Below are 134,126 nucleotides of genomic sequence, written 5' to 3' on the forward strand. Positions count from 1 at the left end.
CCTCTGGCATCCAATCCATCACCGAATTCTGCTGGTTCTACTCCTAAAATAAACTGCTTCTTTCCATGTCCTCTTTTCCCAGCTGGGTCTATCACAACAGCCTCCTAACTGGTTTCATTGCTTTTACTCTTGGCCACTTAGAATACATTCTCAGTCTCCACACAGCACATAGAGCACTCTGTTTAGAACTGGAATGACATAATGTCACTCCCGTGCTTGATTTCCTTCAGCTCCTTCCACAATAATTAATAAAACCCAAACTTCTTCTCATGGTTCACAAGACTGTATGATTTGCGTCCCAACCGTCTCTCCAACTCATCTTCTTCATTAAGTCTTCTGTCTGTGAAACTGTCAAATTTGTTCTCTGCCTCAGGGCCTTTGCATCTGCTCATCTCTACTCACGATGTTTGCATGACTGGTTCGTTTTCATCATTGAAATGCCTCACAGAAGCTTTCTCTGTCCCTCAGCTCTAAGAGATCTTTGATTCCTCAGTAATATTCTATATATGATGTTATTTATTTTGTCATAATCTGTTATTCTCTACTTATTTGTTCTTCATACTTTGTCTCTCTGTACTAGAATGTAAGCACTGTAAAACCTGAGACTTCACATCACTATAACCTCAGCACCTAAAACAGTTCCTGGCAAAGAGAAGTGCTCAAGAAGTGATTGTTGAATGAATGACTAAAAGCTATTTAGTTGGGTTTCTCTTGCTTGCAGGTAAAGGAGGTTGTGAGAGATACAAAATATTTCCTCATAATTCCACACAAAATTAACAATCATAAGCTTGATAGTTAGGAAACTTAGGTTATAAAGCTGCATTGAATACTGTAACAAAAACAGCGGCAACAATGATTCTTACTATTTATTTAGCATTTACTATGTACTGGAAGTGGAATTTTGTATCAGGCTAATTTAATCCTCACAGAAACCCTGTAAGATAGGTATCTTAATCTTCTTTGCACAGTGTTGGAAACTGAAACCCAGAGAGATTACATGACTTGTCCAAGATTACATAGCAGTAACATTAGTGGATCTCAAACTTGAACTTGGGAATTCTGATTCCAATGTCTGATCCGACGACATCACACTACCTCTCTAAAGTAAATATAATAAAAGAGTACAAAAGATAAATATTGAATAAAGTCAACTCTTCGCTTCTTGCCAAGTATGAAGGTTTTAGATATTTTGCTAGATAAAAACTTCACTGCTGAAAACAATAGAAGAAAATGTGACACAAAAAGCACTTCACAGGGGAACCTAGGAAAATTAGCTTAACAAACAGTTTGAATAGTCAAAGAATGCCAAAAGTCTAAAGTTAGTTACCTGTCTCATGTTTTAATGTAGTGTAGCTTTACAAGAGATAAAATAATATCTACCCAAGCATCTCATAGCAATGTTGGGATATTGTGAAAGTATTTTGAGTAAGAAAAATTGTATCATGCACATCTGAGGTTTAACTATTTTTAGGTTGGCTAACATCTTAATCCCTGAGACAAATGTCTGCTCATCTAAGGAGCTTATGATTTTTTTTTGGTGAAGATGCTGTATACCAAGGGACGCTTGTTTCTCTTTAGAAACGTGAGAGAGACAGATACAGAGAGACAGAGAGTGAGAGACAGAGAGAGAGAGAGAGAGGGAGGAGGAAGGAATGAAGGGAGGGAGGAGAGGAAGAAAAGGAAAGAGAGGGACAGAGAGGAAGATAGGAGAGAGGAAGGGAGAAAGGAAGAAAAGAGCAGCTATCGATGTTGTCTGCCGTGAGATAAACTCTTTGGTTTTATCACTGCAGATCCTCCATCCCCTCGGTGTTGATAGACGCTCCCTCTGGTTGCTGATTCCTTTGCTCCAGCTCTGTGACTCTCAGGCTTGCCTCACATCTTCTTGTCGCTGTTTACTTCAGTGCAGCCTCTCCGATCCCCCTCCTGCCTCAGAGGCCTGGGAGAGTGATTGTAAGCAGTGCACAGCACACACTGGCTAATTTCCTTCCCACCCAGGGAGTCCCATCGCTGGACTGATGCTCTGGCCTGATTTGGAATCTCAACATTTTCTCCTTGGCTCTCTCTCCCCTCAAGGTGTCCATTAGTTTATAATGGTCACACTTCATCACCGTCTCATTTATCCACGGCCTGCCTCCTCAGGACCACTCTATCCTCTGATATATTTGATGAAACTCCTATTTTCCTTAACTCTTCTCCAAACTATAACTCAGCTAGGATTTTTGCCAACCTTATCTTCTCCCAGCAGTCTTAACTGATGCAGCCAATTTTTTTTGCCCTGTTCCCTCTCATCTTCTCCATTTCTAGGACAGATGTTTCCTTCCCTTCTTATTAATTATCACAAATACCCAAATAAAACCTAAATATAGACTAACTTATTTTCTCTTCTCTATCAATAGAAATTAAAGTGCTGTTATCTGTTCCTTCCTGTGACTAAGAAATCCCTGGGTAGAAAAATAAAAATAAAAACACTGAAATTACCCATTTATTTAATTACAAGGCACTTGCTTTCATAAGCCACATTTTTACTGCTGAGAAGATTCTGATTTGGCAACAAAAGGCAAAAGCTATTTCTAGTGAGAGCGGCAAGGAGTCAACGTTAGCAATGCGACAGTGTGAAGAAGGCATGTGGAGCAGCTTTAATGGCTTTCTCCCTTTGAGGGAGGGGCAACCAGGAGGTGGGGAACACAGGCCTGGGAAGGCACAGATAGAGAGAGATGGATAAAGTAGAGGCAGGAAGATCAAGGGATGGAGCAAAATGTTAGAAAGGGATAGAGCAACACAAAGAAGCGTATACACAGAGGCAGGGACAGATAGAGAGCCAAGTAAGAGACGTAGGGAGAAAAGGATGGAAAGTAGTGAAGGGCAGAAAGAGTAAGAGACTTAGAGAGAGAAAGAGATGAAGGTTATTAGGGAAGGTCATGCAAAGTTCGTCAGATGTTCTTGGGGATAATGGCTGCAGTTCAGCTCATTGTCACCTAATGATAGTGGCAACTTTGGGGTTTACATGTTGCCATTTATCACTAAGGTCTCAGAGATAGGGCCGGCCCCGTGGCAGAGTGGTTAAGTCCAAGCGCTCTGCTTTGGTGGCCCAGGGTTTCGCCAGTTTGGATCCTGGGCATGGACCTAGTGCCGCTCATCAGGCCACGCTGGGGCGGTGTCCCACATAGCACAACTAGAGGGACCCACAACTAGAGTACACAACTATGTACTGGGGGACTTTGGGGAGAAGAAAAATAAAAGTCTCAGAGATAAATATGCAGGATTCAAGTATTGCTTGACATTTTTCTATTGAAATAGGGTTTTTTTTATTAAGATAGGAATGTGTATAAGACCAGTATTCTCTTTGAGAGTTGAAGAAGAGTAGTATCCACAGAAGCAAAACTTAAAGAAATTGAATGATGTAGGCACTAGTGAGATGTTACAGCCAATATAACGTTAGTTTTGATTATTCCTCAGTTTTACTATGGTTTCTGCTCAGAGAGTTACACGCAAAATTGACTTTTTCAGACATTGAAGGGATCGAGGACCCGGCCCGGAAGCAGTTACTTTAAGCGAGCTGTCTTGTTCTGACGCTAACTACTCAAGGCTGTGGGCCTCAGAACTTCACACGAAGCTCGATTGTTTTAGTCTGAAAATCCGTAATCATATATTATAATATGAGCATTATCCACACCAAAGTTCATGGATCCTGTCTAATATAGTTGCTGGAATAAAACATATTCTATCTTACAGCTCACTTGAAAGGTTCACAGAATTCAGTTAGCTCTGAATGGCAAATAGATTTCATCTCAAGAGCAAACTCTGGTTAATAGATGATAGCTGCCAAGGAAGCTTTGCTGAGAAGGGAAGTGTCGAGAATGAGTGCATGCTGGGAGGGAAAGGATGCTGAGGCTGACTAGCTCTGTGTGCCATAAATATGGGAGGACGGAGTGATGCTCGCTGTGAACTAACTTAGGACCTCATGGCCTGGCGGGAGCTACCTTACTAACACTTATTTAAGTATCAGCTTGAGAAGTGTTAGACTGTTCACTTCTTCTACAGGCCCAGAAGGAGAGAAAATAGAAGAATGTGTGGAACTGGTGAAAAGCAACAAGGTAAGCCACCTCCCAGTTTACCCTGAACTCTAATTCCATCTTTCTAATTTCATGCCGGTTTATTTCTAGTAGCAGTTACAGAAGGGAAAGAAGAGGCAATAAGTTTCATTCATTTCTATTAACATCAAGATAGTGACTACTCTATGCCAAGCACTTGGGATTTATACGACATTATCCAGTTCTCATGGAACTCACAGCCAAGTTGACGTGGGCAGGGAAATCACTCAAACTAAGAATTATTTTAATACACTATGAGTCACGCAATAGTGAATGCCAGTCTCCTACACAAAACCTCTCTGTGACCTATTGCTTCCTGCCTAACGGGCAAATTTCTTACTATAGCACACAGACCCCTGTTAACACAGATTCCATTTACCTCTCCAACTTTCTCTCCCCTGAACTCTGTTCTTCATCCACACTGAACTGTTTTCAGCTTCTCATACAAATCATATTTCAATCACTTCACCATACTGTTCACTCCATCTAGAAAACTCTCATCCCCTTTCCCACCCCACTCCCTGCCTGCTCTGCTCACTAACTCTTAAGACAGTCTTCCTCCAGAAAATCTTCTCTGACCTCACCTGTCTGGGTTATGCACACCCCTATGTGTTCCCATGTCACACTATACTTTGCTCACGTAAGCACTTACACGCTATGTAGTAATTGGCTTGTTACCTGTTTCTGTCCACAGACTCTTTGCTTTCTGAGGGCAGGGACCAGGCACACTTCTTCATTGTTGCATTCCCAGCAAGTAGCTCAAAGCCTGGCACAAACTAGGCTCTTATGGAATACTTGTTAGATAAGTAAACAAACAGAAGTTGTATATAAGTGGGTGATTCCCTGCATCTTCAGTTTACTATTGTTGGATATTGGACACAGAAGGAGGTCATAAGAGATTTATGGAATCTCGGAGGAAAGAGCTGACCACTTCCTCATCTCAGCAGCTTCTCAATTTTTCTAAGAATGTCACGCTAGGTCATTCTCTGATACTTATTTTCAATCTCTAAGCTACAAGATGTTAGCTAATATACATAAAATTTTACCCCTCCCATGGATATTTGAAATTAAAACTTGGTTCTGGAAGGCAAAAATTCTTCAAGGACTGAATAAATGAAGAGCACTGATAATTAACAGGTGCACAGAGCTTTAGGATTTTCAAAAACCTTCCAAATTATTTTTATTTACTTCCTATAGTAAACCGAAGCCCAGAAGCTCAATGACCTGCCCAACATCACAAAGACCAAAGAACAGAGTCAGGAATCAAAGATGGGTGGATCTTTTAAATTCAAATCCTATGTCCTTTCTTCCACAACACCACGACTCCCTGTGGCTGATGGAGAAGTTCCAGGCACTGAATAGAAGTATGAGAGAGCTATTTGGGAGGACGTGGGTCTGCCTGGTACCATCCAAGTCACACCATGTAAGCTGTCCCTAGGGAGAAGATATGGCAATGACCCCTCCTGAAAACCCATTATTGAACCCCAATCTGGGTCTGGTACTAAGTTAATGGAGGGGGTTCTGGGGCTGCCACTGGGGTGTCACTTTAATACCCTAAGGTGAGTTCAAGACATGCCTGGTACATGATGGCCAGAGATGGAACAACTTACACGCCAGGGCGCCATCTTAACTAGAAAAGAGTGGTTTCCCTCAGGGGCTGCACTGGATGCCAATTGATGGTGGATGTGAACTTATGTCCTGGTGGGGTAGAGTCCCTTCAGGATAGCAGTGCTGTCATGGGAGTGCCAAAGCTAAGATGGGCAACAGGGCCTCAAGAAATGGGGAGAGATGGGTAAGGAGCGAATCTCAGGTTAGAAAGTGGGGTGTCATTTGAATGAAAGAGGCACAGTTGAATCTAAGAGACCAGGGCTAGTGAGTTACAGGGGACTATGAAGTGTGCATGGAAGGACCCAATGAAGTTTACGGGCAGGACTCCGTTGTGCTAGGATTCTTTTGGAAAGTTCAAACCTTATAGCCCTGAAAGGGATCTGCTCTGAGTGGAGCCTTGGACAGCTGACTGGGAAACCTGTTCAGGGACTGGGAAGCTGAATACAGAGGGGAGGGAGCCATCACACTCTTCAAGGAATCCCATCTCTAAAACTCCTGGAACCTTTTCTTGTCTTCCCCTGCACAGTCGAGACCCGGTCTTCCTCCATTTCCCATTTCCATCTTTTTGCAACCAGGAAGGCTTTCTCCCCCTTCCTTTGGCTCCTGGGATTGGCAATACACAGGAGCTTGCTATTTTCTCTGTCACTCAGCCTTGCCCTACCTCAGGGAGAAAACTGCCATTGATTACAGACCCACCAAATTAAAGCTTCAGGAGACTTAAGTGAGCAATTATTATCAGCTACAAAATGCTGGAAATTGTTTATTAGGCATCATCTTCTTGTTTACTCTGACAGCTTCCTGTTGAGCTTTCTCTTAGCTACTCTGTGAAGCAGGACTGTTCCAAAGTGGTCTGATTGGCTTCCTGAGTTTTCAGAGTTCACAGCTGAGACTGGGTTACTCTTAAGGATTCGGGAGAGTCAGTTCATCCATCCCCCCGCCTCGAGGCAGGCTTTAATTACATCGGTGTAAATTAAGAAAGTAGAAGACTGGAGAAGAATAGAAGACAGGGATCCCTAATTGAAAATTGCCCTTTGAATGGGAATTCCTCACCATCTCTGTGTCCTGCGGGAACATTTGGAGGTCAAGTCCATCTGCACGGTCGTGGCCGCACAGAGAACAGATTGCATCTATAGCGTGACCTTTTCTGTGGTTCCTGCAGCCAAACTTCTGGGTTTCACTGGACTCTTGCTTATTTTTTACGCCTGGTTCTTCAGGTTGGATTCTGTGAGTCTCTGAAAGCTTTCCAATATAGATGAGGGAGCCTAGTTGGTTTCTACTGCTCCTTGCACAGCATGGTGGGTGCACATTCACATCCAGTGCCCTGAGTGCTCATGAAATGCCACAAGATGCTCTGGAAGCAGAGGGTCACCTAATTCAGCTCAAGTGGGCCAAGGAAGTGTCTCCAGAGGCCCCACTAAGCTGAATCTTGAAGATATTATTGCAAGGTGAGTAAGGAGAGAAGGGTCTTCCCTGAACAATGAACAACAAATGCAAAGGCCAAGAGAGTGAGAGAGATTATGGTATGATCAAGGATTACGAGGTTTCTGGTACTCCTGAACATGGGATGCATAGGGGAAGTAGCTGGAAATGAGGCTGGAAAAGTGGGCAAGAAGTGTGGACTTTGTTCTGAAGGTGAGGGAGAGCAGTGGGAGAGACTAAGCAGGAAGTGATAAATTAGATGTGCACTGTAGCTGGCAGTGGGTGGAGGGAGCACTGGAGGAGTAGAGGCAGGAGGCAGGCAGGTATCTCAGAGCAGTAATCCAGGTAGGAAATGAGGACTCTCACTGTAGGAGGACAGCACTTTTCAGGTTAAGGGGGATTCCAAAAAAGGTAAAGAAAAAGGAACAGGCTCTGATTGAAGTCGACAGAGACAGAGAAGCCAGCTGGGGGTAAATTGGAATGGTGATCAAAATTAGCATAGGTGCCCGGCGGAGAAATATTGGGCCTGTGAAAGCAAGATATACGACAGGCGGGACTGAATGAAGTGCCCTTAAAATAACCTCTTTCTCACTGATTTCATGTTCACATACATTTAAATCCTTTAGCTTACTATTCAGAATTTCCCCACCCCCATCCTCATCCCCATCTAGCCTTCTGTTCTTCCCCATCCTCATATCCCAAATCTTTATGCTGAGACATTCTCTTCCTTACCTTCCACTTGCAACCTGTGATTTGTCTCTGTAGTTTACCACCTGGCATCCCCTCCATTCTGCTCTTCCTGCAGCTACCCACCAGCGAAGCCCAGGGTAAGCCACACATCTAGGAAGCCTTCCCTGATGACTCCTGCCAACTCCTCTCGCTCTTCCTGGAGTTTCTGTAGTCAGAGCCGCACAAAGAACAGTTGACTAAATATACTTCCTTATTGTTTCTTATCCAAGAAAACAATGAAATTTTAGCTTGAGGGCAAGGACTTTGTCTTATATGTCTTTTGTTTAGCCTGTAAAATTCAGCACAAGAGAGAAAGAAATGGTAGTAACCCAGAAAACACGGTAAAATATATCATTCGCATTTATAATACAATTATTAGGGCCCTACCCAGGGTACCACAACTGAAGGCAAATTGGAGCAGCCAGGTATCATCAGAAACAGTCATAGGAGAAAAAGCTGAACCTGGAGGTGTTTTTCAAATTTCAAGAAAAACATGTCAGCTGTCATGTGGTGGAGCCATTTAGACTTGTTCTGTCTTACTAAGCAGTAAAACCAGGGCAATGGTAAAAATTATAGGGAGAGGGTTTCCAGCTCAACACAAGGAGGTGCTTTCTCAAGGTCAGAGTGGGATGTCCTGAGAGGTCGTGAGCTCCTCTCTACTGGAGACGTCCAAGGAAAAGCCTCAGGACATAAGAGGCCTCAATGTGGGATAGTGGTTAAGGGCACAGGCTTTCTTTCCTAAACTACATAATGAGGATGACAAGATTTCCCTCACCAAATTGGCATCAGGATTAAATGAGATAATATATGTAAAGCGGTTTAGCAGAATCCTATAATGGTGGCTCTTATTATTTTGAAATAATGAGTATAGTAAGGAAATTTGCACAACAAATGGGGGAGACATCAAATTAGATATCTTTGAAGTCTCTTCCAAACCCGAATGTCCACGATTGGAAGATAATGGGTACTTAGTGTTGAACCTGGATTTATAAAGATGGTATATTTTCCAGGGATGACTAGTGTCATGCAGCTCCCACTTCCCTGGTAAATTATAATGATCCTCTTGGGCCCAGAGCAGTAAGGCAAGAATCACCAGAAATATAGTGGATCTAGAAGAGCTGACTTGTAGCTAGGAGCAGAGAGTTATTAAAAGATGGAGATAGGCAAGAAATCAGAAGTCAAGGCTGCCAAGTCAAAACCTAACGTCAGGAATAGATGGGGGGGTCAGAATCCAGAATCCAGAGCACCTAAAAATAACAGTTTATAGGAGACCAAATGGAAAAACCAGAGGGGTGGGTCTGATGGAGTCAAGAATGATCACCATGATAAAAACTTCATTATGGGCAAGAACTGCTTCACCCAGGGCTCAATGACATATTCCCTGGTGGTACATGGGTACCCCTCTTTAAATCTAGTGAAGGCACACACATGGAGTTGGGGCCCATGAGACTTTAAAAAGGCCATCATCTCCCCATACTGTTCCTGCACATGGAGCTGCTGATCAAGTGTCTGAGTTCCCTGATCCTTACTTCTTCATCCCAGGCTGCTAGCACCCCATGTGGATTCTCCTCCCACCGCTGTTTCTCCAGCTCACCCTTAGTGGTGACTCATCTGCTGTTTCCCTCCTGCTCTCAGTTCTACTTTCACCCCACCTCATTCATTCTTTCATTTGTACTAGCTTTGGAGACCCACTTACTCTCCCTAGGATCTGACCTTGACTCAGCCTCTGATTTTTGTTTCTCTATTGCCATAGCAGCACTGACATCTTGAAAGGGTGTGACACCTGCGACTCTGCCTGAATTGCAGCTACCAGTCCCTGGGGAACAGAGAACACTGTGCCCGACCTGTGATGAGGTGAGGGGCAGCACAGACTGAGAAGTCAGAGAAAGCTGTAGTGGAACACGACTTCTGACAATTCTACTGGCATCACATAGTTCCTGGGTGGCCTCACTTCCTCCAGGCAGCTTCCCCAGAGGGGTCTCATTTCAGCTAGAAGAGAAGCTTGGACATATGTACAACTTGGACCTTTCTCTCCCACAGCTGCAAACAGCAAAGAGTATGGAAGAGTACACAAGAACATGTGAACCCGCATTCACTCAGTGACATGAGAACCCTGTTAATAGCCTAGGGTTTACTTACCCCCTTCTCTCACTTTTCTTTGAAGTGAAATCATTCTGTTGTCAACCTTGGTGAGGGTTAGCCTGTTTGACTGAAGTAGTAATTTGACAAGATGTGTCTTCACTGTCATTCAAATGGTGGAATACAGCTCTTAGCATATCATATGGAAGGCTTGTTCTCGCTGCCACCTCCATCTCCTCCCTGTGAAACTTTGCCTTCCCTTGGAGATACGCCTCCTTAAAGATGAAGAAGAAAAAAACCATAATCCTGGGGGTCAAGAGGGCATGTGCTTAAATCTACAACGAGCCCTCCTAAAATTCAGATGAGCTTCAATGCCACTGGGGGCTCTTCTGGGACAGGGAGGGGCAAGCAATCAAGAAAGAGAGCTTAGCACGGAGTCTGCTGGCAGGGGCTCCTGCCTAGCTCCATAAATCAACCCCAATGAGTCAATTCCTCATGGAGAATGATGAATGAAAGGCTGCGAAGCCCAGCACAAGGCTGGGCTTGGTGAGGGCCCAAGACTGCTACATGTCTGTCTGACTTGTCCCAAAGCTTGGGGCCACGGGAGCAGGCTCCTGCGTGCACTTCTGAGTGCTACCCTTGTTGCCAGAGACCCTGGACAAGCATGATGAATTCCAGAAAGTTGGGGGAACTCTGGGAAATTGGGGCCGGCCTAAATCTGGATTTTGTACTTATTAATAGAGCTTAGTGATTAAGAATATGAATTTTAAAACCAGAGCCACCTGGAAATCTAGCTTATAAACCTGGGCAAGGCAAGGCAAGTTTGATGACTTCCCCATTGATAGAATAGGGATGATAATACCCATCCTGGGGGCTCAGTAAATGGTAGCTGTCATTACAAATATATCATGTGTCTTCCTGACTGCACCTCTGGCCCCTACAGTGGCTAGTGGATGGTGTGGAATTGAGAGTTTATGTAAGAATTGTGCTGACCAGCCAGGGAAACGGGAAATGGAAAATGGATGTGTCTATTGACCCTTATTTGGAATTGTGATCCCCTCCTGGGTCTTGTCCTCCTTATTGCTTGGTTCAGCCCTGTTGGGCCCCAGACTCCTGAGTCAGTCATTGTAAGCTCACAAGTCCCCTGGTGGGGACGCTGGAGAGCCTGTGCATGTCTGCCTCTGAGAAATCTTTGAGTTCACTGTTGGAATTCACTGCATGGTTTTCTTTGTATACGTTCCCAGCAAACCTTTGAGTGAGCAGGGTGCCGGGCATCCCTCTGGGCAGAGGGATGCAAAGATGAAGGAGAGGTGACCCCTGCCCCTGAGGGACCCACCTAGAGTGTAGGATGGAAACAGACGAGGACATGAATAGCAAGGACACTGTGGGAGGAGTGCTGTAATGGAGGTAAGTATAGTGAGTGTGCCACGGGAGAGAGGAGAAAGATACCTAACGCGACCGAGGCTGCCCTCAGAAGCCTGCCCTTCAAGACCGGATGAGGCTCACCTTCATTATGAAGCCTTCACCAGTAAAAGAATTCTTTTCCCATCCCACTGTGCCACAGTACCACCCATCTCAGAGTTTAAATATTTCATTTCTTTTATGGTTATTTTTTCTCCTGAACTAAAATTGAATGAGGATTAGACTAAACGAAATGATGCTCGTAAAGTACCTGGCACACGGTTGATGCACAACAAATGCTAGTTTCCTTTCGTTTCTTCCCCCTTTGAAGGTGGTGTCTACATTATAGATTTGGTTGAACCATATGAAATTACCATTTTTGTAGGTCTAAAATGGTTGAATATTAGTAATTGCATACTGTTCCAGTTAATGTTTGATTTGATGACCCAAAGCTGCTTGATGGATTAATTGATTTAGCTTAGAGGAAAACTTCTCTTCCTGGCAATGACTGAGGGAAGATGAGTGGGCTTGTTCTGTATGTCCAATATGTTTTGAACATCGATTACATGCTAGGCACCATACAAGGACCTGGGGGTGTAGGGATAGAAGGCCCCTGCCCTCGAGGAGCAGCTGACAATCCAAGGAAGAGAGAGGCGAGAAAAGTTATAATTCAATACAATGATCCATGTAGCAAAAATCCAAACAACGTGTTATGGAAATGCAAGGAGGAGAATGAGGAGCTGTCTGAGAAGGGTCAGGAAACATCTTGCTAAAGGGGTGACATCGGACCTGAACCTAAAAGGCTGCAGAGGCATTCTTTGCAAAGCTGGGTATTCCAGGCAAAGGGAATCATGGAGAGATGTGAGAGCAGCGCACAGTAGGTTTAAGGAACCAGTGGACCAATGTCTCCAAAACAAATATAAAATTGTGAATCCAAGTATCCTCGTATAGATCTTTTAAAAGAAACCAGCGTTTCTAACTGGAGAGATACTGGTGGTCCTGCTTGCTAGGAAGATGAACAGGATTTTCTCCTGGGGGCCTTTCCCCCAAAAGAGTTGGTGTTCTGGCTGCTGCATTGGGCTCCAGGTGTGCGCCCTCCCTCTAGTGTCTGTGGCAGGCGGGCTCACCAAAAGCCTCAGGCTCCGCTTTGCCCGTCTGACCATGATCCAGCCTGTCAGTGACTGGAATTTCTCAGCCTTTCGTGGGGCTGGCCTTCCCCTCCACCCTCTCATTAACTACAAACCATAAGCTCTGCTCCGCCAGGAAAGAGGTTGTTTCTTTGTCCTTCTTCTCATGGCCACGTTGCAAGCCCATGCTGGGGACAGCAGCTCTATCGATGTTATTGATGCTTCCATGGGTGGGGGAGGCAGGGGCCTGATGTTCTGTCAGACATGTGTGCTGGATAAATTGCTCCACAGTGTACCGGCTTCGGTCCTCCTCTATCACACCTCCCGCCTCCAAGGCCTTCATTAATACGGGGAGCCTCGCCCTCGTTCTGAATGTCCTGAGGCCAGGCCACATTCCTCAAACTGGGCTAAGGTTGCAGAACCTCAGGAGGTGACTGGAAAGGCTTTGATAAGAGGGAAATGTAGAATGAGAGGGGCAAGGTCCTAGGGAAAGGAGGTCCCAGGTAACTACCGGAGCATGTTCAGTATACGTGGGTCGGGGCAGAGTTGGGGAGGCGCCTGAGAAAGGAGACAGCTCTCTTTATAACTTCCTCCTATGTTACTGACTCTTGGAATTTTTACAAAGAATAGAATAAATACATATGCACAAAATAGCAAACTTACTTTGTCAGAGGATTTTTAGGAAGAGCCAGGGCAGTCTAGCTCTTCTCAGCCCCTCCCCTTCCCCACCAACCCCGTCCCAGATTAATATTGCAGCAGGATGCCCATCCTCTCAGTAAATATACCAGGATCAATTGTTTGCCATAGCCCCTGCTCAAATCCGCCTTAGACGGTAATATTTTAAAGTTGATTGGATCTTAAAATTGTAAGAGGTCCCTGGTGTCGTGACTTTGCTGGCATTATCAGCTCAGCCATTGTCTTACCAAGCAATCTCTTACTGAAGCACAGCGCTCCCCCTCCACCCTACGTCAGGCAACTGGAGGGCGCTGCACCAGGCGCCCACTGGGGGAGCCTCACTTAAGAACCAAGGGATGGTGCAGAATGAGGATGCCCCTCTTAGCCCACGCGGATGACCTTGGGAGTGCCCGAACATCTCCTTGCAGCACCAAGGGAGGCTCCGGGCTTTTTTCCCTCCTCTCCCCTCTTTTTCCTTTTTTTTAAAATATGCCCATTGACAGTGTCATCTCTCAACTTGATAGACTTGTCAGAGGGAGCTCCGGGAAAGTGTGACACGGAGGTTGGAGTGATTGCTGAGTATGCAGGGAGAAGAGGCTGGGGAGTTATGGGAGGCACCGGGACATTAGCCTGGGGGCATCAGCTGTTCTGGGGTGTTCCGAGGCTCACGGGCCGTGGGCACCACCTCATGGTGCAGTCTTAACAGATCAGACCGAGGAAGAGGGAACGGGAGCTTCAGAGACCAGCATGTGATGGGAAGGAACTAAGGGAGATTAGGAGGGACAGTGCCAGCCACAGAGTGTACAAGGCTGCAAGTGTGTGCACTAGTGTATGACATTGTGTGTAACATGTGTGGGGCATGCATGGGACAGGCCACGGGAGGCTGTGTGTGGGTAGCTAGGCATGAAGGCAGGATGGAGGGTGAAGGGCAAAGAGCATTAGAGCTCTCTTGATAAAGCAGACTGGAAACTATGGCTTGGGCGTTTTCTTGAACCCTTCTACCAATTCTTCTGTGAAAGATCTTTTCAGATACCCACCTGGAATCCATAATCATCCATAATTATGGAGGTTTACACTAAAAATTCTCCTTTGAGCATAGAGGGTAAGTAAACCAGTGATTGCTGTACTTCTGAGCCTAACACAATGCTTTATGTCACTTGCATTCTATCGATAATAATCAAACACATGTTGATTCAATGAGTGAAACTAAGAACCTCAATTTTGACTGACCTAATTTGCTGGAGTGTAGAGTGTGAGTAACGGGGAGAGGGAGGCAGAAAGACCTGAATCTGAATATCAGCTCTTCTCAAGTTGCCTCTCTCTTTGATCCTCAGTTTCCTTATCTGTACAATGGGAGATCTGAAAATTCATTACAGAGGACAGCATCCAATAGTCTCACTTCTAGATAAAAATCTCAAATGCTGTCATGGGGATCAGTGCAACAATGCAAATGAATGATATTTGTAAATTGCAAAGCACCATACAAATTCAGGAAGACGGTCCAATCTCCTCCACTGGGACAGATGGCCCCGCCCCCCCCCCCCCCCCCCCGTTATGGGCTCTTACAGCACCCTGTACTTACCCTCTCATTGCACTCATAACCCACCCCAGCTTCAGTTGTCTCTCTAGAGGGAAGGATCTGGCCGTCTGCCAAAGGAACATGTGTCCTCTTTTTCCTACAGTATTAATAATATAATAAACTTCTGCCCCGTGCCTCTGAGTGATTAGAACACATCTCAGGTGCTGCCTTGAAGAGTCAAGGCCAAGAAATTCACCCTATGTGGGAAGTGCAATAATTGCTCTATGGTGCCCTGCCCTAGAGTGAGATATTTATACTATAAGATAGGATTTAGGTCTAAAAATAAGGAAAGTTGTCAGAGCTCAGGGTTATTGATACAAGTGCAAATGACAACACTGACAGCTAACATGAATAGTTGTGTCCAGGTTTCTAAACTGAGAAGGAGGTAAAATTAATAAATTATGTCATTGACAATACCCAGGGAGGGAGGGAATCGTCATCCCAGCTCACCTTTTTGGCCTTTATGTAAAGGGAACTGCATTTTGGAAGCACAATTGAACTAAATACACACACCAAAGACAAAGGGATGAAATTGCTAATGTAATTAATATATTCAAAAGTCATTGATGAGCTCTACTTAATCAGATAATATGATTAAAAAAAACACAAAAGCAACTCCATTATTATCCAGAGATTACCCATGTTCAAATAATTGTAACACCATAGCGTTTGGGTTGGCAGTGTGGCATAAGAGGAGGGAGCAGTTGAAATGCAGAGGTTTGGGATCTTGGTCCCAGTTCTGATCAACCAGCCTCATGACCTCGGGGCCTCAGTTTCCTCAACTGCAAAATGAGGGGGTTGGACCAGGATACTTCTAAGGTCCCATCCAGTTTTGACATTCTGAGGCTCAATATTGAGTATAATTTCATCGGTCTTTGTTGACGCAGAAAGCACTTGAGGATCCTGCAGTGCCTGTGGTCGCCATTTTGAACATCAGTGGCCTTTGTCTGAGAGTGTCAGTGGATGGAGAGGCTGGATTAATAGAATAGGAGATAACAGGGCCTACTGTTGTCACTTTCTTCTTTTCTGAAGCACTTCTAACCTTGGGAAGCTAAATAAGACTGGTCAGTTTCGCTTTCGTTTTTTTTTATTTTCTGGTTTTTATCCATACCTCCAGCAGAGATTTTGGTTTTTCATTTACTTTCACTGCAGGCTGCAATCTTCCCCACCCCCAAGACAATATCCTCTACCCTGTTGCATTAAAAAAAAAAAATCTTCAAATTGGCTCTGCCTCCTTGAGCTTTTAGAAACTTTTACGGTGCGGGTCTGCAAAATAAATTTGGGGCCTGTGCTATTTGGTGGTGTCTCTTTGCCTCAGAGGAATCTTCTAGCTTTTTCCATTTCAAAGCCCTTGGGTCCACACAAATGCTCTCGGAGAGAGAGCTTTTTCCCCCCTTAGCAAAAATTCAGGTTTGTCACCAGGAAAGAAGAGGTTTTTCTGTGGAAATCTTCCTCATGCTGGTTATAAAGCCACTCACATCTCAGTGTGAACTCTGCTAACTCGGGCCCGTTGTCTTTGTGAGTGAGAAGTGAAATCCACACAAAGGTATAAAGAGCTGATCCATATAAAGATTGCGCTCTGCATTTCCATTGGGCAGCAGTGTTCTGATGACTGCATCTTTGCTGTAGACAGCTGTGCAATTGAGACAACAGCAGGACTCCAGATGTGCTGGGACTTGCTAGGCAACAGACTTAGAAGTTTGGCCAAATCAGCCCCAGATAATCACCAGAGAAGGAAAAAAAAAAAAGAAATGCAGGGCTGGTCCAGAGATTTTGTGTAATTTAGGGGCTGGGGGATTAACCCAGTAAACAGAGAGGGACCAAGTTGGGATGGAAAGTCTACTTCTCATATCATGTGTGAGGTCTTTTCTTTGCCTGTAAGAAACTCTCAAAGGAGAGCAGAGCTGAGTGCTTATCTGCAGAGGTGTGTGGCACCATGGGTGGAGGTCTGGGTCCTGAGTCCGGCAGACCTCAGTTTGAATCTTGGCCCTGCCTCTGACCAGCTGTGTGAACTTGGGGCTGCTTTAGAGGGTTGACGCTTACAGAGCAATTTGAACACGCTTGACACGTTCATCAGAGTCGCCCCTTCTTTCACAGGGAGGAGTTTCACAATGAGCAACAAGTTTAACTGCGACTAGAATGCAGATCGAACAGCTAGTAAAGATTAGTCTAAAATCCAGCTCTCCTATCTCCCTGTGCGGTGTTCTTTCCACTACACCGGCGTTTCCAAATGCATCTGATTATAAGAATCACCTGGTTCAGTAACTCTTGAATGGAGTCTGGAATCTGAATATTAATCAAACGCCCCAGGTGAGTCTTAAGATGGAAAAGGCAAATTTGAGAAAGACCTTCACTGCACTGCAGTACCCAAGAAGGTATTTCTCAGAGAAAGGCTCCCATTCCTTGTGTATCTCTTCTGTACGTACAGAAGATGGGAAAAAATGAATCATTAATCTCAAGAGGTATCAAGGACCCCCAAAAGCATAATCTAAACAGTTCTTGGTGATGTCTTTGCATTAATAAAGTAATTTCTCCCAGAACTTCAGGAGAGAAAATCTCCGTGCTTTTCTTACACGAGATCCCCAACAGCAATGGTGAAGAAGTCTCTTAGCGGTTCTCTCTTGGGCACATTTTAGTGAGATGAGTCTGCTTCAGGGTGACCTGGCTTTTCCCTGCACTTTGCTAGAAATCAGGGAGCTATTTGGAGCTTGCACGATTCAGGCATTCAAAGGGGAGCACAGGAAAAGGGCCCCTCAGGTGGGAACAGCAGAAAAACAGATGGCAAAAAGTGTTCTTGGTGTCTCTTGAACATTAACACCCTGGAAACTTTGTTTTAACTTGGGTTTTTATGGTTACTTTGGGCAACCACAAAGGATAATAGAACTGTGGTGGCAGCTATGCTGGGAGAGGAGAAGCACGTGTCCTAAAGCATTTTAGGTACAAAAGCAGGTGGCTTCAGATCGACTGCAGGTTACGAAATGGAAAAGCCCATTGTCGTTTTGGACTTTGCAGGGAGCCAGGAGTAAATAATACTTCTCTTACAGCTTTAGCCCCGTGCTATCTTAATTGCAATCTCTGGTGAGATTTTGGAGTTATGCGTTTTTAACAAGCAAACCATAAAATAAAGTTTAATCTCCCCAGAGCCCTGGAGTTAATTTATCTGTCCACAGGCTAAGATCTTTTGAAAGGTTAAGAATGCTTGGGTTTCCTTTCTGGTCTCTGGGTTGGCTGGAACGCCTGCAGGTGTCTCCTACGGCTGGCGGCTGGAATCTGGCTTTCATCAGCACTAAAGACCCAGCCCTTAGGAAGCCCTGCAATAAGAACAAGGTGTTGGATCCTAGTATTCACAAACTCTACCTCATCCTGTTGCAGAGGAATTGGTATTCATTAGGACTGTACCTGTGGCAGAAAATACAGTCAATTTAGCCTTAGAAGACCAAGGATTGAGTCTTTGCTCTGCAATTCGGAGCTGTGAGATTTGGGGAAAATTACTTAACCTCTCTGAGCTCCAGTTTCCTCATCTGTAGAGTGGGTATAATATCTACCCTGAAGTCCTCATGGCGGTTCTGTGAATGTTAAATGGTATGTGGATGACTTTTTTAAAAAAATAGTAAAGCACAAAGTAGTTGTTAAGCTAACTATAGAGAGCCCAGGTTCTCACACAGCTCTTGGGCCTAACTGCCTTGCAGAATGGATATACATACATAATCTCCATCGGTCATCCCAGCAGGGCGACTTGCCCTAGTCAGAGCACATTTCCTGCCTTGCCAACCTCAGGGGGATGCAATGGCTGCCCAGATCCACCAGTTGAGGGTCTATTCGCACCCATCTGCAAGGCTGTACCCCAAGAGAACAGAATAAGGGGAGCCCGCCTGCACTCAGGGTGGAGGAGGTGGAGGAAGAGCTCTGGAGAATAGGTTGATGTGGCCCATTATTTATAGACCCCTCTATGGTCTTCCAGCAGCTGGAATTCATAGCCCCATTGACTGGCATCTCCACCTTCAAGTCTGGTTGCAACTTACCCATCCCTCCCTCCTCTCCAACACCCCGTACCCTCCCCGCTTGTCATACCTGCTATCTCGGTTCTGACGATTCTTATTCCTGGATCGCCGCCCTCTTTTACTTCCTGTTAAATCATCTCACTACTACCTATGAGATCTCCATCACAAGGCCGCATCTTTCAGAAAGACTTCCTGGATTAACCACATTCCTCTCTTTCTCTCATCACCCTTTTCCTACAAATCCCCTCAGTGTCTATATATTTGATTGGGTTATTATACAACCTCCCTAATGAAAGTCAGCATGGCTGCGGATGGGTGCTTGACCAAGGGTCCTCGGGAAAAGCAATTCTGTCATCTGCACCTGCCCTGTTGGAGCTTTGCTGAAATTGCCCCCAGGACAGCTACAGATGAGCCAGAGGCTGGGTACAGGAGGTAGGGGAAGCTCGTGGTGCAGCTCCAGATTTCTCCTGAGCCACACACTGAAGCGTGTGGAAGTGTAAGTGTTTCTAGCTTTTCCAATGGCAAGCCATGTGGCAGGATAAAGGATTAGGAAGCAGATGCCAAAAGGGACCAGAATTGTTTCTCTAAAATACCATTCTAATCTCATCACTCCGCACCTTGTAAGTCTGCCCTGACTCCCTAGGACACAAATAAGAAAGGCTGCACTCCTCAGCCTGGTGCACAAGGCCTTGCACAACTGCGGCCAACTCTGCAACGCCCCTCCCCCTCTCTCCCCTCTGCTCCCCTTAGGCTCCAACAGTCCCTTCCTAGTTTGGGAACCCCAAATACACTGGCACTCCAGGTACTGTCCTCCTTAGCACCCTTCATCCGTTGTCCTCTCTGTCTGGAAAATTCTCTTTTTTGCCATCTTTCTACCCTCCCAACTGTAATCCAGGCAGCTGGAATCATACATCCATGGGGCTCTTATCAGATCTCCCCAAGTCGGAATCAAGTTTCCCTTCCTGATGCTCCTGGAGCGTGTTGTTTGTTCTCGTACACTTATGTAGCACGTCCCCCTCCTACCTGCTTGTTCTACAGCCACTTCCCACTAGGCTGGGCACCTCTGGCCTTCAGGGACTCTGTCTTCCTTCCTATCACCTCACCTGATGCCTGGTATCAGGAGGAGTCGCCACACCAATGTACAGAGTTGAGTTAAAGTTGTTGAATTAAGATGCAAGACATCAGGAAAACCTCACTACCTTCCCAGCTCTGCTACGACACCCTACCCTGCCTGTCCCTCTCCCCTGCCCACTTTTGTAGCCATTTCCGGCATGGAGGACTCCACGTGTTAACGGATTTGCAGGCCAGGCAGGAATCTGAGGCCTCCTGTTGGGGACCTGCTCCTGCCTCCTTGGCCTGAGACAGAGAGGGCAGCTGCTGAAGGAGGACCAGTGAGCCTTTCTACCCCCCTCCTGTGCTGCTTCCATTTGCCTTTGTCTGTGGCTTTGGAGCTATTTGGGAGACACCTTGAGACAGCTGGAGAAACAGCAATAATCCAATTAAGGCATCTGACACTTTGGGCTGGTGGCATCTTGGCAGGAGGTGGTGGACACACAGGGGCTGTTTCTGGTTCGGTCTGTGAGATGTGTTTTCCTGGCTGTTGATACACACAGGGAAAACACCAGCAGTAAGATGCACAGATAAAAACCAGTGGCCTCTGCCTCGTCCCTTGGGTGTTTTCATGAGAAATTGGTTTCTGGGCAGGCAGGGGACAAGGCTCCTTCTTTTTCTTTGGCCCCCTCCAGAGCATTCAGAGAGGGAGGGAAAGAGTCAATCAGAGGAGCCAGCAGGGTTTGAAAAGTCTGAGATAGCCCCCTGACCAAGCCCGTTTGTTCAGGCTGAGGGACTGATTCTTCCTTCCTCTCCTGAGCCTCTCTCAGAGGTACCCTTTCTCTGGTTTCTCCCTTTCTTCTCTCCCGTTCTCCTTAGGTCATTGGTCACTGTTTCACCTCTGGGAATCTCAGGGGGTTGTCAGGGCCTGAGCAAAGCACAGGAACAGTCCCCTGGAAATTAGAACAGAGGAACCCACAATCCAACCACTACACCTTTTGTTGAAGATAACCAAGCTCACCGCAAAAAGTCACTGATGGAGCTGAGTAATCTCCCAGGAGCAGGGTGCTGCTCCCTCCCAACCGTCCTAAGAGGAGTGGCTCTCAGCACCCCTCTTGCTCCTATTTCTGTCTCCCTTATTCACCTCCTAGCCTGCCACCCCATGGGGCCCCTTCCCAGATGCACCTGAGTTGTCCCCGCAAGCCCCCCACACTGACTGAGGACAAGGCTCTGGAAGACTCTCCCCATCCCACGCCAGGCTGACTTGACTGTGCAATAGCTGGAGAAAGTTAAATGCTCTCCCCTTCATTATCAGAAAGAGTTTTATTCTGACTGAAGTGAACAATATGAAGAGACACCACAGAGCTCGGGCAGAGGATGAAAAGTTTCTTATATCCACAGAGCCGCACTTCAAAGTGTCCTGTGAAAAGGTTCCTCTTTAATTAGGGGGAGTCAATTGCCATGTAACTTAATTAATATCAAAAACATTTTTTCCTTAAATGTAAGAAAGGAAGATGGCTACATAGAAAAGGAGAAAGAAACTGACAGCGAACCTGGACAGGCCTGTTCACGGACAGCATAACAATAAACTTTGTTTTTAATTACTCCATATACGTCTCAGGTTCAATTAAGAACTTGAAAACCACAGTGGGTTCTTTGCCACGATGGAGATTTGCATCTCCATCCCCGACGCTGGCCTTGGTGTGAAATAAAGTGGAGACCTGAGATAGTTATCTGGATATTTCAGCAGAGAAATGCGGAAATCCTCTTTTATTTCGCTTATCTAAGAAGTGTTTGCAGAGAGTGGTACTGGAGAGCTGGGTCATCCGGCTCCTGCATGTACTACCTGGAGACTTTTCAGTCCTCCTCCCTCCTGCTGTTATCACGTCCCACCTTCCTTCCACCCATCTGCTCTGGGAAGACTCTGGGGCATTTGTCTGGTTTCTTCTCTCTTTCCACAGTCAATCCCATCGTATCCTTTCTACTTCCTACCTCTCAAATCTGTGCTCTGCTCTACTGTCACCATAGGCAGGGCCACCTCATATCTCCCCCAGATAATTTATAAGTAGGCTCCTAACTGGTCTTTCTGTTTTCCCTCTTGTCCACTGGAGTCCACGCTTCCCCCAGGAGCCAGTATGATCTCTTATAAGACATAAAGTCTTGCCATTCCTCTGCTTAAAACCCTTCCATGGCTTTCCATCATTCTTAGAAAAAACTTAAGATTCCTTAGCAAGGACCACCAAGGCGCCATATGATTTTGCCTCTGCCTAACTCTCTCACGCTTGTTCTTCACTCTAGCCAGAGTCTCAGGGTCTTGGTCACGGTGTTCCTTCCATTTGGAACATTCTTCCACACCTCCTCCACCCACCGGATCTTGGCCAGCTCACTCCTAGACATGTTTTGAGTCCTGACTTAAACGTTATTTACCCTGGAGAGAACTCTGCAATAATCACCTCCCACGTCTAAGTGAAATCGCCGTGTTACATACTCACATGGAAGACTACACTTCTTTGTAACACACATCAAAACTGTAATCAATTAACTGTTTTGGCAAACAGTGGTTTGATATTGACCTTTACCCCTGGACTGTAAGCTGAGTGGAAGCAGAGACCAAGTCAGTCGTATCACAGGTGTTTGCTGAGCCGCCTGCCCATCATCATAGCAGACACCGTTCTAACTCCATCAGGCCATTTCAGACTCCTAACAAAGTGATAAGGTACATCATTTTATTAAACCCATTTTACAGCAGTAGAATGTGATGCACAGAGGTTAGATTTACCCAAAGTCACACAGGAAGTAGGTGGTGGTCATCTGGCTCCTCTGTCTCATTTTTCCTCACTGCACTGTGCTCACACAGGAGGAGGACAACGTTCACTGGTGGAAGGCAGGGAGGGAGGAATGATAGGCCTGGGAATAGTTGGAGAAGTGCGTAGACTTTACCAGGCATAACACTATGGAGTCAGCCCTCAGCTCATGGAGGGATGCATTCCTACTCAGCACAGTGTGTCTTTAATATTCCCAAGAAGGAACCTAGAAATGCCTCTCTATGGAGTGAGCATAATGGAAGGATGCATCCTGAGAAAGTTAAGATGTGGGTTAGTCTCAGCGATTTTTCTCTCCCCACTCTTTGTCCCCATCCCAACTTCTAGCCCACCCACTTCCTTTGACATGAGGAGATGCATAAATTTATAGAGTAGGGCTGAAGTTCCCAAACTGTGCACCAAGGTGTCCTCGGTCGCACAGTGAACTCACGCAGCCCTGCAGGATATTTTAATTTCTGGAGGGAAACACAGAGTCGCGCACACCTGCCAGACACCGAGCAAATTACTAAAGAGAGTTTACAGTGTTGACATTAGATCTCACAGTTTCCTTTCAACTGGATCATATCTTTATGAAGGTGGTTTTTCTGTGGCTGCTGTGATAAAAAGGAAGAACTACACAAAAATCAATGTGGCCTAGAAAGTGAAGGTGATGGTGTCCAAGGTTTGAGAAATTGTGCAGTGCCCAACAAGTGCACACATCCCATTAGTAAGTCATTATGATTAAGAATGAAATAAAAATGTTTTTCCTTTCAGTTTCAAGTAGCTATTAAATTTTTAGGACATTAATACTTATAAACTTGTTTGACCCTAGCTACTTGAAAAATGGAACTGATAGGTAGTTCTTTGGGCCTATGGGCACCATGAAGAACTGCTAAGACTAAATAACCTGTGAACCAAGCAAGTTTGAGAACCCCTGGGGTTGGGTGTCAAAGGTATTGTATTGGGATTGACATACTAATGTGGCAGAGTGGGAAAAGACCACTCCGCTTAAATAGGACCACCTCAGATAGGACACGATTGTCCTCGAGGGTGAGGTTATCTTGACAGATTACAGTGAGTTAAGGGAGAAAGGAAAGAAGCAGGCAGACCCGGAGCCAAGCCCCACCTGGCTCCCCTCTCTGAGGCTTCTCCTGGCTGCGCACGCACATCCGCAGGCAGACAGAGCCCATCGCAACCTGGCCCGAGGCTTGAAGGACAGGTTTGTAATTGACAGTATCTCCGCTGCCCTCGGCGAGCACCGCCCGGAGCCAGAGGTCTCTCCACAACCGCAAAGAAAAGCCTCTTAACTTCCTGCGCTTCACGCACGCACGGCCGTCTGTTATCAGCTGCAGATGGGAGACTCGGCCGCCTCCCACGCCGGAGTGCTGGTGGAAACAGGCTTGGCAGGTGGACAAAACGGACAAGATGACAAGCGCTGTTAAACAGCAACACGCGGGGGGTTGTAACACAAGCGTAGGCCCTTCCTTCTCTTGGGCTCTCTGTGCAGTTAACGCGTCAGAGGAGCAGCCGCGCCTCCCAGTTTCTGAGGATGTGGTGCTGGCAGCCTCATCCTCCCAAGACCTCTGCCGGGACAGAGGCGACAGACTGGAGGGACTTCCAGACTCTCCTACGCTGTCTCCTAGTGGTCTTCTTCCTCAGAGCCTCGGGTCCTCCAGGTAGGGAGGTAGAGACCCACAGGAAGGGAAGCCTCCGATTTATTTCAGATGCAGTATCCATTCGCTCATTCCCACACGGGTGACAACGACATGCCAGGCACTATTCCCCTGTCTCAGATCCTTGTTCTCAGGAACTCCTTGACACCCTACCCCAGAGGCTCCACACTTGCTTTGTTCCGGCACCCCTAGTTTCTCAGTGCTTTTTCATGGGGTCCCCCACATCCAAAAGAGTAACAAATGGAGTAGGGTGAGTGGTCTGGAACCCTTGGAGGTGCACAGCCTCCCCTCCCACCACCTTACTGGCTGATGACTTTAGGTTTCTTATCTATAGAAAAGGTGTTGACCTGGGGCCAGCTGGTGGCACAGCGGTTAAGTTCCCACATCCCGCTTCGGTGGCCTGGGGTTCACTGGTTTGCATCCCGGGTGCAGACCTATGCAGCACAGCTTGTCAAGACATGCTGTGCAGGCGTCCCACATATAAAGTAGAGGAAGATGAGTGCAGATGTTCGCTCAGGGCCAGTCTTCCTCAGCAAAAAGGAGGAGGATTCGCGGCAGATGTTAGCTAGGAGCTAATCTTCCTCAAAAAAATAAAATACAAAAAGAAGGTGTTGTCTTTCTACCCTGCTCTATCCACTTTCTTTCTTCTCCAGTCCAGAAGGGCTTAGAGAAAGCTGTTCAGATCCTCATTCTCTTCTCATCCCGTCTTGAAGTCTCTGGGTTTATCAGAGGAAGGCAAACCCGGCCAGCCTGTCACTCTGCACTACCAGAAAGCCTGAATTTGGATCTGTGTCCTGCCTGGGAGGTACAGACCCAGAGGGAAGCCAGAAGAAGGGAGAGAGCGGGCCACAGCTGCAGGGGGCTTCCCATTTCGGTGGCCCCAGAGTCCTGCGTTCAGGAGCCTTGCGGTTTGGCAGCCCCCCAGACTGGAACTACTACCAGGAGAACGTCCCTACCTCATTTCTTCAGAGCCACAGATGTCTGTCTCCAGCTGCCATATCGTCATCCCCCCAGCTGTAGGACTTACTATAATTTCATACAGTTCTGCGGACAGATATTGAAAAGGCATCTGGAAAAATTGATAGCATATCAAGGCAAAGATTTCATAAAAGTCATTTTTTAAATGTCCAGCCATAGGTGCCAGCGTGCAGTCCTCGCAGAAACAGATTCAAGGTCCCCAAAGGACTTTTTCCCTGATCTTAGAGCGCCCCCTTTGGAAATGATGCTCCTACTGCAACTGGCCAAGCAGGCTTGTCGGCAGCTATCTGAGATCCGCGAACAGGGGAAAGGCAAGGGACGGGGAAGAGCAAGAAGGGAGAGGGCAGAAGGACAAAAGGGGCAGAGGGAGTAGGGGCTGACTTCCAGGAAGCATGGTGTGTACACACTGTCATGTGCTGAGCTCTGTGCCACACACTAAGCAGATGCAATCTCATTAATACACACAAAATAAGCCTCCAGCCCCAGTTTACTAAGGGAGACACAGAGAGTCCAAAGGACGCACAGGAGTGGCTGCCAGGGCCAACGTCCTCTCCGATTCCTGAATCCATGCTCTTTGGTTCGAGAAAATTGTGAATGGCAGCTGCTCCCTTCTCATCTCTCTCCACAAAGGTTTTTTCAAGTTCTCCACTGAAATCACAATGAGAAGAAGCAACTATTTTCAAGGGACCAACACAAGTTTCAGGGGGTTTGGCTGGACGTGGAGAGTCCACTGATAGTAACAATAGTCAAGGGCAGGTTTCACAAACCTTCTTCTTCCCCCTGTTTTCATCTTGTTTTGCTTCATCCCCTTCCCCAGTGATCACAAACAGGTGGCAGCCGCCACAGCATGAAAAGAGCCCCAGACTTGAACTTGGAATCAGGCACCCGCTCTAGCAAAATAGGGCTTGGCCTCAGCAGGCTTTGGTCAGTAAGGAGAGAAACCGCTAGGCTCCGGGTTTTGATCGGCATCCAGGAGGTGGTTTCAAGGGATGTACGGGCATTGTCTGGTGATCACACAATGAGGAGCAGGGAGCTTGTCCATAGTGCAGGGAGAAATCTAGGGTCCCGCAGTAAGAAGCCAGGTCAGGAGCCAGCAGGTGGCTGAGTATTGGAGACAGGAACATGGGAAAGAACAAAGGGCAGTTCTCCGAAAGGATCTTTGAGTGAGACCTTTGTTAAGTCAAGGAGGGAGCTCTTTTCTGGAAACATCTTAAAGACATGGCTCTTTGAGTGGGTCTGGGGATGCAAAGAGCCGGAGTGCTCAGGATGGGGTGGGGTGGAAGTGGGGGATGCAGGGTGTGAACTTGACTCTGAACTCAAAGGCTCTCTTTGGGGGTCTCTTTTGGTCTCTTTTGAAGAAGTCGGGGTTGAGAACAGAGGAAATTGTGCACTAACGAGTCTCTTTGGCCAGAACGTGCTTCCCTGTGGGCCTGTGCTTAAGTGGAAGCCTGGCTCCCTTGTTTCTTCTTGGTGGGGACCGAATCTCAGGGATGGTGAGCCTGAGATCTGCCGACTCATCCCTCTGTCTGCATGCTTGCCACCTTCCACACAAGAATCAATTCCACTTTGAATACCAGGGAGAGCGCTAAGGAGCATTTCCATTCATGTCCTTCCCAAATAGCACCCTGGAAAGTCAGGAGAAGAGGGAGAAAAGCAAGCTCTGGTCCAATAATGCCGTGATGAAGAGAAACAGAAGGTTACGCTGGGGTCTCGCCGCTGCTCCTCAAAGGTCGAACCCCTATTTCTATCTGATAACTGTCTTCATGAGTGAACGCATCAGTGGAGAAGAGCAGAGATGGCAGGTCTGTTTTTGTAGGGGTACTTTTCAGAAGGACCTTGTTGGGGAGCCAGACATGGTAGGAGTCTGTGGCCTTTCCCTCCCTTCTGACGCTGTGAGCCAAGATGGCCTGAGCACTGTTCTAATAAAGCGGTGGTCACTATTTGGGCCCTACATGGGCAAATTAACTCTTCAAAGAAAAAAATACTATTCCCAAGCCCTGGACACTCAGAACCTTGCCTGTTAAATGCAATGAGTATTAAGTAATATTGCTGAAAACATTGTCTATCACCCAATGTCTCCTAAATGAAGCCCCATATGAGAAGTTCCTGTCAGAATTTAGAACCAGGATATTTTTTAATCCTCTAAGAATAGAGGATAGTGGAAAGGTATACTTCCTCCTTTTAAATGATGAGAGCTATGGTAATATACCATGTTTCCTTTTTCGCCTTAGCTACCAGGAAGCTCCAATCAGATTTTATGTTTATTGCAATAAATATATTAATCAATCCTTTGGATTAGTATGTTTGTTAACGCCCTTCTTCTTCAATCCTGGTTTCTCATTTTGGTTCCTATTTAATTATCTTATTGTATATCCTTTGTTTAAGCTATTTAAACCATCTTTGGAAAGAGGCAGATATTTCTATAAGACAACAGACTACTTTCTGCACATTCATGGCCTGAGCTGGATAAGCCACTCAAAGGGTACCTTTTTTTGGCAGGAACCCACGTGACATCAGCGCTGTCTTCAGAGAGAAAGGACAGTCTTCTGCATTCCTCTTGTGCCTCTTCCCCCGCCCCCACCCTCACAAGGACAGAGTGTCGAGGGCATTCTTTAATCTCCTCTCTTTTAATTGGTGAGAGAAAGTGGTGCCACTCATCAGCGCTCTAAGTTGGAGGGATTTAATTAGATCTAATGACCAGATAAATGGAGAATTCTGAGTAAGGACCTTTGGGGACTGAACGGTGTGAAGAGGATTATGTTGTTATGTTTCCCTGCACTCATCGTCGTGGCTGAGGCCACCATGGAAAGAGAAGCCGGGCTCTAACAAGAGGCAGGTGCAGATGCTGCTGGGGAGGGTAGGAGAGAGAGCAGAGGGTCATCTTTGGGCCGTGGTGGAGAAGGCACTCAGAGCAAGGGTGAGGTCAGGGCAAAGGGTGAAGTGGGGGTGAGCGCTCATGAGGATCAAGATATTTAATTCCACTGCCCGAGTAATTCTCACTGGTAGGTGATCCTGCCTTCCACTTGATCCATTTCCCAGGCATTCTGTCTCCCTGCGGCCCTGGCATCTTTCTCACCTTTGAGGAAAGCCACAAGCCCGGCCCCTCAATGGGTAGAACTGTTCACTTGTCAGGCTTCCCATGAGTTGGTGCTGAAATGACCTGTCCCCTTGACAAGTCGACTTTATCTAGTATGAGCAGGATCATTTTGAATATCCTTGTGCTGTCACTTAGGGCCTGGAGTGTCAGCAATTTCTCTCCCCTCCAAGATCATCTGTCAGAGTTAGTGGGGTATTCTAGTCCCAACAGCCCCGAGGGAAAAGTTCTAGGGGCAGAGGCAGAGTGTGGGGAGAGGCAGGGAATGAAGTCAGTCTGCAAAAGCTCCAGATCTCACTCCTTCCCAAATGCGGGGGGATGAATCCTTCCCTGGAGAGAGGTCAGTGGAAGCCACGAAGCTTGAGAGGAGGAGTGAGACGGTTTTTTGAGTAGCCACCATATGCCCAGTGTTTGGTCAGATGCTCATATCTGTAATACCACTTAATTCTGATAATATCAAAGCCTGGTGCATGACATGTCCTCAATAAGTACAAGTAAAATGGATGCATAATTTAATTACCCTGAGAGGTATCACGGTCCTTATTATACAGAAGAGAAAACCAAGGCTTAGGGAAAATAAACAATTTGCCAAAGTTCACACACCAGTGGAGCTAGGATTTGCACCCAATTCTGATGCCAAAGATCACTCTCTTACCAGTTCGCTGTGAGTGCAAGACATTGGCCACAACCCTCTCTGGTCTCCCTCCAAATGAGAGCCTGTTCACGTTGGGCTTGTGTGTAATTTGATTTCATTAGACCTCAGTCTGCTCACCTATGAAAAGGACTGGCTGGGGCAGTGCTTGGTGACGACGGCAGCGGCCACTGTTTTTGTCCCGGAGATCTAGTAGAGCTGGGATGATTTGTGTGGAGCTGCAGCCCACTTTTCCTCTAAACCCAAAGCCCTGCTCTCGGTGATAAACAGCGTTAACGTGATGCTAACTCTATTTATATGGCTCTCTGCCCCAGGAGATGGATTTACATATGCGCTAAATGTATTTCCCCTGCACCTAAGTGTGATGCTTTATTTCACTGCTTCTGGACACCTGGTAGCAGCGGCTCAGGCCATTAAGGAAGCATCTCTCTCTCACACACACACACACACACACACACACACACACACACGGTGCACTGTGACCACTCTGGAACACAGTAGCAGCAGGAGAGAGATGGGGAGGGCCCTGGCCATTAAGGAAGCATTTCACACGCACACACACACACACACACACACATACAAGGTGCATTGCAACCATTCTGGAACACAGTAGCAGTGGGAGAGAGATGGGGAGGGCCCTGGCAAGAGAGTCCCACTTCCAAGTATAAATGACAAACCACCTCTTGTTCCAACTCTCTGTAAGGTTCTTAAAGACGCCGAAAAGGGCCTGCCAGGGTCATCTTCTCCCTTTACTCCTCAGAATGATTCAGATGAAAGTAGAGCGTAGGGCCCAAATGATTGGAATTGTTCTCTACTTCCTCTGCTTTAGTCTGGCCAAGGAAAGGCCTTCACAGCGTGAAAACGTGCTAGTCAGTGAGCCCCACGCTTTAGCCCAAGTAGCTCCTGAAGCACATGGATCAACCTTCCCTAGCATAATAGTTGTTAACTTTCATTGAACGAATTACATCCCAGGACCTGTGCTGAGGGCTTCAAATACATTATCCCGTTGAATTCTAATAACAACTCTATGAATTTTTACTATTATTACGCCCATTTTACAGTTCAGAAAATTGAGGCTCAGGAGATTAATAACCCGTCTGCAGCCACTCGGAGAGCTAATCATTAGCAGAAGAGAGATATGAACTCAAGTCTGTCTGAACTTTAACTACACAAGACCGCAGACTTCAGTGAGATGTGTGTTTCTGAGGATATTGAACAGTTGGGGTGAAGGGGACCAGAAAGGAGATTTAAGAGAAAGGAAGTTTGCAAATTTTTTTACACTCATGCATAATGTGCCATAGAGAGTACAGTCATGTGGAGTCTTGGGCTAATTCCTCTAAGAGGCAGACAGGACAAGTCACAATCCTCTCCCATTCATTCACTCACTCATTCGTGTCTTAATTCAGACATTCAACCAACATGTCCTGTGCTATTCAGTGGAAATACAAAATTAAATAACACCTGGTCTCTACACTGAGTAAGCTCACAGTCTAATTGGGGAGACCAACCTGTAAGTTAATGATTGCACTGCCATTACATGCTTTGGTGGATGGAAACTATGCGAGCCCAGAGGAGGGGCATCCAGATCAGAATGAACTTCAAGTGATGGAAGGAGCAAAGGCTTTTGAATTAATTTAAACAACAGCAGCAACAAAAATAACTGTGTTTGAGTCCTGTTTGTACGATCTTGAACCAGTTCAAATTGTTTGAGCTCTACTGTCATTCTTTTTTTTTTTAAGATTGGCACCTGAGCTAACATCTATTGCCAATGTTTTTTTCTGCTTCTTCTCCCCAAAGCCCCCTGGTACATATTTGTATATTCTAGTTGTAGGTCCTTCTATCTGTGGCACACGGGACACAACCTCAGCATGGCCTGATGAGCAGCGCCATGTCCGCACCCAGAATCCAAACCCGTGAAACCCTGGGCCACCGAAGCGGAGTATGCAAACTTAACCACTCGGCCACAGGGCTGGCCCCACTACTGTCATTCTTTTGCTGGATTACAAAACTACCAATCTAAAGATATTAGCAACCCTAAAAGAGTTGGAGAGAGAATTAAATGAGTTAATATAAATGAAAGTACTATTATTCTTCATCATAACGGCAAAGATGGAAAATATGGGAAAGGTAAGTAAGAAAAGGCATAAGAGCAATGTAAATGTTTCTATAATACAGAATTAGATAGCAGAGTAATGAAATAGATGTAGATGCTCCAAGGAAATGAGCTGTCCTGGGCCTTTAAAATCATTAGTCATTCTTTCGGGGGCCAAATTTCTCCATATGGGATTAAGGAGAAAAAATACTTTGAGAAATTGACAGGTTGTCATTCTTCCTAGGCTAGGAGGATAAAAATATAATCAACACTTTCCATTAGATCTCAGAGAAATCAAGTAATTAAATCTTAAGTATCTACTGACCATTGCCATGTGCCCAGCACTGTGGCAATTTCTGTGTAGAACTTCAAAGAGCTAATGAGGTCATTGGAAAGAAAAGAATAAGATATATTAAATAATTAACTACCAAACTGTGACAAACTCCACTCACGGGGGAGAAGGAAAAGTTTGGCATAAGCTCAAACAGTGAGAGATGCTTTCAGGAAGAGGGGGAATTGAACAACATCTTAAAGAAAGGCTAAGGTTGGGAAAAGCAGAAGGGAGAGTGAAAAAGGATGAGAAGAAGAATGAAGGTGGAAGGGGAGAGGGGGAGAAAAACTGGAGAAAAACAATGAAAGGGTGGGAAGAAAGACAGGAGAGGACTAAAGAGAGAGAAGCCCGAATAGAAGAATCAGTCTCAGCAGAGAGAGAGGCAGGGACCAATCTGGAAGGGCTTGGCTAGAAGCCTGTTGCAGCAGAATCAGTGACGGTGGAATAGGTTAGATGAAACCAAATTATAGTCAGAGCAGAGGAGTCTGGATTGGACGCTTCTGTTGGATGGACTCTTTAGTTGGTTCATGACAGGGATTGTCGGGATAGAATAAGTTTTGCTTGGTAATGGTTTGAAGGATGGCTTGTGGGGAGCCAAGAACAAGGAGTAGAAAGGCCAAATCAGAGACTCTCTGTGAGCCACGCTCCATTAATGAGGACTTGGCCTCTGCAAGAACAAAGAGGAAAGGGCAGGTCTGAGCAGAAAGGAGAGGACTTGGAATATCAGAACTAAAAAGGATGAAGGAGGAGGAAGAAAAAGTCAAAGAATCCTGCCAAGATTCTGCGAGGCTGGGAAACTGGAGGAAAAAACGGTGCCTCTGGGGGAAAAAATTAAGTATTGGGGAAGAGGAAATGGGATGACTTTAAATTAGACTGTGTTCAGTTTGAGGTGACGGGCAAGTCACTGCGGTGGGAAAATCATATAAGCAGTTGGAATAATGAGATTGAAATGAGATTGCATGGGTGAAATCAGGGCTAGACATGGACACATGAGGGATGTACTGGGGTGACAGTCATCAAGCTCTTGGAGGAGGTGGTTAGAGGAACAAAGGGAGAAGGGCTAAAGAAAGGTTCTTGGAGAATCCTCACGTTTAGGAAGGCAGGATAAAAATGAAACCTTAAAGAAGACCGATAAGGAGCGATCCCAGAGGATGGGAGCAGAACTCCCAAGATCCGGTATACAAAGAGGAAAGTGCTAAAGAATATCATGAATGACGGAATTGTCATTAGTGCCACACTGCAGAGATCAAGAATAATGGAGCAGGGGGCTCCATTAAAAATGCCATTTGTTTTGCAAGAAGACATTTCAAATGTAATTTGGGAGCGAATGCCAGCTTGTCTGAAAATGAAGACTGGGGTATCAGAAAGTGAAGACTTCTGCAAAGACCATAAGCTTGAATGGTTTACCGGAAAAAAGAAGAGGAGAAATTAAAAGGTGTAATAGGATCAAACCGAGGGCTTTCTGAGATGCCGAGACTGCAGCTCCTGGAGAGAAAGAGGCAGAAGCTGTAAGAGGTGGAAGAACCAGAGCTATCTTGTGGAAGAAAAATCCCAGAGGAGACAGGGGTCAGAGTTCACAGGAAGCAGTTACCTTTAAATAAGAGGAAAGAAACCTTTTCCTTTGAGAATAATGGGAAAAAGTCCACTTCAGAGACAGAGCTTTTGTGTGGTGAGAATGAGGGCACACAAGTTGTTCACAAAGACGCCTTTAATCTTCCACTGATCTGAAATGGCCACGTAGCAGGAGTGAGACAGAAATCTTTGATGGTTTCAGTTACTGAGATTTTCAGGCTGTTATTGCAGCATCACCCGGCCCATCCTGACTGAATACGAGGAGAAAGTGGCCTCCTGAGATCAGGAAGGCAGGGAGGGACTGGGGTTTTAAGGAAAGAAAAGGTATGAAATAACTGTGGTCGTATCCAAGCGATTCAAAAAAGATTCTTTTTCCCAACATGTGTTTTCAAACTTTCAAATCTACAGAAAAGTTCAGAAACTGGTCTAATGATCACCCGTAGGCTCTTCACCCCAATTCACCAATTGCTAACATTTTGCCACATTCACTTTATCTCTCTGCATGTAACGTATATGGACACGCTTGTGCGGGCGCACACACACACACACACTCCTTTCTTTCCTTTTCCGTTTTTGTCTCTTTTTTAAAAAAAACATTTGAAAGTAAGTGGCAGACATCACATCAGTTCACTCTGAGCGTTTCAGCATGTCTTCTAAGAACAAGCACGTTCTCCTATAGAACCACAATATCATTATTATACCCAAAGAATTTAATATTAATACAATAATGTTATCTAGTATATGCCCGTATTCACGATTTCCCAATTGTTCTTAAACTTACTTCTCAGCTGTCTTCCCCTCATTTATGATCTCATCAAGGATCACACACTGTTTTTGGTACATATATATATACATATACATATACAAAGAGAGAAAAGTATTGAGGTAGGCTAGGCAGATTTGGATAGCCCAACCCTTCAATGAGCCAGATTTGCTCATTTGCTATGGGGAAATAGGAGTGAGTGAGAGCATGTAAGGAGATCTGCTTGGGTGGAGAACACAGGCCTTTGCCTGAGATTATCTGTGAATATGTCATGGTGGTGGTAGTAGTGATGAAGATGATGATGATGAAAAGGAAGATGAATGCTGCATAGCATCCAAGGAAAATGACAAGTTTTAGATATTAAAGGACCAACAAAGGAAAAAAATTAGAAATATTATTTGGCAATGTAAAACTGAATATTAATTAGACTCTTTATACCCTACCAAAAAATGTTTAATTACCATGCATTAAATAATAAATCATTAAATCTTTGTGAAATTAATTTGTTCTAAGTTCTCTACACATACATGCTCAATTTGCAAGTAGCAGGGCCAACTCCTCCCAGCTTTAATTAATTAGAGTTAGCATTGCTGATGGAATATTTATGGACCAGGTGCAATTAGAGAGGAATGGGCTGTGTTCACTGTAGGGAATGCTAAGAGGGATTTAAGATATGAGAGATTGAAAAGCCTAGAATCTCAGAGCCAGTGTGACCTTTGTGATCATTTATTTCGGTGGATCCCTTTATATCATAGGGATCTGTGATGGCTACCATGCGAGGCTGTGTGATATTCTCAGTATTTCAAGAAGACTAACAGAAATGTTAGATTTACTCATGATAAGGCTGCACAGGTTCAATAAAGTATCGGAGTTTTCAATTTTTTGTTTTATCTTGGGCTGGAATTACATTAACTCTTTGCAGTGATGTTGGTTATCTTCTGCTTACCAGATGCTCTGATAGCAGTTAAATACATCTTTCACAGAAAAAAAGGATAACAAATTAATTTTTCTTTAATCAATGAGTTTCTTTGGTTGAAGAGATTTTTTAAAACAAGGGGAAAGGGCAGGGTGCTGAGGGAACTAATAGTAGAAGTCCTTAGAGTGAAAAGATGGAAAACCACTATTTTTGCCCCAAACCCTCATTTCATAGATGACGAGATTGCCCAAGTGACATCCCCAAGTTCATGCAGTTATTTAATAGAAGCAATTAGCAGCAATCCTTCTAGCACATTCAAGGTTAGTTGAGGAATAAATTTAGTGAGCTAAAAGTGGGGTCTCTCTGGTGACAGCGAGTCTCGAGAAGGGAAACCAGTTATGAGGCTGTTGCTGGCAAACCAAGCAGACTGACGGTGTCCTGATTTCAAGTTGTGGGTAGACTGGAGCTTATGTAGGAGGTACAATCAATAGGCCTCGGTGACTGAGTGCCTACTGGGGGTCTTAGAATGGTGGGGAAGGAAAGGAAGCATCAAAAATGAAATGACATTCAGATTCTAAATGGCAGCTTTTGAATGGTGCCATTTGTGGAAGGAGAGAACAGAAGAGAGGAAATGGAATTGAAGACAAATGTTAGGAAATGAGCTCAGACGCCCAAGAAGGCTGAGATTCTAAGATTCTCTGCTGCTCCTCGAGGGTTCTTGGGTCTTTCTAAAGCCAGGGACAGAGAGATCAAGAAGTATTCCCAGCCTGACACCTAGTTCTGGGCCGGAGTCACAGGCCTCTGCTCAACGCAGACACCAGGGGTCAGTGCAGCCCCAGCTTCTCTGTAAGGAGCTGTTCGGTCCCTTGCCTCGAGCATCTGTTCATTACCAAGAGAATTTAAGAGAACTCGGAAAGGCAGATTCGTTTATGATAGCGGCGTTTACAAGCAGCTGTAATTATGGTGTACGGAAAACAATTATTCTCTCCTAAAATTGGTCTTTTAATTTTCTCTTATTTGTCCCATAGTGAATGTTAAATAAGCCTCATTGCCTCACACACTGCCTTGGATATATGCACGGAGGCCCCTAAGCATCAGGCTGTGAAACACACACCACACTAGCCTGCACACACGCACTCACACTCACATTACACAGACAAGTTCTGGGGCAGTGTGACAGGTGCCCCCGGTGGAACTCCCAGCCCAGCCCCATCGCTGGCACAGCTCACGGAGCTGCATCATATAACCTCTCCCATCCACCTGGAGAACATCTACTCCTCTTCCTATATCCACCTCGAGTCGCCTCCCCTGTGAAACTTTTCCCTCCAGCGCCCTCAAATAGACCTGGCCACTCCATCCTTTATGCTACCGTATTCCCTGAGTGTGCATTTTCCACCTGTGAAATTTCATCTACTTCTTCATTTCCATGTCAGTCTTTACATCCAAGCTCTTACATACCTTGAAGGTGAGAGCTCACCTTATGTGCTACCAGGCCCCAGTGGTTGGCACATGGAAAAGCTTAATAAATCAGTTTTGGGTTAAATAAATGAGTGATTAAGTCTAAAGAGGACTGGCTAGGGTATGTAGAGGGACAAGGAAGAAGGAAAGGATGAGGAAGCAACGAAGACGTTCGGCGTGAAGGAAAATCACAAGAACAGCCTGACTTGGTCTGAGGTCCCTCTAGAGGAGGGGGACGTGATGCTGAGAAGCCTGCATGAGACGGAGTGGTGGGGTGCTCTGGATGTCAAGCAGAGAAATTCAGGCTTGATGAGACAGATGATAGAAGATCCTTGTAGATTTTTGTTGTGGTAATTGTGAAAATAGCTGATTTCTGCTTTCTCTCACAGGCCATAGCTGAACATATTGCTCTCCTAACAAAGGTCACAGAACTGGGTGCTTTCCCAAAATTCTGGCTTGCAAACAGCTCCATTTCCAGAGTTCCAACTCTACCAAGGAAAGTGAGAGAGGTGGAAGATGCTGAGGAGCTGAATTTACCTGCTTTCCGGGGATTTCCACGAGAGTGTGGCGCTTTTGCAGAAATGCATCCCATTTCAAAATGTCTGGGATCTTGGTGAGGCTGCAAAGAGACAGCACACAGGAGGGTCTCAACTTCTACCTTTCAAGAGAATAGTTCTCCTTAGAACCGGATTCTACGGGAGGTAGGCAGAGATGAGAAGCAAATCTTCACGATCAGGAGCAATGACATTTCATAAAGTGATTAGGCAGTGACATTAAATAAGTTCTCCGGCCATCTTGGAGTGATTAATGTGGGTGGATGGAGGCCAGGATCTATTAGGGGAGGCATGTGGCGGGCTGTTCTTTTGATTAAAAACTGTGGTTTGTGGGGGGGGGCTGAAATTTCAGGGAAGTGTTGTTATTAATTGGTTGTCTTTGTCCTTAAAATGGTCTTGACTATTAAATAGCTCTGTCTTTTCACAGGGGTGGAGGGAGTAAGAGGAATGAGCTCCACGTGAGGGACAGAAGGAAGGTGCTGGTGCCAAGAGTCTTTTGTTGGAATCAGATACTTTGCGGTTGGCAGACTCTTTAGACTCTTGTTTATCCACCAATATTCCCTCATGTTGGCTCAAATGCTAAAGGAGCTTCCTTTATTTTTCCTTTCACTACCAGCGAATGGGGCAATCCTGAGGATCACTGTAGCTTCATATTTAACTCCCTATCTGTATCCCCATGCTGGTGAGAGTGAAGAAAAGAAGCCTGAGTTTTCCCTCTCCCTGTGGTTTAGGAGCTCCGTGAAAAAGTTAAGGGTGATGAAAGAACATGGATGGAAGTTTTGTGAAGACTCCCGTACCTTGTGGAAACCAGCAACCGTTAGGAAAGTACTTATGTCAGCAGAATTTGAGAATTAACAGGAGACCAATGATTCCCAGGATTTTAGATTTCATGGACCAGGACAATTTTGTTTAAAAAGAGGAAGAGCAAGGGCCAGCCCTGGTGGCATAGTGGTTAAGTTTGGTGTGCTCTGTTTCAATAGCCCAGGTTCGCAGGTTCGAATCCCAGGCACAGACCTATACTACTCATCAGCCATCCTGTGGTGGCAACTGACATATAAAGTGGAGGAAGATTAGCACAGATGTTAGCTCAGGGTTAATCTGCCTCAAGAAAAAAAAGAGGAAGATTGGCAACAGATGTTAGCTCAGGCCTAATCTTCCTCAGCAAGAAAAAAAAAAGAGCAATTTTTTACATTGCCAATTAAAGCAATAACAAATAAATTGCCATCCACCACTAACAAAATTACATAAACCATAAAAACTGGGAATAACATAATTAAAATGACTGAAGGATATTAAATATAATACCATTTGCTTTATGAAAAACTTACTCTTTGTGTTAACTCTCCTCATTCGGTAGCTTACTTTTTTGACCAACCAAATATTCATTCACATACCTGGGAGAAGGTTTAGCATAAATGCCATCTCTGACATGCCAGCAGAAACTGACTTGACTTGGAGAACAGCAACAGCTTACACTCAATGAGCACTCCCAAGGTGCTATTAAAATGGAAGTGATAAAACTTACAATGGTTTTTTTCTTTTTTTGATTTTTCCACGTATTAATTCATTTCATCTTCACAGCACCCCTAGAAGTGATTACTATTATTACCGCCACCTTACAGAGAAGAAATGCAAGTACAAAGACATTGAGTAACTTGCCGGAGGTCTTACAGCAGGATGGGTGGAGCCAGAATTCAAACCCAGGCACTTTGGAGAAGTCCTAGAGCACCCCTGGGGTTACCTGGCTGCAATAGAAACAACCTGCATGGGTGAAATCAACCAACCAGCTTGAATCCTAGCTTGGAATTAGAAGGAGCGCGTGTGTGTATGAATGTGTGTGTAAGTATGTGTGTAGGGGATATGGGATGTGGGCACATGTACATGCCCTCCTTTGGGTGATTAAAAGAAAAAACTTACATCTTCTTAACAATGTAAATATCTCATTTTTGTGTGTGTGTGAGGAAGATTGGCCCTGAGCTAACATCTGTGCCAATCTTCCTCTATTTTGTATGTGGGATGCCACCACAGCATGGCTTGACCAGCAATGTGTAGGCCCACGCCTTGGATCCAAACCCACAGACCCCAGGCTGCCAAAGCAGAGCACGTGAACTTAACCACTATGCCGATTGGCAGGCCCCAAATGTTATCTCATTTGATTCTTCAAGAATCCTTGTGAGTATGACAGAGTATATTTTATTGTGTCCATTTTAAGATAGGGAAATCTATAGGAAAATAAAAAATTATTATTAATAATAATTATAATGGCTAATATTTATTAGCACTTTTACGTCTGTTGATGTATTTAATCCTCACAACAAATTTAGTAGTTTCATAAGATTAACACACTACTTAACAGATTATTGCTCTTTTACAGATTAAACTGGGACTCAGAGAGGTGAAGTGAGTTATCCAAGATCAGTTAGTGAATGGTGATAGAATTTCAATCAGAGATGGATACGATTTCCTGGAAGCCTGGATCTTTTGGGGCTTTCCGGAAGAAAAAGACTACAAATTTTAAATTTCAAAATTGGGTGCAAATGTGAAGACTCACTGAGGATGAGAAAAGAGATCATAACAAATTACACATTTTTAAAAGCTTCTATGTATCAAACATTACAAAATCCAGAAAAATATTTTTATTGATTAACTGCCTGACGTATCTCTACCTTCTTCTTCCCCTCCTTTTTTTGGGTTACTTACTCTTCATTTTCTAGTTTTGTTTTTGTTTTTTTATTTTACCAGAGAGAGTTTATTCAAAGAAGAACGACATATGTATGGATTGGTTACAGGAATTTGATCTTACACAATGGCAGGAGCTGACTAAGCATTCTGTAAGGTTTGTTCCTTTTTTCCCAAAGATTGGCACCTGAGCTAACATCTATTGCCAATCATCTTTCTCCTTCTTCTTCCTCTTCTTCTTCTCCGTCTCCTTCTCCTCCTTCCCAAAGTTCCCTAGTACATAGTTGTATGCTCTAGTTGCAAGTCCTTCTGGTTGTGTTATGTGGAACGCCTCCTCAGCATGGCTTGATGAGCAGTGCTAGGTCTGGGCCCAGGATCTGAACTGGCGAAACCCTGGGCCACTGAAGTGGAGCACGTGAACTTACCCACTCAGCCACAGGGCTGGCCTCGAGATTGCAGGCCACTGGGGAGGCAGTTGAGGAGGGATGATGGATGTGAAGAAAGATCCAGGACAAATTGGAGCCAACATTAGGAGCTGAAAACCCACGGATGGACAGAAATCAGATCTGTTACAGCCTCTGACAGAGTGGTATAGATGTCTGGCAGAACTAAGGCCCTTCATCCTGGAGTTAATTATGTATCCCTGCTCCAGGTGTTGTAGAAGCTGATGGAAGATCCAGGGGATGGTGGAGCAGTTGCAGGCCATGTGCTGCCTCGGACCATCAAGTTGGCTCCGCAGATGAGCAAACAACATAGATGCAGTGCAAAATGGCCACGGCTTCCCCTCCGCTTTCCAAATCTTCCACAAGAACCTCCCTGCGGCCCATCATAATCAGAAATATAGAAGAGTGAGCATTCTGGGAAAAGTACTTCAGCCTATTCAAGTTGACGTATAACAAAGCGGTGTCATGTTTTCTGCTGATGCTGGTTAGATGTTCAATAAATGTCAAACGTGTCTAGTTGGTTGATAGTGTTAAGTCCTTTATATCAACACTGATTATCTGTCTACGTGTTGTGTCAATCTCTGAGAAAGGGGTGTTGAGTTCTATAACTATATTTGTATTTTTTTCTATTTCCCCTTGCACATTTCAAAATATTTCCAATAAAAAATATAAAATAGCCACGTAATCAGTGTTTGTTATTTTAGTGGCTGTTTACTCTTTGATCGTCTATTCGTATAAAATCAGGGTGGAAAGAGCCCTTAGTCTTCACTAATTGCAGTTTTCATATATATATATAATAAAAATATATAAATGTGTACACATTTATATTTATAAAATACATATGTATGTTTTATATAATCTATACATGAAAGTATGTAAATACTTATATAATATACATAATTTTTTTTGCTAAAATATATGACCGTGTGGATACATTGCTAGGGCCTCTCCCAGGACCTTGGAAGGAACTCATGCAAATGAAGGCCCTTGACTTAAGTTTTCTGCTCTGATTCTAGCCCGGGTTTGTCTCAAAAGCCCAACCTCATGACCACTCGACTGCGTCTTCAGTGAGAGAGTCAGGAGCAGAGTTCAGGTCTAACTCAATACAGGTGCTCTCTGCTCTATTTAAAGAATAGCTGTATCTGCCAGATTCCCACCGTCATCCAACTAGTGCATCAACGTATCTCAGTGAGCTTGCTCATGTTTATCCAAGAATGTAGCCTGCTTTTTGCTCAAGAAAAATGTGAACATTCAACCAAACCTCCCAATCCCGATGTTAACCGAGAAGCAGATGAACACTTGAAAGAAGGCTGAGATTATGACTCCTGCTTTACGTAGGAAGCTGGCCCAGGTAATCCCATGTGACCTTCCAACAGAGTCATCTGCTCACCTCTACCTTTTCTAACAGCAAGAATTCTGCCTGAGTGGAATTTGTCCATCTAATTTTCATTCACTCATCAATTCTGCGCAGATGGGAGTCATTCAATAAGTATCTATCCCATACCTGATATAATAGTGAATAAAACAAGCATGGTTGATGGTAAACCCAAGTGTGCTTCTTAAACTTTACCACCGGGTTAGAACATAGACACAGAGCCCTGAAGATGTAGTTGCTGGATAAAGATTCCACGGGACTCCTTCCATCAGAGCTGGTGGTAAAGAGAGAACATAATAATGAGAACAGCAACAGTACCTCACATTTTTGAACAGCTGTCGTATACCTTGTTCTCTGCCAAGCACTTTACACAAAGTATCTCACTGAATCCCCCCAATAACCCTGGAGATGGGTACCTAACCACTATGCCATCATGCAGGCAGCGCCCTTCCAGCAAATGGCAACAACACTCTGGGGTCAGTGAAATTCACCTAGGAAACGGGAGAGGTTCATGAATGAAGGTGAACCAAAAACGTCTGCGAACAACTCCAACATCAACCCAGAATCTGCTCACAAATATTTTCTCTCCTTCATAGGCTTTATCCTCTCCACCCAGGGGGAGGGAGAAGACTTTTTAATAATCAATGTCATTTAATGCCAAGGACAATCAAAAAGAACTTCTCATGAAATTTTTACCACCATGGCTTGCAATTTTTAATCAAGAAAAACATCCCTGTATACCTTCCCCAATAAATCCTGGCCTCCGTCCACCCATATTAATCACTCCAAGATGGCCTGAGAACTTATTTAATGTCACTGCTTAATCACTTTATTAAATGCCACTGCTCCTGAATGTGAATACTTATTTTATCTCATCTCTGACATCTTCCATAGAGCCCTAATCGAAGAACCCCAACTCCTTTTCAAAAGAACATGAGTTTCCCACTGTGCACCCCATTTGTCACTTCTTGCTGTAAAGATCAAATGGTACAATCTGAGGTACATCAGAAAAACCACTCTTTCTGACATGTCTCCCTTTGGTCTTATTCTAGAATCCTATCATAGAAAGTTATTGCTAAAGACTAAGCATGAGCCTCTCCAAATTCCTCCCTCGGGGGTGGGGGCGGTGGCACAATATTTTATGCCATAAATTTTCATTTTCAATTATTCTTCTCTGTTCTGAGGAGTGAAAGGGGGATGAAAGTCCTGGAAACTTCAGAAATGAGAGGTTACTGAGAGAAAAAGAGCTAAGAAACAGAGAAAAAGAGCTCTGTCACCAACAGAAATGTTACCAAAACAGAGTTTTTGCTTCCTTGACTAAAACCAAAATGTTGTCACAGGACTGGGATAAGGAGTGTCTTGCCCAGTCTCAGTGGAGGAAGGCGGAAGGGTGAAAGGATGGTGAGTTCCATAATTGGTACAGCAAGGACCTGCTCTGGAGGGAGTGGTTTTCATTGCAGTTGACATAGTCCTGGAGAGAAAAAGAAAACTAAACTCGACTGAGTGTTTCCTAAATATTATGAAGACAAACTCTCTGGAACAAATATTTTTGCTCCAGGGCTGGAAAATTGATTTCTTTGTGTATGCCAATGCCAATTGATTGGTAGTGGCTTGCTGTAGCATTGTGTGAGAAGGATTCTGAGACCTTCTCAAGCACAGTTGGAAAGAGAGCTGCGATGAGTTAACAAGGTCTATTGCGGAGAGAAGAAAGGAATGTCATGACTTCCGAGTAGCTGCTACCCGTGCATTGTCATATTGGTTAGTCCACCCAACACTGCCATGAAGACAAGAGAAATGCAGGTGTAGACACTAAGGTCCCACCTTTTATTTCATTCAACTCTTAAATCTCCTTCCTCACAGAAATTTGAAACTGATGTTGTCGGTTTCATATATTTAAAGGGATCTTAGAGGTTCTCTACACCTAACTCCTCACTTTATGAATAAGGAAACTAAAAATCAGAGAAGTGATTTACTTATTAACACTTTGAGTTCCAGGTTTTTTTTCATATACATTTCTATGAATAGGGTCATTTCATTGTATAAAACAAAGCAGAATTCTGAGAGGGTCACTACAAAATAAAATTTAAGAATGTTATATTTTTCTGTTGACATCCACTATACTAATCAAGAAGGCTCCTTTATGGAGAAAAATTATTGGCTATTGAGAGAATTATGCTTATACTTAAGGATTTAGAAATATGGGAAGAAATCACATTTTAGAAACTCTAACTATGATACTCATAATGAAGTAGAAATCTTTTACTATAGAATGTAAACAAAGACTTACTTTTAACGCTAAGAACTTTACTTTTTTTCCCTCATTTGGTCCACAACCCTGATAAAGCATGACCTCATTCCCATTTTCCAGGGAACGTGCTGCCCAGAGCTAGGCAGTACAGGGCCGAGACACATGCGCAGGCTTGTGTTATACAATAGTTTCGGCTCTTAACTCCTCTGTTCTGTTGCCTTGTTCTGTGACCTTTGGAAAAGAAACAGCATCTCATCCTCTGTGAAATAATAAAGAGAATTCACAAGTATTACAGAGTACGAGAAATCCACTTACTGGGCTCAGGAAGAAGAAAGAAAAACCATTAGCTGGGGAAAATGGAAGAAACACTAAAGGGTGGATGTGAGAAATCAAGAGGGGGCTGGCTGGCTCTCTCTGATGCAGAGGAATCCAGGATGCGATGGACACTAGACAGGATTTATCACTCTTTTCATCCTCAACCACTTCAACTCATTCCTGGGGGGAGACAGGGGTGGGGAATGGGGAAGCAATCTAAAGAACCATGTCTTATCATAAAACTATAAAACTTGGGGTTCGGGTAGGCAGTACTTTTCATTTCAACTAGGGTTGGGATTTGAGGAGAGAAATCAGTTCAATAGACAGCCAGAGTGGTTTAATCTCTTTCTAGAATTAGATGATGATGATGATGATTATAGCTAGGTAATAGATAGAAAGATAGATGATAGATCGATAGACAGATGACAGATAGATGGTAGATGATAGATCGATAGATGGATGAGAGATAGATAGACAGTTAGATAGATAGATGATAGATAGACAACAGATAAGCAAGCAAGCTGTCTGCAAAGCTAGTATTACAGAATGACATTTGGTTTCCTGGGCCATAGTTTAAGATACGGAAATGTTGGTCTCCCGGCAGAGAAAAGAGCACACATCCAGTATACGCAGGCTACCTGCTTATTGATTTATCAAGCTGACTTTACACTAAAAATAGAGGCAGAGAAAGAAAAATGCCCAGAAATGAATCAGGGCAGCATCTATGACAAGAGAAGAAAAAATAATAGTGGAAGGAATGCCTGGTACTTCATAATGGAAATAATAGGAAGAGTAGCTGAAAATCATACTGAAAAAAAATATGTGTAACCTTAGTACCTGCCACACCAGCCCCTGTTATGTTTTCTCATCAACATAAAACATGCCATCAATTCTCCTATTTTAAGGAAACCATCTTTTTATCCCCCCATATCTAACCTCATTTCTCTACTCCTTTTTATAGTAAAACTCCTTGAAAGCGTTACCAATTTTCCTTGCATTTTCCCCTGAACCACTCAGTCAGACTCAGCCCTTTTTCAGCTTACCAAAACACCAGTGACCTCCAGGTTGTGAAATCTAGTAGACAGTTCTCAGCTTACTTGAACTAACAGCAGAGCAATTATCCAACCATATGGACAGCTGCAGCCACACTGGCTGGTAAAACATTAAGATATGTCCACACCATTGATAAATAGCCCAATTTCTGAGCCCTCTGAATGCCCCAGCCAACCACTGCTACTCCCTAGAACCCATTCCTTACCTTCTCAAAACCCAGAAAGTAATGGATTAATCCTAGGCACTGCAGGGGCCTCCAGGTCCTGCTCCAGCACTAAGGCCAGATTCTATTCCCATTGATCAACAGTGTACGTGCCAGTTGTACCCCCCAAGGGTCTTTACTCCCTGGCATTGCCACCCCCTCCATCCCCAAGATGAGTGGTCCATGCCCTGCCCACGTGCCACACACAGCTCTGAGGATCTCTGAGTCACATTGTTTGGGAGTCTTCTTGGTGTCTACTAGGCTCCTGGAATTCCAGCCAGCCCACCATGGCTCCATGAGCCAACCTTAGATCCTGGCTCTAGTAGGCCCAGACATTTGTAAAAAGTGTCCCTGGTGGCACTGATATCCAAGTAAGGAAATGCCTAAGCGCCATCTGGCCTCCAAAGCTCTGGCCTAGTACTGCTGGTGCTCATCCTGGTGGTGACTTCACATGGCTACATAGGGCTGTAGCCTCCATGGGACTTTGCCTCAGAAAGGATCTGGGAAGGGCAGGCAGAACAGGTGGGCAGGAAGGAATGGATGGGGCCCTTTGGGACAGTTTGTGGTCAAGGATACCTAGAGTGTGGGTCACTGTTGAGTTTCACCTCTATGTAAATGGGTAGGCTCATTAAAACCCACCAAGCACTCAACCATCACAAAAGTTAGCAGCAATAACTTCATTAATGAAAATGAAAACAATCACTTACAGTATTTGTTCTGTGTCTGGCAAATATCAACTCATTTAAGTACTTAATGATCATCGTTGTGCCCATTTTTACAGATAACTGAGACACATGGAGGTTATTTGAAACTTAAATGGCAGAACCAAGACTCAAACTTAGTCAGTCCGGCACGTAGCCAATGCTCTTAGCTGCTACAGTACTCTGCCTCTCGTTTGGCCTGAAGGATCATATTCCACCCAATTAAATATGACATTACGAAATTATTTTCTTGATTTACTTGATAATAAAGATTTTTAATACACAAAATCTTGGTAATATAACGACTAAAGCATTTAGAAGGGTAGAACATTTTTTATGTAATTGCTTTTCAATAGAAGTTGAGAGAATTTGGTGCCACGATCTGTATTATTGATGTTAATTTGACATTCTAAGCCACCAATGACCATAAATTTAGCGGGGAAGTTTTTATGTGCTGAATGCCATCCTCTTTATCAAAGAATAGCTCACAGATAGGGGCATCATTTAGCTAGTGACAGCCTCCTCAAATAAAAGATCACACCAACAATTTCTAAAAATTAACAAATCCTTTAAATGGTTTGATGAATAATTTGTACCATGACTATGTCACATGACAGAATTATACTATATCTAGCTTAGCTTTTTCAAAGGATAAAGGAGGTTTCTTTTCAGTTGTTATATATATACTTTTACATTAACTTATTTTACCAAGCTGATTGTTAAAGATTTTTAATATCTCCTCACCTTTCACTAGGATTTGACTCTCTCCTCCTTAAAACATGTTTTCAATAGAACTTAATGCAACACATTCTTGTTCTCCTCCTAGATACCATGGAAACTTCTCAATGTCTCTTGCTGATTATTCCTCATGTCTCTGATCTCCAAACCTTAGCACATCCTAGGCTCAGTCCTGGGACCTTTTCGCTTGTTTGTGTTTTCTCTCTTGGTCACCATATCCAGTATAATCGCTTTAAATACTACCTGTGCTACCTGCAAATGTGTGTCTCTAGTCTTACCTCTTTCTTGGATATCAGACTTCTATATCCAAATGGTTACCAGACAGCTCCTCTTGGGAATCTCCGCTTAAAGCTAATATGTCTAAAACTCAACTCGATCTTCTTCTTCAAACTCCCGGTTTTTCCCATCTTCTTAAATGGCAGCTCTATCTATCTAGTTGTTCAAGCTCCAAACCTCAGAGTCATTCTTGATTCCTCTCTTTCGTATCCCATGTCCAATCTATCAGCAAATATCCTAAGATCTAAATAGATCCAGAACTGTACCTCTTTTCATCACCCCCTCTTCTATCACCCTGGACCATGCCATCATCATTTTTACCTGAATTGTTTGCAATATCTCCTTAATGGTCCCCCTGATGTCACTCTTACCCTCCTGTTCTCTATTACTGATTTTCAAAGGGTCATTCCTTTAAAACGTAAGGCAGATCATGTGGCTCTGCAATTCAAAATTCTCCAATGACTTCCATCTAACTTGAGTACAAGCCTAAGCCACTATAGTGACCTACAGGCCCCTTCATGATCTGACAATACATTTTCTCCTGACTCATCTTCTTCCTTCACTTGGCTTCAATCATAGTGACAGCCTTCCTACTCCTTGCACATGACAGACACACTCCTGTCTCAGGGTGGTCACATCAGCCATTCTATCTGCTCAGACAATTTTTCTCTTAGATACCCACTTGGTCCTTTTCTCTCTTCATAACTTTTCTCAAATGTCACTGTATTAGCTCCCTCTTGCTGCTGTAACAAATTAGCACAAACTTAGTGGCTTTAGTTCTAGAGGTCAGAAATTGTAAAGTCAATTGATTATTAGCAGGGTGTCATTCTTTGGGAAGCCAGTTCGTTGCCTTTTCCAGATTCTAAATGCAACTACATTCCTTAGCTCCTGGTCTCTTCAAAGCCAGCAGCATAGCATCTTGAAATCTCTCTTTCTCTGACCTCTGCTTCCATTGTCACAATGCCTTTTCTGATTCTGACTCTCCTGCCACCCTCTTATAAAGACCTTTGTGATTACATTGGGCTGACCCACATAATCCTGGATAATCTCCCCATCTCATGATCCTTAACTTAATCATCTCTGCACAATCGCTTTTACCATATAAAGTACATATTCACAGGTTCTGAGGATAAGGATATGGACATCTTTGGGGGCCATTATTCAGCCTACCACAGTGACCTTTTTAGTTGATCTTTTCCAGCTGAAATAGTTAAGCTTACAAGTCTCATTCTCTCACCAGAAAACCCTAGCCTCCTTTTCTGCTAAATTTTTCTCCAAGCACTTATCACCATCTGACACATGGAGTATCTAAAATTCATCCATCAAGCCCATTAGAATAAGGGTAAGTGGGTTTAGTCTCTTCTCTTCATTGCTATACCACCAGTGCCTAGAAGAGTACCTAGCATAAAATGGCCCCTCAATAAGTATCTGTTGAATGAGTATAAGAGTCACTTCAATAATAACATATGCAGGAAGGAGACTCACAACTGGAATCTGCTAATGAAATATATACATTGAAAATATTACCAGTGTTTGCCAAGGTCTAGTTCTGTGCTTGTCGCCCATAAAAGACTGCACTTTCAGCTTCTTTGTGGTTGATTGGGACCACATGACTAATTCTGCCCATTGAAATGTGACCACGAGTGGTGTATGTCAGGTCTGGTCTGAGGCAGTGGAGAGCCCATGCATTCTTCTCCAGTCCATATTCCTCTGTTGAAGCAACTAGGGAGCTGGTGTTTCAGGGGGTACAGCTGCAGGTGACAGAACCTCTGACACCCTGGGTTTCTGAGTGACTGTGCAAAACAGAGCCTTCCCTTTATCCCCACCAACCAGAGTAGGACATATCATGTGATCAAGAAACCAACTTTTGTTGCATTAAGACACTGAAACTTTAGCTTGTTTGCTGTCAGAACATAACCCAGTCTATTCTGATGAATACAGAATTTCCCACCAGAAGTTGGGTGGCCTTGTAAAAAGTAACGCAGAATTTGTGGCACTAACTTCACAGTTATGTGGTCATTGACAAGGAAACTGATACCAGAGGCTAGAAAGGCTGTGACCCATGTTTTATAGTGACCAAGTATTTAGTAAAACTGTCACTCATGTAACTTCAGAAACAGATCATGATTTGAGTGACCTGCAGCTCTAGGGGAAAACACGTTAGAATGTTTGTTTAGTGATTTTGTCGTGTTTGGCTAGGTATTATATGAAAGACAGGAGCCCAGGAGAGAATTGCCCAATTTGAAAGCAGAAATAAAAGGAAATTGAGAGATTTAGGAATTGGGGCTCTGCAAGGTTAAAAAAAAATACCCAACTGCTTCTAGACTCGAAATAGTACAATATGAGAGTCAGAAAGCAATTTTAAGGGAGATGGCAATAAAATCCTTCAACAGATTATATTACCTAAGGGCAAGGATCAGATTAAGGATATATTGCTCAGTAAATCTTTTTCAACGGTATAAAATTACTCATGTCAAATATTAAGAGTAAAACTTGCCCAAGAAGTGGGATAGAGAAAGAGAGCTGTGGGAGTGAAAATGCAAAGAAACATACCAGATGTGAGAAATTTGTCCCAAAAAGAACTATGGGATCTTCCTCTTCTCTTCCCTTCCCTCTTGAAAAATTTGGTCCTAAAGCCATTAGGTGGGCAGAGGAAGGTGGACTTTCACACTGGTGCGGGGGTAGCAGCAACCACAGTGGCCCAGAGGAGAGTACTGGAGCCTGAGCTGAATAAGGAGGGCACCTGCATAGGACGGCTGCCTGGGTCTGAGCCCTAGTGGGGCAAGGAGGGTGTCCATGTAGAGGAGGGAGTGTGGGGGTCAGGGCCTCAGAAGGGTGAGGAGGGCATCTCTGGGGAGGGGAGCATCTTGGCAAGTGATGTCAGAGCTTCAGGACACTGAAGAGTCTTCCTGGAGAAGTGGCCTGGTGTGGGGTATCAGAGGGCATCTGTATGGAAAACACACACCAGCACAGAGAGTGAGAACCCATATGGACTGAAGAGAGTATCCTAAGTGGCGAGGGTTAAGGGACAATGGGTCAGGCACGGGGAGGAAAAGCCTGAGCACGGTGAAGAAGACACCCACACAAAAGGTGGTATGTCATTGGGTTTCAGAGCCCAGAGTGAAAAGGGCACTCCCACAGAGGGTATGCAAAGTACAGGTTTAGCGGCCAAGCAGAGTGAGCAAGGGGTCTTTATGGAGTGGCAGCCTAGCACAAGTGTCAGATCTTGAGCAGGGGGAGGGGGCATCCAAACTAGAAGAGAAGACTGGATCAGGACGTCAGCGTGAGCCAGTGAGGATGACATTCACATGGAAGGGGCAGCAGCAGTGGATGATTGGTTATATGCTGAGGGGTTGATGAAATAAAGATAACAGGAGACAGTTTCTCACTGTCAGAGAAGGGCACTTCAAATATGAAAAGGGAGAAAACTAGAAGGAGCCCTGTGGTACATCATGATGAACTTGTGGAGATTATATATACACACACATACATATACAAACATATATATTCATATATATTATGTAATACGACATATATTATTTATAATGTAATATACATTATATAAAAATATAGATGTAAATGTATGCACTATATGTGTATGCATACACACACAGATTCCCTAACTCTGTCCTCTGAGAGAGCCTGGGAAAAGTGATACTCGAATAGCAATGGACACACCAGGCGCCTAGATTATGACTTCTAAACACCTATTCTCTACCAAAAGGAACCACTGCTCCTTGGAGAAAAGGCCAATTCCAGACCTGGGCGGGAAAAGTATAATAAAATCTTGGAATATCTTGTCCTAGAAAATAAGGAATAGCTCAAAGAATGATAAAGACATGTCAAAAGGCCACAGATGCCTGCTTGAAGGGGCACCCACTGGTCAAATCTAGGACAATTTGATTATCAAAATAAGCAATGTTGACAGTGGATTATAATCCACTACATAAATTGAGAAACATATATATTCTAAATACAAACTAATAACGAATAAATTGAAAGTTTGGTGACAAATGAGATACATACATGGCTCCAAAGTACTTTCCCACAGTAGTTATCAGTTACGAAGGGAAAAAGAGTAACTTTACAGTGGAGAAGCCTGGCAGACATCATCTCATTCAGGCGATCAAAGCGAAAAAGTAAAAATCTCTGTCACTCAATGGCATGTGACAAGAGCACAGCAACACTTCTGTGATATTCCTGCCAAAATGCACGACTTGAATCTAATAATGGGGAAACATGAAACAAATGCAAATCGAGGGACACACTACACAGTAGTTGGCCTATTGTCTTCAAGAGCATCACGGTAATGAAAGTCAAGAAAACACCAAGGAGCTGGGCCACAGTGAGGGACGCAAGACAGGACAAGGAAAAACAACTATGATTCTGAGCTGGATTCTTTTGCTATAAAGGACATTTTTAAAATATCAGGCAAAATTTGAATGTGTCTGAGGACCAAATGATAGTAACCCATCAATGTTGATTTCCTGATTTTGATGATTATGGTTTGCTTATGCAGGAGAACGTCCTTGTTAGTAGGAAACGCACTTACTAGGAGATGCTGGGGCATCAGATCAGCAACTTGCTCTCAAATGGCTCAGGGAAAAGAAAGTTCTCTGCGCCATCCTTGCAGCTTTCCTATAAGTTTGATATTGTTTCAAAAATAATAATACAGGCGTACCTCAGAGATATTGAGGGTTTGGTTCCAGACCACTGCAATAAAGTTACACAAATTTTTTTGGTTTCCCAAATATAGTTATATTTACACTATATTGTAGTTTTTAAAGTGTGCAATAGCATTGTCTAAAAAAACAATGTACATATCTTAATTAAAAAATACTTTATTCCAAAAACTTGCTGTGCATCATCTGAGCACTCAGCAAGTCCTAATCTCTTTGCTGGTGGAGAGTCTTGACAATGTTGATGGCTGCTGACCGATCAAGGTGGTGGTTCTGAAGGTTGAGGCGGCTGTAGCAATTTCTTAAAATAAGACAACAGTGAAGTTTGGCAAATCGATTGACTCTTCCTTTCATTAATGATTTCTTTGTAGTATGCAATGCTGTTTGACAGCTTTTGGGGGGGTTGTTTTTGTTTGTTTGTTTGTTGCTGAGGAAGATTCTCCCTGAGTTAACATCCATGCCAGTCTTCCTCTGTTTTGTACATGGGCCACCGCCACAGTATGGCTGCCAACGAGTTGGGTAAGTCCACACCCAGGAACTGAACCTAGGCTGCTGAAGTGGAGCATGCTGAACTTAACAACTAGGCCATGGGGCCAGCCCCTGTTTGATGGCATTTTACTCATAGTAGAACTTTCTTTCAAAATTGGAATCAACCCTCTCAAACCCTGTTGCTGTTTTATCAACTAAGTGTATGTCATATTCTAAATCCTTTGTTGTCAGTTCAACAGTCTTCACAGCGTCTTCACCAGGAGTAGTTTCCATCTCAAGAAATGACTTTCTTTGCTCCTCCATAAGACACAACTCCTCATCAGTTAACATTTTATCATGAGATTGCAGCAATTCAGTCACATCTTCAGGCTCCACTTCTAATTCTAGTTCTCTTGCTATTTTCACCACATATGCAGTTACTTCTTCCACTGAAGCCTTGAACCCCTCAAAGTCATCCATGAGGGCTGGAATTGACTTCTTCCAAACTCCTGTTACTGTTGAGATTTTGACCTCTTCCCATGAATCACAAATGTTCTTAATGGCATCTAAAATGGTGAACCCTTTCCAGAAGGTTTTCAATTTACTTTGCCCAGATCCATCAGAGGAATCACTGTCTATGGCAGCTATAGCCTTACGAAATGTATTTCTTAAATAATAAAACTTGAAGGTCAAAATTACTCCTTGATCCATGGGTTGAAGAATGGATGTTGTGTTAGCAGGTATGAAAACAACATTCATCTCATGGTACATCTCCATCTGAGCTGCTGGGTGACCAAGTGTATTGTCAATGAGCAGTAGTATTTTGAAAAGAATCTTTCGTTCTGAGAAGTAGGTCTCAACAGTGGGCTTAAAATATTCAGTAAACTGCATTGTAACAGATGTGCTGTCATCCAGGCTTTGTTGTTCCATTTACAGAGCACAGGCAGAGTAGATTTAGCACAATTCTTAAGGGCCCTAGGGTTTTCAGAATGGTAAATGAGCATTGGCTTCAACTTAGAGTCACCAGCTGCATTAGCCCCTAACAAGAGAGTCAGCCTGTCCTTCGAAGCTTTGAAGCCAGGCACTGACTTCTCCTCTGTAGCTATGAAAGTCCTAGATGACGTCTTCTTCCAATGTAAGGCCATTTTGTCTACATTGAAAATCTGTTGTTTAGTGTAGCCACCTTCATTAATGGTCTTAGCTGGATCTTCTGGATAGCTTGCTGCAGCTCCTGCATCAGCACTTTCTACTTCACCTTCACTTTGTGTTATAAAGATGGCTTCTGTCCATAAACCTCATGAACCAACCTCTGCTAGCTTCAGACTTTTCTTTCACAGCTTCCTCCCCTCTCTCAGCTTTCACAGAATTGAAGAGAGTTAGGGCCTTGCTCTGGATCAGGCCTTGCCTTAAGGGAATGTTGTGACTGGTTTGATCTTCTATCCAGACCCCTAAAACTTTCTCCATATTAGCAAGAAGGATGTTTCAGTTTCTTATTGGTGTGTTCACTGGAGTAGCACTTTTAAATTCCTTCAAGAACTTTTCCTTTGCATTCACAACTTGGATAATTGTTTGCCACAAGGCCTAGCTTTTGGCCTATTTTGGATTTCAACATTCCTTCCTCACTAAGCTTAATCATTTCTAGCTTTTGATTTGAAGTGAGACATGACACTCTTCCTTTCACTTGAGTGTTTAGAGGTCACTGAAGGGTTATTAATTGGCCTAATTTCAATATTGTTGGGGTCAGGGAATAAGGAGGCCTGAGGAGAAGGAGAGAGATGAGAACGGCCAGTTGGCGGAGCAGTCTGAACACACACAACATTTATCAAATTAAATTCACTGTCTTACACAGGTGTGGTTCACGGGATCCCAAAACAATTACAATAGTGACATCAAAGATCACTGATCACAGATTACCATAACAAATATAATAACAATGAAAAAGTTTGAAATATCATGCGAATTACCAAAATATGACGCAGACCTGAAGTGAGCAAACACTGTTGGAAAAACGGTGCTGATAGACTTGCTTAGCACAGGGTTGTCACAAATTTTCAATTTGTAGAAACGCAATATCTGCAAAGCACAAAAAGTGCCATGAAATGAGGTGCACCTGCCATAAGCAAAAAGAAAATAAAAATGAAAATGGATTGTGAATATGGGTGTGGTTTCTGGCACGCAAAGATCCTGGAATCTGATGGAAAGAAACTTTCTACGTTTTTGAAAGATGGGGAGAAACTGTTGGCTCCCAATGTTTTCTAGTCGGAACGTGGGCTGTGACATCTGCACAGTTCTCATAGGGTCTATTTCCCACAGTCGTCTCTAGCTATGGCTGAAGAAGAAAATGGAAAAAGAAAAATCTCCCAAAGACGTGGGCTGAGAAACAAAGGACAAGGACGCCTTAGGGTACAGTGTCCGCCAGCGAGACGGAAGAATTCCTGTGGACCAGTGACTGCGCCCCGTTCCTGGATGTTGCGTATAGGGCCCAAGGCAGGGCAGATAACTTGCATTTTTCATTCATAGTCTCCAGGCAAAGAGGAGCCATGCCTGGATCAAGTAGAGACTGTGACACTTCACAAGAGAGCCTGGGCTTTGAACTCAATACCATGACCAGTTAAGACTTTCAGGGTATCTCCCTTGGGGAGGGTTGTTGGAGAAGAGTGAACTGAATGTTTATGACTGTAAACAGACTATGGTAGCCACTTTTAGTATTCACCCAAATCTGGTTCTCTTCTTTTTCTGTGCATATAGAACACCGCAACTATTAGCCCCAACGACTTCTGACTATTTCAGCCCAATGAAAGGTGAGCAGAAGTGACACGAATCATTTCCATACAGAGGCAGTGAGGTAGCCAAATACCAGCCCTCCGTCTCCCTTTCTCTGCTGCGGTGATTGAAGTCATTTGCTCCAGATGCTGCAGCTGCAAGACGGCAGATTCCCTATCAGCCTGTCATCCTGAGTGTCACGCCGGAGTCAGGCACCTAAGAGAATCTAGAAATAAAGTGAGCAAGCAAAACACTTTTTTAAAAAAAATTAAGCCACTAGGTTTTGAGATTGTTCATTACCACAGTATAATCTAGTTTATATAGATACTTAATTCAAAGAACAGAACCTGGGTAGAGGAAGGTAAAAGACACGAGCATCTGATTGAAGACAAAAGAAGAGCGGTAAGAATGATCTCTCTGTGGGTATCCTACAGTGAATTAACCAAAGAGATACGGGACATGGGTTTCCCGATAGACATAGCAACACCAACATAGCAGCAAGACCTAGAAATTTGCTTTCTTTAGGCTGAGGGTCATAGAAAAGGAAAGTGCCCCCTTTTGATCCCTGGCCTTTTACATGCTTGGATTCTTGACACCTGAAGTGGCTCTCCTACTAGTGCCTGGTCTTAGGATTTCTGTCTCCTCACCTCCCTCTGGTCTTAGTAACAATCCTCAACGGTTTCTGTCTCTGCATTCTGCATACTGGATTTCTTACAATACCTGACTCCTCCCAGGTGTTTTAAGGTTTTTTGTTTGCTTTGTTTTCAGTTTATTTGATATCCTTGGCAGAAATCCTGGCTCAGCTGACAGAAATAAAGATACTACAATGATACCCATAATCCTAACTAGTTACCCTGCATAGTAAGAATACTTCTTAATGAGGGTCAACACTCCACTACTTAGAGTAAAACACAGCTGCCAAAATTATACGAGATAGTTTGTAATAGAAGTTCACCAAATATAGATTTTGGTCAAACGCCCAATGGTCAAGTGTTAAAATCAATATTCAGCTAAAGCCGAGTCAAAGCTGAAAATAGCCATCATAGAAGGAAGCTACAGGATAGAAAATATATTATTTTATTTATGTGTATACAAAATTCATTATTGACATTATTACAATATACCAAAAATATTATTATTATTACAATTTTATCACTGAACTTTTAGAAGTGAAATTTTAAGTTTATCGTATGAATGCAGGAGCAATTCTTGCTTCGCATGGTCAGCTGTTCGATGGTTCCTATATAGCACATTTGTGAGATTAAATAACTCATTAAAATTGGAAAAAGAACAAGAAATTTGGAGGTACCTTTTTCTCTAGTGTTCTCTTCTCGTGTTCTACTCCACTGTTCTTTATTATATCTAACTTTGTGTGTGTGTGTGTGTGTGTGTGTGTGTGTGTGAGGAAGATTGACCCTGAGCTAAAATCTCTTGCCAATCTTCCTCTTTTTGCTTTAGGAAGACTGTTGCTGGGCTAACACCTGTGCCAATCTTCCTCTATTTTGTATGTGGGCCGCTGCTACAGCATGGCTTGATGAGCATTGTGTAGGTCCATGCCCAGGATCTGAACCTGCAAACCCCGGGCCACCAAAGCGGAGCATGTGAACAAAACAACTACACCACCGGGCTGGCCCCTGTATCTAGTTTTGGTATGTGAGTTTTGAGTTTTCTCTTCTCATCAAATGTGGAGGTCACAGAGTTGACATTCTTACTTCATTCTTACAAGATAAAAAGAAATCCCAAAAGAAGTTTTCCTTAAAAACAATCATGGCCTAAATGAAATTACAAAACTAAAATTTAAATATAGTTCTTAAAGCTTGTTTTGTTTAACATACATCTAATAATTTTATAAATAGTAGAACTATGACATAATCATATTCTTATTATTCTGCTTTGGATTATTTAAATTCTTATAAATATTTATTTGCTGAGAAAGGATAACTTCCTGAAATTATCTGTAGAAGCCAGATTCCCTTAATTTTTGTATTAACTGCTAAACCATACCCTTATTTATCTATTTAAAGATTCCTAATTGTTTTTAAATATTAAAACGAACAGCTTTCGTAACAGCTATTGTTCCCTTTTATAACTGCAATAATAAATATGCCTTCACACTTTTAATGGACTGGGAGTGTTTGTATAAAATACATACAGAGATTTGACTCTGAGTAACACCTAGTACGCTCACTTATATTTAAAGGCATCGTGATAAATCTGAATAACATATCATGTTTGTATTACTTACGTTGCTCAACTGATAAGACGTAACAGTAAACCACAGCACGATGTTGTTATTGACCATGGACAAGGTCAAAGGTGCCAAAACTTGTTTAAAAATGTACCTGGGCTGTTCTGACGTTTAAAGGCTAAGACTGATGACAAAGCCAAGGCTGAATAGTGGACTTTTGGGCCAGATTCCTAGGGCGAAGCTAAACTTTGGTGTATCTCTCGTGTGTGCAAACGATACTTCGAAGACGGATTCTCTGATGGCTGGAATTTACAGAAAGATGAATGCCAAAGACCACCTTCACACAGGGTGCAACTTAACAGGGAAAGAAACCCCCTCTCTAAGCAAATCAGCTCGTGTATATGGGATTGAGCTGGGTTGGCAAAGGCCTCCCGGGGCAACTAGGGAAGCAAAATTCCTTGACATAAAAGAAGGAACGGAAAAATACACATTCTCCTAGCTTTGGTGAAGGAGATTTACACTACATAGAGAGCTCACCTAAAATGTCCAAGCAAAAAGCAGAAGAAAAAGGAATGGGAGGTGCTGGCCCTGTGGCCGAGTGGTTAAGTTCATGCGTTCTGCTTCAGCAGCCCAGGGTTCACTGGTTTGGATCCTGGGCACAGGCCTGCACACCACTCATCAGGCCATGCCGAGGCAGCATCCCACATAGAAGAACTAGAATGACTTACACCCAGGATATACAACTATGTACTGGGGCTTTGGGGAGGAAAAAAAAAGAGGAAGATTGGCAACAGATGTTAGCTCAGGGCCAATCTTCCTCAGAAAAGAAAGAAAGAAAGAAAAAGGAATGGGAAATCACAGATGAGGCAAAGTTTGGGACCGTCTGCCTCCCTCTGCTGTTTATTGATTCCTCTACTTTAACCAAGATCTATAACCCACCTGAGCCTGAGTTTTCCCATCTATAAGATGTAGGTACCAGTATCTACATTCTCAAATTCATAAAGTAAGGGAAAGCTGAAAGTTTTGTAAATTCTAAAGCTCTACATAAAATAGATTTTAAACATTCAAGGAAGCTTTTCATTAAAACATTTTACTCTATTCTGATCACTCCCTCTCCAGTTTGCTACATACTATTTTGATCCTGCTTACATGTTACGCTATAAAAAACAATATTAGTATTACTACCACAATTCCCATTTTACAGACAAGGAAACTGGGGCACAGAGCTAAGAAAGCACAGAGCTAAGATTACTATTACTATTACTATTACTATTACTAAGATTATTATTAAGAGCTAAGAAGCTAGAAGCATCAAAACACACATCATTTACTGACAAGATCAAATCAGAGAACCTACAAAGCTGAATCTAGGCCTTGGTGCATGGTTACTTTGCCAAGCAAAGGTCTTTGGTACAAAAACATCAAGCCTTACCTGTTGACCTCCCTAACTCAATGTTGAGTCTTTTCATTCTAAGTTTCCAAGATTACAAAGATAAAGTTTGGTTAAACACTGGAAAAGAAAGCCTGCTGCCTAAAATACTTTTTATTTAAGGTGCTTGAATATTCATTGTAAAAATGAGGGGTACCCCTGAAATCGAGCAGAAGACCCTTTGCGTGCCTCAAAGAGTGCCGAAACTCTTAGTCTTGAAAGCCCCAAACAAAATCAGTCTCTCTCGGTTCAGCCGGCATCTGAGCGAGCTGACGGACCTGAGACAACAAACGAGGCCTGTTGGAATTGGTCACAGCCACACAAATATCAGAGATAATCCTGTGGCCCAGAGCTCTGCTTTGGACCAACCAGGAGGTTGGCTACGTTCAGGAATTCACTCCACAATGAGTGTGGGAGGGGACCATCCCAAACAAGGCCAAAGGATCCTGAAGCTCTCTTCTAATTAAGCCTCAGAGGTGCAGGGAGGCCTAAGACTGTTCTTTTTTATGATAGTATCAGGTGATTCTTCTGCACACCAATGTTGACCTGACAACTACTGATATACAGGGAATGGGACATGCCTCTTAGCTTGAGGTTTGAGTGTCACTTAGATTTGATCCCAGGAGTGACTGAGAGTGCTTTGCGTCCCCTCCAGCTCCACCACTACAGCTGAAGCAGAGGCCGGGATCACAGGTGGGAAAACAGCCAAGCCTGAGCTTTATATCATTGGCCTGAAGAGTAGAAACCCCAACCGTTGGCTCAGACATACCCCAACTTCTCTAAGTCCCAAGCAAGGAACGGGCAAGAACAATGGCATCAAAGGAGCCAGAGAAGCAGGGTCAGAAGGAATATAGCAGCAGCTCTAGAGACATCTCATTCCTGTCCATGAAGTCAGCTTACTTAGTGGTAGGTAGGGCGCTGGCAGCTGAGTCTGCCTAATTCTGAGGTTTAGCATAGAAACTCATTTGGACAACACACTTCAACCATGTTCTCCAACCCAGTTTTCATTAGTAATAAAAATATATACAGAAATTTACCCTCGTTTTCTTCCTTCTCCATCCTGGGGTGATAGAAGGCAGCAAGTCGGTTAGGTGTGTCTGCCCTGCAGAATCAAACTTTCCCATGATCTAAATTAAGGGACAGTGGGAACCCAATTGTTGCTGCGTAAGCCGTGCCCTCCAGTCCAACTTAGATCAGTAAAAGAACAAGTCTTTTGATCTCCATCCTTGTGACTACTTTGTTTTTCTCAGTTGGTTTGGAATTCAAGAGAAGAGTATAGGAGTGTAATTTGAGTCCCCCAACCCCTGACTCGTGTTCAGGATTCACTGCCCGACAGATGTGCGTGACCTGAAGTTAGTAATTCAATCCATTCAAGTCTCTGTTTTCTCATCCATAAAATGGAGATAATAGTGGAAACTGCCTCAAGGAGTGTTTGGCAGGATAACAGGGTATAACCCAAGAAAAGTGCTGAACATAGTGACTGGCACATTTTTTCCAGTTTTGTTGAGAAATAATTGACATACATCACTGTATAAGTTTAAGGCATACAGCCTGATGGTTTGATTTGCATATATTGTGAAATAATTACCCACAACAGGTTCAGCTAACATCCATCCTCTCACATAGATACAATAAAAAGAAAAGAAAAAAAAAGGAAAAAGGAAAAAAATTATGACTGGCACATTTTGAGTACTCAGGAAGTGTTGCCTATTATATTTATACTTTAATATTTTAAATTAATTTTTATGCTTTATTATTATAATTTTGATCTTTGCTACAGAATCATATTGCTCTGTTTCTTTTTAAACCCATTCTTTCAGCACCGATATCAGGTAATACCCCAAACCCATCTCCACCCAATCCATGTGGAGCGGGATTTGAGGCATTAGCTGATACTCGTGAAGATGGTTTGGGCATTAACTGATGTCAGCAGAGATAGGATCGCGGTATTAGTGATAGCAGGAGAGATGAGTTTGGGGCATTAGCTGATATCAGCGCTGAACGAACTGGTGTAAAAGAAAAACACAGCACTAAAATTCTGGGGCAAAGATCGAAATTGGACTATTGTCAGAACATAGAAAATAAGAGAAATCCAATTGTATAAAGGAAGAAACAAGTTTTACAATGTGTGTGTGTTCTAGGAGGGAGTGCAAGAGTCAGGTAAATCAATACCTTGCAAATTGCTAGCACTTGAGGTTAGCAGGTTATTTTTTCCAGAGAGAGAAGGGAATAAGCAGGTTTTAGAAGTACACTTTCCAGGAACGCCACAGTGCCTGCATAGGATCGCTTAGCTAAAGATCAAATAGAGAGAGAGAGAGATTTGTAGCAAAGGCCTTAGGTCAGGGTGCTACGGTTACTCTTCTGTTGTAGGCGATCACCCCAAATTCCTCCTGCAAGTCTAAGCTGGAGTTCTTGTACAATAGTGGAGGAAAGCAACTGGTACCTAGATGGCGACAATGAAGATGATTATGACTGACATCACCACCTAGTGTTTATTGATCGTCATGTGCCAAGCTAAGCAATGTGCATTCAGTATCTTATTTCACCTCCACAACAATCCTAGGAGATGGATACAATTGTTTTTTAGCATTTCAAAATTAATCTTTTTATTTTGAGATAACTATAGATTCACATGCTGTTGTAAAATAATACAGAATTTCCCCCAATGGTATCATCTTGCAAAATTGTAGTACAGTATCACCACCAGGATGTTAACATTGACGTAGTCATTTTATAGAACATTTCTATCCCTACAAGGATCCCTCATGCTGCCCTTTTATAGCCACACCCACAAATCATAGATTGTTAACTTATTTTCCTTCTTCAGATTTTCAGTTTTCTGAAAAAAATAGGATTTCTTTAATTGAGTTGGTAATAGTTTACATCAATGTGCGATTTCAGTTGTACATTATTTCTTGACTGTCACCACGTAAGTGCTCCCCTTCACCCCCTGTGCCCACACCCCAGCCCCCTTCCCCTGGTAACCACTGAACTGTTTTCTTTGTCCCTGTGTTTGTTTATCTTCCACATATGAGTGAAATCATCTGCTATTTGTCTTTCTCAGTCTGGCTTATTTCACTCAGGTAATTCCTCCGGGTCCTTCCAAGTTGTTGCAAATGGGATGATTTTGTCTTTTTTATGGCTAAGTAGTATTCCATTGTATATATATATACCACATCTTCTTTATCCAATCTTCAGTCAATGGGCACTTGCATTGTTTCCATGTCTTGGCTATTGTGACTAGTGCTGCAATGAACATAGGGTGCATATGTTACTTTGGATTGTTGATTTCAAATTGTTTCCATGTCTTGGCTATTGTGACTAGTGCTGCAATGAACATAGGGTGCATATGTTACTTTGGATTGTTGATTTCAAATTGTTTGGGTAGATACCCAGTAGTGGGATGGCTGGGTCATATGGTAGTTCTCTTTTTAGTGTTTTGAGAAATCTCCATAATGTTGTCCATTCTGCCTGCACCAGTTTGCATTCCCACCGGCAATGCATGAGGGTTCCCTTCTCTGCAATTCTCTCCAACATTTGTTGTTTTCAGTCTTAGTGATTGTAGCCATTTTAACAGATGTAAGGTGGTATCTTAGTGTAGTTTTGATTTGCGTTTCCCTGATGACTAGTGATGTTGAACATCTTTTCATGTGCTTATTGGCCATCTGTATACCTTCTTTGGAAAAATGTCTGTTCATGTCCTCTGCCCATTTTTTGATCAGGGTGTTTGTTTTTCTCTTGTTCAGCTGTGTGAGTCGGTATATTATGGAGATTAACCCCTTGTCAGATATATGATTTGCAAATATTTTCTCCCAATTGATGGGTTATCTCTTTGGGGTTTTTTGTTTCTTAGTTTTGTTTTCTTTTGTTTTTAAAGATTGGCATCTGAGCTAACAACTGTTGCAAATCTTCTTTTTTTTTTTCCTACCTTTTCTCCCCAAATCCCTCTACTACATAGTTGTACATTCTAGTTGTGGGTCCCTCTAGTTGTGGCATGTGGGACACCACCTCAGCATGGCCTGATGAGTGGTGCTGTGTCCACGCCCAAGATCCGAACCAACAAAACCCTGAGCCGCCGTGCAGAGCATGCAAACTTAACCACTCGGCCATGGCCCCGGCCCCATATCTTTCTTTTGATTCTAGTTTCTTTTGCCTTGCAGAAGCTCTTTAGTCTGATGAACTGCCACTTGTTTATTTTTTCTTTTGTTTCTCTTGTCTGAGAAGACATGGTATTTGAAAAGATCCTTTTAAGTTCGATGTCAAAGACTATACTAGCTATATTATCTCCCAGGAGTCTGATAGTTTCAGGACTTATCTTCAAGTCTTTGATCCATTTTGAGGGTTTTTGTTTGTGTATGGTGTAAGATAATGGTCTACCTTCATTCTTTTGCATGTGGCTGTCCAGTTTTCCCAACACCATTTATTGAAGAGACTGTCTTTTCTCCATTGTATATTGTTAGCTCCTTTGTTGAAGATTAGCTGTCCGTAGATGTGCGGTTTTATTTCTGGGCTTTCAGTTCTTTTCCATTGATCTGTGTGGCTGTTTTTGTATCAGTACCATGCTGTTTTGATCACTATGATTTGTAGTACATTTTGAAGTCAGGGATTGTGATAGCTCCAACTTTGTTCTTTTTTTCTCAGGATTGCCTTAGCTATTCAGGGTCTTTGATTGCTCCAAATGAATTTTAGGATTCTTTGCTCTGTTTCTATGAAGAATGTCATTGGGATTCTGATTGGGATTGCATTGAATCTGTAGACTGCTTTGAGTAGAATGGACATCTTAACTATGTTTATTCTTCCAATCCATGTGCATGGAATCTCTTTCCATCTCTTTATGTCATTATCAGTTTCCTTCAGTGATATCTTATAGTTTTCATTGTATAAGTCCTTCACCTCCTTGGTTAAATTTATTCCTAGGTACTTTATTCTTTTTTTTGAGATTGCAAATGGAACTGTATTCTTCAGTTATCTTTCTGTAAGTTCATTATTGGAGTATAGAAAACAACTGATTTTTGTAAGTTGGTTTTGTACCCTGCAACTTTACTGTAGTTGTTAATTATTTCTATTAGATTTCCAATAGATTTTTGGGGGGGGGGTTTCTCTGTATAACATCATGTCGTCTGCCAACAGCGAGAGTTTCACTTCTTCACTCCATGTTTGGGTTCCTTTTATTCCTTTCTCTTGTCTAATTGCTCTGGTGGCCAAAACCTCCAGTAGTATGTTGAATAAGAGTGGTGCTAGTGGGCATCCTTGTCTCGTTCTTGTTCTCAGGGGGATAGTATTCAGTTTTTGCCCACTGAATATGATGTTGGCTGTGAGTTTGTCATGTATAGTCTTTATTATGTTGAGGTGATTTCCTTCTATCCTCATTTGTTCAGAATTTTTATCATAAATGGCTGTTGGATCTTGTCAAATGCTTTCTCCGCATATATTGAGAAGACTGTATGGTTTTTATTCCTCAATTTGTTGATGTAGTGTGCCATGTTGATTGATTTGTGGATGTTGAACTATCCCTGTTTCCCTGGTGTAAATCCCACTTGATCATGATGTATGATCCTTTTGATATATTGCTGAATTCAGGTTGCCAAAATTTTGTTGAGGATTTTTTCATCTATGTTCATCAGCAATATTGGCCTGTAGTTTTCATTTTTTGTGTTGTCTATGTCAGATTTTGGTATCAGAGTGATGTTGGCCTCATAGAATGTGTTAGGAAGTGTTCCATCTTCCCTAAATTTTTGGAATAGCTTGACAAGGATGGGTATCAAATTCTCTCTGAAAGTTTGGTAGAATTCCCCAGGGAAGCCGTCTGGTCCTGGGCTTTTATTCTTTGGGATGCTTTTGATTACTGTTTCAATCTCTTTACTTGTGATTGGTCTATTCAGATTGTCTGTTTCTTCTTGTTTCAGCTTTGGGAGGTTGTAAGGGTCTGAGAATTTATCCATTTCCTCTACATTATCCATTTTGTTGGCATATAGTTTTTCATGGTATTCTCTTATAATCCATTGTATTTCTGTGGTGTCTGATGTTATTTCTCCTGTTTCATTTCTAATTTTGTTTATCTGAGCTTTCTCTCTTTTTTTCTTTGTAAGTCTGGCTAGAGGTTTGTCAATTTTATTTATCTTCTCAAAGAACCAGCTCTTTGTTTCATTGATCCTTTCTACTGCCTTTTTGGTTTCCATGGGATTTATTTCTGCTCTGATTTTTATTATTTCTCTCCTTCTGCTGACTTTGGGCTTTGTTTGTTCTTCTTTTTCTAGTTCAGTTAGCTGTAATTTGAGATTGCTTATTTGGGATTTTTCTTGTTTGTTAAGGTGTGCCTGCATTGCTATGAATTTCCCTCTTAATATGGCTTTTGCTGCATCCCATATGAATTGGTATAGTATGTTATGAATTTCATTTTTCTCCAGATATTTTTTGATTTCCCCTTTAATTTCTTCAATGATCCATTGCTTGTTCAATAGCATGTTGTTTAGTCTCCACGTCTTTGTCCCTTTCTCAGCTTTTTTCTTGTAATTAATTTCTAGCTTTATAGCATTAGGATTGGAAAAGATGCCTGTTATTATTTCAATTTTCTTAAATTTATTGAGGCTTGCCTTGCTTCTCAACAAATGGTCTATCCTTGAGAATGTTCTGTGTGCACTTGAGAAGAATGTGTATTCTGTTGTTTTTAGATGGAGTGTTCTCTATATGTCTATTAAGTCCATCTGGTCTAGCTTTTCACTTAATTCCACTGTTTCCTTGTTGATTTTCTGTCTGGATGATCTATCCATTGATGTGAGTGGAGTGTTGATGTCCCCTACTATTATTGTGTTATTATGAATATTTTCTTTTAGGTTTATTAATAGTAGCTTTATGAATTTTGGTGCTTCTGTGTTGGTGGCATAGATATTTAAGTGTTATGTCTTCTTCGTTGAGTCTCCCTTTGATCATTATATACTGCCCCTCTTTGTCTCTCTTTATCTGGCTTATCTTGAAGTCTACTTTGTCTGATATAAGTATCGTGACACCTGCCATCTTTTGTTTGCCATTAGCTTGCAGTATCATCTTCCACTCCTTCACTCTGAGCCTGTGTTTGTCATTGGAGCTGAGATGTGCTTCCTAGAGGCAGCATATTGTTGGGTCATGTTCTTTAATCCATCTCATCACTCCGTCTTTGTATTGGAGAATTCAATGCATTTACGTTTAGGGAGATTATTGATGTATGAGGGCTTAAGGCTGTCATTTTATCACTCATTTTCAGATTTTCCTGCTTTTCCTTTGTTTCTCGTCCTATGTGTTTTGGTCTACCCATTGAATTATGTAGTTTTTTATGACATGTTTCTTTGTTTTCTCCTTATTTATCCTTTCTGTCTCCGTTCTGCTTTTTTGTTTAGTGATTACCCTGAGGTTTGCATTCAGAATCTCGTGTATAAGATATGCCATTTTCTGATGGTTTTTTTATTTCCTTAGTCTAAACTGATTCAGTGCCTTTCCTCCTCCCCTCCTAAGTTGTTTTTCTCATATCTTATTCCATCTCATCTTGTGAGTTTGTGGTTAAAATGACAGGATTATCTTTGGTTTTGGTGTTTTCCTTCACTTTACCTTAATGCTATAGTTGAGTATTTGCTATCCTATTCTGATTCTGTCCACCGATTTATCTCCTTACTCTGTGTTTTGTGACCCCTTTCTCCCCACCCCCCCTTTTTTTTCAAGTTTAAGGGCCTTCTTGAGGATTTCTTGTAGGTGGGCTGTCTCATGGCTATGAAGTCCCTTAGCTTTAGTTTTTTCTTTTGTTATTTCTCCCTCGTATCTGAAGGATGTTTTTGCTGGATAGAAGGCTCTTGGCTGGAGATTTTTGTCTTTTAAAGATTTGAATATGTCATTCCACTCTCTCCTAGCTTGTAAGGTTTCTCTAGAGAAATCTGCTGAAAGCCTGATAGGGGTTCCTTTGTGGGTTATTTTCTTCTGCCTTGCTGCCCTTAGTATTCTTTCTTTTTCATTCAGTTTTGCCAGTTTCACTACTATATGCCTTGCAGTAGGTCTTTTTACATTGACAAATCTAGGAGATCTGGAAGCCTTTTCTACACATATTTCCCTCCCTTTCCCTAGGTTTGGGAAGTTCTCTGTGATTATTCCTTTGAACACACTTTCTGCTCCCTTCTCCTTCTTGAATACCTATAATTCTTATGTTGCATTTCCTCATTGAGTTGGATATTTCTCAGAGACTTTATTCATTTCTTTTTAGTCTCAGTTCTCTCTCCTCCTCTGCTTGGACCATTTCAACATGTCCATCTTCGATTATGCTGATACGCTCCTCTATGATGTCCACTCGAGCGTTCAGGGAATCTGTATTTTGTTTTCTCTCTTCCATTATGTCTTTCATCTCATATATTTCTGATTGATTCTTCTTTATAGTTTCAATCTCTTTTGTGAAGTAGCTCCTGAACTCATTGAATCATTTCTCCACGTGCTCTTTTACCTCATTGACTTATTTGATGATAGCTATTTGGAATTCTTTGTCATTTAGATTACATATTTCTGTGTTCTCAGGACTGAATTCTGAGTGCTTCTCATTTTCTCTCTGGCCTGCAGGTTTGATGTAGTGTCTGATGTTAGAGGAGGTGGGTCTGGTCTTTTGCATTCTGATGTCATTTTGTTGCAGTTACCATCTATCGCCACTGGGTGGGGGTCGAGAGCCATGTATTCTGAACCCTCTGCCTTCAGCTGAGATCCCAGGGAGTGGAGTGGGGATGGGGTGGGTCAGGGAGGGGGGCTTTCTCCTGCATGCTTTCAGAGCTTTCTTGCTCCTGCTATCTGGTCTCCTGGAGTGTTGGCTTGATGAGGTCACCCCTGCAAAAGCTTTTGCCCCATTAGAGGGTTTTGCTCTAGGCTGCAAGGGCCCTAGGGAATCCTTGGTGTTCCTGCAAATGAGTATCCCTTCCCAACTCTTTCCCTCATGGATCCTCCCACTGTCATGGATCCTCCCACTGTCATGGATCGAAGACTTTAGGGGAGGGAGTAGAAGTTCTCTCTTATCCTGTTCCAGCTCCTCCATGGGGGGCTCCAGCCTCTCCACCCTCCGTCGTGTGGGTGTATGTCTCTCTGACATTTTTGTGTTGTGTTAGGATGTACTCTGTTGGAGTACAGATGCCCCTCTTTGTTATATGTTGGAGGGGAGAGAGTCCTGGGCAAGTTCATCCCACCGTGATGCTGACTTCACTCTGAGATGGATAAAATTTTAACTCCTCTGTTTTTCTAACGGTGAATCTGTGGCCAAAAAATTAAGTGGTTCACCTACATTCACATAGCCAGAAACTTGTAGATTTGAGATGCAAACTTGGCTTATCAGAGAGGAAGAAAAATTCTCACATAAGATATAAGAAATTCTTCTGTAAAAATACAGTGGTAGAAGGGGAGCCACTCATAATAAGAGGATTTTGAAAGATCCCGACAGCAAAGGTAAAAAAGAGAAATCTTTATACTCTTAGAAATAATAGAGATTCTTTTGTAGATTATTCTAAATATGCTGAAAAAGTAAAACTATACTATGCTTCCATAAATGCCAAGAAAAGTTCCTCAACACCACAGGAGGAAGAGACATTCAAGGGTTATTAGTAACTGCCTGCCATACTTCAGAGAAGTGACCATCCAGGGTCATGTGCTTATTTTGCCTGGAGAGTCTACTGGCTTACTAACCCTACCAGGATACAAATAACATATTCAGAAGATGATGTAATTGGTAAACTATGTAAATTGGAGGTTATGCTAACTTCATTACTTCCTATTGATAGCTGTAGCTTTAAAACCGAACAGTATATAGGAGAGCGAATAATAAACCACACTTCTGGTGTTGGCAAAAAGTCTTGGTTCTCTGAACCACGGCCAATGCCAATACAATGAACATTTAAAAGAGATTAAAAAGAAAACTGAAAAGAAAAAAAAAACATGTAAAGGACCGTGCTCATACACCGTGAAGGAAACAATATGAATGATCTTTGCTCTAAAAGTTTCTCATTACACAGATAAGCAGTATTTAGAAGACATATCCATAGATACACAGGAGAGTTTCAAAGTTATAAGAATTTACCATGTCAAATTTGTATTCCATTAAAAGATCTGTATGAAAGGGATGGGTTTTCAAGCAAAATAAAAATGATCAAAATTGACTGAGATAAAAGAAAACCTGGAAAGTATAATATTCATGGACAAATTATTATAGGTAGTTAAAACTCTACCCCTAACACAGGCACAGAGGGTTGTTTTTTTAAGATGAATTCTATCAGGACTTAAAATGACAAACAATTCTAGTGCTATTTAAGCTACTCTAGAGCATTAAAAAAAAGTGGAGAACAGATAGACCACAAATTCTTGCAGCACTTATGTAGTTATTGTTAATTTCATCCAGTTGTCTGATCCTGATGGATACTATTTGGCATGTGAGTGGCTGCTGATGGGCGTTTAAAAGAGTATGTAACACACTAGAGAGGTTAATATGATGACTATAAGGAGAACAAGATCAAGGACTGAGAATTTCTGCAGAGCAGAGATTCCCAGGAGCCAAGATTTAAACAACTTAAAAAATCAGAATCAGATTTTACCTTTCTAAGACCATCTATGATTATTTTGGATTATGTACAATTGAGTTTCAAATTTTTAAGTTATTTACACAGGTACAGCATGATGTATTAATAAAAACATATCCTCATGCTTACTTAGGACAGGATGAGCATGAGGATGTTCTATTTCAGGAGACAGTGTTGCAGGTGAGTTTCCGTCTAAATCTGGCTCTATACGATGTGAGCAATCTGGTAATTTAAGAGGCGTTTCTATGGAAACAAAAAAAAACCCCACAAAGGTTAATAGTTTGAGCAAATTATAGATTTATTTTCTAAGTTTGGAGAGCAGCCAGTTGAGAAGGTTTCTGGATTTGAGTTCGAAGCATCTCCAGAATGGTGGATTGAGGATGGCAGTTTCAGTCCGACGGATTTTTCTGGTTTGCAGTTTGACTGTCTTTGATGACGTCATTAGGTGCTCTGCTGAACTTTCTAAAGTGACCCATATAGCAACAGGCATAAAGGTTGTCCATATGTAATCCTTTGTGGTGGTTTTTCTGAAGGTTACAAGGGGATGACACCTCAAAAACAGTTAGAACTAAAGTCTGGTAACTGATACATTACAGTTTTCTACTGAAACATAATTTTTTTAGTCACCCCATTTTTAGAAAATATATTTAAAGTGAAACTAATTTGTAAAATAAGCCTAGTCTTATTGAACTTGGTTTGATTATTTATATAAGTGTGGTAAGAATAGTAATTCTTTTTTTTTAAAATTTTTAATTTTTTTAATTGCAGTAACATTGGGTTATAACAATATATAGCTTTCAGATGTACATCGTAATATATTTCGAATTCTGTGTAGATTACATCATGTTCACCACCCAAAAACTAATTATAGTCCATCCCCTCACATGTAACCCTAATTACCCCTTTTGCCCTCCCCCCCTTCTCCTATGGTAACCACCAATCCAATCTCCATTGCGATGTGTTTGTGGTTGTTTTTATCTTCTACTTATGAGTGAGATCGTACGGTATTTGACTTTCTCCCTCTGACTTATTTTACTGCACATAATACCCTCAAGGACCATCCACGTTGTCACAAATGGCCAGATTTCATCATTTCTTATGGCTGAGTAGTATTCCATTGTGTATATATACCACATCTTCTTTATCCATTCATCCCTTGATGGGCACCTAGGTTGCTTCCAAGTCTTGGCTATTGTGAATAATTCTGCACTGAACATAGGGGTGCATGTATCTTTATGCCTTTGTGTTTTCAAGTTCTTTGGATAAATACCCAGCAGTGGAATAGCTGGATCATATGGTAGATCTATTCTTAATTTTCTGAGGATACTCCCTACTGCTTTCCATAGTGGCTGCACCAGTTTGCACTTCCACCAGCAGTGTACAAGGGTTCCCTTCTCTCCACATCCTCTCCAACGTTTGTTGTTTCCTGCCTTGTTAATTATAGGAATAGCAATTCTTTGCATGTTCTCCATGTGATGTTTCAGTCAAAGCTTTGGTAATATCCAAGGAGCTTTACTGGCTGTATAAAGTCAATCTTAGGTCCTTAAAATTGTTTGTAAATAAGGAATCTCAGATTAGGCCTTTAAAGTCTCTTTAGGCTAAGAAGCTAAGCTCAGAACTTGTCCGATTGTGTCCTCTTACAAGGAAAACAGATTCCTATTGAACTTATGTAAATACATATATTTTCATGAAAAATAAGAACATTTAACAGTTTCTGAATTCCGGAGGGATCAGGTAGGGAGAAAAAGATAAGTATTTCAACCTTTGTTGCAAAGACATACTTTACCAAATTGCTGTAGAGAAATCACATCCCAAAGTGTCCTAAGCTGGAAGAAAGACATAAATTTATAGATTCAAGTATTTCATAGAACCCCAGCCAGGATAAATTTGAAGAAAACTTCCCTAAGCACATTATAGTCAAACTGCTAAAAACTAAAGATAAAGAGAACATCTTGGAAATAGACAGAGAAAACTGACATAATACTTAAAAACTGAACAATGATGCAAATGACAGCTGACTTCTTATTGGAAATAATAGAGACAGTAAACAGAGGAGCAACATCTTTAAATTGCTTAAGAAAAACAACTGTCAACACAGAATTCTATGTCCAGGGAAAATATCCTTCAGGAATATAAGCATATTCAGATAAAATAAGCGAAGAATTCATTGTCAACGGATACACACTGAAGAAACACTGATAATTTAACAAGCCTTCCTGGTGACTCTGATATATGTTAAGGTTTGAAAAGCACTGATATAAATGAGAATTTGGCATCACATACAAGGTTAACGTAGAAGATCTTTGCCATCCCCTTTATCTCTCAGTTGTATGATTGCGTGATTTAATAATCTACAATAAGGAATTTTGACTGGCTGAGCTAGACCTCAGAGGCTGTTAGTGTGGACAATATACTTTTGTGTACTATGGCACAAACAATGCTGATACAGGACTCCAGTGCAAAAGTGCAGCATAGTTTTGGAGAGAGTATTCTCCAGACCTCTCCCTGAAATCTAGCACAATAGTGGCACCATGAGGATCACCAGCTTTGTTAGCATCAGGTTTCTGAATGCAACGTTACCTAGAGTGTAAAATAAAGCCGTGGAAGCCACAGTGATACTCCTTCAAGTAGCTTTGCAAGCATCGCTTGTCAGCAGGCGCAATCCAAAGCAGAGAGGGATGGTAGAGGCAAACACAGTACGGCCAACAGACTGGTTCATATGCACACATGAGGTACCCATTCAGGAATGATCAGAAATAGCTGCGAAGACTCTTCATTAGGAAGGTGTGCAGTGGAGGACTGTAAAACTCCCGCTTGAGGTAGTAGGAGGTTCAGGGTCACTTAAAATAAGGCAGTAGGGTAAATGAGTGCCTTCATTTGGTGTGGCCAAGTAACATTTGGGCTTCAAAGGTCTGTGTATGGCAAAGGACGGGTCAAGTGGTAGGAAAAATATGGTGGAAAGAGGATGCAAAGGCTAACAATGTTACTTTCGAAAATAAACGCTGATATACTAACTGTTGGCTATAAGATTGTGCATTATGGGCAGAAGTGAATGTAAAGTTTTCAATGTCAATATGTTGAAGTTCTATGGCTTCACTCACTATGGTAGGATAAGGAAATAGGGACTTCCACTTGCAGTTCACTCAGGGGTGAGGGATGAGAGCTTAACTGGGAGGTGGGCTGTCATGATGGCAAGAGAAGAAGTGTGATGTTGTAGTTAGGATCTGGTTTAGGTGTTAGACAGATCTGGGAGTAAATCTCAGACTACTGGTTTATCCTTCACATGACCTTGAGTACTTTATTTATCCTCTTTGAATTTCACGTTCCTCTTCTGTCAAGTGGAGATAATAATGGTCTCTATCCATGGGATATGATTATTGCTGTTATTCTCTCCAACCAGTTTGACATTTGATTTTTCTAGAGGAAACTTAGGAAGGTGCTTAGTTTCTGATTTTCCCCTTCTATGTAAAACATTTTTGATAAATTCTGAGTTACAAAGAGATGATGGCTGGGGAGAACTTGGAATATTAGTCAGGAGAGGGTTCTGAGCACAAGAGATCTAGTGAAGGGAAGCAGTATGAGCACCAAGGGGTGTCATATTGCTTGTGATTCTGTGTGAGCTTTCTTCTTTCATATTTACTTATCATAAGATTCATACTGTGTATGTTACATTTAAAGGAAAAACATACATTATTTTCCATGTTGATGTTTATACTAGTTGCCTGGATCATTTTTGCAACCCCTAAAGACTTTGTAAAGCTAAGAAGTGTTTGCTCACTCACTACGTTAGATTTGGGAGTGGTTTCATGAAAATCTATCTCCAGGCCAGAGTAAATCTATCTCCTTATAAAGAACTTGGATTGGGGATACAGCTAGTGCATGCTCAGGGGAATTCATCACTCCGCACAAAGATAAGTCCTGTCATGAGGGTCCTTCCTTCTGAATCCCCTGTGAAATTTTGCCATATGGCACAACCTTGAGTTTTTTTCTCTCTTACTGCCCAAATGTATCATGTATTACTGTGTTTTTGACATCGCTTTTCCAACTCTATGCTTTCCACATTGGGATTTCCAAAATCAGTAATCCTCCCCTCCCTCTCCCCTTCCGTCCATGCTCTCCTTCCTCTCTCCCTCCTTTCTTTTCTTCTTTTCTAACTTCCTTCTTTCCTTCCTTTCTTTCATCTTTGCAATTTTTCAGTAAATCACAAGCTTTCTATAAAGTTAGGGAGTGATATGTGGAACATTCATGTACTCATCACCCAATTTAAGAAATAAAATAAAAATAAAGCTCCTTGTACACCACCTTCAATTCAGTTCCTCTTCTCTCCCTCCGCCAGAATTTGCTGTTAATCATTCCAGTGCGTGACGTTAGAATTTTACCACATGTGTAATGTAACCACATACATATAGGTGCTGTTTTGTAGGTTTTAAACCTTTACATGCATAGTTTCACATGACCTATATCCTGAACCTTCCTTTTTGTTGTTGCTGTTCAAAATTTGTTTTTGAGATGGTGCTTTCATTTTTTTTTGCTTCCCAGATAAAGGCATTTTCAAAACCACCACATACTTTCTTACTGTATGTAAAAGATGATACTTCAATGACCCAAATTAGAAATATGGGTCATTGTTAAATTATGTACATTTATCTTTATGTGGGGTATTGCATAACTTTTGCTTTCCTCTGTTACCTTGGACCAATAAAGATGTCATCCCAAGCTGAGAACAGGGTGGTCCAGCAAAGCTTATCTGCATCCCTGCTCATCTCTTTTTCAGGAGCCATGCAAACTTTCAACAATCTGTGAGGAACCCTAGGCAAGAAAAGCAGGACAACATCGCAGGGTCCTGGCTTGGAGTTAATCTCCAAAGCACCTTTTGTCTTTATGCAGGCCCTGGTTCCACTGTGTCTCCTTGGGAAAAACCCTCAAACTCTCTAGAGGTGCCCTCTCCCCACGGTCCCAGAATACTGCACTGTAGAATCTGTGTTGTCCCTTCTGACAAATGGTCCACGTCTCTCTTCACAAGTTCCTACACCGGGAAAAGCGGCATCCACATAAATTGTCTCAGAACTCCCTAAACTATATAGGGAAATTTATCTTAAATAGAAGTTTTCCTGGTAAATGTGAGAACAAGAATCAGCCAGGTATACAAAGAAAAGTTGAAACTGTTTCTTTCTGCTTTCCTTCAGATCTCCTCTTCTTTTTAATACTCATCTCTTTCAAGTCAAGCCTTTCCACGTCTCTCTCCCTCCTGGCTGCTCACCTTTCTAGGGCACCCTTGTTTTACTCTCTCTATTTTCTTTCGATGTGCCTTTCTGTTTTCCACTTATGTTCCTCATCCTAGTTCTACTCATTGGCAGAGCAATACAGTAATTAAAGGCATGAGCTCTAGAGTCAGGCCGGTGTTCAAATCCTGGCCCAGCCACTGATCATTGGTGTGATTTTTGGAAGATTATTTATACTCTCTCTGTCCCAATTTTCTCACCTATAAAAATGGGACGATTTTAGTACCTTCCTCAGAGGTTATTATAGGAAGAGAAATAAGATCAATACTAAAAACCTTTCACATGTGCCTGACACACAGTCAACTCCTCAAAGCTATTAAATATCATCATCACGTTTTATTCCGTATTTCCATTCTCTTCTATCTCTTGTCAGCTAATTCTCACTTGTTTTTATTCACCTTATTTCCTCCGACTCCCTTGATTTCTATCCCAAGTGCGCTCAGGCCATCTTTCTCTAACAATGGGGGTCTAGAAATGAGACACAATCCAGACAAGGAACAGCAGCAGGTTATATACGTATAGTTACAAACCCACCAACATAGATAATAACGTAGAGACAGGCTTTGTGATTTGTACAAAGCACTAAAGTATGTTCCTTATCGTTCCATTATGATTCTGCTCCAAAGAATCATTTATTGTACCCTGAGGCACCCAGAGGAACAATGACTGCTCCAAGAATTTAAAAGAAGTCATGAATAAGCTAAATCACATGATCTCACATGAACACTATTGCCAGCTCAGACCTCAGTGTGCTCGCAGTCCTCAGCCTCAGGATGGCCCTCAGCCAGGTCATCTAAACGTCCTGCTGAAGGTGAGAGAACACTTGGGGAAAAGGAGAAAGCGTGGTGGGGATTTTCTAAAGGCCAGGACCTGAGGCACCTGGTTCATGAAGGGTGACTGACGTCAACAACGGGACCTACCTTGTCAAGCTGACCTTGTTCTCTTCTGCTCATCCACCCCAGGGAAAGGAAGGGGTGTCTGCTCTCTAGAGGGCAAGAAACCCTGTACAGATCCTCCCCAAATCCTGTCTGGGTGTAGCCTCAGTACAAAATGACAAGCAAAATTTGCCTGGTCCCGGCTGCATTAAAAATAGAAATATATGAGCCATACTTGTAACTTCCAATTTTCTAGTAGTTGTATTAAAGTAAAAACGTGAAATTAATTTTGAGAATTTTAATGAGCCCAAAATATTATCATTTCAACATATAATCAATGTAAAAACTATTAATGAGATATTTCACATTCTTGGGGTTTTTTTATACTAAGTCTCTGAAATATGGTGTGCGCTTTACACTTACAGTATACCTCCATTTGGACCAGCCACATTTCCAGTGCTTAATAGCCACATGTGGCTAGTGAATTGGTCACTGTAGCTTTCAACCAAGAAGCCTTCTACTGCATGAAACCTGACCTGTGCCCTGACCCATATGAAGAGCAGGAACAGTGTGGTGTCTTTTCTTAGTTTCAGAGAAAAACATTTGCTCTGCAGATAAATAGGCCTTCATCAAGAGATGCAGAAGAGTGAGACTACACCCAGCTCAGACTCCCTCAGGTAGGTCTTTTCCTAGCTGAGTCGCTCCACTATCAACATGGAGTTCAGTAGTCAGACCCATCCGCTCAGAGTCCTCCAGGTCAACTGAACTGGGGAGTCTATTTACAGGAAACCATTCATTTGACTTCCACTGCTCTGATCTCATGTCCCTGAAAGGGTGTTTAATAGGAGAACACCCAGAGAAGCAGCCTCCCTAGAAGATAAAGGGTTTCAAGGAGGAGGGAGTAGTAAACTCTTGAATGCTGTTGATGGGTAAGAGAAGAATTGCGACTGGATCATTGTGGGAGTCAGAGATGACCCCAACCACACCCCAGCCTCGGGGGCAGATATGATCCACACTTGGCCACAGGCTGAGACAGCCATGTCCAGAGACCTAAGAGCCAAGGCAGGAGAGGGAGCTTAAACTGGGTTTTCAGGAGAGAAGAGCATGAGAATGGGATGAAGCAACTATGAGGAGGCAGTAGGAGTAGCAGGGAGTGATGAGGGGAATCAGGCCAGGGCCTTCAGGGCCCTGAACACCAGCTGAAGAACCTCACATACTCAGGAAAAGGGGACATTGGAGGTTTTTGAGAAAGGAAGGAGCCTCTAAGAAGATGTGTGCAGTGGCCAGGAGGAGGGAAATGGGAGAGTAGGCTCTGGCCACCCATGGCCTGAACTCACCCTCAGCATCCTGGGCAGCCTCTTGGCTTGCAGGCTTCCTCCTTTGCCAGGAAAGATGCAAAGCCATGTGGGGGTCAGATGCAGGGCACAGTCTTACGGTTGTCACAGCCAGTCTTTCTCCCAGTGTGTCACCTTCACTGGGATGCAGCTGCTTGGCTACCAATGAGAAGTACAGGGCTTCCAGCAGGACCTGGGGAAGGGGATGACATCAGAGAAGGTCAGAGCCAGAGGCTGGGCAACCTGGATCCCCTCTCACACCCTACTCACCTTGAGAGGTTCCCAGGAGAGGAACGAGGCCAGGAAACCACTTGAAAGGAGACACATGATACTTGGACTATTGTCCAAGACTCATCCCCAGAGCCACCAGAAGCAGGCTGAGCCCCCAGGGCCAGGTGGGCACATGGGGCTGGTGGAGGTGCTCCTGCAGACCATCCATCAGGCCTGGGGAGGCAGAGACTGTCTGTCAGTGTCCTAAACTCTGCCCGTATGTGTCCAATGGTTCTGATAGTCACTGCCACCTCTGATTCATACTGGGGGCCTATAATGACAACAAAATGGGCAACCGTCCACCCAGAGCAACATGGAGAAGAGCAAAGACATAACCAGGCGGCTCTTCCACCCCCCATGGCATCCAGCCTTCTGTGCTCTAAGCTGCCATTTCCCCAGACTCCTAGGACCCGCTGTGTTTTCTGACTCCCAGGAACTGCTCAATATTTCTCATCTGCTGTTGGGACTCTTCCTTGTTGCCTGCAATTGCTATTAATTTATTCTTTGAAAATATTATTTCTGTCATTTCTTTGGCTTGGTTGGGAGGGAGGTAAAAGCAAGGAAGAAGTAGCGGATGAGCACTATTATTTATCGTACTTGCGGCAGGGAAGACATCCTGACTACAGGCAGCCTAACACAAAGGAGAGGTTTGAGTATATTAGCTAAAGCGATAAAAAAAAACAACAGAAGCACTAAAAGTTATAATATAAGGAAAAAATTTCACGGTGGAGTAGAGAAGCTGGCAGTGATTTGGATTCCTCATCTTTCCCAATGGTGACTCAATGGAGTCTGTCTAAGGTCAGTATAATCAATAAGCAGAAGCATAAACTTGAACTAATGGGATAACCGCTGAATGACCTAAAACAGAAATGATTAATTCTCTGGAGGGAATGGGTAGGGCAATGCACTTTCCGTGTAAGACCATTCTACTATACTTAAGCTTGCTTTTAACATGCCTACATGTTATTTTTTATTTAAAAATAAAAAATAGGATTTGTGGCATTTATTTTTGTCACAGATTCATAAAGCCTGGACATATGATTATAGGTACCTATAATCATAGCAGTTTCACTGGAAATTCTACCAGATTTACCGCCCTTGTTATGGATTTCAACTGACCTAGAGTAAAGTAGCGATAATGGATGTGACTTCATTCATTTCTCTGGGCCACAGGAATTCTGCACCCTCACGTTCTTTTTCACTTTTTATTTTGAACATTTTCAAACATTTGTATAAGTAGGTGGAAAGATATTTGAGGAGTCATTACATCTTTCCAGTCATCCAGTTTTGACAATGATTAACATATTTTACTGTATTTTTTCCATCTATTTTATTTTGGCCAAAGTATTTTAAAATAAACATCAGACTAATGACATTATACTTCCAAATGCATAGGTGTGCCTCTTTTTTTTAAAAAAAAGTGATATTTCTTATGTAAAGACAGTGCTGTTATCATTCCGGACAAGATCTACAGTAAAGGTTTAATTTCATATTCAAAATTCCCCAATTGTCCCCAAAACATCTTTTACAATATAAAGGATAATACTGAAGAGGAGAAAAAAAAATGGGGGCCAATAAATCATCACACATTTCAATTATTGGATGTTATGCCTCTTAAGTCTCTCTTTTTTAAAAAACAGCTTTATAGAGGTACAACTGACGTACAAAAAACTGCACATATTTATCGTATACAGTTTGATGAGTTTGGACATATGCATACACCTGTGAAACCATCACCACAATCAAGGGAATAAACATATCCACCATGTCCAAAAGTTTCCTGGTGCCCTTTTATTTTTGTTTTTGTTTAGTTGTGGGTTTTTTTGTGGTAAGGACACTCAACATGACGTCTAGTCTCAACAATTTTTTAAGTGCACAATACAGCAGTAACTGCAGGCATGATATTGTACAGAAGTTCTCTAGAAATTATTCACCTAGCATTACTGAAACTTTCTACCCACTGAACAACAACTCCCCCACCCCCCCACCCCCAGCCCCTGGCAGCCACCATTCTACTTCTCAAATCTCTTTTAATCTAGAATAGCCATTTCCCAACTCCCTTTATTTTCTTGATGTTGACTTGAAAAAATGGGGCAGTTGTTCTGCAGAATATCGCATCTTCTGGATTTTTCTCATTGCTTCCTCATGGTGTTAAATTTGTTTCTTTTCTCTAGGTTTTCTGTAAATTAGAAATTAGACCTGAAGACTCTTTTGGATTCTGGCTCAACATTTTGGACAAAATACTTCCTATTGCATCACATGAGAAGGCACGCAGTGGTGGATTGTCCCAATTTCATTGATGCTAAGTGGGTTTAGGTGGTGGCAGGCTGACATCCCCATTGTATAGATAACCATTTCCTCTTACAGCCAGGAAGTAATCTGTGGTGATATTTGGGCACCTTGTGAATATCTGTGTTTACTTTAGCATCTATTAGTGATTATTATCTATATAGATAAATTCATTAGGAATTTTAAAACTGGCGATTTTCTAGTTCTTCCCACCTTTATTAGCTGGAACAATTCTGTTAAGAAGAGTTTACCTTCATCCGTTCAAGCTCTTTGGTTCCCCTGAAATACATTCACATAGGAAAATCAAGATGAATGCTAATTCTTTTGCTTTAATTATCCATTTTTAGAGTAATGTATTTCTGTACTAGCTACCTCCAGTGATAATAAATGAGATTTCTTCTCTCTCTGATAAACTCAAATAATTTTATATATTCAATGTGTTTCAAAACAATGGCAATCATTCTTTCCAGTGCTCAAATTGCTCCATTTTGACCAGTGAGAGCCCACTTGATTTCCTTTTCAGACCCCTAAATCTAAGAATACCTCAGCCTTTATCCCACAATCTCTGTTTATAAAAAAGAGTTAAGCATTGATGAAATAGATGCTCAACATCACTAATCATCAGGGAAACGCAAATGAAAACCACAGTGAGATATCACCTCACACCAGTTAGAACGGCTATTGTCAAAAAGACAAAAAAAAAAGACAAGTGTTGGTGAGGATGTGGAGAAAAGGGAACCCTCGTGCACTGTCGATGGGAAGGTAAGTTGGTGCAGCCTCTATGGAAAACAGTGTGAAGTTTCCTCAAAAAGTGAAAGATTTTTTTAAAAAGAGCTACCATATGATCTAGCAAGTCCACTTCTGGATATTTATCTGAAGAAAACAAAAACTCTAACTTGAAAAGACACATGCACCTCCATGTTTATTGCAGCATTATTTATAATAGGCAAGATATGGAAACAACCTAAGTGTCCATAGTCAAATAAATGGATAATGAAAATACACACACACATATATATATACACACACACACAATGGAATATCATTCCATTCCATATATATACACACACAATGGAATATTATTCCAGCATAAAAAGAATGAAATCTTGCCATTTTTACAACATGGATGGATCTTGAGGGCATTTTTTTAAGTGAAATAAGTCAGACAGGGAGAAAGAAATACCATATGATATTACTTATATGTGGAATCTGAAAACAAAAACCTTGTAGATACAGAAAAGAGATTGGTGGTTGCCAGAGGTGGGGGCGCAAAATGGGTGAAGTGGGTCAAAAGGTACAAAGTTCCAGTTATAAAATAAACCCTGAGGATGTAATGTACAGCATGGTGACTATAGTCAATAATACTGTATTTCACGTTTGAAAGTTGCTAAGAGAGTAAATCTTAAAAGCTCTCATCATGAGAAAAAAAATTTTCCGTAACTATGTATGGTGACAGATGTTAACTATGTTAACTATGGTGACAGACGTTGCGGTGAACACTTTGCAATACATACAAAAATCGAATCATTCTGTTGTACATCTGAAACTAACATAATGTTGTACGTCAATTACACCTCAATAAAAAAAAAAAAGAAGGGCCAGCCGGGCAGTAACCAGATGTACCAGTCTGCAGGGACTCTAAGCCAAAAGTCATCAAATTTTTCTGTAAAGGGCCGGATGGTAAATATCTTAGGGTCATTTATTTTTTTTTTGACGTATATTCTTCTTTGTTTTATTTTTACAAACCTTTAAAAAGGGAGAAATCATTCTTAGTTCACGGGCTGTATAAAAACAGGCTGCAGGCTGGGTTTGGCTGGCAGCCATTAGTCTGCTGACTCCTGCTATAAACTAGGAGCAGATACATAGAGAGGCAGAACTTATTTCTTTATTTCAATTATTTTTAGCAAAAGTGCTCTTTGTTCTTGGAAGGAATACTTTCATCAGCTGTTTGGAGTGTGGAATGCTGAAATGCCACCTGCCTGTCCCCTAAAGGACATAACCAAATGACAATGGCCTGATACCAGCCTGCCTTCTGAGTAGAGCAGGTCTTTTTAATCTCAGAGCTTTTATCCGGCTTAGTGAGATATGCAGGCTTGGGGTCAGAGCTGAGTTGCTCAGGACAATAGGGGTGGCACTGAGTTTTCTCTGCTTTACCACCAGACGGTCCTCAACTTGCCTTCTCAATATATGCTGATGAAATACTTGAAAAGTACCACACGATTATTTTTATACCCAGGTGCCACCTTGCAGGAAGGACATATCTTATATCTGAGATCCAGATAATTACAACAGAGATGAGTAAAGGATACAAGAAACATACCTACCTATATTCTAGAGCATTTTTATTTCATCCCTCATCAGGCCTCCTCTATCCCCGGGGTAAATAATGTGTGGAAAATGGAGTGATCTTCCACACGCATCAGAATCTTTTTTTTTCATAAGGTCAAGTAGAGGAGGAGGCATAGAGACAGTTTTGCTGGATCTAGAGTAGGTGAGGATAGAGACAAGAGGCCTGGTGGCGCGGGCTCACTGAGGTTGCTTTTCCTTGTCCAACATGCTGACCAAGCTTCCACAAGGATCATGACTTACCTGTCTTGGGAGCTGCTTCCCTCAGCACCCTGTGGTGAAGACTCAGCCAGGCAACAGGTTTAGATGAGAACCAAGGAGGGCTATGGAAGGGCCAAATGGATACGCATAAGCTGTTCGACCTCGGGGAATATAGTGGAGAGAGAATACCTTAGGGTGCAATTTCTAAGTTGATCCTATTGCCAGATGCCTGGATGGATGTATTAGAATGACGTTGGAAGACAGTAAAAAAATACAGATTCCTGGGCATCACCCAGGAAATCTTATTTGGCTGGTCAGAAGTTAGGTGTGACAATTCCCATTTTTAAAAAGCTTCCCATGTAGTTGTGGTTCCCAGGCTCCTGGGAGAAGCTGATTCTGAAAATGTCCTTATAAGAGAAAGCATTAGTTCTGAGTGTGGCCTGCATGGTTTACCAAGGGGCCAGGAGGTATTTTGGTAGTTCTCAAAGGAAAACACTTAAACATTTTGTTTACCTATATTTCATAAATTTGAAATGAAATGCATTGCTTCCCACCCTTCCTTAGGATAGTGTGAAATGGATTTCTATCACCTCTAAAAAAAAAAAAAAAAAGCCTTATCTAATGCAGAGAAGTAAAACCATTGAGAGCCAAAATTATGATTTCCCAAAAATTTCTCTATATTCTTAATAAGAATTGCTTTCTCAAAAGCGGTTCATGAATCATAAGGTCTGTTCAGACAGCTAATCTTGACTAGTATTCAGTTAACGTGGAATAGTATGGTCTTCAGGAACATATTTTTACATCATTACAGGGTTTTGTTTGTATGTGTTAAATTTATATTTTTTTGGTTTCTATTATGTAATCTTATATCCTCACTACGAACTAAATAAATCAAAGGCTTACAAGTGGATTATTGAAAGTAAATGTAGTGATAAAATTAGTAACATAAATACTTCAACTCAAAATAATTTTTAAAAGTGAAGAATTTCTTCTCAAATATCTGTGAATGTGATGATTTTATACAATTAAGTAAAAAATAAAGTGTAAAAAAGAAATACAACCACAAACTTCTGATAATTGAATTTTATGGAATCAGTAATCTGTTTGCCCCTTGGGTATTATTTTTTATGAGACTTTGTCAAATATATCTGCCGTGGAAGGAAAATATTTTGTCTATATTCTTTCCTTCACTCCTGGCAATAGAATTTGGCCAGAGGCATGGGTATATGGTCTAGGCTCGATAATCAAAATCATCTATCCCCTTGGCCACTGTCATTGGTTCCAACATGGACATGTGACCCAAACTGGGACAACCAGAGTTTTCTCTGTGTTTTTTTATCTATATATAGGCACTGGAAGAGGATTCTATTCCTCTGGGATCACAAATCACAAGGATCACGCAACCTTTCAGCTGTCCCCTTCAGCTGAAAATATCCTGCCTGAAAATGAAGCCATCAGAGAAACATGGAGCCAAGTGGTGGCAAGGGAAAGACAGAAGTCTAACAATGTCCTTTAGGCGTCTGGATATAACATCCCTCAGTTTTTCTGCCCTCTCTGCACTTTTCAGTTATGAGTCAATACGTTCCTGTCCCCTTCTTCTTAGCTTGGTTTGAGGTGGTTTTCTATTGCTGGTAAAAAGTCCTATCTAACACAGTGTTAAGCCATCAAAGATTTAATATTAATTGTCAGGCAAATCACAGTCACCTCTCTGCTAGAGCAATCTGCTTTTCTCCAGAGCAAGAACAAAATATTGCCATTCAGTACAAACTTGATAAATTCTATCAATAAAGTCAAAGGAAAGACCAAAATTACCAAGATATCATTTAGAGTTGCACTCCTGATAATGAAAAAAGGTCCAAGTCAAACTGCTAATGAGAAGTTTATAAAGCCAACCATGAGTTACTGACAAATATGGTTAACGCTAAATCGGAAGGAACAGTTGTTGGCAAAATTCCTTTATCAAATAGTGCTCTGTACAAACAAAATGTCAACAGCATATAATGTGAATTGAAAGGTGTGTACTGGATGCAGTTTGCTGTAGAGTAGGTTGAAATGATTGACAAGTAGAGTATGAATAAGCAGAATTTATAGGAGAGTGAAGCGCTTGATTTTTTTGCCCCTGGTTGTCATTGAAAACTCATGCTGTAGATGAGGAATTTTCATGTACATTGTTTTGTGAGCTCTGGTATGGCACGGAAAAGAGCACGGGTTATTCTTACTCGAGCAGAAGCTATGTGTGCAGCAAGACACAGCTGAAGCCAATTCACATGCTGCTTTCTCAACAGAAAACAGGGTTTTTTTTTAAACGGTGTGCCACCTAATGTTGATTCCTTATGGAAGAAAATAAAGAATTCAAGCTATTAACAGATACTGAGCAACTGAGACCATTTCATTTTAGAATTTTGGGCAGAGAAATGACATGCTCTCGATTGCCACATTGAAGTTTATTTGCTACGAAAGGAAAAGAACATATATCAGGTTGTGTGTGTGTATGGTAAAAAACACATTAAATTTACCATCTTAACCATTTTTAAAAGCACAGTTCAGTGGCACTGAGTATATTCACACTGTTGTGCAACAGATCTCTAGAACTTTCGTCTTGCAACACTAAGACTCTATATCAACCAAACGTTAACTCTCCCTCCCCTCAGCCCTGGATAGCCACCTTTCTACTTTTTGTTTCTTTGATTTTGACTACTTTAGATACTTCATATGAGTGGAATCATATAGTATTTGTCTTTTTCTGACTGGCTTATTTCATTTAGTGTAATGTCCTTGAGGTTCATCCATGTTGTAACATGTGACAGGATTTCCTTATTTTTAAAGGCTACATGATATTCCATTGTATGTATAAACCACATTTTTATTTATTTGTTGATTTGCTGATGGACATTTGGGTTGTTTCCATATCTTGACTATTGCGGACAATGCTGCAATAAACATGGGAATGCAGATATCTCTTCGAGATCCTGATTTTGGTTCTTTTGGATGTATACCCAGGAGGAGGATTATTGGGTCATATGGTAATTCTATTTTTAATTTTTTAAGGAACCCTCATACTGTTTTCCGTAATAGCTGCACCATTTTACATTCCTCCCAACAGTGCACAAGGATTCCAACTTCTCCGTATCCTTACCAACACTTGTTGTTTTCTGTTCTTTTGATAGTGGCCATCCTGATGAGTATGAGGTGATATTTCACTGTGGTTTTAATTTTCGTTTCCCTAATGATTAGTGATGTTGAGCATCTTTTCATGTGATTATTAGCCATTTGTATATCTTCTGTGGAGAAATGTCTGTTCAAGTTCTTTGCCCATTTTTTAATCAGATTATTTGTTTTGTTGCGTTGTTGTTGAGTTGCAGTAGTTCCTTATATATTCTGGACTATTAACTCCTTATCAGATATATGATTTGCAATTACTTTCTCCCATTCTGTAGGTTGTCTTTTCACTCTGTTGATTCCTTTGACATGCAGAAGTTTTAAAGTTTGGTGTTGTCCCATTTATCTATTTTTTATTTTGTTGTCTATGCTTTTGGTGTCATATTGAAGAAATAATTGCCAAATCTAATGTCCTGAAGCTTTTCTCCTATATTTCCTTCTAGGAGTTTAATAGTTTTGATACTGACCCTGATATCAGTTTCCCTACATCAAACCCAGCATATATGGGATTAAAACCAAAACACTCATTCCCTGCTTGATCCCTGGCTTCCTGGCTCCAGAATCCACTATCCTCCATGGAGACAGACACTGCCAAGGACGAGCACCTGGATTCACTATCTCCTCCCCGCAAAGAGATACAGGCTGGTGGGAAAGCTGCTGACCAGCAAGGTCACAGGCTCCCTCCTCTCTGCAAGTAGTCTCAAGGCCAAAGACAGGCTGGTGGGAAAGCTCCAACCAGCAAGGCCATGTGCTCCCCCTCCCATACCTAAAGCCCCAAATTAAAACCCTTCCTTTTAGCTTTTTGGGGAGTTTGGGATTTCAGCCTTAGCTTCCCTCTTTCCTTGCTCATAACTGTGCAATAATAAAATTCCTACTTTCTTCCACTACACCTGGTGTCAGAGACTGGCTTGCTGTGCAACAGGTGAGCGAACTCACTTCAGGTTCAACATCAGTTTTAGGTATCATGTTCAGGTCTTTAATCCATTTTGAGTTAATTTTTGTATATGGTGTAAGGTGGGGTCCAACTTCCTTCTTTTGCATGTGGATATTCAGTTTTCCAAGCATTATTTGCTGAAGAGACTGCACTTTCTTTTTTGTGTAGGCCTGGTATCCTTGTTGAAAATCATTTGGCCGTATATGCGAAGCGGTATTTCTGGGCTCTCTATCCTGTTTCATTCATCTATATGTCTATCTTTATGCCAGTACCACACCATCTTAATTACTGCTGCTTTCTAGTATCATTTTGAAACCAGGCAGTCTAAGTCCTCCAACTTTGTTCTTCTTTTTCAAGATTATTTTGGCTATTCGAGGCCCCTTGAAATTCCATGTAAATTTTAGAATTTTTTTTCTTTTTCTGCAAAAAAAAAAACACCATTGGAATTTTGATAAGGTTTGCATTGAATCTGTAGATGGTTTTGGGTAGTATGGACATTTTAACAATATTAAGTCTTCCAATCCACAAGCATAGAATGTCTTTTCATTTATTTCTATCTTCTTTGATTTCTTTCAGCAATGTTTTATATTTTTCAGTGTAGAAGTCTTTCACCTCCTTGGTTAAGTTTATTCCAAACTATCTTATCCTTTTTGATGCTACAGTAAATGGGATTATCTTCTTCATTTCATTTTCAGATTGGTCATTGTTAGGTATAGAAACACAACTGATTTCTGAGCGTTGGTTTCATGTCCTGCAACTTTGCTAAATTTGTTTATTAGTTCTAACAGTTTTTTTGTGGAATCTTTAGGATTTTCTATATATAGGATCATGTCATCTGCAAACAGAGACAATTTTACTTCTTTTCAAATTTGTTTGCCCCTTATTGCTTTTTCTTCTCTAATTACTCTGGCTAGAACTTCCAGTATTATGTTGAATAGTAGTGGAGAGAGAGCTACAAGTCTTTTCCTTATTCCTGATCTTAGAGGAAAAGCTCTCAGTCTTTCCCTGTTGACTATGATGTTAGCTGTGGGCTTTTTGTATATGGCTTTTATTATGTTGAGGCAGTTTTCTACTATTCCTAGTTTTTTGAGTTTTTATCATGATAGGGTATTGAATTTTTGTCAAAAGTTTTTTCTGCATTGAGATGATCACGTGGTTTTTGTCCTTCACTTTGTCAATGTAGTGCATCACATAGATTGATTTTTCATATGTTGAAGTATCTTTGTTTCCAGATAGAAATCCCACTTGGTCATGATGTGTGATCCTTGTAATGTGCTATTGCCTTCAGTTTTCTGGTATTTTCTTTAGGAATTTTGCATCAATATTCATCAGGAATATTAGCCCGTAGTCTTCCTTTTTCGTTGTGTCTTTGTCTGATTTTGGTGTTGGAGCAATGCTGGCCTCACAGAATGAGTTAGGGAGTCCTCCCTCCTCTTATATTCTTTGGAAGAGCTTGAGAAAAATTGATGTTAATTCTTCTCTAAATGTTTGGTAAAATTCTCCAGTGAAGCCACCTGGTCCTCAGCCTTTCTTTGTTGGGAAATTTTTCTTATTACTGCTTCAGTGTCCCCATTGTATTAAATGTAATTATAGGTCTATTCAGATTTATTATTTCTTCAGGAGTCAGTCTTGGTAGGTGGTATGTTTCTAGGATTTTATCCATTTCTTACAGGTTGTCCAATTTGTTGGCATATAATTGTTCATAAACTTCCCTCTTAATACTGCTTTCACAGCATCCCAGAAGTTTTGATATATTGTGTTTTCATTTCCATTTGTCTCCTAATATTTTCTAAATTCCCTTGTGATTTCTTCTTTGACTCATTGATTGTTTAAGGGCGCATTGTTTAATTTCCTTATTTTTGTGAATTTTTCTATTTTCCTTCAGCTAATGAGTTCTAGTTTCATTCCATTGTGTATACATGAGGTTTTGAAAGAGGCTTGTAATACTAGTAAAGAACACTTTTACCATGTTAAATGGCTTGTTCAAGTCTTGTATATTAGCAATATAGTCAATATCTGCAATAACGTGAAGCTATCACTTCAAGGCCAAAAACATTATGAAATATGTTGATACCAGAATTTCTTAAAAAGACTGAATCAGAAGTAAATGGCTTAGAACTCAAAAGTTTGACACTTAGCAACATTTGATGACTTTTTCATTCATCATAAAAATTTATAAAATACCGTTGACTTACTTTTTAACATAAATTCAAATGTTATAGTGAAACTTTAAAAAACACTCCCCAGAGACAAATGCAAGCAAATATTGTGCTGTCATTACAGTGCTTCTAGACACATGTGGCTATTGAACACATGAAATGTGATTACTGCAACCAAGGAACTGATTTTTAATTTAATTTTAATTTAAACAGCTGCGTGTGACACATGGCTATTGTACAGTGGAGCTCTAGAACAAGAGAAGTAATAGACCCTCATTATTCTATCCTGATTGGTCACATTTAAATTAGGGCATTCAATTTGTTGAGGTGCAAGATTGAGTGGAAGGCGTATTGTAGAGTGATGTAGACAAACTCCAGTGCATTCAGAGGAGAGTAATGGTGAGAAAACAAGAAACTTCATCATATTAGAACTAGGTTAAAGGAAGTTGAGGTGCCTGTGGTGGGAAAATAATAACTCATGTACGCATTTAAAAGTACAAAGGTTGGCCGAATAATTAGATTTATTTAGAAAAATTTTAATAGGAAGAGTTAGAACTAATGCATAGCTTAATTCAAAGAAGAGACTTCTACTCTGTGTTCCCTTATTTAGAGGAGCCCAGTCCTGAGCTGTGTGACTTGGCCTTTGCAGTGATGTTATAGTGTTATAATTTTACTTCCTCTCACTAGAAATATTCCCTACGTGGGAATCATCCCTGAATTCGGAATCAGCCCTGAATAACAACATTTCCACTCTTGACACCTCAAGCATTTTAATGGGAAGAGTGGATACTTCTATGCTGAAAGGGAGATTTAGAGATAAAGCTTATAAAGTCGTTTGAGGTCCTCTGGAAGGGATCTCACTGCATCTATTAGGGTCAGCAAGAATCAGGGTTTCAGGGTCTATACATTGACATAATTCTTAGCTGGTTTCTCTCAGTGAGCATGTGGGTTTTGGATTGTGAACCCTGATTCTTACCGAAATCTAGAGAACAATTGGTTACCAAATTCTAAATAATTTTCTTAAGTAAGAAGACTGACATTATGAGTCCACTAAGCTTTCTTCTACAGATCACATTTTCCCTAAACTTGAATCATTTAGATTACTCCTTTCTGGGCCATACATTTCTTAAAATTAAATTATGAGTGGTGATGTTTTACTATTCTGCCATCATACTCAGCACTAGAGATATTCCTCCAAATTTGGTTTGCTCTTCATAGCAGCATTATTCACAATAGGCAAAAGGTAGAAACAACCCAAGTGTCAATCAATGGATGAATGGACAAACAAAATGTGGTATATGCATACAGTGAAATACTATTCAGCCTTAAAAAGAAAGGAAATTATGACACATGCTACAACATGGATGAAACTTAAGGCATTATGCTAAGTGAAGTAAGCCAACACGAAGGACAAATACTGTATAATTCCAAGTATTTGAGCTACTCAGAATAGTTTAATTCATACAGACAAAAAGTAGAATGGTGGTTGCCAGGGCCTGGGGGCAAAGGAGAATGAGGACTTATTTTTTAACGGATACAGAGTTTCTGTTTGGGATGATGAAAAAGTCCTGGGGCTAGATCATGATGATGGTTGCACGATATTGTGAATATATCTAATGCCACTGAATTGTACGTTTTTAAGAATGGTTTAAATGGTAACTTTTATGTTATGCATATTTTACTACAATATGAAAACTTTTTTAAAAATTTCATTTCCTCCTACCTTGGATTGCAATAAACTATCCTTGCAGTATAAGTGAGGTCATCTATAGAGAATGGCTAGTACTGTTTTTGCTGTATTTTTCCTCTAGCAAGTATAGTACAAGAACACTTTAATCTGATTTCCAATCACATAATCAGGTGGATGGGCATTATTAGTGCCATATGCAATAGTCATATCCCAGGCATCAATAATACCCACATTGAGATCCACAAAAATGTCCCTCATGATAAGATTCTGAATGTAGCCATGAAAGTCACTAAACATCTCTGCATTTAGATATATCCCCCTGGTGTTTTCAGTTTTGAGGATCACTTTGGTCTCTGGGCTTTGCAAGAACAGATGTTCAATGGCCTTTTGAATATTGATGGCCCTACGGATGAAAATGTGGATGGGAAAGGGTCTGAAGTGCTAGCCGAGGGTAATGACAATGGCTGTGTCACTGTCTCCTGCTACCCGGTCAATTTCCCATGGAATGTAGTTTTCATCTTTCACCGAGAACAGATTTTTGGTAATAAATGGATGACCATGCTTTTTCCACTAAATCAAAATGTGTCTTTCAGTATCCAGAAGCATGTAGGTTTTAAAGATCCCAGTTCCATGATGATCAAAATATTTTAAGGCTGATGGAAAACAAATCAATAAGTCTTTTAATGAAAGGAAAATAATGATGTAATTTTAAAATGCACATATTTGAAAAATTCTAACCAAAATCACTTCTGACTGTAGTAGCATTGCTGCCTATCAGGGCAAGAGAATTTTACCAGATGCATTAAGATCTTAATAATATTTTGAACTTTCTATCAGAATATAGGAAGAGGAAGAAAAGTGTCAATATTTGCGAATGAAAAAATAAAACAACTTTTTATGAAAAACTCAAATCCAAACATTTGGTGAGTTAAAAAACAATAACAAAACAAATAGCAGAAAAGGATAGCAAAAAATTCCAATTATTATTCAAATAATCCCAGAAGTCAACTATAATGTCAAAATAAAAATAAAGTACATACTTTTCACCACTTTTTGTAAGTAGTAAATCCACTGACGCAGTCTTGAGTCTCCCATGAGGTAGATAAGTTTTCTCTTCAAGCAGTCATTTATATTGTTTGTTTCATTCAACTCGATCTGTTTGCAAAATGCCGTAATCCACCTTTTTCTCATAGCATAACCACTGGGGAAAAGAGTCTTCACTCCAATCTTACATTTCGTTTCTATGTTCTTACTCTCTGGCAATAAAAATTCCCACAGCAAGCAATTTTTATTGCCACAAACCGTTTCAGAAATACCTTCTTCATCTTCCCCCTCCTCTTCCTCTTTGTCCGCCACCATTCTCTATTCCTTCCCTCCTCTCTTCCACAAATGTTTATTTAACAAGATCGCGTTAAACAGGTAAATTAAAAATTCTCACTTTGGAATAATCTCACTAGTGAGTAGTTTTTCCTGGAGTAGGGATAGATTTCCTTTTATGCATTCGCCATGTTTCCCTGGGCTTCACCTTGTCACCAAGGCCACTCCACTGCGAGACAGCTACCCAAACCAGGAGGAAGTGTGTGGCCGTGAAATAGCAGGACTCGGTGGCCCAGCTAAATATTGTACCAACGACATTGGCCTTGCTGGCTTGTAAACCTCCTCTTCCCCAAACTACTTCTCCAGGAAATAAACTGGAACACATTTATGAAATGAGTGTCACATACTTTTTATTTTGTGTATATCAGAATCATGTTTCCTGGTTAATCAGAAAACCCCTTAAATGTTTAATTGTGCCCAGGCCTGTATGTAATATTCTCAGCGTGGTCTGATTAGTGCAGAAAAAGGGAGGACCATTATGTCCTTATTCTGAACACTCCAGTAGGAAAGTGGCCTGAGCTGTACTCACTGATCCACATCAAGCTTTCACCCAAGTAAGACTCAGGCTATTGTTATATTTTGCCATTAAAACCACATCTTCTTTGTCTTCTAGCTACATCTACTGGTTCGGATTTCGGGTATAAGTTTAGGAACTTAAATTTATCTTTAAGGAATTATATCAGGTTTATAAATGGGTCTGAAAAATAACAGTCTGGCACTGTCTTCTAAGAAACTGCCTGACTTGGGGCCGGCTCCATGGCCAAGTGGTTAAGTTCGCGCGCTGCGCTGCAGTGGCCCAGGCTTCGGATCCTGGGCGCGGACATGGCACTGCTTGTCAGGCCACGTTGAGGCAGCATCCCACATCCCACAACTAGAAGGACCCACAACTAAGATATACAACTATGTACAGGGAGGGTTTGGGGAGATAAAGCAGAAAAAAAAAAAAAGAAGAAGATTGGCAACAGTTGTTAACCCAGGTGCCAATCTTTAAAAAAAAAAAAAAAAAAAGAAACTGCCTGACTTTACTAGAAATTACTGTCCAGGCAAGAGGGAAATCACAGAAATGTTAAGAGGACTCAAGTTGCCTCAAGAGTCTGAGAACTTTCTTTGGTGTAAAAGTCGGGCATGGATGACGGCTTCCATGGCAGAGAAGGGATCTGTCTTTTCCACAGACTGTGAGCTTTAGATCTGGGTACATGATTTATTTATAGCTATGTTCTCCACAGGGTTTAACAAAGTGGGTTCTCAATATACATCTATTGAACACATGAAAAAAGGGCAATGATAAATGTAAACCCCATTGATTGTTATAATGGAGATCATTTGCTTTTCTGAAATTCCCTTTAACTTTGTTTTGACCACTGAAGTTCACGTGATAAAACTGAAAAAAAATCCACGGAAATTGTTAGTTAGTTCACAGAACTTCAACTGAGATGGTTTAGCTGGAAGAGAGATTAGAAATTAGAAACAATGAGATTTCCTAACTCTGTAACTCATCGGAGACATTTTCGCCAGTACCCAATTATTGGCTTTTCAGGAATAAATCTCAAGTTTAAATACAAATAACCTGTACATTTTGAGAGTAGGCAGCTAAAATTAAGGGTTGCCTAGTCTTTTATATCAGACTCAGGATGAAAATTGGTTTGAATTGATATGGAAATAATTCCCAAAAATAAAATCTCTCCTGTAAAACCCAAGATAATTGGCACTATTTGTTCCAGGAAATGAAAGGTTGAAATGGTTAATGTCAAAGAAATATCTCTTAAACTAAGAATGTCCTTTAAACAGATAAATTGTGAACATGGCAGGCAACAGCACAATGGACTTACGGTTACATGATAAGACCTCAATGGAGGTGAAGTTCTTCCTCATTTCAACCCCCATGTTGGACCTTCAAGAAATGGGAAAATAAATTAGCCTGATATCTGCCCAGATGTCAGAATGAAATCACTGCCTTAGAGGAATTGGACCACTCTTAACTCTCTGTAAATGCTTTTTTTTTTTCTTTATTTTTATATATTTAAGGTATTCTGGGGAACTAAATGGGTCAGGATTCTGAGAAACTCTTCCCCTGCTAATGGCAGGGACCCAGAGATCTAGAGAGAGTCATTTACCTTCCATGTGCAATTAATCAAATATATATATCTTTGATTTTACCTTCTCAGTGATTTCCTACCACAAGCCATCCTCCCCACCCTTACCACCCATAGTAATTCAGGCCTCCATTGACATTTTCCTAGGCTAGTACTTCTCAAACTCGAGCATGGATCAGATTATCTAGAGTGCTTGTTACAACTCGGAATCCTGGGCCTCAGCCCCAGAGCTTCTGATTCAACAGTTCTGGGGCACTTGAACAAATCCCTGCACCTCCATACTCATAGCAGCGTTATTCACAATAGCCATGACATGAAAACAACCTAAGTGTCCATCAATGGATGGACAGATAGAGAAAATGTGGTCCATATATACAACAGAATATTATTCAGCCTTAAAATAGAAGGAAATTCTGCCATTTGCACCAACATGGATGAACCTGGAGGACGTTATGCTAAGTGTAAGAAATAAGTCAGATACATAGAGACAAATACTGCGTGATTTCACTTCCATGTGGAATCTAAAAAAGTCAAATTCATAGAAACAGAGAGTAGAATGGTGGTTGCCAGGGGTGGGGGTTGGGGTAGATGAGGAGATGTTGGCCAAAGGGTACAAACTTTCAATTGTAAGATGACTAAGTTCTGGGAATCTAGTGTACAGCATGGTGACTATACTTAATGACAATGTATTGTATATTTGAAATTTGCCAAGAAAGTAAATCTTGTGTGTCACCACACACAAAAAATGCTATGTGAGGTAATGAATATGTTAATCAGCTTGATTATCACTTCGCAATGTATATGCATATCAAAACATCACGTTGTACACTTTAAATATATACAATTTTTATTTGTCAATTATACCTCAGTAAAGCTGAAAAAAATAGTTCTGGAGCAGTGTCCAAGAATATGGATTTCTAACAAATTCTTAGATGAAACGGGCTGCTGATCCAAGGACATTAGTTTGAGAACCTTGTCATAGATTGTTATAATATTATCTTTCTTCCCCTTTGGTTTATCCCACTTAAATACATCCTCTCTGTTGCCTGCTTTATTCACCTACACAAAATCTCTCCATGACTTTCCATCATTAACCTACGGGATAAGGAGCAAGCTCCTTAACTGGCATGCAACTTTCTGTGAGCATCTACTCCTCTAGCCTCATCTTCATGCACTCTCCACCTTCACAAGTCCCCCAGGGGTCTGTTTTCTGTACTCTGTAATCTCCTTGAGAGGAGAACTTAGGTCAACCTTATTCACTATAAGATTTCAAGTGCTTAGCACAGTGAGCTTCATCTCAATTAAGATAGTGACTACATTTGGTCAATTAAATTTATTCCATCAGAATGAAATCCATCTGGGAGAAAGAAGGACTCCTAAGGCCAGAGCAAGAGAACTCCAGGATGGACAAAGGAAGTATTTTTCAACACTGAGGATTGCCTGAATCCTGGGAAAGATTTTTTTTGGATCAAGTGAGAATAATATTCCTCTCATTAAGAGCGCCAGAGGGCTGGGTAACTGAGAGGCCAGGGTGGTTGGACAGTGATGGCTGCATAGAGTGGTGGAGTCATGGAAACAGTGCTATAGCAAATTGACATTAGAATAAGGTAGATTGGGATTCCAGTTCTGGCCTTGCAACTTACGTTGGCCAAGTTATTTAACACGTCTGTGCTTAAATTTCCATCTATGTGAAATGGGCATGATAATTGTCAATCCCAAGTGTTTTACTGAGGATCCTATCAGACCTATCTTTAGCACAAGATTAAAATTGTCTCAGTGGGAAATTTGAACTTTTTGAAACTTGAAACATTTATTTTTCCACATCTACTCCAGGTAAGGTTGAAGTTGATGAAGGAGACCGATACCTGGCTACCTTGTAAATCTGGTTACCAAAGCCAAACTTTGATGGGACATTAAAATTAGGATTAAAAACACGTACTCATGGTATAAAGGCATTCGTTTCAATGGGTGTTGTCTTACTATTGAGTGTGCATGTGTGTGTATGTGTATTGCATTTCAGAAGAGGGTCCAGAATATTGGACCATACTGGAAACTGAAAGAATTGTCAATAACTCTGTTGCTTGTATGATGTCTTCTCATGTGGTAACCCCTTGTTTATTTTCCCATCATGATTATCAATAAAACTCTTAAATTAAAAAGACTTTTTTTTTAACTTTAAAGAAGTGAGTATCTAAGGAGGTAGCGTCTGATTCTGTCACCAGGGTTGGGAGAGAGAACCCTGGTGGGAAAATGTATTTATTATGCTACAAATGAAAGGGAAACAGTCTTAGTGCCTAGCCTTGTGGGAAAGCAAGATGTCAGAGAACCTAGCTTGGACCTAAGAAGGGGCCCTAGAGCTTAGCAATAGAATAATCCGTGAGGGTACTTGGATGTGGAATTATGTATGAAGCCAGCTATTCCTTGTATATGCACTAAATTGCCTGTGAGGAGACTCAAATCTCTACTTCAATGCAGTGGGGGGGGGGGGGGGGGGGGGGGAGAAAAGGACAATTTAGATAGAGCAGGGGATCCAAGAAGGAAATGTATCTATTGGGAAGTAAAACAGGGTGGGGCAGATTACTGTCACGAATATAGCCCACTTGAGAAGCAAGATTGCACCAAAAAAACATGGAGGTCTGCCAGACCAGGGACTTAGGATTTCTGAGAGCAGCCAGGAGAGTGTGCAAGGAGAGTTCCTCCAACCCAGGCTGCAATGAGGACCATCTCAGGAGGGAGCCAGATGTGGCCAACAGGGAATATATCCCACATATACAGATAGTCACTGCCTGTAGAATTAAGACATAGTTCTGAGACCTTCAAGACAGAAAGGCCTCTATGTCTCCATGATTGTGTCTCCTTTAGGTCTTAGTAAAATATTTGTTTGAAAAAGTCCAGCCTCTTTTGACTGAGTCATAGGATAATGGATTTTTCCATACCTTCATCAGGAAAGCAAAAGGAAGTAAAGGTGACATAGAGGAGGAAGGGAAATCTTGTAGAGGTGTAGGGTCGGTGTGCCCTGCCCCCTGTCCTTGTGTCATTATAATATTTGAATTGGATTTCAACTAGAATTTCCAGGATATCATGCTATCCAGCTTGATCTTCAGAACCGACATCGAAAAACCAAGGTCTTTCTACAGCAGCAGTTACCAAACTATGGAACCAAAGTTCCTTAAAATGATGCACTAAATAAGTGTTCCACAGTCAAAAAATTGGGGGAAATGTTTTGTGCTCTATTGCTTCTTGACAGAATAGATACTAAAGTTACTGAGAAGGCCTACTGCAAAGGAATCTATGTGATTATTTTCCAAGATTGTATTTCACTTATTCTTTCATTCAACAGTTGAGAACCTTCTGGTGTTGGGCGATGTGCTGGGCCTGTGAGACAAAATGGTAGCCCTCAATGGCTTCCTACCATACATACACGGCCTCTGAGGTTCTGCCTTCCCTTCTGACCTCCTCTCTCCCTCACTCTTTGCATTCCAGCCTCACCGGTCTCCCTCATGGTTCCTGGAACATTCCAGCATGCTCTTGCCACAGGTCCTACTTGCTCTTTTGAGAATGGTATTTCCCCCCAAATTCACATGGCTCCCTCCCTCTCTTCATTCGGGTTGCTGTTCAAGTGACCCATTCTCAGGCTCAAGCCAGGCCTTATCTGACCACTCTTTAAAAACAGCATCCACCATCACATTCAAATCCCATATTCTGATGACTTCATGTTACAAATCTATTTGTTTGCTTGTTGTCTTTCTATCCCACTAGAATGTTGAATTCTGAACACCTAAAACTGTGTCTGAAATATAAAAGGTGCTATTTATAAATTGAATAAATGAATGAATGAATGGCGAAAAAATAGTTACAGTTATTGCCTCAACGAGCTTACAATTTAGCAGGGGATATAAAATACATATATTTGAAATTTAATAGTGTAATGAGTGTTATAACTGGGGAAGAACAGAAACAGCAGAAGAATATGGGACTACCACTGTACCCAGACTTGGAGGAAATGATGTTTAAACCAAGGATTGTGAAATGCCGGAGTTGAGAGAGAACATGGTCCATTTGTGAAATAAAAGGAGTCCAATCTGACTGACAGGGAGCAAGGCAGTATAAAAGTGAGACAGGCAGCTGCAGAGCTGGGCCAGTCCTTGTATGCATATTAAAGAGTTTGAATTTCATCCTCAGAGCAATGGGATCACATTAAGGGTTTTAAGAAAGGAAAATTAAAAGTCATCTGCAGTTTGGAAACATTAGTCGGAGTGCAGTGTGGAGAATAAATTGAAGGAAAAAAGACTGTAGGCAAGGAAGCCAGCTCTGGAGATTGTTGTGATGATTTACGTTAGATATGCTGATAGTTTACACAAGGATAGAGGCAACAGCAGCAGAATAAAATGTCTGGGTTCAGGAGATAGTTGGGAGGGACAATTCATTTGATATAAAGGGTGAAGTAGATTAAATAATGATACCATTCACCATCCCCCTTTTGATTTTGCACAGCATCTATTAATACTCCGTAGGATTGGTATTCCACGGAATATATTATAGGAAATACTGGTCTACAAAAAATTATTGAATCTGGAAGTATTACCAACTATGGAGAACTACAGGCATACGGAAAGTACTTCATTAGTTATACTCCTTTTAGCAACTAGTCAGGATGAATAAAATGCTTGCATAGGTGACCTGTATGGGACCTGGGAATATACTACCAGCTGAACTGACTCTGAATGATGGACCTAATTACAACCTAGTCAACATTTATTGACATGATAAAGGGAGCTTGATTAGGAAAAGCTATTAGGCAGAGTTGGGCTGAAACTAAGTCTACCTGTTTATATCGATTATTGTATTCGAAGGCCTGTTTACCTGTGGAAAAGGCTTCGTTCTGCCTTTCTAAGATAGGAAATGTTTCCATTCTTGGTGGTCACATGGGTTAGGGCCTCACAAGGAACATGCGAAGGCCTCACGCAGTAGAAAGCTTCTTGGTCTCGATCATCCAGGTACTTGCACAGTTCAGCGCTTGAACTGAGGATCAGGCCACATTTAGAGAGGACCCGGGAGGTACCATTGGCAAAGTGGCCCGTGAAGATCACCTTGTCACAGCCTTGGTTCCTTGCCCTCCAGAGAGCCGACACCCCTTCACTGGGGTGGATGAGCAGGAGAGACAGAGAGACCTGGCCCTCCCAGAACAGAGTGAAGCTGACAAGGTAGGTGCCGTTGTTAAAGTCTGTCACCTTTCCTGAAGCGCCTGCCTGCAGGGCGGGGGAGGACATCCTGGCCTGCAGGAAATCCCCGCCATATTCCTTCCTGCGTCCCAGGTGGTCCCTCACCTGCAGCAGGATGTCTAGCTGATCCCCTTTGCAGTGTGTGTCTTGAGGGTTGAGGAGGGTAGCTCTGCTGTGTGCGGCACTGGTGGTGGTGTTCACGTGAGTGAAGGGTCTGGGTGGGACCAGCTGGCCGAGTTTCTCCATGATTCCCTTTATTCTCAGCTCAGTCTCTGTTGGTGAAACTGCTGGATCCAGTGGCGCTTCAGGGTGTGTGGACTTTCTGAAGACGTTCCATTGACTCAGGGTGATAGGGCTTCTCAAGCCGAATAAGAACTGAAGAACTGAGGGAAAAGGGATATATCAGCAAATAATATGGCTTGGTTTTCAATGTAAATTATTATGGTTTAGTTTATACACATTTAGGTGTGATGTAATCGTATCAAAAATTGATTCTAACTAGTTTTCAGTTTTGGAATCATAGGAATTGATTTCCATGAACTGGGACTTCCTCTGCTTCCAGGAGAAGATTTTATTTGGAAGTCATTGGCTTCAAAATTAACTATACAAAATAAGTATATGTTACTTCATGATTGAATTTTAAAGTGTTTATCTTTGCCAGCCCCTCATTTGGCCTATTTTTTCTTTATAAAAATCATATAGCTATATTATAGATAATATGGAAAAGAGCAAATTTTAAAAAATATGATCCTACCTAAGCTTTGCTGTCTTTATGCTATTTTTTATTATGCCCACCCTTTCTTTTTCCTTCCATGTATATGTTTTACCTAGTTGTAATCATACTACAAATATAGTACTAATTTTGCACCTATTACCACGTTTTATAAACATTTTAATATTGTTACACAATTTTCATGATCATTATTTTTAATGGTTGCATAATATTCCATCAAGAGGATAAGTAGCCAATGATATTGGACTATTGGATTATGTCTGTTTCCATTTTACATCACACTTGGATATTTTCTTACACTCCATATATAGGATTACTTCCTTATGATAGATTCCTAGTGATAGAAGTACCAGATCATCTATTATTGAATTAAGTAATCAATTGGTCAAAGAACATAAACATTTTTATTCTTCTTGACTGTCAGATATGCTCACAAGATAAGAGTTTACATTGCCACTAGCAGTATGTAAGGCCACCTGCTATGCCACACCAGTGTCTCATTGGTCATTGCAGCAAACAAGGCATAGAAGTTCTGAATAATGCTCCTTAACAAGAGTTCCTGAGACAAATATTTGGTCAAATGAAATATTTGTTTAGCTGACAATGGATGCCATTATATCCACCTGGACAAAGAGGTCACTGGAGGAAAAACTACCACCAATTTAAGGTTTTTTCAGGTCCCAGAGTCTCCCAAGCCCTGTGGAGGGACATTTGGCCAGTGGCCTAAAATGAATTGGGCGAAGCCAGGATTTGAAACCTACCCCTGTTTGGTTTTTGCTTTTTTGTTGTTGTTTAAGTCAACTGCTGTTTATTATTCATACAGAAAGTCTTGAAGTCCAGGTATGCTATTTCCTCTGCCATAACTATTATCAAAGATTTTTCTGGAACAAGATATTTGGTTATGCCAAAACAACTTTATAACATCACTTATTTCATATTCTAATAATTGGGTCATTGCCTGAATGAAAGATTCATACAAAATCTATCTTCTGATTGATGACTTTGGATAGCTGCATGCTCACCGAGAGAAAGGGGTTGTTCTTGGATTTATCGGTTGACTAAATATCCCTTACAAAATTCATCACTTTAAATATTTTTGGTTAAATTATAAAATATTGTCATTAAAACTATTTGCAAATTTGACAGGTGAAAACTGACTTATTATTTTAGATTATATTTACTTTAATACCAGTGTGTTTCAACTTTATTTTCCCTCAAATACTTGGGGCTTTTTTTATTGAGGTCAAAATAGTTTATAACATTGTGAAATTTCAGTTGTGCATTATTTGTCAGTCACCACATAAATGTGCCCCTTTACCCCTTATGCCCCCCCACCTCCTTCCCCTCTGGAATCCACAAATCAGTTCTCTTTGTCCATGTGTTGTTTATCTGGGAGAGTTTTTATTTCTCCATCATATCTGAAGGATAATTTCACTGGATAGAGTATTCTTGGCTAAAAGTTTTTGTCTTTCAGAGATTTGAATATATCATTCCACTTTCTCCTAGCCTGTAAGGTTTCTGGTGAGAAATCTGCTGAAAGCCCAATAGAGGTTCCTTTGTAGGTTTTTTTCTTCTGCCTTGCTGCCCTTAATATTTTTTCTTTGTCATTGAATTTTGCCAGTTTTACTAATATATGCCTTGGAGAAGGTTTTTTTACATTGATATAATTAGGAGTTCTATTAGCTTATTTTACTTGTAAATCCAGCTTCTTCCCCAGGTTTGGGAAGTCCTCAGCTATTATTTCTTTGAATAAGCTTTCTGCTCCTTTCTCCCTCACTTCTCCCTCTGGAATACCTATAATCATTGTGTCATAATTCCTAATTGAGTCAGATATTTCTCAGAGAATTTCTTCATTTCTTTTTAGTCTTAGTTCTCTCTCCTCCTCCATCTGAAGCATTTCTATATTTCTGTTTCCTAAGCTGCTAATTCTGTCCTCCACAATATCAGCTCTGTTATTCAAGGATTCCAGATTCTTCTCTATTTAATTCATTGTGTTTTTCATCTCCAACATTTCTGATTGGTTTTTCTTTATAGTTTCAATCTCTTTTGTGAAGAACTCCCTCTGTTCATTAATTTTGTTCCTGATTTCATTGAACTGCTTTTCTGAATTTTCCTGTAACTCATTGAGTTTATTTTTATGATACTTATTTTGAATTCTCTCTCATTTAGATTATAAATTTCTACTTCAGTTTAGTTTTGTATGTGGTGGGATGTTTATGATGATATTCATTTTATTCTCATACGGATGGTTGATTGTTCAAACAATTTATGGTAAAACTATTCTTTTTCCATGACTTGTCTTTCTACATTTGTCAAAAATCAATTAACCATATTTGTATGGCTACATCCCTGGAGTTTCTATTCTGTTCTACTCATCTTCATGTTTATCCCTTCATTAATTTCATATTGTGTTGACTATTATAGCTTTATATTAAGTCTTGAAATTTTGTAGTGTGACCTCCAACTTCATTCTTCTTTTTAAAACTTGTTTTGTCTATTCTAGTTCCTTTGCTTTTCCATATAAATTTTAGAATCAGCTTATCTAGGTCAACAAAAATTCCTATGGAGTTTTTGTTTCAAATTGTGTTAAATCTATAGATTGGTTGTGAGACAATTAACATGTTAACTATATTGAGTCTTCTAGTCCGTGAACATAGTAAGTTCATTCATTTATATGTCTATAATTTTTCCATCAGAGTTTTGTAGTTTTCAGACTACAGATTTTGTCCTGTTTTGTTAAAATTTTATCTTGGAATTTTATTTTTAATCTCTCATATGTGGCATTGTTTCTTTTTACTTTTTATTTCTAATTTTTCATTGCTAAAATATGATATATAGAAATTCAATTGAGTTTTGTGTGTTGACCTTATATCATATGACCTTGATAAACTTACATGTTAGTTCCAGGAGCATTTTTGTAGATTCCTTGGAATTTTCTATGTAGACAATTATGTCATCTGCAAATAGGGCCAGTTTTATCTCTTCATTTCCAACCTACATGTACCTTGTTTCTTTTTCCTAACCTTATTGCAACAGCTAGCCTTTCCGGTATGATATTAAATAGGAGTGATGGAAATGGTCATCCTTGCCTTGTTTATGATCTCAGGGGAAAAGCATTCAATCTTTCACCATTAAGTATGATGTTAGCTGTATGTTTGCCACGGATATCCTTTAATGGATTAAGGAAAGGAATTTCTCTTTTATTCCTAGCTTGCTAAAAGGTTTGGTCATGAATGACTTATGAATTCTGTCAAATATTTTTTTCTGTATAAATTGTTCTAATCAGGTATTTTTTCTTCTCTAGCCTGTTGACATGGTAGATTATATTGATCAATTTTTTTAATATTAAATCAGCCTTGTGTTCCGGGCATCAAACACACATAGTCATAGTATATTATTCTTTTTATATATTGTTGGGTTTGATTTGCTAATATTTTGTTGAGGATTTTTGCAACTGTGTTCATAAAGGATGCTGGTCTGTTATTTTATTTCCTTGTACTCTCTTTGTTTGGTTTTGGTATCAAGGTAATGCTGGCCTAACAAAATGATTTGGAAGCTTTCCTTTTCTTTCTATCCTTTGGAAGAGATTGTGTAAAATTGGTATTATTTATTCTTTAAATATTTGATAGAATTTTCCCATGTAACCATCTGGGCCTGGAGATTTATTTTTCAGAAGAGTTTTAACTATGAATTCTATTTAACTGATTTTAGGACTATTCAGAATTTTTAATTATTCTTTGGGGATTTTTGGTAGTTTGTGGCCTTTAAGGAATTCATCCATCTCATCCAAGATGTCAAATTTATATGGTTGGAGTTATTTATGGTTTTCCTTTATTATCATTTAATGTCTGTAATTTCTTTAGTAATGTCCCTTCTTTCATTCCTGATATTGGTTATTTATGTCTTCTTTTTTTTTTCTTTATAAGTTTGGCTAAAGTTTTATCAACTTTATAGATCATTTTACAGAAGCAGTTTTTGTTCTACTGATTTTCTCTATTATATCTCTGTTTCTAATTTTAATGATTTCTACTCTAATATTTATTATTTCTTTCTTTATGCTTGCTTTTTCTAGTTCTTTAAGGTAGAAGATTAAGTTACTAATTTGATGCCCTTTTTCTTTTCTAGAATAATCACTTAATGCTTTAAATTTCAGTCTCAGTGCTGCTTTAACTGTGTATAACAAACATTAATAAATCATACTGCCATTTCATTCAGTTCAAAGTGTTTTCTAACATTCCTTGAAACTTCTTCTTTGATCCAAGGATTATGTATAAATGTGTTTAGTTTCCAAATGCTTGGAGATATACCAGTTATTGTTCTGTTATTAATTTCCAATTTAATTTCATTATTATTATTTAATTTCATTTTTTTCATACTTTGTAAGATTTTAAAATTTTTTAAGGCTTGTTTTATAACTCAAGAAATGTTCTATCTTGGTGAATGTTTCATGTGCACTGAAAAAAATGTATATTCTGCTGTCGTTGGGTGAAGTACTTTATAAATGTTGATTAGATCCTGTTAATTGATTGTATTCTTTAGTCCTTCTTTATTTTTTATATATTTTTTTGAGGAAGATTAGCCCTGAGCTAACTGCTGCCAATCCTCCTCTTTTCGCTGAGGAAAACTGGCCCTGAGCTAACATCCGTGCCCATCTTCCCCCACTTTATATGTGGGATGCCTGCCACAGCATGGCTTGCCAAGCTTACCATGTCCATACCTGGGATCTGAACCAGCAAACCCCGGGCTGCCAAAGCAGAAAAGAATGTGCGCACTTTACCACTATGCCACCAGGCCAGCCCAGTTCTTCTTTCTTTGTGCTAACTGAATGAAAATCAGAGGAGAAGTGTTTCCTAGGGCTACCATAACAAATTACCATAAATTTGGTGGCTTTAAACAACATAAATTTATTCTCTCACAGTTATGGACACAAGAATTTTAACATCAAGGTGTCAATAAAGTTGATTCTTTCCCTAGGTTCTGAGGCAGAATCTATCCCATGCCTCTCTCCTAGCTTCTGGTGGCTGCTAGAAATCCTTGATATTCTTGGCTTGTAGATGCACATGTCAATCTCTGCCATCATCTTCACATCATCTTTCCCTCTGTGTGCCTTCTCCCCTTCTCTTCTCTTAAAAAGTCACTTGTCATTGGCTTTAGGGTCCACTCTAACCTAGGATGATCTCATTCTGAGATCATTAACTTAATTACATCTGCAAAGACTATTTTTCTAAATATGGTACATTCAGAGGTTTCAGGTAGACATATCTTTGGGGGGGGGGCATCATTCAACTCCCTACACTGACTTTCTACTTGTTCTATCAATTACTGAGAGCAACACAGAAGTCACCAACTATGATTTTGGATTTGTTCTTTTCTCCTTTCATTTATTTGTCCTGTTCTTGATATATTTTGAATCTCTGCTGTCATATATATACAAATTTATGGTAGCTATAAATTTGGGGTGAATTGATCCTTTTATCATTATGTAATGATCCTATTTACTCCTAGTAACTTTTCTGTTTCTGAAATCTACTTTGTCTGAATTAGTAAATCTATACAAGCATTATTTTGGTTAATATTTGCATAGTATATCTATTTTTATTATTTAACTTTTAGCCTATCTATAGCTTTACATGTAAAATGGGTGTATTATGGACAATTTATGGTTCTTTTTTTTTTAATCCATTCTGACAGTCGCTGTCTTTTAATTGATATGTTTGGACTATTTATTTTTAACGTATTTATTGATAGGCTCTAACTTAGGCCTGTCATTTTATTAACTGTTTTCTCTTAGTTCTCTCTCCTTTTAGTTCCTCTATAACCATTTTGAAACACACCTAGAACCATCTTAACAAGATTTGCCCTCAAGGAAAACTATTTCACTAGACCTTAGACAGCTTGGGTTTGCCAAAGCCTCACCAACCCAGAGGAAGGAAAATATCCAAATCCAGCTCCCCCTAGCCTTCTTATTTCACCCAGGAGTGAAGTGGGGAGAGGAGGACAGAAAGCGGAAAAGCATTTGTGCAGGTGAACCTTAGGGGTACAAGCTCACTAAAGTACTGAGACTAAATCATAGGACTATAGCATGCTTCTCCTCCCCCATACTTTACCATCACATCAGTAGGGATCCAGTCTAAACACTGGATGACAGCTAAAAGTATTGGAAGCCTCAGACCCTATTTAAAAAGGAGTTTCCAGGAAAATCCAAAGGCAAAAATTCTAGGGGAAACTTGGTGCTGGCCCAGTGGTGCAGTGGTTAAGTTTACATGCTCCGCTTTGGTGGCCTGGGGTTCACTGATTTGGATACCAAGTGCAGACCTACACACCGCTTATCAAGCCATGCTGTGGCAGGCATCTCATATATAAAGTAGAGGAAGATGGGCACAGATGTTAGCTCAGGGCCAGTCTTCCTCAGCAAAAAGAGTAGAATTGTTGGTGGATGTTAACTCAGGGCTAATCTTCCTCAGAATAAATAAATAAATGATTTTTAAAAATTCTAGGGGAAACAAAAACCAAGATTCTAGATGAAATTTTAGCCTCTGACACCATGTCTTTAGTAAACAGTAGACAGTCTAACTCCTATCCAGATAAACATAACACCTTACACTAAAGGCCTATCTACTCTGTTCCAGTTCACCAATATATCATGTCCATCTTTCAATAAAAGATTAAAATGCATGCAAAAAGAAAAAAAAACACAGTTTAAAGAAACAATGTAAGCATCAGAAGCAGACTCAGCTATAGTAGAGATTTCGGAATTACCAGACCAGGAATTTAAAATAACTATAATTAGCGTGCTAAGTGTTCTAATGCAAAAAGTAGACAACATACAGGAACAGATGGGTAACGTAAGCAGAGATATGGAAACTCTAAGAAAGAATCAAAAGGAAATACTGGAAATCAAAAGCACTGTAACAGAAAGGAAGAATGTCTTTGGTGAACTCATTAGCAGACTGAACACAGCCAAGGAAAGAAGATATGTCAATAGAAACCTCCCAAACTGAAAAACAAAGATAAAAAAGAATAAAAACAAAAACAAAACAGAATATCCAAGAACTGTGGGGAAAATACAAAAGGCATAACATAATGGGAACAACAGAGGGGAGAAAAAAAGAGAAAAAGACAGAAGAAATATTCAAAATAAGAATGGATGAGAATTTCCCAAAATTAGTAACAAACATCAAACTATAGATTCAGGAAACTCAGAGAACACCAAGGATAATAAATACCAACAAATCTACACCTAAGAATACTAAATTCAAACTGCAGAAAATCAAAGACAAAGAGAAAAATCATGAAAGAAGGCAAAGGGAGAAAAAACATCTTACCTATTGAGGAACAAGGATAAGATATCTATGTCCTATTCTAGAAAACCTATTAATATATTAGATTACATGGTAAAGGGAAGTTAAGACAGGACATGCAATTAAGGTTGCTAATCAGCTGACCTTAAAATAGAGAGAGTATCCTGAATTATCCAGGTGGGCCAAATGTAATCACAAGAGTCCTCAAAGTGAGAGAGGCAGAAGAGAGAGAACCAGAGAGATGGCAGTGTGAGAAGAACTTGGCCCAATGTTGCTTGCTTTGAAGATGGAGGAACCAAGAAAAGTGGACCCCTAAAAGGTGAAAAAGGCCAGGGAACTAATTCTCCCCTAAACTGTCCAGAAGAGTATGCATCTTCATTTTAGCCCAATGAGATCCATTCTGGAATTCTGATCTCCAGAAATGTAAGATGATAAATTTGTATTGTTTAAGCCAGTAACTTTATGATAATTTGTTGCAGCAGCAGTAGAAAATTAATACAGTTATAACTCTTGTTTTAAAGTCTTTGATAATCCCAACATCTTTTATCTCAGGGTTGGTGACTTTTGTTTATTCTCTTGCAAGTTGTGATTTTCCTGGTTCTTCATATGCTGAATAATTTTTCGCTCATATCCTGGATATTTCAAATATTATGCAATGAGATTTTAGGTCATGTTTAAACCCTAAGGCTAACACGGATTTTTTTTTTTTAATCAGGCAATTGGCCTAGGTAGGTTAAAGCCACAAGAGTCAATCCACCTTTTGTGGGTTCCAGTTCCAAGGTCTTTCAGGTCTCAAAGCCTTTGCTGTGCTATTTGAATCTGTCCCATGTGTGTGACATCCAGTGGCCAGTCTGGAACCTGGGCAGTGGTCTAGTCTGTAGTTCAAAGTCTCTGGTGTGCTATTTAGGGTAAGATCAGTACATGCTAAACTCAAGTTAAGCCCAAAAATTCATCCACCACTTTATGGGATGGCTCTTTTGAGCCTTGTCTTCTCTGCAATCTCTCTAACCCCTTCTCATTCTCTGGGGTCCCTACTCTTCAGCCAGATAAATGGAGCAGGAAGAAGGTTTCCCAGCCTGAGTGAGAAACCTAATATGCTTCCCTGGATTTCCTGTAGCAACTGAGATCAGGCAGGAAATTTGAACAAGGTCTGACAAAAGCAAGATGAACACCATATGGGGTTCTGAACTCTTAAGGGAAATATTATTTGGATAAGATTCAGCATGTAATGAGGTTTTAAACTTGAAGAGAAGTACAGTAAAAAGGAAAAGAATTAAACTTTCTATTTTTAGATAATTGTAAGTTCACATATAGTTGTCAGAAATAATAGAGAAATCTCATGTATCCTTTATCCAGTTTCCCCAATGGTAACATCTTGCAAAGCTGTAGTAATATATTACAACCAGCATATTGACACTGATATAGTCAAGATACAGAACATTTCCATCATGACAGGGCTGCTTCCTATTGCTTCTTTTAACCACTCCTACTTCCCTCCCACCCCAACCCCTCCTTAACCCCTTCACCCCTGGCAATCATTTATCTGTTCTCCATTTCTATAATTTTGTCATTTCAAGAATATTATGTAATGGAATCACACAACATATAGGCCATAAATATGAGCAAGGAAAAAGAAAGAATTTTGTGCCAGGCTCTTAAAATTAGGCGTATAAAGGGGAAAATCTCTTTAAAATAGTAGTAGCAGGGCTAGGATCAATATTCAATGCTCAATTTCACTCTTAGCCCAATTGCCTCATTCTTTTCTTAACCTGTTTCAAATATTCATATTTCAAATATAGATACATTAAGGATATATACATATTTCAAGTATATATATTAGGGATAAATATATATTTAATATATAAATATTATGTAAATATATATACTTCAGATACATATATATTTCATATATATAAACCCTAATATATAGGGTCTTTTTCAGAAGACTGTAAGATCTTTTGTTCTCATGATACATCTGACAAATATCACCAATTACTATATAATCCTCCTCTTCTCTGTCATTTTCTAACCCATTGCTTTCTTCCTCTCGTTGACTGAAGATTGTGAAGAAGTTGGCTTATAGTCTTCTTCATCACTAAAAGTCCTGACATCCTCCAGGTAGATCTCCACATCCATGGAGCAATTCCTCCAATACCTAGATCTCTTTGTCACTTAACCTTCTCAGCTGTAAGAGTAGTCAGACTACAATTCAACTTCCTGTCACCCTGACCAAGTGAAGTGTAATCATCTTTTCCTCCCTACTGCCTGTTTGTTTCTGTTAGCCCCTTTCCAAAAGACTTTAAGTGTATTCAAATATCTCCCATATTAAAAAAATAAAAGAAAAACTTTCTAAGCTTCCTATTCCCCCTTTAACTACTATCCTGACTTTCACTTATTCCCTACCCCTACCCAATTAAGCTTCTCAAAATTTCTCTTCAATCACTGTTCTCACTTTCCCTCCTACCACTCACTTCTCAGACCAGTGCTTTTCTTGTTCCTCAGGGCAATATCATTAGCAACTCTTTCTTCTCACTCCATAGCTCACCCAAGGAAATATCACAGACTCCAAAGACTTCAGCTGCCATTTATACTCCGATGCTTCCTAAATCTATTTTTCTAAACCGGATCGTTCTCAGCTTTCAATCTGTATATTCAACAACGTCCTGAAGCAACATCTCCATTTAGATGACCGAAAAGCACCTCAAACATAGACTGTTTATATCTAAACTTATCTTTTTTCTTCCAAAACTATTTCTCCTCCTCTTCAGTGAATGGCATCACCAGCCATGCAGTTGTGTATACTTGAAATAATTCGTGTTTTACTCGACTTCTTCACCCCCATAGTCAATCACTATTTCTGTTGATTCTATCTCAAATCCACTGACTTTTCTCCATCCCCATTGTTAGTACCTTATTTCATGTCACCACTACCTCTCACCTAGATCACTGAACAGTCTTTCTTTAGTTATTTAACAGTTCTTTATGAAGCATCTTTTATGTGCTAGACACTGTTCTGGGCACTTGGGATATACCAACAAATAAATACAGATAAAAATCCTTGTTCTTACGGAGGTCACTTTATAGCAGGTCAAGATAGACAATAATCAATGGACATAATAAACAAGTAAATTATTTAGTATTTTAGAAAGTGAAAAGTATTATTGCCAAAAGAATGTCAAACAGTGTAAGGGAAACGCTAAGAGGTAGGGGTGGGGCTGTTTTCAGTGTTATATAAAGAAGACGAAATTTGAGCAAGTACGTGAAGGAAGAATGGGAGCTGCATGAAAACCCAGAGGAAGAACAGGCAGAGGAAACAGCCGGTGCAAGAACATCTTGGGCCAGCTTAAGTGGCCTTCTGTATCCTTTAATCAAGGCCTGATGAGACACGGTGCAGGGAGTTTGGGCTCTACAATGCTGCATGAGGAGCCACTGAAGGTGGTTTGAGCAACATCCAAATTTTTATTTGAGAAATATAATCCTGGATTCTTGAACACAAATATGACGTCCCATATTTCTGTATCCCTAATCCATAGGCCGGCGCCTGACACACAATCTATACTCAACAAACGTGTGTTGAATGGATGATTAGAGCAGGCTGAGACTGGGGGCAGGGGAAATTAATTAGGAGACTATTTCTACACCATAGATGAGAAATGACAAGGGATTGCACTAAAGCAAGACAATGGGGATGGAGAAAAAGGATAGATTTGAGAGATATTTAGGAGGCAGAATTTATGAGACAGTGGCTGAGTGCTTGAGAAGGGAGTTTTGGCTTGGTTGACTGGTGGGCTGTAGCAACATAGGAGAGAGAGGAGAAAGAGCAGGGAATTTGTTTCCATTTGGTTTTGTCTGTTTTGTTTTTGCCAAGGAGGGTGATGAGGGAGATTCTAAATTCAGTGTGCGTTTCTTTGTCTTGGTAACACTAGTGCACGACTGAGGTGAAGATAACCTGTGAACACCACATTTCCAAGTGTGGGACACAGAAGAGGTCTCAGTTCTGGGAGTGCACAAGCAGAGCTTCTCAAACTGGAGCGAGCATAGGAATCAGCTGGGGAGCTCGTTAATACTTCATAATCTTAGGCTCAAGCCCGGAGATTTCTTGTCAGTAGCTCTGGAGTAGGGCTCAGGAATCTGAATTTTATACACACATGCACAAACCTGGTGCTCTGGTGCAGAGAGTGTCCACGCCTCACTTAAAGAAACACAAGTATTGGTAGTGGATGGGACCTGAGCATATGAATTAAAGATACAAGTATAAAGAGAAAAGGATGGAAGGAAGAAACCTAGAGAACACAGATATTCATAGAGCAGACTCACAAAGAGAAACCTTCTGAGCTGTGGGCTGAGAGCTCTGTTATGGACCACTTCACATTATTGTCTGAATGTCTTAGACTTGTGGTCCTTCTCCTTTGGGGCTGGGAGTTTGTGTTAGACAAAGTTGAGAGAGACACTTTTAAAAGAAGTTGGGTTGAAATTTCAAAGAACCTTGAATGGCTAACTGAGTTGATCTCATCAGCGCTGTCATCTGTGAAAGCCATTGGTGAGAGTTTTTGATCAGGACAAGAAGATGATGAAAGCAGAATCTTTTTTTTTTTGAGGAAGATTAGCCCCAAGCTAACATCCATGCCCGTCTTCCTCTGCTTTTCTATGTGGGACACCTATCACAGCATGGCTTGACAAACAGTGTGTAGGTCTGCACCTGGGATCCGAACCGGTGAACCCCGGGCCCCTGAAGCGCAATGTGTGAACTTAACCTCTGCGCCACTGGGCTGGCCCCCAAAAGCAGAATTTTTTAAAGGCCAGTTTGGTACTAAATGTTTGGAAGGAGGAGAAAATGAGGCAAGATCCGTCAAGAAAGACTGCAGAAAGGGAAAATCAAAAACTCAGCTGAGCTATGCAAAGAAAAAGAAAACCTCTATGAGGAAGGCAGAGGGCTGAACCAGAGATTCAACTGGACTGCAGACTCAGAGGCTGGAATTGGAGAGAATTCTTAGACGGGATGGTTAGTAGTGCCAAATACTACAGAGACGGCTGCAAATCCACCAGCCATTGAAACGACAATCATAGCATATATATTGTCAAAAGGATTAATGCTGAACAAGGGACCCTCTCAGTCACATCCATTGCTAAGATGACACGCTTTTTAACTTTTAATCCTTGCCTTCATAAAGGTGAGCATTCAAAGTCACTGTGACCTTCTCTGAAATTCTGAAAAAGGAAACAATTCCTACCTTTGTGTGGTCCTTTGAAACCAAGTAAATGACCCAGAAAACTAAGATAAATACCAACATCAGCGATAATTTACGAGCTATGGCATTTGGAAACGAAGTGAGGACTGGAGAGAGGACAGGAGAAATCATCATCAGCATGACGTTGCTCTCTATGCTTTGGTTCCTCCTCAGTACTTTCCAGAACAGGATTATCTTCTATACAGCTGCTGTCTCCTGGGTTTCCAGGAAGTCCCATTATATGTTCTATTAGGAATCAGAAACCATGGTAGTCCCTGAGGCAGGGAACTGAGCTGGCTGAAGGACTCCTGGTTGCTGACTCTCAGGTTAATTCTTCATATGGAGTCATAGCAGAGCTCCGAGCCTTTTCTCTCATTAAGAACACAGTGAGCGTGGCAAGGTTTAGTAACTGTTTACCCCCAGAAACACTTTCTTCAGGTGCCCTTCAATGAACCCCAGTCTCTAAATCTCTCTCGGATACACAAACACATGCACACACACATGCAGTACCTGGTACCCTCTCTCCCTAGTCTTCCCTGCCTCCTGAGGCTTCCTTCTAAATCTCCCATTTGTTTTTTCAGGCAGCTTCCTTCCACCTCAGGTTTTCCGTCTCCTCATGCTAAAGCAGTTGAAAAACATTGCCATAAAGGGCAAGCGTGTACTCTTTAGAAAAGGTCATTGCTGAGTGGCCAGAATTTTAGTTTTAGCTTTTTAAGCCAAGAATTGCAAAAGTCTCAGCTAAATTATGGCAGTGTTTCTCAAACTTTTTGCTCATGACCCACAGTAAGAAAATCATATCAAATCCCATTTCAGAGCTCACACTGCGCCCCCCCCACAAACCTCATAGAGCAATACTTATCCTTACTGCATGCAGAGCACAGTGATCTTTTCTAGTAATTCTATTTTATTCCATTCCATTTTAGTATTTTCCATGCGCAAATAGAATAATTGTACTTTCCCTGAAGGGTTGCAATGCTTCATTTGAAAAGCACTGACTGATCTATGGTTCTCCCTCCCATCTCTGCCATTAATTCTGCAAATAAGAGTTGGAAAGCGTCGCACCTGTGGAGGAATATCTTCTCCATCATGTTCTCGCACAGCAATTACAGCCGTCCTAAGCTTGTTGGTTAAAGCGGTCTTTGTGTTTATTTTAGGGTTGGAGTTCCCCTATAAGCTTCATTGATCAAAGGCTGAAATGCCATTTGTGGCCACAGTGTGCCAGATGGAATCACAGCCTCCCTTTCAATGACCTGTTCCTGCTCCCTCCACGCAGCCAGCCAGAAGAAAGAAGCCAGGAGGAAGCTCCTCAGTTTGTTTGAGAGAATGGACATATCCAATCCCAGCCCAGGGTCACCTTTGGTTGGGGCCTTCCATAGTTTTATACAGAGGGCATTGCCTTTGCTCACGCCTTTGCTTTGTATCTTATGGAATTAGTCACGTCTGCAATAACAGAAGTATCTGAAAAAACCAGAAAGAAGAAAACAGAAGCCCTTGTCCACAGTTCCTGAATGACTGAGACTTCATGTGGCTGGTTCCTCTCAATATTAGGAGTGCTTTCTTTGTGAACTCCTTCCCTTGCTCTAAACAAATGCATACATTAAGCATTCCAACAACAATTTAAATTAAATCTCAGGCCATAAAAGGAAGAGCTACAGGTCTCAATCCCACTGAAAACTGCATCTGTAACAGGGTAGGAAAGAATCTAAAAGAGCAAACTCTGTGGACATGGGGGTCACTGTCACTAAAGGTGGTACATGGTCACAGTGTAGCCACCTACTGGTGGCCTGTTACCATCACATTACACTAGCCACCCTCAAATTGCATTGCTCTGCATGGGAATATCTACAGAGATAGAGATATCCAGATACAGATATACCTTGATAGAGATACAGATACAGATATAGAGATATAGATATACCTAAATATCTACATATAAACATAGAGATATCCAGATAGAGATTATATATAGAGATATACACGCATGTATTTCATATATGTGATATATGTATACACACATAACATTGGTTTGTTTGCATCCATGCCAATCCCTCCAGGTACGCATCCATATAACTATATAGATATCAAGACTGTGATCACAGCACGTTGGAAACCGGCACTAAGATGCAGTAGATAATTTCTGAAGGAAGTGATTGAAAGAAAAGAGATAGATCCCACCAATCCTTCCCCACCCTTGATAAGGTATGTTCCTTTCTACTGCCTTGTACTACAGTGTTGTGACGATTCTAATAGTGGGTCCAGGATTCTTAAACTAAACCCTGGGAGTCTGCTCCTCGTGTGGAAGAGAAAACACTTGCCTCCAAAAATCCTTAATGAGAAATGTGTGCTCCAAGTCACAGCCTAATCACCACTGCCACGTAGATAACTGCATGGCAAACAGACAAATGCTTGGTACCCCTAAAATATGTAATTAACTCACCTCGTTTTCACAATAGTTGTTGAGCTAGTCAGGACAGATACTGTCATGCCCACGTAACAAAGAGCCTGGGACACAGAGAGGAGCCACAAAACTGGTCTGAGGTCACGGCGTCAGCATTTGAGCCAAGTCCAGAGCACCAGGCCCTTGACTTGTGTGGTGGGCCTGCCGCCCACAGGAATGGACGCAATGAGTTCAGGGTATGGCTCCCCAATCCTTACGATTGATATGAAAGGAAATAAATACAATGAAGGAGAGCCGATTTTTGGTTGAAGTAACATAGCCTTGACTTGTGCTTTTCAAATTAAAATTATTTTGCCTGATGGTGGGGGGCCGGTATGAGGCTACATTTTGGGGGAAGAGGGGTACTGGCTACTAAACAGCCCATTTTCCTCTAGTGTTAATTTTACTCAATGATTTTTGGGGGGCAAATTAAAGCTACTTAATTGGTAAATAACTTTAGATATTTTTGTCAATCTAAACTTCAATATACCGTAACATTTAAATGAGTTTTTAGGGTAAAAGAAAAGACTGCCAAGGAATTTTAATCCCTTAGTAAGGTTGTTTTTAGCAATAGCCATAATCCCCTAAAGGTTGAAGTTCATTCTCCTCTGCTTTTGGAATATATTCATCAAGAAGTTTGGGCTAAACTCAGAGAAACTCCCCTGGTACATGTGCGGAATGTCTGTGTTGCCAGCACCCTTGTGGGAGAGGTCGCCCCAACCTCAGGAACATAAGCATCCAGTCTGGGGACTGTGGGGGAAGGGAACGAACATTTGTTCTAGGCAGAACATTAAGAACCCACTCCTGGTATTTCCTTCCATTTGGAAGGACATTAGTTATTTTTTATAAGAAGGTACCCAATCTCTTCTGCTTCTTCCTGTTCGAGGAGGCCTGGCTTGGTCTCACGCTGCCTGGACAGGATAGGTAAGCTTCTCTGATGCTGGGATTCAGTATTAGAAAGACCTCTTGGCTACATGTAGGTATAAACCACATTTTCCAATTTCAGCCTTCTTAGAAGTAACAGTGAATTTGGGGGCGGGTTCTCCATTTGCTTACTCTTTTCTAATTTCTCCACTCATTCAGAACTCAGTCTGAAAGAGAGAAGATATTTATTAGAACCTCTTTTAAAAACCATCAATTTCCTCAGTACTATGTGCCATCAATAGCTTTTAGTTCATCTTCTCATTTAACTTTTATAAACTTGGGGTTAGAAAGCAGCGTCTCCACCACATAGATAGAGAAAGGGAGACTTGGGTAAAATAATTTTCTTATGCTTAATAAGCCTCTGTCTAATCCAAAGGGAGAGGGGTGCAGACTATGGCCCGTGGACCAAATCTGGTCCACAGTCTGTTTTTGTAAATAGAGTTTTTCTTGGAAGAGAGTCACGCCCATTCACTTACATATTGAGTTGAGTAATTGTGACAGAGATCATATGATCCATGAGCCTAAAATATTTACTATCTGGCCCTTGACAGGAAAACTTTGCTGATGACCCCTGGTCTAAGCAATCTAATAACCTATTGGATTAGTAAGAGTTAAAAAGTGAGTGGATCATATGTGGAATATAAAAATGTACTGGGACAAAGAAAACAGTTCAGTGGTTACCAGGGGAAAGAGGGTGGTGGGGGGCACAGGGGGTGAAGGGGAGCACTTATGTAGTGACAGTCAAGAAATAATGTACAACTGATATCTCACATTGATGTAAACTATTATGAACTCAATAAAAAAAAAGTATAAACTTCACTTCAACAAATAGTGTTGGGAAAATTAGATATCCACATTCAAAGGAATGAAGTTGGATCCTTAATTTACACCATATACAAAAATTAACTCAAAATGGATCAAAAACTTAAAATAAGAGCTAAAACTATAAAACTCTTAGAACAAAACATAGGGGGACAGCTTCTTGATGTTGGATATGGTAATGATTTCTTGGCTATGACACCAAAAGTGAAAAAAAAAAAAGACAGCAAAAATGAAAATAAATTGGACTACATCAAAATTAAAAACTTCTGTGCATCAAAGGACATAATCAACAGAGTGAAAAGGCAACCTACAGGTTAGGAGAAAATATTTGCAAATGATATGATATATCTGATAAAGGACTAATATCTGGATTATATAAAGAACCTCTACAACTCAACAACAAAAAGACAAATGACCTGATTAAAACATGGGCAAAGGACTTGACTAAACATTTCTCCAAAGAAGGTATACAAATGGCCAATAAGCATATGAAAAGATGCTTAACATCACTAATCATTAGGGAAATCAAAACCACAAGACATCACCTCATACCCATCAGGATGGCTACTATTAGGGAAAAAAAACAGTGTTAGCAAGGATGTGGAGAAACTGGAAGTCCTGTGTACTATTGGTGGGAATGCAAAACGGTGTGGCCCCTGTGGAAAACAGTATGGTGGCTCTTCAAAAAATTAAAACTAGAATTATCATATGATCCAATAATTCCACTTCTAGATATACACCCAAAATAACTGAAAGCAGGAACTCAGATATTTATACCCCCATGTACACAGCAGCACTATTCACAATAGACAAAGGTTGAAGCAACTCTAATGCCCATTAACAGATGAATGGATGAAGAAAACATGGTGTGCATAAAAATGTAGTGTGGGGGGAAATGGGGAGTTGTTGTTTAATGGGTATAGAGTTTGAGTTTTGCAAGATGAGAACATCCTGGAGATTGGTTACAAAACAACGTGAATATACTCAACAATATTGAACTATACACTTAAAATGGTTAAAATGGTAAATTTCATGTTGTGCATTTTAACAATTTTTTAAGTATAAATTTAATGAAATATTTCATACCAATAAGTTAAATGTTTTACTAAAGAAAAAAAGTGAGTGGACTGAAAGAAGAAAAAGAAGTTCTACTCACTAAGTGGAGTGTTGAAATGGCAGAGAAATTATGGGTAATGACAAGTTGCAATATATGCTCATGGGTCTGATTATCTAAAGTGGTATAAAGAGGAAGGTCACTGGATTGAAGAGAGACAAGAAACTACAAGGATTTAGATTCAGATGTGTCATCCACGTGGCTGTTAAAAACTCACAGAATGAGAATGGGATTTGGTGTGGGGAGGAAGGTCATGAACTCAATACTAACTTCTTTGACAATGTAAGGGGGAGGTTGATAGACGACAAAGAAAGGAGGGTGGTGATGGGTATTAGCAGAAGAGAATGATCCTCAAAAAGAAGAATTCCACAGAAGAGGGTGGTATAGATGAAACCAAGAATGGTTTCCATTCCATATTCCCTATTCCATATGTAGTACTCTCCAGCCCCAAACAGAGTGAACTGATTTTTCCTCAATCTGTTCCCAGCATGTGATGCATTCCACTATTACAGCATGGATCCCACACAACTGTATTTTTTTGTTTAACAGCTTTATTGAGCTATAATATACATACCATAAAATTCACCCATTTTAAGTGTACAGTTCACTGACTCAATAAATTTATCTAGTTATTAAACTGTCACTAAAAATCAATTTTAAAACATTTCCATTGTCCCCCAAAGATCCCTCATATCCATATGCAGTCCTGTCTTGTTCCCGCTTCCATCCCCAGGCAACCAGTAATCTGCTTTCAGTCTCCAGGCCTTTTCTGGACATTTCATGTAAATGTAATCATTCAATACATGGTCTTTTGTGTCTGGCTATTTTCATTTAGCATAAGGTTTTTGAGGTTTTATCCATATGGTAGCATGAATCAGTACTTCATTCCTTTTTATTGCTGAACAATAGTCCCTTGTCTGGACATACCACATTTTATTTATCCATTCATCAGTTCATGGCCATTCAGGTTGTTTCTCTTTTCAATCTTTTATTTATAATGCTGCTACAAACACTTACATACAAGTTTTTGTGTAGTGTGTGGACATGATGTTTTCATTTCTTTTGGGTACATACCTAGGAGGGGAATTTCTGGGCATATGGTAACTCTATGTTTAATATTTTGAGGGACTACAAGACTGTTTTCCAAAGCAATTACACCATTTATTTTCCCAACAGCAATGAATGAGGATCTCAGTTTCTCCACATCCTTACCAACACTTGTTATTGTCTTTCTCATTAAAGCCATTCTAGCGGATGTGATGTGGTATCTCATCGTGATCTTGATTTGCATTTCCCTAATGACTAATGATGTTCAGCATCTTTTCATGTGCTAACTGGCCTTTTGTACATCTTCTTTGAAGAAATATCTACTCATATCTTTTGTCCATTTTTAAATTGGGTTATTTACCTTTTTATTATTGAGTTGTAACAGTTCTTTATATATTCTAAACACAAGTCCCTGATTGGATATATGGTTTACAAATATTTTCTCAATCTGTGGGTTGTCTTCATTTTCTTAACGGTGTTCTTTGAAACACAAAAGTTTTTAGTTTCAGTGAAGTAGAATTTATATTTTTTCTTTTGTTGTTTGTGCTTTTGGTGTCATATCTAAGAAAGCTTTGCCTAACCTAAGGTCACAGAGATTTACTTGTGTATTTTCTTTGTGAGAGTTTTGTAGTTTTCCTCTTACACTTAAGGTCTATAATCTATTTTGAGTTAATTTTTGTGTAGACTGTGAGAAAGTGGTCCAACTTCATTCTTTTTCTTATGGATATCCAGTTGTCCCTGCACCTTTTGTCAAATAGACTATTCAGACTATTTTTCCCCATTGAATTGTCTTGGCACTATTGCAGAAAATCAATTAACTGTAAATGTAAGTGTTTTTTTCTGGACTCTGAATTCTGTTCCATTGATCTATAAATCATTATGCCAGTACCACACAGGCTTAATTCCTGTTACTATATAGAACGTTTCAAATTGGGAATTGTTACTTCTCTGATTTGTTCTTTTTCAACATTGTTTTGGCTATTCTGGGTCCCTTGAATTTCCACATGAATTTTAGCACCAGCTTGTTAATTTCTGCAAAAGTGAAAAGCTAGTTGGGAATTTGATAGAGATTGTGTTGAATCTGAAGATCAGTTTCATCCTATCATCCTAACAACATTAAGTCCTCTGATCCATAAACATGGTATGTCTTTCCATTTTTTTAGGTCTTCTTTAATTTCTTGCAACAATATCTAGTAATTTTCAGATTATAAGATTTGCATTTATTTTATTTAACTTCCTAAGTGTTTAATTCTTTTATGCTATTATAAATGGAATTTTTTTCTTAATTTCATTTTCATATTGTTCACTGATAATTTGTAGAAACACAATTGATTTTTGCATATTGATCTTATATCCTGCAAACTTGCTGAACTTATTTATTTGTTCTATAGTTTTTTAGTGGATTGCTTAGGATTTTCTTTATAAGATACCATGTCACCTGCAAATAGAGATAGATTTACTTCTTCTTTTCCTATCTGAATACCTCAATTTTTTTTCTTGTCTAATTGCCCTGCCTAGAACCTCCAGTTTGTCCTTGGCCTTCAACATTTTTGCTATAATGAGTCTGGATGTAGATCTCTTTATAATATCCTAGTTGGAGTTGGTTGGACTTCTTGGTTGTGTAGATTCATGCTTTTCATCAAATTTGAGAAATTTTCAGCCATTATTTCTTCAATTTTTTTCTCCTCTTTTCTCCCTCTCCTCTCCTCTGGTTCCCCCATTAGGAGTATGTTGGTGTGATTAAAATTATACCACATATCTCTGAAGATTTATTTATTTTTCTCTCTATTCTTCAGAATGCACAACCTCTATCAATTTATCTTCAAATATGCTGATTTGCTCATTCAGATCTGCTATTGAGCACTTCTAGTGAACTTTTGTTTTCAGTTATTGTACTTTCCAATTCTAGAATTTCCATTTGGTTATTTGGTTTTTAAAATTTTTTTATCATTTCTCTTTACTGATGATCTCTCTTTGATGGGGTATTGTCAGAATACCTTTCTGTCTTTAAGCAGAGTTTCTTTCAGTTTCTTGAACATATTTATCATGGTTGTTTTGAAGTTTTTGTCTGCTAGATCTAACAGCTTGACATTGTCCAAGGCAGTTGCTAGTGCTTGTTCTTTTTCCTGTTTTGTGGTCACACTTTCCAGTTACTTTGCATGTCTCGTATTTTTTGTTGAAAACTGCACATTTCAGATAATATGTTGTAGTAACTCTATATACTGATCTCCTCCTATGGAGCTTGATGTTGTTTTGTTGCTTGTTTATTCGTTTAGTGACTTGGCTGGATTATCTTAGTAGTCTAGCTCTCCTGGAGCATGCAGACTCTGATGTTGCTCCTCAGAAGGTGTAACCTTGGACATGTGCACAATCAGTCTGAGATGACAGTGCTTTTATTAAGGCTCTCTTTAACTCTGTTTTATTCTGACCTCTCTGTTAAGCTGTCTGCATCTGTTGGTATAACATTCAGCAGTTAGCCTCTAGTAATTGCTGAATGATTGCTCCATTATTTTTGACTGATCCATTAAATGTGCCCACATTTGGGGGCAATCTTTGAGACTAGACTTTCAGGTTTGTTCCAACTCCAGAAGGGCTCTTCTTAGCTATTTCTTTCTGAAGTTCTCCCTGGTAAACTAGTCAGTCTATGGTTTAGCTTGTTGACCTCAAGGAACTACCGGCCTCCTCTTAATTGCCTACCCCTGCCACTAATGTTTCCATTGTTTTTAAGAGTGCCCTTTGGCTTGAACTTCCCAAGTAAAGTCAGTTCCCTTGGGGAGATCTTTGGAATATTCTGTTCTATGTCTTGGCTTTCCAAAACCTCTACTATTGCTCCAGAATTGAGGATAGGGACAATGGCCCACTTTTCTCAGAGTGATAGCCTAGCTTTGAGCATAGATCTTCTCAGCTTGTCTCCTCCAGCAAATGAGCTGGAATGGGCATAATTTGGGAGCAGTATTATTAGTCTGACACACCTGGAATAGAGTTTCTGCCCTACAAGTAAAGGCTGGGTGGAGGAAGAGAGCCCCAGACTTCTCAGCCATTCTTGCCTGGAATAGACCTTCTGCACCATGGAGCCAGAGCGGGTGAGAAGTGCTGGTGGCTTCTGGGGAGGTATCCTCTACTGGGAGCTGGGGAAAGTGGAGCCTGTGTTCTTCGTTGTACCCAATGAGAGTGGAGTTTCTGTCCTTCTAAACTGGGGGGCATGGATGGAGGAAGGAAGCATTTCATTGCTCAAATGCCATAGACTCTTGCTGTTCTTACCGAGATTTAGTAGGTTTTCTTTTTAAAATGTTTATTCACTTGCCGTATGCCCTTAAAATAATTTCCAGAGACTTTAAATCTTTGTTTTATAATTTTCACTAATAATGATTGTTTCACTGGGAAGAGGATCCATATTGCTCCTCACACCACTATTCCAGAAATTGTCTCTGGATTGTTGTTGTTGTTGGAATCATCCTTGGGCATAGGGCATTTTTGTGGAGCTCTAAATCAGATCAGCCTCCTCCAGCTATCATTCCGCATGGCTACTGCTCCACGGAGCTGGGAGCAAGATGGGAGCATCCCTGAGGTCAAATGTCAGAGATTCCACTCTTCAAAGTTCAGTAGTTTTTCTCAAATAAATGCTTTTATATTTGTTATATGCATTTGGTTAATTTCCAGAGTTCTGAAATGGTTGATTTTGATAATTTTGTCCAGTTGTTTATCGGAAGAAAGATTTTCCAAAGTTCTAACTCTACTATTCCATAAGTCACACCCTAATAGCCTGATTTTATACTGACAATATCCATTAAAAGATTAACAAACTACTTATTAATATTTTCTGAAGAAAAATATAAAGACAAGTCATAGTCCCTGCCCACTCTATATAACTTCCTGGCCTGTTGCTTTTCCCAGGTGTCCTCTATGCTCTGACCAAGTTGTAAAATACCTTATGCTCACTTGTACTTCATGGCTTTGCTCATCCTCTTCCTTCTCTCTGGAGTACACTTCACCTTCTGTCTGGTTAATTCCTACCTATATCAATCAGGGTCCATTCAAGAAAACAAAAACCATACACTAGCTATTTCCACAGAGAGAAGTTAAATTCAAAAATAAGTCAAACAGATATTGGAGGATTCAAAAGGCCAGAAGGGAGGAACAGTAACTACATGAAGCAGCCACCCCCCTCGCCAGGGCTGGTAAGCATTGGGAAGAGGTGGACGTTATCAAAACCCATAAGCTTTGAGGAGGGTCCCGGTGAAGCAGGGCTCACGAATCTAAGGAGGCATTGCCCTGTGGTTGCTGAATGTCAGAGGAGAGGGCAATGACAGTAGCTCTTAAAGAGCCAAAAGAAACTGGATACCACTGCCAAGATGAAAGGCTATTTGTTGGTCTTCACTGGCAGGAACAGGTAGCAGACAGAAAGGAACAGTCCCTTATCTTCTTTCACCCTTGAAGTCTCTCTCTAGTGCCCCCAGCAGGGACCCAGCTGAGGTTTGCAAAGTCCCAGCCCCAGCATCACAAAGCAGCATATAGAAAGGTGGTTTGGCCTTGAGGGGCAATAGTGAATAATAGGCACACTGTCCATCTACCTAGACTTACTTCAAATGTCATTTCTAAGACTTTCTGGACATCCTTCTCCTAGTCAAGGCTGGAGCTCCTTCTTTGTGTACCCATAGAATACCAACTTCGTTTTTATCATAGCACTTATGACAACGTTTGTGTTTGCCTGTGTTTGTCTATGACATAAGTCAAGAAATGTGTCTTTCATTCCTGTGTCCTCTGTGTATTAGTTATCTACTCTGGTGTAACTTAGTGGCTTAAAACAATAAACATTTACTATCTTAGTTTGTGTGGTCAAGAATTCAGGAGTGGCTTAGCAGAGTGGTTCTGGCTTGGAGTCTCTCAAGAGATTGCTCTCAGGATGGCAGCTGGAGATGCAATCATCATCTGAAGGTTTGACTGGGGCTGAAAGATCCACCTCTAAGCTGGCTTACTCATATGGCTCTTGTCAGGAGGCCTTGGTTCCTTACTGTCTGTTAGCAAGAGGCCTTAGTTCCTCACCATGCGGACTTTTCCATAGACTGCTTGAGTATCCTCATGGCACGGCAGCTAGCTCCCCCCAAAGAAAGCAAAGAGAAAGCCATGATGCCTTTTGACCTAATCACACACCATCACTTCCACCAAGTTATATTTGTTAGAAGGAAGTCAAGACCAGCCCCACTCAAGATGTGGAGAATTAGGCTCCATTTCTTGAAAAGAGGAGTATCAAAGAATTTATGGACATATTTTAAATTTACCACACCTTCTACTGAGCACAATGAATGACATGGAGCATGTTTTAATCAATGACTGAAGGACCTCCAACTAAATGAACACTTAGAAGTCTATTACTTCAGAGTTATGCTTCAGATCAATGTTTTAGGAGAAACTTGTCTAGTTATTAATTATAATTAGGTTAATAAGAAACATTTTCCCTTTTTATAGTTACTCTGCCACTCTGTTTCTCAGTCTACTGACTTCTAAAGTACCAAGAATGGATTAGAAAAATTCAGAAAGATTTCTTCTGATTCTAGAAGAGCAAAACCAGCTCCAAAACTCTGTCAATCAGGATCTGGATCTTCATGAAGACAGCTGTGGATTCTTAGATGCCTCACTGGGCCACACGACTATCACAGTACAGGCAGAACAGCACCTAACACATAGTAAAAGCGTGATAAAATTTTGTTGAATAAGTAAGGTTATGGACTGAATGTGTGTGTTCCCCCAAAACTCATATGTTGAAAATTCTAAACTTCATGTGATGGCATGAGGAAATGAGGCCTTTGGGAGGTAATTATGTCATGAGGGTAGAGCCCTCGTGAATTGGATTAATGCGCTTATATAAGGGACCCCAGAGAGCACTCTTGCCCTCTTTCTGCCATGTAAGGACTCAACAAAAATTCAGCAGTCTTCAACCTGGAAGAGGGCCCTCACCAGAACATGACCACCCTAGCACTCTAATATCAGACTTCCAGCTTCCAGAACTGTGAGAAATAAGTTTATGTTGTTTATAAGCCACCCAGTCTACAGTAACTTGTTATAGCAGCCCAATGGACTAAGACAAATTGGTACATACTTTAGAGGTGGGAAGCTTAGATGTTCTTTAATGTTCAACCCTGTGTTTGTTTCTGAAGGATATATATAAGGGTGTGTGAATGTGTGTAGGGGTGTGTTTTATGTATGTTTTGTGTAGAGGTCTGTACAGGCATTTATTGCACTTCACTTTATTGCACTTCACAGATACTATATTTTTTACAAATAGAAGGTTTGTGGCAACCTTGTGTTGAGCAAGTCTATCAGTGAGATTTTTCCAACAGCATTTGCTCACTTTCTGTCTCTGTGTCACATTTTAGTAATTCTCACAACATTTCAAACTTTTTCATTATCATTATATTTGTTATGGTGATCTGTGAATGTTGATCTTGGATGTAACCATTGTATTTGTTTTGGGGAGCCATGAACCACACCCATATAAGGCAGTGAACTTAATTAATAAATATTGTGTGTGTTCTGACTGCTCCACTGATCAGCCATTCCCCTATCTCTCTCCCTCTCCTTGGGCCTCCCTATTCCCTGAGGCACAACAATACTGAAATCACGCCAAGTAGTAACACTACAATGGCCTCTAAATGATCAAGTAAAAGAAAGAGTTGCATGTCTCTCACTTTAAATCAATAGCTGGACATGATAAAGCTTTGGAAGGAGGCATGTCAAAAGCTGAGACAGGCTGAAAGCTAGACTTTTCGTGACAGATAGCCAAGTTGTGAATGCAAAAGAAAAGTTCTGAAGGGAAGTTAAAAGTGTTGCTCCAATTAGCACACAAATGATAAGAAAGCAACACAGCCTTATTGTTGATTTGGAAAGTTTTAGGGGTCTGGATAGAAGATCAAACTAGCCACAACGTTCTCTTAAGCCAAAGCCAAATACAGAGCAGGACCCTAATGTTCTTCCATTCTGTGAAAGCTGAGAGATGTGAGGAGGCAGCAGAAGAAAAGTTTAAAGCCAGCAGAGGTTGGTTCATGAGGTTTACGGAAAGAAGCCGTCTCCATAATATAAAAGTGAAGGTGAAGCAGCAAGTGCTTATGTAGAAGCTGCCGCAAGTTACCAGAAGATCTAGCTAAGATCATTAGTGAAGGTGGCGACACTAAACAACAAATTTTCAATGTAGATTAAACAGCCTCATACTGGAAGAAGATGCCATCTAGGACTTGCATAGCTAGAGAGGAGAAGTCAATGCCTGGTTTCAAAGCTTCAAAGGACAGGTTGACTCTCTTGTTAAGGGCTAATGCAGATGGTGACTTCAAGTTGAAGCCAATACTCATTCCAAAAATCCTAGGGCCCTCAAGAATTATGCTAAATCTACTCTGCCTGTGCTCTGTAAATGGAACAACAAAGCCTAGATGACAGCACATCATGTTTACAACATGGTTTACTGAATATTTTAAGCCCACTGTTGAGACCTACTTCTCAGAACAAAAAATTCCTTTCAAAATGTTACTGCTCATTGGCAATGCACCTGATCACCCCAGAGCTCTGATGGGGATGTACAATGAGATTAATGCTGTTTTCATGCCTGCTACACAACATCCATGGATCAAGGAGTTAATTTCAACTTTCAAGTCTCATTATTTAAGAAATACATTTCGTAAGGCAATAGCTGCCTAGACAGTGATTCCTCTGATGGATCTGGGCAAAGTAAATTGAAAAACTTCTGGAAAGGACTCACCATTCTAGATGTCATTAAGGACATTTGTGACTCATGAGAAGAGGTCAAAATAACAGCATTGTCAGGAGTTTGGAAGAAGTTGATTCCAACCCTCATGGTTGGTTTTGAGGGACTCAAGACTTCAGTGGAGGAAGTAACTGCATTTGTGGTGGAAATGGCAAGAGAACTAGAATTAGAAGTGGAGCTCAAAGATGTGACTGAATTGCTGCAATCTCATGATAAAACTTTAACAGACGAGGAGTTGCTTCTTGTGGATGAGCAAGGAAAGTGGTTGCTTGAGATGGAATCTACTCCTGGTGAAGATACTGTGAAAACTGTTGAAATGACAACAAAGGATTTAGAATATTACATAAACTTAATTGATAAAGCTGCAGGAAAATTTGAGAGGATTGATTCCAGTTTTGAAAGAAGTTCTACTGTGGGTAAAATGCCATCAAACAGCATTACCTACTACAGAGAAATCCTTCATGAAAGGAAAGGTCAATCTATGTGGCAAACTTCATTGTTGTCGTATTTTAAGAAATTGCCACAGCCACCCCAACCTTCAGCAGCCACCACCCTGATCAGTCAGTAGCCATCAACATCAAGGCAAGACCCTCCACCAGCAGAAAGATTATGACTAACAGAAGGCTCAGATGATGGTTAGCATTTTTTAGTAATAAAGTCTTTTTTTTTAAGATTGGCACCTGAGATAACAACTGTTTTTTTTTTTTATTCTTCTCCCCAAAGTCCCCTAGTACATAACTGTAGATTCTAGTTGTGAGTGCCTTTGGTTGTGCTACGTGGGACGCCGCCTCAGCATGGCTTGGTGAGCAGTGCCATGTCCGTGCCCAGGATCCAAACTGGTGAAACTCTGAGCCGCAGAAGCAGAGCATGTGAACTTAACCACTCAGCAACGGGGCCAGCCCCAGCAATGAAGTATTTTTTAATTAAGGTATATATATTGGTTTTTTTAGACACAATGCTATTGCACACTAGTTACACTAGACTACAGTATAGTGTAAATATAAATTTTATATGCACTGGGGAACCAAAAAATTCATGTGACTTGCTTTCTTGTGGTGGTCTAGAACCAAACCCAAAATATCTCTGAAGTATGCTTGTGTATTGTGAATAAGGGGTGGTATTTATTCTTCCTTTGGTAAATTCTGTCCATCAGAATTCCAAACCAGAATTCAGTTCACGAAAAGGCTTTAAATACAAGGAAAACCTAAGTACACGAAGAGAGTATTCTAAGATGAGCTGATATTCTAGTTAGTGTAAGTTTATTAAATGCTTGCACCAGCAACCCAGAGTGAGATGTGGGTCTCTTTAGAAATCATTTGGCATAGCTATGTGTGAGTTTTCAGATCAAGAAACCAAAGTTCAGAGTGGTTATATGATTTACTGAGGGCTATATAGCTGGTTAAACAACAGATTTAGGTAAGAACAAGTGTTTTATGCCAGTGTCAGCCTACCACTAAGCAATGTGCTGGTTAGACCGGCCCTTGCAGTTCTCATTATGATTTTAAGACGCCCTTCACCAATACCCATCAGGAAACTTCGAAAAAATAAAGGTTTATTATTTACAGGACCTGGAAATTAAATAGCATACCTGGGGCCACAAAGCAAGGTCACAAGTAGAGAGAGAGCACAGGCCTGGGGTTCTGCTTTCATTGGGGTTGAGGGTGGGGGCTTAGGGTTTTGTGGGCTCACTCTTTATGGATGAATTTAAAACATAAGAGCAGGAATTTAAAGCACAGGAAGAGGAAGAAACAAGTGGCCCAAGTGGTCAGTTATTGAAATCAACCAAGATCTCTAAAACAAATGAGCCTCAGTGGGAGAGGCAGCTTGGCTCTTTATCTAGCTCTGTGGCTGGCAACATGCTTGTTAGAGACTGTTGTTTTTGAAGTGGATGCCTCAGCGACCAAAGCTTAAGTCAGGTACTTGCCTTAAAAAACAAAACAAAAACCCCCTATTGTCAAGGTTTATACTACATTCCACCCTGTGATTTCGAGGCATCAGAGTCAATGGTGAGGACATTAACTGCCTGAGTAGCCGATACGCTAAAAGTCAGGGATGGGGCACATTACAACCCTGAAAGTATACATCTAAATAGGATTATAGCACTAAATCCTATGATAATTATACAGGCAATAGTCTAAAATCCAGTTCATAGCCATGGTCTCAAACTTGAACGATCCAGCCATGAAAATAGGTCAGTGATCTTGGGGGCCTGGGAATGTGTTCAAAGGTTTGGGCAGTGCTGTGGAATATTTTAACAACTTGGGTCATCTGGTGTAAGGAGGTTTGAACCTGTCCTGAGTTGGCAGATTGCCCCATATCTCACTCAACCAGTCTCTTGGTCCTGAAAATAGGTCAGTTCAGCTAAAGGGTCGTGTCTCATTTCAGGAGGCAATGATGCTGGTGAGTTCCCCAAGTTAGGCCTATTTGGTGCAAATATTGCGTCAGGTACTTAATAAGAGGTATTTCTATAGAAACAAAAGAAAAAAAATAATGATTAGAGCAGAATATAGAGTCAGCTTATGAGTTTTAAAGGCAGCCAGTCAAGAAGACTTCTAGTCAGGGTCGAAGCATCTTCAGATGGAGTGAGGGCAGACAGTAGCAATCTGATAGATTTTCCTGGATTGCAGTTTGAATGTCTCTGGTGGTCTTTCTGAGTGGCCCACACTGCAACAGGCATGAACACTGTCCATACATAAGCTGTTGTGGTGATTTCTCTGAAGTTTATACAAAGTTGTCCCATTGTAGCTTGCATGACTTCACGAAAAGGGCAGTTTTAGTTCTCAATGACTCCAAGTCAGAAGGGTGGGAGAAAAATTGGAAACATTAGTTTGGAGAGTTGTAGCCGGATATTGGAGGAAATGAGAATTTAGTATCCAGTCCAGTTTACAGGTAGAAAACAAAACTTCAAAGACAATTAACAGAACTGGAATCTAATATCCACAACTGTTATAGTTTCTGTGTTAGAACTGTTATAGCCTCTACTGAAACATAATTTTTCTCTGCTATATATTTTCTGTGTTATAACTGTGTTATAGTTTCTACTGAAACATAATTTTTGTCTCTACAATCACCCCCATCTCTATCAAAGATAATCATAGCAAGATTAATCTGTTTGTGAATTAAGTGTAGTTTCAATAAACTGGGCCTGATTACTTACATGAGTGCAGCAAGAATAGCGATTGACCATATAGGGCCTTTTAAGTCTGCTTTGCTGGAACCTTTCATAAGGAATCTCAGATTGAACTTTAACAGCCTCTCTAGGCTAGGAAGCCAAGTCAAAGGCTTGCCATCAGACTTCACCTGCCATACCTATAGATCTGGGTGAATTCTTCTCCTCTCAGGGTCCCCCAAAATATGCTGAGGTTTTTTGAAAAACAAAAAACCTTTTAATGACAATTCCGTTTTAGTGAACTTGACCACACAAGGTAAAATTCTCCTTCTCTCTTTCTTCCCAACTGCCAATCTTCCTCTTTTTGTATGTGAGCTGCCACAGCATGGCCACTGACAGACGAGTGGTATAGGTCCATGCCTTGGAACTGAACCCAAGCCACCGAAGCTGAGGGTACCAAACTCAAAAACTATGCCACCAGGGCTGGCCCTCTCTTTCCCATTCTTAAATAACTAGTTTTACTTTAGAAAAGATTTACTTTCTTTTCCCTTAACAAAAATGCATCTCCCTATCTCACATCTTCTCTTAGCCAAAAGCACATCCTACTTTCCTTGCCTATAGAGCTGTTTCACTTATTATTTCTAGTAGCTTTAATTATATAGATAAATATTAATTCTAACTCTTAGCCCGTAGAAACCTTAATTTCTGGTGAAAACTAAGACACAATTGTGAACTAACCTTCATTCTTTAGATTGGCAAATTTATGAATATATTTCAAAATTTCTAGAAACATACATTTCCTCACAGCATAATTTTTCAATGTGGCACAAGACATGTTTACTAATAGATCAAATATCTTTAGTTCCTCTGTAATAAGAAGTCAAAAGTGGGTAAACTTAGACTTGTTTAGCAATTAATGTTTCAGTAATTAACCTTATCTGGAAATGATATAGACATTCAATGGATTCCCATCATTTAATTTAACTTAGAAAAATTCTAAGGGTGGAAGTTACCAAATATTTGGAAACCATTTTTAAAAAGACATGCCGTAACAAATGACTCATTGCTGAAAAGTTCACCTACAAACTCTTAGCCCACTTACATCTGCCTAACTCACTTGATCCCAACAATTATGCTTAGATTACCCATTGTCCATGAAAATCATCCATAACCAATCTATAAATGAAAATTTGGGTGAGTTTATTCTGAGCTAAAATGTGAGGACCATGGCCCAGGGCCTTTCTTCCCAAAGGAAAAAAGGGCACCAAAGAAGTGGGGTGTACAGAGTGGTTATATACCCCCAAAGAGGATGTTTCACATATGATGGAAATGTCCCTTTTACAGTAGTCACGAGACTGCTCTGTCGGCACAGCCATTGACGTAGGTCTACTGTCTCAGTGGACACAGCAGGGTGGCAGATCTGTTGTCCTGAGCTGGGTGGTCACAGATGAGCACAGCAGTAAGTTCCTAGCCTAGGGAGAGATGCTTATCCTTAAGGAAATGCCAATGTCAGGGGAAGTTGCACCTTTATCTTAAGGGCATTTGTTCTTGCCATAGGAAATGTTTAAAGCAGATGTACAATGCGTGCTCAATGGCCATACCAGGCCCTTTTGGAAAAACAAAGGCAGGCCAAATTAGGTTTACACCAAATGGCTTCCTCATATACTCCAATATATCCTATTGCCTGCCATTTCTATTTGTCACCATGAAAATTTCATTAGACAAAGTCAGCCATTATCCCAAGCTACTCTTCTTGCTAATATATTTTGTAATAGAGATAACATAAATTCATTTAACTAGTAAACCCAGGTAGAATAAAATTTGTTTATCTGCATTGTATTTAACACTGATAACTCTGAAGACATATTTATTTCAATTAAGCTAAACTTAAACTAGCTTTTATTTACCAAAGATTATCCCAGATGCCAGAATTTGAAAAACATTTGGATTAGTTTCTATATTGCTGAATTTTAGGAATACTTAATTCATAAGCACTTATTTTTAAGCCAGTTAAACAGGGCTCTTTTACAAATTAATTTTCACAATACCATCTAAAGGTAGAGGGGAAAACATCACATGCATGTAATATACATCCATAGACATACATAAACATGCAAAAGGACACAGAGACCCTACAGCTTCCATTCTAAAATCTTAGCCATGAATCATCAGGTATAACAATATAAAACTCACTAGTTTACAAATAACAGTTGAATCCAAATTGGCAGACAGAACAAGTTAAGGTTACCCACTCCAACGGCTAGAGCATTTTACTAATATTTGTGAAGAAGACTTTTAAGATTTGTATTTGTCCTTGACAAGTAATCTTAAGGAGGCTGTAGACCAGATTTTGGGCGAGAGAGCTTTTATGGCATTTTGTATTTTAACAGGCTTCTTTCACCCTCTTTTTTTCCTTCAGTCTCAAGTGATTGTAGGCAGAGTTTTAGTTACCTCCTTAGGGTGTTTACATTTCAAACACATAGTAAGATTTACATCTTCAAGGAACAGAGAAAGAATGTAGGTTTTCTCCTAGGAGTTTTAGTGCCTTTTGGATGGTTTTGGCAGTCCCAATAAAATATAGTAGCACTGCCCTGTAAATTGGGGAAGCATCCTATGAAACTAATTCTCTGGATTCAAGGTCAAATGAGGCTTGTTCAGAGGGGGTCATTTGGATCACTATGGTTGTGGAAATGATAAACCCATTGGACCACGCCAATTTTGAACAGCAGAAGATGGGCCTCATCTTAATGTTTTCCATTCACTGTGAACCTTAGCGGTGTTCATTGCGATAGAAGAATGGGCACAGGACCAGGGAGTAAATATCCAAGTGAGGAGAGGGAGAGCCCTGGTATGAATATCTGTGGCTCAAGGGGCCTTTGCCTTCACTTTTCCTCTTCAATAGACACCTCAATAACCCTGTCGGGTTTTCCCTTGGCAGCAGATATGCCTCATGAGACGTGCTCTAATTCTGCTTCATTCAAGGGAATGTCAAGGGGGCTCAGGATCTGTGGGATCTCAGAGGAAATAAGCATATAGCCCAGATGGGTCTTTTAAAAAGTTGTGGATTTTAGGGTCTTTAAAGATACTGGTCAGCTGATGCATTTTGGCAGCTGTGAGTAATAATTCAGAGTCCGTTCCAAGCAAACAAGAAAAGCTGCCATAGCCAATTAGTTCTCCTTTCTCCTTCCTGTTGCATAAAATCTTTAAGAAAAGTTTGAATTTCAATTAAGGTATAGTTTTTGATCTCAGTTTATACTTCTTGTTTTTACCCTTTTACCTTAATCTTTCATGTTGTTACTAGAAAATTTTGGCTATCATCACTGTGAGCCCTCTTTATAGGTGGCTGCTTTCTTTTCCATGGTGTCCCAAGAGACTTTTCTGGGACTGGGGTTTGCTTCCACTAGTGTGATATGCACAAGGTCTATGGGAAATGCCCCTAGGCCTCTGGAGCATAATACCAGAGTTTGGACATGTTGGTATGCCATTGCATTGAGCAATGCCCGGGAAGCTTCCATGGGGTTTTGCATTTATCAGGGAGCTGGTGTACCTCCTCAGGGTTCTTGGGATGCAATGGCACTACATGTTCAGGAAACTTATATTTGTCCATTAATTTTTTTTAGTAATATCATGACAGGGATTGGACCCACAATATTCCATTGGGTCAGGGGATGAAGAGCAACAGTAGAGGCCTCTGTTGTAATTTCCCTCTGGTGGTACCAAGGCTATTTCACTCCTCTGGGACAGAATACACAGTCCAGGCATGACCTACCAACTCAGTGGTTGCGAACCGAAGTCTCCTGTCCTCCTCACCTATGGGAATCTTTTCCTCATGCCTTTAGCCCAGAGCCACTCCTTGGGCAGGACAATAGCCTTGCAATCCAATCCTCCCTCCTTAGGTCTCCTTGGCCTTGAGGCATGGAGGACCCCTACACATATTAATAGTCAATTAAGGTCTTTGTAATTAGTGGTCTAATCATCTCGTTAGATCATACGGCCTTGATCACATTACTCTGGGTAGATCACTGGATTATTATGGAAGCCAGGAGCTTTTGGGTTGGATACTGTAGGCAATATACAACAGAGTCAATATGTGAAAGCATATAGCAGCAACAGACCCCAAGCAGGTGGTGCTCCTTTCCCAGACGGTGTTACTCACCTGAGTTAGGTGGTTAGTGAGCAAACTGCAAGTAAGGGGCATTCCCCTCAGTTAATTGCAAGGGCAATCACACAATCCTGGCAACTACCCCAATTGTTTTATGCCAGTCTCAGCCTATCCATAAGCAATATTGTGGTTGGACTGGCCCTTGATGTTCTTATTATGATTGTAAAAAGCCCTTCAGCAATAACCATTAGGAAACTTTGGAAAAATGAAGGTTTTTTACTTACAAGACCTGGAAATTACACAATACACCTGGGGACACACAGCAAGAAAGAGAGTGTGTGGACCAGGGGTTCTGCTTTTATTGGGCTCAAGGACGGGGGCCTAGGGTTTTGTGGGCTCACTCTTTATTGGTGAATTTAAAACATAACAGTGGGAAGTTAAAGCATGGAAAGAGAAAAAAAATAGCTCAAATGGTCCATTATTGAAATCAACCAAGACTCTAAAACAGAGGCGCCTCCGTGGGAGGAAGCAGCCTGGCTCTTTACCTGCTTGTGTGGCTGGCCACATGTTTACTTGAGACAGCCATCTTTGAAGTTGACGTCTCTTTGAAGTGGATGCCTTGGCAATCAAAGTTGAAGTCAGAAAAGCAAAAACAATCATCAGGGTTTACCCTACAACAGGTCTCTTTGCTACCAGTCTATTGAATTTCAGTTATACTATGTTACCATTTATGGAGGGAAAAAAAAGAACTCTTTAGTTTGAGTCCATAGATAATACTTTTAAACAAATCAGAACTGATCTGGAAATACATATTTTAAATCTTGATAATAATAATCTAATTGGATTATTTTTAGGAGAAAAATTTCCCCCATCCCCAAATTAAGGATAATTATGGAGCTGTGGGGCTTTCACTGTAAAGAAGATCCTGTCACTGGCTCCAGGCTAGCGAGGAGTGTGGTAAAACAGAAAACGTGGCTGTGTATCAGGAAGATGATCTTGTAAAGAGAAAGCAACCTGCTACAGGGGAGAAAAGGTGTATGAGTTTCAAAAAAGCGAAGAGTAGGCAACTGTCAGGGTGTTAGGGAGAAAGAGAGAGCCAGTCCTCTCTGAGGTCTAGAACATGCTGCAAATCATAAAGAGAGGAGATAAGGCCAGTGGAAAGAGTGGCATGATTGTCCAAAGATGTGGAAAGAAACTTCCACAAAGATTCTGGAAAAGGTGCAAAAAGAAATCTGGAAAATGTGCAGCAGGGCCAAATAAGCCTGAAGCCTGGGCAGTTTCTCATACGATGCAGCAGAGTATGGGACAAGTAGGGACACTGGAATCAGAAAGCTGGGACGAGTTCCTGACCCTGCCGCTAGCTCAGTCTCCTCTCCTGTAACATGAGAATAATAGTAACTGCACACGGGTTTGTCATAAAGATAAGTGTTTTCGTGCAAGTTAAAGTCCTCGTGTATTGGAGGTGTTCAATAAATGGTAGCTTTAGTTAGAGCGGGGCAATGCAGGAGGGGACAGCTCCAAGGAGGAGCTTCTAATTTTGATAGTCTTAGCCCTCCTCTGAGT

The 134,126-nt window shown here is 41.0% G+C and overlaps 1 protein-coding gene and 1 pseudogene across 1 annotated transcript; both read right to left on the reverse strand.

Annotated features, from left to right (window-relative positions):
* Positions 1-51,611: 51,611 nt before the first annotated feature.
* On the reverse strand, positions 51,612-76,580 carry LOC139041235 (tigger transposable element-derived protein 1-like; annotated as a pseudogene).
* Positions 76,581-89,378: 12,798 nt separating this feature from the next.
* Positions 89,379-112,343, reverse strand: NXPE2 (neurexophilin and PC-esterase domain family member 2). The gene is given in 6 exon segments (XM_014855718.2): positions 89,379-89,954; positions 90,342-90,557; positions 92,508-92,569; positions 97,635-98,368; positions 111,259-111,362; positions 112,316-112,343. Coding segments are annotated over 6 exon segments (1,680 nt in total). The 3' UTR covers positions 89,379-89,418.
* Positions 112,344-134,126: the final 21,783 nt, after the last annotated feature.

This window comes from Equus asinus, chromosome 20, assembly GCF_041296235.1.
Source record: "Equus asinus isolate D_3611 breed Donkey chromosome 20, EquAss-T2T_v2, whole genome shotgun sequence".
NCBI lineage: Eukaryota > Metazoa > Chordata > Mammalia > Perissodactyla > Equidae > Equus > Equus asinus.